We start from the raw sequence: 121,896 nt of genomic DNA, 5'->3' as shown, positions 1-121,896 counted from the left end.
CCAGACCCCAAAACCAGTGCGTCAACATTGAGATGAAGAGGACGGCAGCCCCGGTCAGGAGGATGAGGAGCGCTACTGTTTGCATCTTTGTTTGGTGTTGAATTCTATAAAAAGGTTAAAATGTAACATGATCCAGCATTCTGTGAGATCCTTTACCCCCCCAGTGAAGTCGGGTTAACATGAAGCTTCTTAAAGCTACTACGAGGAACTTTAAAAGTTACGCTTGATGGATCAGACCCGGTTTCACATCTGCACCCTGCTGATAATCAGCACTCTTTGTTTGTAAAATATCTTCTTTGGCCAAGTATGTCATGTACACTTTGTTTTATTAGATACACGATAACAAATCCATATATCCATATATAAAATAAAATACAGAACAGCTCACTTTTATCCTTACATCAGCATAAAATAAAATAAAAAATATGATTTAATAATCCATTCTTAAGTAGGCTATATGAGCTATGCACATGGATAAATAAACAACAGCCAATACTTTAACTATGCACATATTAAACAATGTGTACTTCAAGGCACACATTATCACAGAACAACTTCAATAACTTGTGTATGAGATAGTAAATAGTAAATATAGTTCATATATATACACAATGCTTATATTACAAATATACTTATTTTTACACGACATAGTAAGAAAACAAAGAGGAAATGTCCACCAAGTACATCGGTAAGCCTTACTTAGAGATTTACTTCATTTACCATTACACACATTACACAAATCCTTCCAGTACGCACACATGTGGCATGTTAACGCACTTTGGAGGTCAAAGTGCACAGCTGAGGCAGAGGTCATCAGTTAGTCGATTGCTTAAGGGCACATCAGCAGGGACTGTAGAAGAATGACTCTCACAGCTTCTCCTGCCTTTTTTCTGGAAGATTGTGACCATCATGAACTTTTCTCTTCGGGCCAAACTTTCTCGCTGGGTTGACAAACCGCCTCTAATTAACGGTGTATGGATTTCTTTTGTTAGCATTTAGGTCCTCCACAGAGTAGAGCGGGGTATCGGTGCTGTTAACCCAGCACCAAGGAGTATCGAAACTTCTCTCATCAAATCACACCAGCAATCCATCCTTTTTGAGCATCAGATCTTGGAAAAAAAGGCGATTTGTACGGTTTTGCTTGCAGCCAATCACTGCAAGCACTCCCTTCATTTAATGCGACGTGTGATTGGTCCAGTACCGCAGCAGCTACTACCCATACAGCAGGTTCTGAACACGGAGATGACAGAGTAGCTAACGGTGCTAAAGGCGCTAATATCAGTGCTGACAGAGCTGACTTAGGAGGTTGGGAACCGTATCGGTGGGCATTGAGCGTGACTCATGCTTGCCGCATCCGCGAGGATCACGAGCGTCGGTGCGGCCAGAGTGACTTCACATCATCAGACCCCCCCTTTGATTTCTAGCTACGTGAGAGGGCGGGGAAAATGGAGAACTCTTGAGAATGCGTGGTGTATAAAAGATCTAAACGTTTCCTCGTCACGATTCCACGTCAGCTCATGTCCGCAAGATCGTCCCAGCGGAAAAGTATAACCAAGGTTTTACGCTTCCGCTCCGATGCGGTCTGGGAATGCGGTTAACAGTAACCGCTGTATGAGCGCTGTGCAGGGCCGCGGCAATATGCTAGCCAGTGGGACACACACACACACACACACAGCATCCATTCATATGTTGGGTATCGAATAAGGTATTGGTATCGATGTCATTTTAACGGTATTGGTACAAGCGTCGTAATTTTCTAAACGACACCCAGCCCTGCCACAGAGTGATGCCTCTTTGCCAGCCGAGCCTCACAGATAGCCCACTGCAGAGCTTCTCCGGCTGGCAACTCAGTATACCCTTCCTCTGAGATATGGTGGATCTTCAGGTAACGCCCCGGCCCGTGCAGAGCCACTGTATGGAGGTGCGAGAAGAGCAGTTGCAAGTCCCTTGTCAGCGTGTAGTGAGACACCAGCCTCAGCTCAGTGGGGATGTCCGCCTCCTCTGAGTAATTAAAAATGGCCGCCATGTACTTGGACAGGTCCTGGCCCCCGGCTTTGGCTCGGCCCACCTCCTCTCCGATAAGCTGGACGGCTGCGTTGGAGCTGAAGGCGTCGGACCCGAAGCAGAGCCCTCCGTCTGCCTCCTCGTCTACGCCGCCGCCATCGTCACCACCTGGAGGCTTCGGCCTATGGTTGAGGCCCGGTGAGCAGATCACCAAGATGAAGTCGCTGTCCCGGATCTGCCGGCAGTGCCAGGCCATGCTGCCCTCCTCAGCAACGCTCAAAGACTCCCAAAGGTCCAGGCACACCTGGGGAGCAAAAAAAATTAAAGAACATGGTCACAACAAAATAATCTAATAACATTAACATCATATTAAAGTATCAAAGAATTGAACAATATAGTAATTAGCTTAGTAAGATCTGCTTCTGTAGCACAATGCATCATGAAACATCACGTCCGCTACCTGAGTGGCCATGTGCTGTTGTATGAAGGCCCCCAACTGCATGACGGCTTTGACGTGTGCGGGGCCATCGTAGCTGCTGTAGCAAATCAGAAGACGAGGAGGGGTCAGCCTCTTGCTGGGCAATGACATCACTTCCTCCTGAGTCACGCTCTCCCGATGCTGCTTGATAACATCTGAATGAATGACAAACAGAAATCTGGTTGCTCGGTGATGAAGAAGAGGAAAACACAGGAGGTAAAAAGAACGAGTTTACAATTAATAACAATTACTTATTCAGTTAGCTTTCACGAGATGCAAACAGTGATTTTACACGAAGCACTTGGTTTGTCTTGGCACCTGGTTTGATGTCAAGTTTCTTCATCCAGAACTTGGGCCTCCTCCTGATGAGAGCAGCCAATAAGACTACAAACATGGCTACCACGGCCAGGGATAGTGGAAGAATCAGAGCCAATGAGGGAGTGACAGAGAGTGGCAGGGAGCCTCCTGAGGATGGGGGAGTTGAGATTACATGACAATTCAGTGACAGAGACATTTTGGGTAATGTGCTTATCTGATGGGACCGATCATACTCGTGTTCAAAAATAATGTTTTATAGTTTTTGTTGCGAATGACGCTCTTTATATCTCCACAGGAAAAAGATTTATACATTGTGAGGATCAGCATCAACCAAAACAACCTCCCCTACCTTTTTGAATGCGCAAGACCCGTACGTTGAATGTTTTCCTCACTGCATCCACTTCGTTAGCTGCAATCTGTGACACGAGAAATGTTATTCCTGACCTCGGACACTGTAGTTTGACAAAATGATCTTAAACCTGCATTCATTGATTATTTTTGGCCACTTAGCTGGAACACAATATTGACTTTAGAAATAAGTCAGTATGTACCTTAAGTTGAGGTGGCAAACGTGTTAGCAAACAGTGAGAAATGGCGACCTCTTTACACAACATTACACTTGTCATTTCATCGATAGTTAATACAAACATATTGAATAGTGCAGCTTTAACTCAAGGTCCACTTCTGGCGTCTACAACCATATCTCATAAAAGGTGACATAATGTTAACTGGGCCATCTCCTATAAAAACATATATGTGACACAAGTATTTTAATATCACATGTTTAATACAAGGCCCCCTGAGGTTGTTATATAATATGCAAATAGTGTGAAGCATAGATGAAGCAATAATTCATTTTACCTCGCAGGAGTAATTGGTTCCTTCTTCGAGGTCATTCAGCTGATAGCTGTGGTGAGTTTGGTTTTTGCTGGAATTCTAAGGAAATAAAATTTATAGCAAATTATTAGGTTCAAGTGGTTATCAAATATTACTACAATACAAATAACAGACGCAAGGTATTCATGTAAAGTTGAAACCACTGACAGGTGTGATGTCTGTGTATTTCTTCATGCCGTTCGCGTAACACAGTGAGAAGTAGCCTCTGATGCCCAGGTTTGGGGGAGCCAGGTTAAAGGTCACAGTGATGGCAGTCCCTTCCTGCTGGACCTCGATGTTTTTGGGGTACCAGTCTACAATAACCAGACCGTGAAATAATGACAGATGTAAAGCTGATCATCACAAGATGGCATTGTTGTACCAGATTATTTGGGAACAATGAGAAACATGTTCTCTCACCCTTTTTGCACTGCTCAAGACCATTCTTCTCTGCACATGCTGCGGAACCACAATGTACACATTGTTATAGATTCAACATTGTTTTGGCAATAGTCTCAGAGCTAAAAGTTGCCTTACAGCGGGTGGAGAAGAACTTGCTGCGGTAGAACCTCTCCCACTCCTCAGGCACTGGCAGAGCCATGACGGTCACAGCATACTGGGACCCAAGGGAGAGGCCGGGGAAAGGGTCCGACTTGTACACCTGCAGAATGCAGCGGCAACCGTGACCTTGGTATTATTCAAACTTTTATCTGATAAGGAGAGTTATTGACATGTGCTTTATTCATGTTTTAGAACGGCTATCACATTAATGTGATAGGTCCCCTATCTTCAACTTTTAGGGCCACCCCCTGGTAGTCTATAAATCGACTAATCGGTACATTTATTCTAAGTCAATTAAGATTTCTTTAGTCGATTTTATGATGTTTAGTTGTTTTCAAGGTATTCAACATGAACTCAAGTGGACATTTGCGCCAAATTTGAAGAAATTCCCTCAAGGCGTTCCTGAGATATCATGAGCACGAGGCGGACGTTAGGCCACAGTAACCTTGACCTTTGACCTCCAAAATCGAATGAGATCATCCTTGAGTCTAAGTGGATGTTTGTGCGAAAATTGAATAAATGCCCTCCTGGGGATTTGCGTCCACAAGAATGGACGGTACGGATGGGCAAACGTACGTGTGGACAGAGACATAAAAACGTAAGGCAACAGAAACGAAGTGAGTGGATAGCGAACTGTTGCCTAGTAACGGGCAAATACACCGCAACAATATAACCACAAGAAACATCCAAGGCACTCTCTTTTAAGCACTTAAAATGTCTCTATTGTAATGGTATAGTCATGTGAAACAAAAGGTTTTGACTCCCTGACAAAGGCCTGCTGCTGACAAGCATCCGGGTTTGTTTTTAGATCTCACATGATCTTCCTGTCTACGTGTATCGTTATCCAAAGAGCACCTTGGACAAACTCCCATGAGTCCAGGAAGCGCTCCTACCAGGGCGGGCTTACTGTGATTGACAGGTCGCTGCTGCTAGCAGAGACGTATACGCCGTCTCTACGTCACTCCCCTGCATTCCAAATATGGTAACTTCCTTAAACCAAGATGGTGACGGTAAAATCGCCGAACTCAAGGCTTCAAAACACCGGTCCACAAACCAATGGGTGACGTCACAATGACTACGTCCACTTCTTATATACAGTCTACGGCTCCTACATAAAAAAATGTTGACATCGCAACAATGTGTTTCTTTCATTGTCAAAGCTGGGATAAACTAATAATGTGTAATAATACTTATACATACAATACATTGAATTTACATTATCATCACTATCACCTGTTAATATGGAGCGTCCATGTCTACCTTCGCCCTAGTTGGGATCTTATCCAATGGTGCATGACGTAGTACAGGACGTGGGACGTAAAGTCCTCCAGGACATTCTCGTGAAACAAAAAGCAATATAAATAAAATGCCCCCTTTTTGAAATTTACAGCTGCTGGGTGACCTTCAACAAAAAATGCACAGCTGTTTCCTCTCAGCACATTTTTCTACAGTTTTTAGAACAATGATGCCACTGCGATCTGCCCTAAAATATAGCATCATTCCACAATCGCCGGGTCATGATTTGTGAGGACTAAAATATTTTTTTTTCTTTTGAAAGGCAGTAAGAAAGATTAAGGATCCACTCTGAATAGAAATATATATATTTGAAAAGTACGGTTTTACAAACTTTGTTTGTCTACCTACCGTTTGAGCATGTGAAGCTGAGAGGGACAGGTTTCGGTGGAAGAGAAAGAGTTGGCAAGCAACACTGGTCCCTCCCAGGGCCTGGAGGGAAACCTGAAAGCCTCGCAGGAAGGCGATCCCTGCGCAAAAACATCCAATGGATAAAGTGAAATTGGCGTCACAGACGTCTGCGGCTATTGAACATCCAAGTTGCAGATATACTGATAATAATGTAAAATACGTGGGTGCGCTATGTGCTTCAAACAGTTCAGTTCATGGTCTATTAAGCTGTTGACTTGGCAGTCTGTTACACTGTCACCTGTCAAAGACCCAGTAATACACTGAATAATCAATGGAGCTGTCTCTCACCTGTTGAAGCGAGTCATACTTATGTTACCTTTCAGTAATAACTCACTGCGTTTCACCTGAAATAAATCTTGTTTATATCACCCTAATATGAGAAATTACTTCTGGTGAGGTAACTCGTCCCCGACATTATGAATGAGTTTTAAAACTGCCTAGAGACTTTAAAACCAACTGAACCACTTCATGACGTGCTTGTGTGCATGCAGAAACTGGCTTTGTCGATCCATAACAACATACCATAGTAGCTGGGCTTCCAGGAGACAACAATGGTGTCCGATTTGGGGTCTAGCTCATTTACTAACTCGACCTTCACATCATTCGGCGCTTGGACGTAGTGCTGACAGAGTTTACGGTCTTCTTTTCCAAGCAACTCAAAACACGGCCAGGGAATGCAACCTGAGGAAGAAAAACCAATGGATACATTCAATGTCAAACTGTTTGACATTCAATGTCTCAGTATATCAAAGCAAGAGTAGTCTGCAACCATGCTAGCTGCTCGGTGAGGCTGTACTTAGTTGCTACGCCCACAATCACAATGTTAACATGCTAATGCTTAAACAGGAAACATTTACCTTGTTCATTTACATTTACCTTGCAAGTTAGCAAGCTAACCTTAGCTATTTAGCACTGAACACAAAGTATGGGAATGTCAGTAGTTTTGCAGACTTTATTCTTAAAATACGTAAATGGAAAAGTGAATATTTTGACCTGATTGTGGCTAGCTAGCGTAGCGTTAAACCATTCATCCTTTGAAATGTGAAAGTCTGAACCAAATTTCCGGGTAATATTTTAGGTTGAACCAAAGTGGTGGACCGACCAACTAATGGATTGGTTAACGTTGTTGATCTTTGCATAATAATAAAATGACTTAAACATGCATTCCCTCTACTGGCCACCAGGGGGCGACTCCTCTGGTTGCAAAAAGAAGTCTGATTGTATAGTAAAGTCTACTTCTGTCTTTGATTTATTAAGCTCAGTAAACATTGTAAACATGAGTTTATGGTCTCAATCTCTAGTTTCAAGTCTTCTTCAATACAGCATGATGTTCATTTAGTAAATTATGGTCCATTTAGAGTCAAATAGACCATAAAGCAGGGTGTGGTTTAGGGCGGGGCTACCTTGTGATTGACAGGTTACTAATACTCCTCTGTCCGTTTAGGACTTGTCTGTGTCTTCCTTGTCCAACTTTAACCGTTTCATAGTGTGTTTTCAGTTCATGAAATTAAATTGTGACCTTTTTGGTCGCCTTGTCTGATTCAGCGCTCGGTTGTACTTAGACCTGCTCTCACGTGTCACTTCTGGTTGCAAAAAAACAGCGACAGCCAAAATGCCAAACTCAAAGCTGCGCTCCAAATCGCATACTTTTTCTTTTTACCTTTAGTACATACTACAGCTACTCTTACAAATTCACTTGGGACATACTACTTCGTCATGCACTTTGAACTTTGACCCTCTTGCTGCGCACAAGATTGTGGGTCAGAATAGCCAGAAAAGCATGCTGGCTTACCATCCTTGACATCCTGGTATTTTTCCTATACTGCATTTGACATACTATGTTTTGGGACACACTAAATATTTTTCTGGCATACTAAATAGTATTGTGGTATGGGTATTGGAACGCAGAACAAGGCTTCAAAATTGTAGTCAACAAGCCAATGGGTGGGGTCACGGTGACTGCGTCCACTTCTTATTTCAGCCTATGGCCGGCAGCAACACACAAATATCTCACCTATAATTACCAGCAATTCATTTTTTTCTGTCGCTAGATGTAATAAGTCATAGCCGCAATCCAGCTGGCATTTGTTTATTATGACCTCAGGGATAATAACAACTGGTTCTACCCTTTCTGTGTTTGCTATGGAGGTTAGCCTAGTGTTCCAATCCTGGTATGAACTTGTGCAAACAATGTGGCATCCGCTCATTATGGTGCAGTGAAGTGTCACTTCAGGTTATGGACAAAAAAAAGACTCTAGAGAACATCTCACCGCTGCCCAAATATGTTAGCGCAATAAAGGATTCAGTGCATTGAAGGCTTGACAAAGCTGTGAGTTCCAGTGCAGCCCGTCGGAATCAGACTTACTTCCAAACCCTTCGATGGAGTTAAAGCCCAGAGCCCTCTTGAGATCAGCTCTGGTTATTCTGCAGTATTCACAACCAGGTCCTCCCTGCAGAGGAGAAAACAATAATGAATTCAGACTTAGCACTTTCAACTGCATTTTTTACCAATGCATATTGTATGTTGTTTGCAAATCGTGTCAGTTTCACGCCAGGTGAACAGCCTGGATGAACGAAGGTCAACACTCTAATGGAAACACAGCACAGAAACAGATATGCACACAGTCGTACGCCCCAACAAAAACGGATACAATTATTTTGTTGAATTTGAACATCACCTTGGATTACATTAACATCAACACTATTCCAGGACTGAGAACATTCTTGTTCAGCTGACAAGAGTTCAAATTCACAGCAGAAAAAAAAAGAAATGAACAAAACCATATATTATGAAACATTGTTATAGTAGATGTTATATTAGATTGATAAATAGCACTACAGGTAAGTGAAAAAATAAGACCCTTTAAGACGTGATCGGATGCCAAAAACATTAGCTGTGTTGGGTCACAACAATCTCATAAACTGTGACGTCAGTAGATACACTACATGCACGCCCACTGCTGCATCGGTAGGAACCGTGAATCAAGGTCTCTCCCAACTGTGGCTGGCTTGCTATTAGCAGGCTCCAGATATCTGAGAGGGACAGACACACACTGATCTGAGCTTTTGGTTTGCATTCGTCAATAAGACCTCATGATTAATAGAGGTGAAGCCTCAGGAGACAATGACCTGCCGGGGAGCTAATGCTAGTTAGCGAGCCGAGTTTGTTGTTTGCCCACAATCACAATGCCAGAAAACATTTACACTTACCTAGTGTATTTAGCAAAATTAACGTTTGCTACTTAGCACCAAACAGATTATGGCTGAGGCTGATGGGAATGTCTTGTAGTTTTGCAAACCTTATTCTTAAAATGTAGTATTGGACAAACAAAACATTTTGACCTGAGCGTGTTAAGTTAAATTATACCATTCATCCTTTGGAACATGAATGTCTGAACCAAATTTTTTGGTAATACACGTGAGGCTTCTGGAGACGACGACCTGCCTGCGAGCTAAACACGGCTAGCTAGCAGCTGTTTTGACATCTCATCGCAGGGTAAACAGGTGTAATTATGGCCCTGTTCCATTGAGGTGGGCTGGTGTCGAGCATGTTGGCTTAGTGTAATAGCGATGACACACTAAATAGAATGGTACCATAGTTCATTTGGTAAATTACACCTATGTTTACCCTGCTATGACGGGTCAAAATAGCTGCTATGTAAAGGGCCTCTTGTGTGACCTGGGCTGTGTTCGAACATTACATGCTAACATGCTATTTATGCTAAGTATGACAGAAAATTGAGAATGTATTTCGTTCACACTGCATACTTTGTGGATTTTGTGTTTGCGAGAAATGCCCTGATATATACTACATTCGCAAGAATTTCTGAACGTGAGACGTGCGTTTACTGCACATCCGCAGCTGCCTCATGATGCATTGTGTCTAGTTGCCTCAAGACCGGCTGTCTTCTGAGATTTCGAGCTAGGCTAAAAGTTGTTAATATGTCACTACTTTATACCATTTTGATTTTGTTTTTAGGTGAGAACATAGCCGCTAGGATTTCCAATGTGTGGTCAATTTGTCCACAAATATTTAGATTATTTCACTTAATCGTGTGTTCTTTTTCTCCATAGGTTTTCTTCAGTCTCTGTGCTGTAAAATAAACTTGAACCCCAGAGGAATGTCCAATACAATGAGCCAAGTATAGACCAAGAAAAAAGGGTCTTTAGTTACAGGGAATAATAAACCACAGTAATGATAATGTTGACTGAATGTCTCAGAAACAGACTTTGTTGTTCTAATTCACAGTATCTGGTTTCTGTTTTGAAACAAATGACATAACCTGAACTAATTCATAGTGAAGGCATTAATTCATAAACCAAAATATGATTCAGTAATGTCAGAATGTGCAAGTCAAACTGTTTTAAGAAGGAAACCTTTCTTCTAACAGGGTAAATATTATTAAACCTACACTCATGCATATTGCTGAATTGCCCTGCAGGTTTAGACACCATAGCATATCATTACCATACCGTTGACCTTATGTAGACTGACAGGTAGAGACTTTTAAAGAGAGAAAGAGAGTGTGTGTGTGTGTGTGTGTGTGCATGGTGGTTCACACAATGGCAGTTAACCTGTCAGGTTGAGTACTAACCGTCAGCCTAGCCTAACTACGTGCTTGCACGTAAGCCAAGAGCATTAAAAAAGGTTCCTAGCGTGCAGGGAACAAATGTGAGGCCCTCAAAAGGCACGCTCACAATGTAGGAGCTTCTCTCAATTAACAGGACACACATGAACGAGGGTGTTTCAAGAGTTTGCGGTCTGCCAAAGTGAATCTCATCACATATGTGCGCCCTCTAAGGGGAAACATTTTTGACAAAAAAAAGGATTGCGAAAGGTTTTTTAAAATAAAACTCTTACACAGATGAATTAAATTTGATGTGCTTCCAACATCAGTTTTTAACGGGGCATACTACTTTTTTTCGTCTATTTTCTCCTCACAAACAGCTCTGTGCTGAAGGATCCAACCCATGATGGTTGCCTGGAGCAACCTATTCAAAACAATGTGTCCCAACATTTCACAGAGAGGAGACCCGTTCTGGCCATTCCACGTTTACAAGAAGAGGGGAGAGGGGCATCTCGTCTGATTTTTAGTAAAGGCGGAGGTTTCGTCCTTGTAGATATAAGAAAATGACAAACACAAAATTGTATCTGAGATGTTGGGAGATACAGTATCTATAACAATTAAAGTACAGAAAGCACCTTTCTTCAGTGAAGAGATCTTGTAGACGTGTGAGTAAGACGTAGATAACACACCCGTCCCGTTTTCTGCAGAAACGTGCTTGCAATTTAAGATTTTGTTCTTCCTAAGCTTTCTGAGGACATATGGCAAATAATACATTAAATATGATACAATCCTCTTTAGTTTCGTTTACAACATAAAGTAACACAATTTGAATTGGCCAAATTTAAACCTAAATATCAAAATAAATGATAAATTAACTGATTTTTTGGGCAATCTATATAGTTCAACTTATTTTCTGACACGTTAAAAATATCCAAAGAAGCTCTATTTGGCGCGGTAGTGCGGCGTCTCCCAAAGCTGCAACAACATGATAATCTTTCATGAGCTCCTGGCGAGGAGACTTATATAGCAGACTATCTGCTGAGGTCCTCAGGAGTGCTTCTTCGACTCTGTGGTGGCATCAGCCATTTTTTATGGAGTGGTCTGCTGGGGTAGCAGCATCTCGACAGCCGACAGGAAGAGACGAAACAAACTTGTCAAGAAGGCCAGCAGTGTGCTGGGGGTGTCCACTGGATACGGTGGAGGTGGTGGGAGACAGGAGGGCCATCATTCCCGATGAACAACACCTCCCACCCCACGCGGGACGCCCTGGCAGCTCTGTGCAGCTCTGTGCAGCTCTGTGCAGCTCTGTGCAGCTCTGTGCAGCTCTGTGCAGCTCTGTGCAGCTCCTTCAGCCCCCGGCTGCTGCTGTCAGGCTGCACAACCAGCTGTGCTCCCAGTAGACCACACAACACAAAAACATCTGTGCAATATAAAAAAATATCCTGTCTGTATATATATTTTTTGTTATATTTTAGTTATTGTGGAATTTTTACTCTTTTACTTATTTAATATTGTTTACTCTTTTATTACTTATTTATAATACTTGTTTTTGTTCTTACACTGTCCACTATGCCGCTGTAATCCTGTAAATGTCCCCGCTGCGAGACTAATAAAGTATTTTTTATTTTATACTGCTTAAAGCTTTTATGCATAATCTGACCATAGAACAAATGATCTACCAGTCAAGTAGAAGAGATGCCTCAGACATTATATAGATGCATATTATATTATATATAGAATTTATGTTTTGGTACATTTTGTTAAGGGTTACTTGTGGGACAGGATGTTGTTTAAAAGTTATCTGTCTGCATTTCCCCATTGTAATTTGCACAACCTAAAAAGCTTGCATAGGATCACAGTACCTGTCTTCTAGGTTCGTAGTTCTGAACCATTTTTCCTTTGGGACCCTTTAAATAAAGTTGTGTTGTCCTGTTCAACCAAAGAGTCATTTTTCCTCCTCAGATTTGATCGATTTTTAAAAGGTTCAGGGCATCAGGACATGAACATGTCCAGACATTCACAAGCAAAATCCATGATTAGAAAAAAAGTCAGAGAAAACGATGTAACATTATGAAAGATATTTCTTCTGCTCTCCCATTCTCGTCACCCGTGACCCTTCTGATTTCTCTCGTGGCCGCGTGGGGGCCCCTGACCCCCAGGTTGGGAACCACTTCTCGGGGTTATAACTGAGTCGACCAAAGAGTTTGTTATTTGAATAAATCAGGAAAAATGTTCCGATAAGTCAAATGAATAACGCGTTGAAGAACATCACGAAAAAGCAGATCTATGTTGTCACATAAATAGAGGTTTAATAACTATGATGCACTTATTTTTTCCCTTCTGGTTTCTGGATACAAAACCGCTGAGTTGGAGCGAAGACACAATCTGAGGCTCGTGTTGTTGGAATCATGACGTGTTCGATGAAAATGAACCATTTATGTAATATATGTATTGCGGGATGAAAGCCAGTTACAAACGAATCCAACGGCTGTGCAGATTCACAAACGTCTACTTCGCCAAGATAAGAATTTCAGTTATTAAACTTTAAAGCACAAACATAACGTCCATGTTTGCTGTCTGAGCAGGAGGACGGCTCCTCCTCTGTCGACGGCAGACCAAAGGAAATACGTCGACAGCCGGAGGAGAAGCAGCATGTTTTAAAAAAAAAGTTGTATACATCTTAGCTCGGCATTAGTTTGAGATAAATCTCCACCTGGACTGGGGCTGCAACAGAAGACTTAGTCTGCGCGTATGACAACGTCGCAATGCGAAACTTTACACTTAAGGGTAAATACACAGCAGATGGGATTATCCTGTTTACCTGCTGCACACAGTCCAGACTGCAGTCCTGGGGAGTGATGACGGCCGAGGTGACATCATCCTGAGCCTGGAGCTCTTGCACTCGTTGTCCTAGTGCAAAGAGCTGGTACAAAACAAGAGTCGCCTTCCACATGCTGCTACAGCCAGCGAGGCATGGTCCAACTGTGAGCACTGGAACCTCAAACCCACACACACCCCCACACACACACACTGAGTGGACTAAGAAGCCTCACAGCCGGTGTGAACGGTGGAATCTAAAGTCTGAGTGTTCTCGTCGTGCGGGAGAGTAAGTGACAGGAACCTGGGAGGAAGCAGAAAAGACGATGAGGGAGAGTGGTGTCTTCAGGCTATGGGTGGAGGCAAAGCCCTTTTTAACAGTCACGCTGCCAGACTCGTTGGTTTTGTGTTGCGAGAGCAGGAGGCACGGAGCGGGTTCGAATCTCAAAAGTCTCTCGGCCAAGAGGAACGCGTTCTCACTTGAGCTAAAAGTGTGAGGGAATGACAAACATCCATTTCAACGGGAGGAAAGAGAATCCTCAGCCAGGTTCATTTTATTAAGCAGAGATGCTGAGACATGTTCATGAGCTGTACACACGTGAGTGTGGGGTTTGTTTTCACAGGAAACATTTGCATCGGTAGTTCAAATACATTTTGGATGGAAAACTAGTATTTCAAATACCAAGTAAAAAAAAAAAAAAATTCAATCAATACTTAGATCAAATCCTGATAAAGCATTGATGATATACGTAGAGTAAAATAAGAAGGAAGTTAACAACAAAAAGTTTGCATCTGGGATTCCAGAGGCCGGAGAGGGCAGCTGGTTCACCGGATCTGAAAAACAAACAAACGCAATATGAGGACTGAAGCTAAATAAATCTAAATAGAACCGTGTAGATTATTGTGTGCACTAGGTTCAACACTGTAACGACGCATATCCTAGGAGTTTAATGATGTTTTTTAGGTTATTTAGATTTTTAAGAGTTCAAAGGTTAAAATCTTCAAAACGCAATTCCATATCACAGGATATATTTTTGGACCTTAAATGATAGCGCCACAGAGCAACGGCGCCTTCGATGATTAACCTGGAATACCTTTTGTGATGTTCCTCTGTCACCTACTCCTCACCCTCTTCAGGAAATCATCTGATTCAAACTGCCGTGTGATGCGACATTATTTCTTCATCAACAGGCGGTAGAAAAACCGTCATGTGTGTGTGTGTGTGTGTGTGCCATCTGGCTGGGCCAGTGGTATGCCATAGCGTGCGTATGCAAGAAGAAGTTGGCAGCTCCACCACACTGGGGAGGTTTCTGTCCTCACAGAACAATTGGAATGGACAGGGCTGTTCCCCCGATGAGACCTTAAAAGTATACATTTCCATTCCTCTTCTTTTTTCTGACAGGAGTTTGGGTTTTTTGAAGTTGGGTTATATGAGGTACTACTCCATAGTCAGTGTATTACTGCCTGCAGTAGTTTGGAGTTAGAGAATCAGACAAAGCAATGTACTACCTACACACCTATAACTAATCTATATCAGTTTAAATATATGCTAACTTTGCTTACCATTGCAGACAGACAGCCTTTGAAGACGGGTAACTGAAGCCGGTGTGGTTTACACAATATCACAAACAAACTAACCGCGCAAGGCAGCGGTAGACCAGCAGCTCTCGTGTCCCACAAGGCAAAGTTACTGTTGTGTTAATGGAGCATGGAAATGGAAAGAGAGCATAGTGATTCAGTTTAAGTGCACGCTTTAATACGAATATGCTCTCTATGCTCTCTTTAAGACTCCTTTGACATTTTCAGCTAGCAGCACACAGGAGTTGTTGGTCTACCAAGCGTTTGCTTTGTTTGTGTTGCCGTGTGAAGCACAGCGGCTTCAGTTCCCCATCTCAAACCGGTGATAATATTGTAAACATAACGTACACTTTCACTGACATAGATTCATTTAGGTGTCTAAAATACATCCACAGTAGTACCATTACTTTGTTTGTCTGTTTCTCCACCGACTGTAATACTGTGGATGAGTACCTCAAACAAACACACTTCCAATAGCTTGTGCAGCTAAGAGAGACCAACCTCAACTTGTTTTTTTTCTTTTAAATTTGTTTTGGATAGTTTAATAAAGTGAAGACAGGAGGGTTAGTCATGGTTAACATTGTGATTGGTAACAGTTTCTAAATCCTCGCCATTTAAGTTCAACGCAAAATTTTAAAAAAAAGTTTTTTCCTCCAACGAAAAGTGCTTTTTATTCGTTCTAGATGGAGAGATTACACCGAGCTCAGAATCGTCCACAGATGTTAAATGACAGAAAAGTGGAGAGGAACTGTTGAAGCCTGTTGGCTACAAAGCAAGTCCAGCTGCCTTTGACTCGCTACTCAATGTGCGCCACAGTGTTAATCAGTATACAGTATACCGTGAAAGTCATTTACTACAGAACATAGTAGTTCGAGCCTTATTACTCGAGGGAAAGATCCGATTGAAGATCAGATGTCACTGGAATGGTCCTTGAGGGGAAACTGGGTAAGGAATGTTGACATTTAAAAACAGACTCTCTCACCGTATATTTGTCCCATTTCTTCTCAGGATCGTAAGGCTCCCAGCGACTAGCGGGGAAGATGTGCTTGTTCTTCTCATACCAGCTCCTCAGCACCACTTTACCTGCATGAGACTTGAGGCAAAATAACAAGACTGGATTAGCTCACTAAAAGCTGTGCCTGCCCCCGCCCCACAAAAAAAAAATCCACTCCTCAAGTTGAGACGTATGAACTGACCTACTGACATAAGATGACAAAGAAAACATCAGTCATGTGGATGATAAAAGTAGTTGAGCTTCATAGTCATATCAGCAGAGAACTGTTCAGCAAGAACATTACATTTAACAAAAATATGGTGCAGCAGTCGGTCGTGAAATGTATAAAAAGAAAACAGCCAAATTCCTAAATAGATTTTCAGACATTCATCCAACAATAAATAAAGCAGAGATATCATAAGTCACTCACGCATTTAAGCCTTAAAAAAAACAGTGGCCTTGGTAATTCTTTGGGTTTCAGTATTGGCAGTGGTTACACTCGTCTTTTTAATGCTTCTTTTGTGATCAGATGCACCAGATCGGAACTCAGATGTGTCTGTGTCCACACTTGACACTTCAATGCGACCATTAATATATTTTGTGGTCAAAAGAGCGTCTGTTTCTTCACAATAAAAGTCCCCAGTTATTTTGGCTGCTTACTCGTCCCCCCTGCAGTATTAGTCGACTTGTTTTATTGAAGAATAGCCGCTAACAAAGCTCCGCTAATTTGGTGATATACGCATTTACCCTATACATTTTTGACAATAAACCCATTTTGCTTTTTCAAAATAAAAGGCTTTTATATAACATAACAGCTTTTATGATGGAGATATATGTTTGATGAATTGTCCAGATTGTGTCCACATGCTGTGCACCCCTCACTGAGATCAGGCCACGTGTCGAGGTGGCCTGGCTCGCATTGAGTTGGGATCTGATCGGATCCCAATGTGAGCGAGAGCTGAAATCGGAGCGTACGGACTCGACAGTTGACGGTGATCGGACGACATAGGTCGCATTGAAAAGACAAAGCGTAACAACGGCCTTTAACCGATACGTAGATGTTCTGTTGATCATCTTTAGTTTCTTTGGACATCAAGGTTGGCAGTGGTTGAGATCGACCAAAGAATTCGGTTCATTTCCTCTCACAATCTCTTGCTTTTGCTGTCAAATTAAATCGTCACCTCGTCTTTCTCAACGGTGGCGTCGTTCACCAGTCGAATGTCATCGTGGACGTCAAAGCTGAAGAGCGGACCTGTGGGAAGAAATACAGCTAAACTCCATGGTGTTCCAATTATAGCACGGAAACAAATACTGTTACATTACTGGTGTAATGTTTTTTGTTCTTTAAAAGTGCAATAAAAACTCAGTCTTGTAAGTGAATGGGGCTGAAAGCAGTTGTTCACTTACCAGATTTGCCTCTGGCTTTGGTTACAATGAAGTCGTAAAAACTGTGGTGCTGAAAGAGACGAACAGACAAAAGACAAATTATACTCTTTCTCTACACCAGAACATCCTCAAATATTTGGAATAAAAAACAACAACGTCCACACGGAGCATGTCTTGAGGTTTCAAGATGTTTCGGCTTTACTTTCTCACAATTCCATTTAGCTTCTAGGAGATGAACTGTGAAAGGGGGCCAGTCTCATTTTCTGCAATAATCCAACCGGCTTTCTGTGGAGGGAACCAGAGCGACGCTAAGTTCCTGGGTTGCCCTCGGAAAATATGTCATCTCTGCAGCACTTTATGTGGAAGCGGAATCTAAATATCTTGTCCCTAAAATCAATGAATAATCGAGAGAGTAATCGTGATCTGGATATTGATCAAAATAACTGAAAATCATTTTGGGTCTCCTGACAATCACACTTCACACTGAGAAGAACGCTTTGCATCATGAATAACTCAGGAGGAGCCTTGCTGGTAAGGAGGGCAATAAGTAAAAATGATGATGAATTATACATTATTTTTAATGAATTCCATATTTGTTTTTGAAGGTTTTGTGTTTGTTTTATGTTTGGCCAGTAGAGGCATGGGCTGGATGAGAAGGAAGTGGACATTGGGTAGAGAGGGAGTCTTTGTTCATACTGTTGCTCTCTGACATCATTTCAGTTCAACCTACTTCGAGAATAATGAAAACATTTAGAAAAATGTAAAAATTAAATAGATACCTATATATTGTTTTTATATTGACGTGTCTGGAATATAAAGTCTACTGCTGAAACCAGAGAGCGTGATTCTTGGAGTGTGAAGACCGTCGCACACTGAAGGTGTCACACAGTATAAGCTGCAGCACCAGAACACCAGACCAACCCAACCAAAACAAAGTCAAGCTCACATGTGGGATGATCAGATCCTCTTTGATGTACATCAGCTGCTCGACTCCTGCAGACCTGCACAAAGAAGAGATAAAGTCAAATGAATTCACAACAGAGCTTGATGTTATCATTGGGAGAAGGGCGACAGTGTGTGTGTGTGTGTGTGTGTGTGTGTGTGTGTGTGTGTGTGTGTGTGTGTGTGTGTGTGTGTGTGTGTGTGTGTGTGTGTGTAGCTGAGTGAGTTCTATCATGCGTGTCTATCTAGCTCCGTTATATGTGTTTGTTTGGTTTCAAATAAGAGTTTCAACTGAATTGCAACAAACGACCCCGGCGGGAATCGAACCGACGACTTCGCAGTTACGTGGCATGCGCTGTGACTGTTGACTGAGTGACCGTGTGTGTTTGGTTGCGCCTCCTTTTCGTCTTCTAACCTGAGCTCGCTGAAGTCCTTTCTGAGGACCTCCAGCGCCCTCTGCAGGAAGTTCTGGATGGTATTTCCCTTCTTCATCTGCGGGCGAAAAATACACACAAAAGACATCATGAAGACTCAAAGAGAGGAAAACACAATGTTAAGTGTACAGTTTGACCAAGGGAACGGTGGGGAAAGTGGGCTGCTATCTGCCCGTACTGTCCCCGTTATCAATTCTCTTCATCGGGTTTACTATACATCAACGTCTGCGGCCTTTTACGACCTGACAAACAGTGAACCGGTGCTGCGGCCCGACGTGCTTTACCTTGACTGTCTTACGATGTCCAGAGCCGTCCCAGTAGCTGAACGTGATCTCAATCTCCTCACCTGGAGACAAAGAAACGTTATTTTGGACTGGGCGCGTGCATGTTTGTGCGTGTAAACGACAGAAAAGGGAGGAATTCTTCACAGCTGACATGTTTGACACGCTGTGCACGGAATGTCTGCTTGTGATTAGAGTTACACTCAACTCACTCTTAATCTTCTCCTGCTTGAGCTCCCACTCCTGCCTGAGCTCCTCTCTCAGACGATTCTCCTCCTCCTGAACACAGAACGCAGACAAAAACCCACAGAGTGAAAATGTAACGTGTAACGTGTGAGGGCCATGTTGCATTCACGACACATTAGAGACAGGATACGTGACAAAAGAGCATGTCAACAGTTTAAGAATGTAAACTTTACCGCTGTATGAACTAGATGAAAAGACTCACTGAGGGGTGAAAATGCCACAAGTGCTACAAGGGTACGGCTTTAGGATGCTCCAGTCGACTATAAAGGCCGATCAGATCACACAACAATTGTGAATTGAAACCTTTACAACACTCGCTCGCCTGCTTTCCCGCCAGTAGGCTCGGCTGGCATTACGGTACTCCAGGGTGCTTAGATACCCCCGACGGTAGGATTTTCGATACAGTCATAAATAAACAACGCTGCACTTTCTATGACGCCGTATTGATGAACTGTAGCGCACCGCCAGAGGTCGGTCTCTGCGGTGTCACAGGCAGCTGAGCTCAGACAGATGGCAGCGTCTTCTTCATCAGCTTACACTTTATAGTCACATCCACCACCACCAGCCGCTCTGTTCAGCTCACTGATGCGTCGGTGCTGTCGGTATCGCGGCCTGTGTTACATTAGCATCAGTGACGTTACAGCTGTGAGCTTTACATACCTCAATGTATGATTCAAAGTTATTCACTGTGTGTTGTTGCGGTCCGTTACGCAGCATTCCGTTTGAACAGACGATGCTAACAGAATGATAAAAGTAGAGTCGGCCTGTATTTAACCCCAAAGGTCCTGATGGGAGCACCCGTAGAAAGGTTTTGTCAATCCAAGCTTTTTGTTGGAATGACAGCCTAGTAGGATGGTTTCCCTCTGAAAACAAATAAATAAATACATTTAAAATGAAGCAGAAGATGAATTCTCATTCGCCTCACCTCTCTGTCGCGATCGGGAAGGAAACTTGTGTCCACGTCTGGGTTTTTGCCGAGATACTTCTTCCTAGCAGGAGAGTCTGAGAGACAAAGTCAAACATCATGAGACAAACGTCCTGATAAACATGTTACATCTCCTGTGATATACGACCAGATGATATTTTTGTTATTTTACAATAAATAAGCAACAAAATGGCTTAACTATATATATATATATATATATATATATATATATAGTTATATATATATATATATATTGAGAAAGTAACTCATTCTGCAACATAGGCATGTTTTTTACAAGGAACAAATCATCAAATCCGTTATATTTGCTGATAATCTCGTTACATTCCGACAGCAATCAATAAATCAAACGCTCTACGGAAAAAAAGCAGGAAAATAATCTAGCGGCTGTCGCAGGACTTTAATAAGCCTGAAATGATTTAAAGGGAAAATCACACAAGACACAAATCAAATGAAGAAAGCTTGAGCGAGGTACAGCACACAGCCGGTCCTCTGCGCTGTGTTTCCTGATCACTACAATACGAACACTCACAGTCCAGCTCTTCGTCGTCTTCCTCCTCCTCCTCCTCCTCCTCCTCTTCGCCCTCGTCCTCCGGGTTGAACGATAAACTGGCTATCTTCCTCTTCTGTTCCTCCTTTCGCTTCTTCTCCTTCTGCTTCTCGAGCTTGCTGCACACAGAAAGACGAGAGTGATGAACAACCACAATAAGAAGGTGATGGCCAAACTGGGCTTTCATGCATCTGGTGGTAAACTGCCTCTGTCATCTTGAATACATGTCGGGTTGGACACCTTTTCAGTTTCGAGCCTCAAGACAACAATCCTTTAGAACAGTGTGTGTGTGGGGGGGGGGGGGCATAACCTGAGAACATTATGATGGAAGTAAATGACGGCCATTTCTGAGCTCACACGTGTCTCATACGTTGTTGCAGCATTTTCCGGTCACACAGCTTTAGTGTAACTTAATGTTGTTTTATCACCGGAGAATTAAGAAAAATGATTCCATTTTGTAGAATAGGCGGAAATAACACATTTATACTGTATTCTAAAAACTGCATGGGATTACCATAGAGTGGGCATGTCTGTAAAGGGGACACTCGCTGGAACCCGTAGAACCCATTTTCATTCACACATATTCGGGAGAGATGACGGGATCCCTGTGAGCAACCGGTCCAGTCTTTCCTTCAGCCAAAAGCCTAAATCCCGCTTCCTGACAAACCACACATGGCCACTTCCTTCACTGCAGCTCTAAAAGCTGCCACAGCCTCTGAGAGACAGGGAAGTCGGCCCGAGGACGCCGCCTTCCACGAGGAGTGGATTTGAGAAACCGCCCGTTACAACATTGACCACAACATCTGGCTCGTGAGGTTACGATTATGAAGTCTCATGCGACTTGGAAACGAAAGAAGATGCAAAGGAAATCATTCTCGGTCACATAACTGCGTATTAACACGAGAAGCAGGACGATCTGTAGAAAGGACTTGATAGTCTACGAAACCGACTGCGTCAGTTTTACACAGTAAGGAAGGCTGTACACAATGTTGACCTGTGATATTTTACGATATTAGGTGCCTTCCAGAACAATAATATCGACACTTTACATTTCCATGGTGGTCAGACGACACGGCGCACAAAATAGTTCTGATAGAGTCCACCCCGACCTTAATAACGTTCAGCTTTTAGAGCTTTTCCACCAGATGTCGGGAACACAGGCTGCTTAAAATTCAGCCACATGGGCATTCGTGAGGTCCAACCGTGACGTGACGTAAAGCCTTTGATTTGAATTAATAAGGCCCGGCTCACAGCGGGCGCCCCGGTTCATCCTGAAGTTGTCGGGCGCTGCTGAGGTCAGCGCTATGTGCAGGCCGGTCAAGTTTCTCCACACAAAACCACCCTGGGTTTGAAACCACTGCTCGACAATATGGTTGTATGCTGTAGCATTAAGTGTAAGCTTTGTTTGTCTCAACATGGACTGTATTTTCAATTGTTTTTGCCAATGAGGGACCAATGGGGACGACACATTTTGAAATTGGTCCAGTATTGAGCCAAAAGCGCCTAGACGACGGCAGTCGCTATATAAGTTGCAATGTAATGTCATTTACGTCCACTAAAAGTGCCGCTGACAGACTCAGGTGAGGTGACGTGTTGACGGAAGACAGGGGTGGGAACGCGAGTGCCGGCTGGAGCCGAGCTTGTTGTGTTGGGGGTACAGAAAGCGCAGCTCAGTGTTATCTAAAAGCAACCCCCCCCCCCGAGGAGGAACGCTGTAAAGACCGGGACCTGTTGCTCCCCGACATTCAGCTTTCACAACGAGACTTCTCCTTGAGCGGGACTTGGACTCACGAACAAACAGACCGGCTCATGCCATAGGGTTCTTTCCATTATGTTGTCAGACACTTAAAATAACAGTCTGAGTCTGTCAGCAAGCACTTTTAGTGAACATAACGTTCCACCGACTCTGCGCAATTGCCTAAACAATCGTCTCACAGGTGCCGGCTACAGCCTGCTCCCCAAAAACTTGACCAATTTCAAACAGTTGTTGTCCCCATTAGTCCCGTCGACACAAACACATTGGAAGAATAGGGTTGAAAAATAACAAAGTTACTCTTCCCTTAAAGGGGCCTTGCTTCAAGGACAGCCCTGTCCACATCTGTTTAAGATACAATGTGCTTTGGTGCTATTGTTTGGTCAGATATATTTTTGAACTGCTGGGAGCAGCAATCAATGGTTTGTCTCTTGCTACAATGCATCGAATTCATGTGCACCATTTGTGTTGAACCGGCGCAGAGCCTCGTGCTCTATGTCACCAACTAAAAGCTTCTGGGCTGACAGCGAGCCAACTCACAGCTGGAGCTCCTTGGACTGCTCCTTCTTGGCCAGCTGTTTCTCCCTCTCCTTCACCAGCGCCTCCTGCTTGGCCTTCATGTCATTCAGCGTCACCAGACCTGATGGAGGCACACAAACAGGTCAAACATCCTTTTTTGGGATCACGTTCTCGGGCGGTCAAGGCATGCGTGTGTGACAGAATGTAACACAAATAAAAATACATCTGTATGTGACTGTACATCTCAAAATGCAAAGGGTTCACGTGACCCCCAACAGCAACAGACTCTTACCAACTGTGCTGGACTTCAGCTCAGCCTCCACAGCATCGTAGTGAGCTGAGAACTTTTTGTCGATGTTGGACTTGACCATGTTGTCCTGTGAGGGGACAGACACAGCAGAGAGCAGGAGGTGGGTTACGGTTGTCCTGCCACTTCTTTAAAGCAGTACAAGTGACAGCAGGGTGCCTATGGGAGACTGTACGGTAATATTATATGAGCTTTACTCCACATTATCATCAACTGGACTCGAACGTTAACGTTACGTAGGAGTTTGAAAACACAGCCACGGCTCTCCTTCACTGATGCAGGTCGCTGGCCCCTTCAGGGGTCTCCATACTATACCTAGCTAATTGTTTTGACAAACAGTCATGGGGCTGATTTATGAGGTATTTTAATGAACAAGTTATAACTTAGGGTAAAAGGCTAAGTCGCAAACCTCTGCAATCTTCTGCTTTAGCTGTTCAAGCTGCTCTCTTTCTTTTTCTCGCTTTTTCATCAGCTGCATGGCTCTCCCAGCCTCGCTGGCAGCTCCTTTGTACTGCGCCATGTTGCTTTCTTTGCTCTCGACGCTCGCTTGTATGAAAGTTTAATCCACAATAAACAAAGAGAGACGTTAAATACTGAAATAAAACAGATTGTTTTTCTCCAGAACTGTGAAGGCAGGCGCAGAACTCCCCGGCACACCACAACAAGAAAAATGGCGGCGACAAAGTGCATGCTGGGTAGTTAAGGGGTAAATATATATGGTGCCTTCAGGTACCTCAAGAAACCTCGGAATTGTTCAGCTCCACAGCAACAACCAAACGTATTGATGTAACATTGAGAGAAGAATAAAGATATGTATAGGTGGATTGTATAGGTGGATCACCAATGAAATATGCAACAGAAATATAGAAACAGAAAAAAGACAGAAGAAAGCTTAGAGTCTTGCAACTAACTTTTATTTCCCTCATTGAAGTTTGATTTATTAAATGATAAATTTAAAAAAAAACATTGTCATACAAATGAATTTAAATGTTTTGCTTGATAAATGAAGACCAGAATTATACATTTCAGATGAATTTACTGCTGATTAGCTAAAAAACATTCTTAGCATTGATTTTACTTTATTCTCATCTGTGAAAATATCTGTAAAGTCCATTCACATAGTACACAATAATAACAACAACAACAGCAATAATCATAATCATTATCATAATAATACAAATTATTTGTAAGAATTGGCTTTATATAGAAAACATTTCAAATGGCATTCACATTATGCAGAACTATGCCAATTAAAAATCACAATAAAAGACACAATCATTTCTCTCACTCACTCACTCGATATCACTCGTCTTGTCTCACATTCATACAGTCTCTTTGTCTCTCACTTGATGCCAGTCCCTGTTGGACAGTGAAATGTCGATTTGACTGCAGCAGAGAGCGAGAGACGAACAGAAGGGAGAGATGAAAGCATTCACAGCACACATACACAGGGACCGTAGGCATGGAAGGAAGGTGTTGCTCAGCTGTAGGCAAGGCACCACAAGCCTAGAGCGAGAGAGGGGGAGAATTATTCAAAGGAATATGTCAGGACATACAGAGGAGATAAGATACGCAGATGTATTACTCATTATTTTGAAGGAGTGTAAATTATAGTGAGGCCCTAAGGTCAGGTAGGGAGCAGCATAAGTTCTTTCATTTGACTGTAGGTCACAAATCCCTGATAATGCCTCTGGTGCAAAACATGCAGATTATTAACCCATGACTCGATTTCTGCTGGTTGCTGCGCAAACCTCACGGCGACAACAAGACTCCATCTTCAACCAACGTTTGTAGAGATTCAACAAACGAGATATAATGTGTCAACTCGTGAGCTTTAGAGGTGCTGGTAGGTGGCTTTTGTTACCTTTGGACAAAGCCAGGGTAGCTGGTTTGAGTCTTTGTGCTAAGCTAAGCTAATCACCTGCTAGCTGTAGCTTCATATTACTATTACTATAATATCTGAGAGTGGTATCAATCTTCTCATACGATTCTCGGCAAGATAGTCAATTAGCATGATTTCCAAAATGCTCAACTGTTTTAACAGCAGGAACATTCAGACGCATTAAAGGAAATGCTGCATTAGATTGGTCAGGGAACCAGATGAATCTGCAAGCTTTGTTTTCTCTGGCAGATGCAGCATGGTCCTCTTCCACTTTACAAAAATTCCAGCGGCCTTAGACGTGCTGAGCCAATCACAATTGTTTATCTGATATTGTGGCGTGTTTAAAACAGACATGGCCGCTGGTTTCTTGCTACGTCTCCCATTGAACAGCCCTTGGGAAATAAACTGGGAGCTTCCAAACTAGTTCACATTGGCAATTTGGTCTCGTGATGTCAGGCTCACATTGACGTAAAATGACTTCCATTTATGTTGATTTCTTGTGGCTGGATGACTGTGAAAAACCTGAGTTGTGCTTCAGGAAAGGAATCGTATTTGTAGCAGATTTTATTTGCCAGGCCAGGGAGAGAAGGCAGAATGTTTTGTTTCAGACCGAGCGGTGTAACCTGTCATTTTGTAATTAAATGAAACGTAATGGAATGTGTGTCCACTGCAGCTGTATTTTTGATGTCTTACAAACCCACAAGGGTAATGTGCATGACACGAAAATAAAGATATCAATCATATAAAAAAAAAAAAAAAATCTAAATGGAAAACGTGTTGACTAAATCAAGATTATTTGGCTAAAATACTTCCATGGTGGAATGTAAGCCGTTAGTTTACCAACAAGCTAAACGTTACATTGCATTTGTAGTTGAGTTCAAATGAGCAGTTGATTATCATTCATGCTAATGTAATGTAAGGATTGCATTGTGTTGTATATAGCTTTACAATAACTTTTTGCAATCGTGTCGATGCTTAAAGCAGTTTAATGGCGGGATGTGAATCAACACTGTTTTCAAGCCAAAAAGCATTGGGAACCATTGAGCAACTAGCTCTATTCTGCATTGACTGTATTTGATGAATGAGTGAGCATTTGACCGTCTCAGAGACACTGATGTGCATGACATCAGGGGGCGTTTTTACTGCACCAGCGTACCAGACGTGTAGACAGGCGAGAACGGCCAGGAAAATACCACACAGGAGAGCGAAGGGCACGGCGAGCAGCAAGGAGAGGCAGCGGTACGTCCAGATACGAGTTGTCTCAAAGCCGGCGACACTGTAAAGCCACACTTGGTCTATGCTGCGAGGTGTGGCCGGCTCCGCCAGCACGTCACTGACCTCCACCTGCAGGCAAGGGACGAGAGAGCGTCGAGTCAAGTCAGTTTATTGGTGAAGTTCTTTTAGGCACAAGAGGTTTTAACGTTTTGCTCTACGTCAATATATATCCCTCTCGTTCATTTTGAAGATTTTTGTTGACGACCATGGTGGAGTTTGTTTATTGCCCTAAAGTTAGCTTTTTTACATTCACGCTTCAAAAATCATAAAAGTGGTCTTGATTTGTGAAGATTATCTTGCTGAACTGCAATCTATGCAACCGGGGATTAAGACCTCCGTACTCTTAAAATGATGGCCATTGACATCTACAAGAGAACTTAGAAGTGACCGAACATCATGTGTTTTGCTTGGTTTTAAGGGAAAATAAAGCAGCTTGTCATGAACTGAGCAACCATAAGGGATGGTATATTTTCTATAAAGAGACTCCAGTCAAAGCTGATATAATCAAAATAAAACAGGGCCTAAAATGGAACCCTGGGGTACACCCAACACGTTCTCGTACCTAAACGACAGAGTACGTCGTTTGCCGATGACTCCCAAAGCAAGATGTGACATTAACATTGTGAAACGTTGGCAATTTGAAACCTGGAGCTACTGGGTTACATCTAGGGGAAAGATCATGGTTTGGGTGTACGTTTGTTACGTACGTTTGTTACGTACGCATGTTTGCGACGTAGTTATCACGTTACGTGACGCAGTACATGACATGGTTACGTACTAATAGCTACATACGTACTAACGTAGTTACATACGTACACAACTTGAAATAATGTCCTATACCTTGTGGACGTTGTTATCGTTGAGACTACGCCACACGTGAAAGCAGCAGAGGGGGATGAGAAATTATTATTTGATATATTATTATACATCAAACCGACTGCTAACACTGCTCTGGAATACAATATGGAGAGAGGGTGGAAAAGGGGGAAATGAACCTTTAGGTGCTGGTTGATGCCATATGGGTCCCTGTTGACAGGAAGCGTTGGCGTGGGCGTGGGCGAGGGCGTGGCAGGAGCCGTGGGAGGGGTCGGAGGTTCAGGCGCTGGGGTTGGGGCTCTGGATGCAAACTCCGGGGGAGGAGGAGGCGTGTTTATCTGTTCTTCTTCGCTGTCATCATCGATCTTACACTCCACCAGGCAGTCGTCGCTCACCATCATCATCCTCGCCCGAGGGAAGAGAGAGGCACACGTTTGTTTTCACATGAAGACAGATGGAGGCACAGACATTTAGACACATGGGAAAAACCTGCAGTCGCCCTCTCCTGGTCTCGTCTGACATTGACATACACATATTCATACTGCAGACCAATGCACACACACACACACACACACATACACAAATACACTCCTGCAGCAGGCATGTAGCGTGTCACAGCGAGCCAAGCGCTGCCACCTGTTCTTTAGCCCCCCAAAAAAGAAGCCAAACCAAAATCTGTAAATAGCTGCTGGTCGTTTTAAAAGCTGAATTGTGTTATTTTTATCTTGAGACACGGTTCAAAGTATTTTACAGCTTGCATGAAGGACTTTTAATCAAATTGCATGTATCAGATTTGATAAAAAAAAATGCGCATGAACCGAAGGTGTAAAACTGTATTTGCAACTCATGCCCTCATCGCAGCAGACCTACAGCAGGGTCGGCAGCAGTAGAAACGATGAATCTTGTGTCTGACTTACCTTTCTCAAAGTGCTATCTTAATCCTGTATCAGTGACAGAGGCCCTCGCAGAGAGACAAGATAGGGGAGCCCTGCAGAGAGTGCTAATCTGAAATGTCAATGAGATCAGTTCAACCGCTTAATCACAAATGTCCCTCAGAGCTGAGCTGACTCATGAGAGCTCATACAGAGGCACAGACACACACACACACACACACACACCAGAAGTGCTAATGTGTTTCAGTGCTTCTTATTCCGTGTGTGTGTGTGTGGAAGGGGTTATTTTAGGAGGAGGAGCGGTTGGGCCCGGAAAGATCGCCTTACAGCACTCGGGTGCTGTCGTCACACAGAAATTTAAAACAATCAAACACACACACCAATACAGGAAACAAGTGTAAATTCAGACTTATCCAGCCTTTTTGTGTGTGTGTGTGCTAGCTAACGCTGCATGCTGCTCTAAAATACTGATTTATTCCATAACAGTCAAGATAAGAAATGACCTCTTGGTTAAAATCTATGTTTTTATTGATTAACAGATAGGTCACTTGGAAGTATATTTATTTCAATATTTGCTTTTTTTCTGAAAATAATCGATCTCCTTGCACTTACAGTGCAGCTTGGTCTCGGCAAGATCTTCACCAAAATCCATTCACTGAGATTAAACGCTCCCGAACCTTTCTACTCTCTCTACTCGTCACACCTCGGCCTTGTCCAATAGCATGTCTCTGACTCTCGAGCAGCTCAAATCAGAGTGTGTGTTCCCTTCTTTTTTAAGAAAGAAGAGTTTTAAGAAAGTGGGCAAAACTTTCCAGTATTTCATAATAAAGAAGCGAAGAGTTGAGGTAAGTCAGACAAAAACAAAATCTATATTTTCTTATTTTCAGATTTAACATCAGCGTGCTCCCGACATGCAGGTTGGGAATCACTGCCCTAAGCATTATCAGATCAAACCATGGACTGTATAAGAAGTAGTCACTGTGACGTTGTTCATTGGTTTGTAAGGTACTTATTGTAAGTCGCTTTGGATAAAAGCGTCTGCTAAATGACTGTAATGTAATGTAATGTAATGTTTGTGGACTGCCGTTTTGATGATTCGACTTCTGCGATTTGGCTGTCGGCATGTTGTTTATTTGCAACCAGAGGTGACACGAGAGGGAGGAGCTAAGTAGAACAGAACGCTGAGTAAGACCTTTTTAGGAGACCATAATGTTACAATTTACTTTCATGAGCTGAAAACACACTGTGAAAGGGGGAAAGTTCTAAAAGGAAACACGTACAACTCCCACACCGGGAACGACCTGTCAATCACAGTAAGCCCCGCCCTAAAGCATCCCCAGCTTTATGGTCTGTTTGACTCTAAATGGACCATCATTTACTAAATGAACATCATGCTGTATTGAAGAAGACTTGAAACTAGAGATTGAGACCATAAACTCATGTTTACAATGTTTACTGAGGGAATAAATCAAGAGAGAAGTAGGATCATTTTCTCATAGACTTCTATACAATCTGACTCCGGAGGAGTCGCCCCCTGTTGGCCAGTAGAGAGAATGCACGTTTAAGGAACTTACACATTGGCTTTACTTTGCCACCTGGTTCAATGGACAACTTTTGTTTAACATCGCAACTGTGCACCTGCAGCTCATTGGTGTTAATTGAGATCAGCTGTGTTCCAAATCACGTGTACTAATGAACTAGAGTTATGCAAAGAGAGTTGGGGAATCAGCCCCAGCTCTGTTGTTGCAGGCAACTGAACTGGATTGAGATCATGAACAAACTCTGAGTATTGAATCCAATTTAGCGTTACAATCATTACTGACTTGGTTTTAGTTTAACTTTACTCAAAGAAGTTCTAACTTCACCCAGATGTAGGAGCTCTTGGGGCTGGCTCACTGGGGGATTGGCTGTGCCAGTCCGGCACGGTGCTGTGCCCAGTAGGCTATTCATTGCCTATTTTGGTCCTCTGGACTACAGAAGCCCTGTGAGATAAAAACATATTCTGGTGATCTATTATCTAAGTCTGATCTAAAGAGTTGTCTCTCCTGTGTTTATGACTTAAGAACAGGTTTACCAGAATAATCATTCGAAGTTCCTGCATGTTTGAAAAAGATGGACGTTTTTTTATTGCTAGGTGTAAAAAAGTTTTGCCAAGATCATTTTTCTAAGTTACTTTTCTTTTCCATCTGCACAAGATGGAAAAGATGTTCTAAATAGGACTAAAAGCATACATGCCCAATGGCACATAGCGCTGATAAAAAATTAATTTCTAGTCAAATGAAAGACATGTCAATAGTGTTTCATAACTTGCTAGAAAAACACAAATATCACCAACACAAAAAAAAACCTCACCTGGTTTTATGGAAGAAAATTAGGTAACTTAAAAAAAAATATTCAAAACTTCATTTAACTTTTTTTTCTTCACCTGTTTCAGAGATGGAAAGAAAGGAAACAGGAAATAAGGTTAAGATTATCCAGGTAAAAGCTTTTTCTTCACCTGTTCTTAAGTCCTAAACTATTTAGCTTAGGCAGTGATGACTGAATATTGCATTATGTCACAATTACAGTTTAAAAAGCTTAACATATAGGAGACGTTTTTCCTTTATGGCTTTCTACCAGAAAAGCTTTATTTTCTTTCGAACCATGAGCTTTTCTTGAACCTAACCAAGCAGATATGTTCACTAACCCGGAGGAGATCTCTGGCAGAAAGGGCCGAAGCCAAACTTGGCCCCCTGCACATCCGCTCCCGGAATACAGTCGTTAAAGCTGTTTAAATACACGACAACCCTTGGTCATTCATCTCTTTATCATCTTTATTGAATTTAGTTTCTTTATTAACCACATATACAATTGGACACAGTAAATTTAGTGACATCATCAAACAGTGATCCAGGATAACAGGGTGTTTTAATCACAGAGGCAGAATCCATTTAAAAAAAAAAGAATTCTTCTTCTATGTTTCCAATACTGAAACACGACAGAGGGGAGATGCCATGAGAACATTTCAAATGCTTTCGGAGTCAAAGTAAATGTACACCTCACTGCAAACATCCTGAAACAATGAGACCTGTGGTCGGTGCTATAGATCTATCCAGAGCGGGGCCAACATGTGTGGACGAATGAGACAAGAGTTTCCAAAGTGGCGACAAAAATGTCGCCCGTTGCATTCACAGTTTAAACCAGAGGAAGTCACTGAATCCTCTCTGGTGTGGGGGCCGGTTTTGGCTCTTGAGGCTATAGGGCACGTTTCCAGTTGAAGAGCGAGTCAACCACAGCCCTGAGTGTAGAAAATCGTACTTGTTCCTTTCGAAGCCAAACCTGAGTTAGCCCGGCTCTAACTCTGCGAAAAGCCCTGAGTTTTGGCCTGCGTATCAGGCCATGTATCACATATGAAGGGGAATGTGTTTTCTGTCTTTGTGTGTGTGTGTGTGTGTGTGTGTGTGTGTGTGCTAACGCTGCATGCTGCTATAAAGTACTGACCGATCTATGGGGCGCCAAAATGTTCAATATTAAATAAATAAATCATTGTGATACAAATATTCACATGAATAAACTGTGTAAGATATATAAATAAAACAATCATCTGTGATATCATGATTAAGACATTATTCTTATTATCATTATAATGAAATGAGCTGTCATCATAAGTGATTCAAAATCAGATTTTTATAGATTGCATTGGCCCGAAAGGTGGGACGGCATCGACTGCACCGCCGCCGTGAAAAGTGACATGAAATAAAAAGTCATTATGAAACATGACTTTATGAAATAAAAGCAGACCCTTTTGATATAAACATGTCCTTTATAAATGATATCCAATTCAATGAAGTTTTTATAAAAAATAAATAAATGGTGAAATAGCATTTTAAAATAATGAGTTGACTTTTAAAAATGTCTTTAATTATTCCATAGAATTTTGGATAATTTTACATAGTTTATTCATATATGCTTATTCATTGCATATTGTCTTATTTATTATTGAACACTAGACTTTTTTTTAACATAATACGCAGAGCTCAAACCTACTGGATCTTTTCAAGTGGAATAAGAGTAAAAGACGTGAAGGCACTCAGGCCCCCGGATCAGGTTTCTGGTTCTTTTTTCAATGAAGCAAACATTATCAGGGGAAAGCTGATCTCAGAACCTGCCACTAGGGGGCAGCTTAAGTACTTTGTTGCTGCTCCAAGTATCATGGCAACCACTTTAAAAAGTCAGTCTGGTGATGTCACATCCCTGATTCTTCAAAAAGAAAAAATCACAAAAGGCTGGAGAACAAAAAAGCGACCTGAACGTAAAAGCAGCTGGAGAACAGACACACTGGACGCACAGTAACACGGCACCGAGACTAGTGGCACTATGAGATGGCAGCGACGCAAATATCGTACACGTGTCAATAAAAAAGAAATCAACATCTTCACCAAATGTATCATCATGTATCAGCATAATCAACATTAAACAATGAATCAGCAATTCCAACCTCTCCCCCTCTCTTAGTCCATCGGCCTGAAAAGGGCCCGTCCTCTGATGCCGAATCCAACTTTTTTGGCAGCGGGGGCAGCTTGAGGAAGAGCAGAGGAGGAGGAGGAGGAGGAGGAGGAGGAGGGAGCAGCGGCGGCGAGGGCGGGTGGCGGCATGGCAGGCTGGCGAGACAGGAGCTCCTTGAACACGGAGTTCATCTGACGGCTGATTATGTCCTGAGAGGGAGGGAGAGACGGGGTGAGGCAAACAGTTAGGGGGAGACACGTGGAGGACAACGAAAATGTAGCATGAAAGCATTAAAGTGCAATGACATGACGTCAGTGCTCAGAATACACAGACCTCACATTAGCACACGTTGCAGTGCTTTTTTTACTTCCAAACAGATCACTGCATTAATGCAAACCGTACAAACTGCTTTTTTCTTTTCTGTTTCTAGGAAATAAAAGAAAGAAATGCAAATGTCTTTCTTTCAATTACCGTCAATTACTGCCTGCATCACAGTGCTGCTGTGGCTCACTCCATTTTGAATGATTGAACTAAAACAAAAGCCTCAAAGTTATGATATCTTGTGGGTGATAAGGAACAGAAATTGTAAAAACGGATGCATAATTATAACGTCTTAATAACAATGTTTTTTGCGAATTAAAAGGACTTGTTATGGCCAGAGCCTCAAGACTTTTCCCTTCATTTATCACCCTGGTATTAAACATTGTTTGAGATGCCTTATGATCTTGTTTTACAGAAGCCCTGAGAGGCAAGTGAGATAAAACAAAGTCTGATCTAGATTTCTCTTCTGAAAAACAGTTTGTTGTTGTAACAGACTACAAGTAGGTATGTGAAAAGCATTCAGGCTTTCTTCCAGGTCTCCATGCGCTCTAAACACAAGATATGTATATGGTGGGTTCGAAAGTGATGGAACACAACTGGAAGAAAACATGAATGCTTTGAGTCCTATTTAAAAAGTATCCTGAAAAAATAACATTCACCTGGCACCTGTTTCACAGAAGAAGAAGCTGTTCTTACGTCAGAACAACAACCGGTGAGAAAAGACTTGAATCAGGACAGAATTGGATTTTATCTCCGAAACCTTTCATTTCGGTCAATGTAAAAAAATGAATAAAACGTCTCTCCTCTTAACGAAGACGTCCCCTGGTAGCAATTCATTGCACCATATCGCTAGTTTCCAAGCTGCTGGACCCTAAATACAGAGGTTTCGAGAGCAAAACTAGGGCCGACAGAATTTACAGTTTCTCAAGATTCGAGGGCCTCACAGGTGTGATGTGTCAGCCTGAAGAGAGTCCAGGATGAACCACCAACCTTGTCGGCTGCTGGTCTGTCCGCCTGAACAAACGGAGGTCTGTCTGTGGGTCTGAAGGCGCCCTGTCTCACAGTGTCCAAAGTGTGTCTTCGCTCCTGAGACCTAAAAGACAAAGAGGCGACGCGGGTTAGACAAAACCACAGAGTGACGATGGATTACTGAAAATCTGACCTGAGCCATGTTTCATGTTTTGGAGAGAGAAGCTTTTCTCCATCTTCTCACGCTACAAAGATAACTCGCATCACATCAGATCATGGCAACTAATCACATTTCAGTCAAAGATGTAATGCAGAATATCTTTTCCTGTACGTGTTCTTCTGTAGCAGCTGAATTGGCACTTGGCGAGACTAACGCTTTGTTTATCCTCGCGCTTGGCGCCATAGCACGAGCTCTGAGCATGCACAGAGGCGTTTATGCTCTCTGCGTCGCATTAGTCTCCGAAAAATGCCAGAGGGCAAACAAACAACATAAACTGTGAGGAACCAGAAGGACAACGAGTGTAACTCATAGAGATGCCCATAGACTGGAGGTGGAACCATGAATCAACCTCCACAATAGTGTTTCTGTGGTGTATGTTTGAACTATTTGTGACAGTCACGTGATCGTGTGCGCCAAGTTACAGTCATTCAAAAGGTGCACGACCGAGCGCCGCGGCCACTTTCACCGCACGCCGGCCATGATTTCCTCATTTCACTAGGTCAACTACAGACTGAGCTTACCGCTGCCGCCCATCTAGTGTTGATGCTGTGTACAGTACAGGACTGTTAGGGTGCCTATTATTAGCTGCTATGTATGATGTCTGATTACCATTAACGCTATATCATGAGTCGTTGTTCTGTCTCTCTTTTAGCTCTGTTTTGGAAATACCTGGCTCTTTTAGCTGCTTCAATGCTAAACGCTTTATTCACCAGCTGAAGCCCTAACTTTGTCTGTGTGGTGCTGCTGGGTAGGTAGCGTACAGCGGGTTCATCAGAGCCGTTTCACTCAAAAACCACACTGAAAAGGACGTGGTGAGGGTGAACCAAAGCAGTGGAGTTGTGGGTCGTTAAAAAAACTAAACCGTGAGCTGAAAGACACTAAACGGACACATAGAGCTGAGCTGAACCGCGGAGTCAGCTGATAATTGTCTGTGGGTTCGTCGATACGAGCGACCCCTTTAAATACACGTAGTCATACGATCCATTATTCGTTAAGAACATTGCTCATAGCTGCTTTCAAGTATGTTAATGGTAATGTTGTGTTATTCTTCTTTCATCCCTTATACCTCTCTCTATATATACTCCTATATGTAAGTGGCTATAAACCTCTTTGTATTTGAGTGATGAGTGAAGCACAGTGTTATACAGCACATGCATTGCCTCCAAAGTGCACGTCAGTCTTACACTGGCAGGTGTCGCGCGGCAGGAGAGGTTGGCGGCTTTTGACCGGGGCTCCCCTCGCTTCCTCTCTGTCTCCCAGGCAACGAAGCGCTGTCGCTGTTCACCCGCATCCTGTCGAGACGCGCACAGAAACGTTGCAAATACTTGTGTGCATCCATGTGAGTTTGCTCACGTGTGTGACCGTGTGCAATAATGAGAACGTGAGAATTTCTGTCTTTGTGTGTGTGTGTGTGTATTTGTTGCTGTCCGCATCTTTTGTGCCTGAATACATTCATATATTGCAATGTGCAATCAAGTGTGTATGTGTATACGTGTATGTGTGTGCATGTGTGTGTGTGTGTGTGTGTGTGTGTGTGTGTGTGCGTACCGGGTTGTGTTCTCCGTCTGTAGATCCTCTGCTGTCAGGTTTCCAGTGCTGCCTCCGCCTCCTCTGTCCTCTCTTTTCCCTCGCTCTGATCTGAGGGAGGAGAAGAAGAGAGACACATATTCAGAAGATAGTTCACTACGAGAAAAATGGGATATGGGTTGAGTGACAGAATAACCGTGGGTGGGAGCAGGAGTGATATTGAACGAGACCAGATTTTTTTATAGAAAATGTTGAAGATGAGACCGAAATCTATAGCGAGTGGACAAAATAATGCCAAATAAAATGCAATGTAACAAATCTTCAAAAACACTATCTTTGTTAATTGTTCCACCCCTTGTTTATGCAACCTGCTCTTTCTCTGTACAACTCATAGACTGCATATAATAAGTGGGCGTAGTCTTCCTGACCTCACCCACTGGTCTGTGGACTGCCAGTGAAGCCAGGGAAGCCGATGCAGAAGTGTCTTAAAAACCTGCATTCTCTCGACTGACCAGCAGGAGGCGACTCCTCTGGTTGTATAGAAGTCTATGAGAAAATGACTCTACTTCTCTCTTGATTTATTACCTCAGTAAACATTGTAAACATGAGTTTATGGTCTCAATCTCTAGTTTCAAGTCTTCTTCAATACAGCATGATGTTCATTTAGTAAATGATGGTCCATTTAGAGTCAAACAGACCATAAAGCAGAGTATGCTTTAGGGCGGGCATACTGTGATTGACAGGCCTCTGCCGCTACCAGAGACGTGTATGGCGTCTCTACGTCACTCCTCCGCATTCCAAATATGGTAGCTGCTGTTCATTAGTTGCAAAAAACAACATGGCGACGGCCGTAATCCAAGATGGCCGCGGCGAACTCGAGGCTTAAAAACAGCAGTCCATAAAGCAACGGGTGACGTCACGATGACTATGTTCACTTCTTATATACATTTTGTTGTTAGCCCGCTACAATGGTCGCAATGGCAACGGGAGACATGAAAATTGCCGGCGCACCTCTAACCATCAGACTGTGTTGATTTGAATGAATTTGTAACTTCCGCCGGTTAAAAACAACGCATCAGGTCTTTGCGAACAAAAACGATGTGACGTGTTTATCTGCATATAGAGCGAAGAAGCGAGATCCAACCCAAATGTATGGAAATTTCTAATTCAGACTCTGGTCTGAGAGGCAAACACAGTCTTCTTCCAAGACTCAAATGAGTCCCGCAGTGGTCGGTGAACAGTTGTGAAGTGGAAATGTCACTCACCCTTCCAGCACGCTGATGTACTTGTGAGGGATGAGACCCTTAGCCCCTCCCACTTCGCCTCTCCACCAATCACAGGAGGCCTTGCTGTGAAGGATGAGAAGCTCCCCTTGCTTGAAGGACAGCTCTGCTGGAGATCTCGCCGTGTAGTCAAACATAGCCACCGCCTCCCACTCTGCACACACACGCAGGGTTACAATCAGCTTAGGCCCAACTCATGGATTCTTACGAATCCTAATCTTAAATCTTCAAACATGTAAACAGTGGTTTGTTGTACATTTACGTGAAGTATAGGGAGTGATGCATAGCCTATGTTTGATGGAATCCGGCCTCTGGTAAGCGTGTGTGTGTGTGTGTGCGTGTGTGTACTGTATGTCCTCACCGTCCTCACCGGGCAGATGCTCGGTCTCTCCGTCTCCCTCCTCTGTGATTGGTTCACTGCGGACAAGCAGAAAAACGAAAGTCTGTGGTCACTGCACAGTTCCTGTTGTGTTCGACACACAGACCGACTTTCAGCCGCTCATGAAATGTCACATAATATTTCATAATGCTGTGAGATTTCTCAAAGGTAACTAACACCTTCAAATCACTGATGATGATCTGTCAAATGTCCAAACGTATATTATATATAAATGTTTTAGTGAATTACTCAAGAGCTGATTTTGGCATGTTAGAGGTTTCCATGGACACCATGGTTTGTTTTCAGTAGTGAGCAATCAGCTTAATAGTGTTAAGCTGTCTTTACACTAAGAAGTGCGAGCTTTGGCATGGTATGAAATTCTGTTTCAAGAGGATGAGCCATGAAAAGAGGGGCCAAGGGAGGGAAGCTGCTCTACGTACTTGGAACCATCTTTGTCTTAAACTCTGACGTGACCAACTGTTACCCAGTCATTCCTTTATGATAAGAAGACAGAGATGAGTGGAGGTGACATTCTGTTTGAACGTGAATAATGGAAGCTGGTTTAATCAAAGTTAGATTAATTCAACCATTCAACCAGATTTGACCAAAATGCATCAAGACCATTTTCGTACCGAGCCCTGAAAGTCAAAAACATAACAAAAAAAAATGAATCTAGAATATAAAGAAATAAAAAGCTTTAGAAGTTTTCTTTAACCTGCAATCTGTTAGGTCAAAACACTTTTAATATTTGTCTTGCTACTATCAGTTGCTAAATTGAAATAGCATTAGCTAGCTAACACTTTTAGCCTTAGCTTGCCAGCTAAAATAATAATACTTTTTTTTATTAATGTTGTAATTTATTTTATCAATCAGAATTCTGTTGGCCTCCATTTTAATTATTTAACAATAAACATTCATTATTGATTCAATTCTATTTTTGATTGTCAGATGATTTTACTAAATGTTGTCCCTTTGGCGTGAGGAGCTTTTAGCCGAATATTTGCAACAAATGATGTTGCATTGGCATTTCATCACAACAAATACCACATCAACGACTACTCATCTCTCACCAGTACTCCTGCTCCAGAGTCATGTGCTTCTCGTAGACGGGGCCCGGCAGCTCTGATTGGCTGGGGTAGATGATGTCATGCTGGAGGATCATGGTTTTGACAAGATCGTTGACCTGCGGCTGCCTGGCAACGGCGTCATCGGAGTCCAACCCCCTCAGCAGGCTCGGACCGAAGCAAACGGCCAGGTTGTAGGGCTGCATCATGTTCTCGTCGCTGTACTGAGTCACACTGGGGAAAAAATACGCACACAATAGATTATTTGATTTTATTATTTTATTTGTAAACTTTTATGACCATAGCAGGGAGTGCATGTGATAGAATATCCCACACTGGGTTATGTTGTCGCTTACTGATTGAGGAAAGCGAAAAGGTAGCGCATCACGATGAGGAGAGGCCGCGGGAAGGTGGAGATGATCGCCTTAATCTGGGTATCTTTCTCCATCACCCCCTCAATTTCTGATCATGATAAGAGAGGAGAGGAGCAGGATGAGTAAAGATTCAGCTATTACAACAAGTTGTGTTTGTTGCAGTCGCAGTCTCTCCATGCCCGCAGCTGTTAGAAACTGTGTCACATGCATAAACCCCTCAAAGTTCAGACTTAAAGCAAGTACTTAAACTACTAAGGTTGCAATGGCTAGGTTGATTTAGTATGCAGCTGAAGGGAAACACAAGCATTTATGGGGCGTAAACAACCAGCGGGCAGGTTCACAACCCTGATTAGCTGTGCTGATTCTGACTCCGATTTTCTGTTTTTGGAAAACAGAATTGGGCCTACAGGAATAACAGGGAGACAGTGAGAGAGAGAAACAGAGACAGTGCAAACATGACAGTGAGATGCACCGGTAGACAGAGGAGACGTTGCACGACCTTGCATCAACAGTCAGTATTTATTTATTTTTAATAAGTATTTGCAGGGGAGAATTGCCTCACCAAGTAACTTTGTGCTTGGAGCGTCAGTAAAGTGACAACCGCTGTGTGAGGCTACTACTGTAGCGACGTGTCCTCATACAACAGGTCGTATGATATCTTAAGAAAAGTTAATTTTGGATTTGTGCATCCAGCAACACGAGCAATGAGTGCAAGCCCCTGCAGAACCTGTTTAGTTAGGTTTCGAAAAACATGGTGGTTTGGGTTAAAATAAGTACGTCTCAGTGGTGTCCCCAGCTAAGAATTTAAATTGAATGGTAAATGGACTTGAATTTGTATAGCGCCTTTCTAGTCTTTCCGACCAGTCAAAGCTCAGGACCATTTATTCACCCATTCACACACACACACTTTCATGCACTGATGACAGAGGCTACCATGCAAGGTGCCACTTGCACATCAGGAGCAACTTGGGGTTAAGTGTCTTGCCCAAGGACACTGCGACATGGACTGGAGGAGACAAGGAACGAACCGCCGATTTCGCGGTTGTAAACAGAACGAGGACCGCTTTGATTGGCTCTGTGGGTACAAGAATGGGACCTTCCAACGGTGGGCAGTGAAGCAGAGAGACGAGGGGTGGGCTAGCTAGGTAACGCTAATTCCTGTCTCAACCATGTAGGCCTACCATACGTACTTTAGCGTAAAAACACACAAAAATTAACACAGACAACAAGAGTTTTATTCATATGCTATGACACTTAGTCAATAGGTATCGTGTGTCGGCTATCTGAGGACATTATTACATTATGACCATCAACTGATGTCAAATAGCGTACTAGCTTTGTTAAGCTAGCAAGCTAGCTAGCTTTGTTAAGATCGAGTTCACACAAATTACTCAGTTTGTCCCACATGTTTCATTAAAGCCACAAACAATGTCAACATTTTTTATTAAAAAAAGAGTTTAATCGTACTTAAGACAGCATAGCCACTGATTTGACTGACACTAACAGGACAATAACGTTGCTAGGCTGACAAAGAAAAAAACGAGTCAGTCGTTAATGGGTGTTCCTGTTCTACTGTAAACCAATGATCCACGAGGGGCTGGAATCAGACCCGTCTCAAGCTCAATCATAATTAGCAGGATTATTTATTTGCAAAAAGGTATGAGTGTACATGAGGAGGCGGATCAGCCAAATGGAGGTAGAATATGCAGCCTAAACAACCAAGTAACCAAAAGAAACACACATAGACATCAAGGTCGTATACGGGGGACTTACGGACACACTCCAGCAGCTGAGAGTAGCTGTCGTAAGGGAAGAGAGGAGGCTCAAGGCCCCTGAAGTAAAGCTTCAACACACCGGCCACAGAGTCCAGGTCACACTCACTGTCCGACAGAGGATCCTCTCCTACGGGGAGTTTAAAAGAATGTGTTAACCTAGCAACAGACACTTGTGTACACTTTATTTCGTACTTAAAAAAAGGATTGCAGAACAAAAAAAGACGAATAACACGGAAACGTGATAAAAATCATAATAAAAATAAAGTTGTTTCCATCAGAGGAAAAAGTGATGCAATTTCAGAAGCTCCCTTACCTCTCTCAAATGCATCTCTGATGTGGTTAACCTCCCTCTGTGACCCAGGAACTCTGAATATCCCCTCATGGTGGAGGCCTGAGACACACAACACATTGCATGTTTGCAGATACACGATGTTCCATACAGGCGATAACACACAGGATTGCGCACGGATACAGAAAACAAGCGCTTCCACCTTCTCATTCTGCGTGTCCAAAGCTCTCTCAGCATACATAACTCATTGCTTCACCATAAAGACGGACTCACCGTGAAGGTTGATGAAACGGATGCAGCTCTCAACCACCACAGGAATCTGCTGCCCAGAGCTCTGGAGACAGAAGATGAGTAGAGAAGGAGAGATGAGAGCGCGGATAGAGATGCCGATTAAAACGAAGGCAAGGTCCACGTAATAATCAACAGGCGTAACAGCAAGAAAGGAAGATACGATGCAAGGGAAACGGTGATTAAACAGCAGTTTCTAAAATCCCCAGAAAATAAGTTTGGGAAACACTGGCCGAGGTATTTACAGGCAAAAACATCATTTATCATGCACTGATCCATTTGGAGATTTTGGGCTATTTTGCTTCCATAAGTTGTCTTGTTTCAGACTAGTAGAAAGAAAACATCCAAAAAAACTCATTCAGGTAATTCAAAAATTACCATTAGATACTGCCTCATTTGCATATAATAATGTAAGTAATCAACTGGGGACATTTCCTGGTGATATCTGTTCATTACTTTATTTACCCTTTTTTAAGTCTTGCAAAATATGTAATTTTACAATAAAAGGCAGTTTTTTCAAAATTAGTTTTTTCTCAGACTGAACCAGAAATCTCCACTTCAGCAGCTCTTACATCCACCAAACGTTCCACTTTCATTCCTCTCTATATTCTGAAGGTTTCTACAGAGAAGTTTGTTCTAAAAACACCGCAATTGTTTTTTTTTAATGGATGTTGAAAGCATCTTCTGATTTCTTATTCTGATCGAAAGTAAAAAACCTGGCTTTATTCAAAGTTCAGATTTCCGTTCTGGGAATCTAGGCAAATTAGCAAATATTGAAAGGATAATGCCTAATTTGCATATTTCAACATTTCAGACAACAAAAGATAACAGCCGGAATATAAGTATTCAACTGGGAAAGTTCCATGATGGTATCTATTATTATAAATGTTTTATTCACCTGGGGTGTCTCCCCTTAATCCATAAAACTGAAAGTCTTTTTTATTTATCAGATGTGAGAGTGCTGTCATTCTTCTTATTTAACTCACGGCAAAAAAGCAAAGACGCGTGTTTCCCAAAATGACAAACTGTTCATTTTTAACTGCAGAACGTAGCCCCCCCTGAAGGTTGCTAAACCCAACGTTCCCAGAAAACAAATCCAGGGCCTCTAAGTGGTCACAGTTGGGGTTCGCTACCTGTGTCCGAGACATTCTCCTTCTTCTCCTGCAACCGAGCCAAGCGCGGCAAAGAGGAGACAGAGAGAGAGAGAGAGAGAGAGAGGGGGGAAAAAAAAAGCACGGATCAGAAAAAGGCAGAGTGGGAAATAAGGGGGAATAAAGATTTAGAAGCAGTGGGAAGAGGCGCACAATAAGCACAGGCGCTCTCAGAAGAGGAGCCGAGAGAGGAGGCAACAAAGAGGCCAGTGCATTTTAATCCCCTTCACAAGAGAGGAAGAGATAAAAGGGAGGAGGGGGGGTGTGGGGGGAGGAGTGGATTTAAAGGAGAGAAAAGCCAGCAATAAACTATAAGCATCACCATGCACATGAAGGCACACCGCGTGCATGTGCTGCAAGAAGCCCCCGCCAATTCCTCTGCTGCGGTGTGACGGGATTTACTAAATCATTCCCTTCTGAGGGTTGAACAGCAGTGCAGAGCAGCAAGCCAATCAAAAAAGAGGTAAAGACAAGGGATGTTTATTTATTTTTCTTATTTGCATGTGTGTGTGTGTGTGTGTGAGAGAGTGTGTGTTACCTGTATGTAGGAGAGCATGTCTGTGGTGAAGAGTGTGTGGCAGAATTGGGAAACAGGTCTGGACTTCCGAATGCGCACTGACCGAGCACATTGCATTCTGGGAAATATAATAATAATAAAATGCAAAATGCCATTTTACATCTTACACGCAGTGATTTGCTAACTGTTATTATCAGTTACACTACAATTCACACACCCCTCCCCCTCTTTCTCCAGAGATCAGCTTTTATTTTATATTTTTACATAATAGGAAGAATTGGCCAAAATAGCATTTGTGGTTCCAATTTGGTTAGTCTCTTCCTCTCTTCCATGTCCTCTCTGCTACCTCCTTGTCTCTACACCTCTCTCAGTCACACTGGCTTTATTCCAAGCTACGTGAAGACACTGTTTACCTGGAGGGGTCACTGTCGACAGACTCAGCTGGAAGAAAGAGAGAGAAAACAGGTGAGAGAGTGAGGTCTGGTTCAGGGTCCTGGTGCAAACAATGTGCAGGTAAATTGAAAGGGGAAGTCCACCAATATTAAACATCTGTCAACAAGTCTGTGTACAGGTCTTAAGATACGGCTCTGGTCGAGACCTGTCAATCACAGTAGGCCCGCCCTAAAGCATACTCTGCTCTATGGTCTAATTTACTCTACCTTAAACCATAAATTACTAAATGAACATCATGTTGTATTGAAGAAGACTTGAAACTAGAGATTGAGACCATAAACTCATGTTTACTGAGATAATAAATCAAGAGAGAAGTAGAGTCATTTTCTCATAGACTTCTATACAATCTGATCTCTTTTTGCAACCAGAAGAGTCGCCCCCTGTTGGCCAGTATAGAGAATGAAAGCTTTAAGACACTTCCGCATTTGTTTCACTCGGCAGAACCGGAGGTTGCCGCCTGAAATGAAAGAAGTCTGGGTCGTGGCTAAAGGCTACTAGCATAACAGACTCAAATCTCTGAACTGTTGGCCGCACCAGTTGCATTGTAGGTAATGTAGGCACCAGATTTAGAAAAGTTAAAAGAACGTATTCTCTAGTTGTTCTGGATCGATTTTGATATTTCTTTTTTTAAACCGACGAGTCAGACGATATTATAGTGCAATGTCACATCGGTGGAGTACACTGGCTTCATTTGTGAAAGCCGATCACAGATTCAAACAGCGGCGACATAAGAAGACATTTGCCCCACCCATCATCTATTGTATAGCAAGTACAGATAGAGTATAGAGTACCTTTCTGTATGGCATCTTGTAGAAGGTCGTGTTTGGCTTGAAGTTTGAAGGTCAGAGAACTGCTGATGAGGAAGTCTTTCACTTTCTAAGACAAAAAACAAAACAAAGTATTACAGTTTTCCCTCGACTGCTTCAACACAGTTTCTGAAACTACGTTCAAATTCAACACTTTTTCATACATTTCATTTGAAACATTTAACTCATGTGTCAAGTGTAAACAAATGAATCAATGAGCAGCTCACCACCAACAACATGATATTCCCCTCTATCATCTGGATTTGACAAACTCAAACAGTGTTCTGAGAATTCTAATTCTCATTCAAGGGTTGTGTCAAAGCAAATGAGAAATGAATCATTGTCAGGGTGGAATCCCATAGAAATGGTAATAATACTATAAAAGGACATTTTAAATGATCTCCCAACCCATGTCCACCTTTAGCCCACTGCAATGACTCACTGTAAAGTAGTAGGTCTCTGTCTCCTGCTGATTGGCTCGACGCTTGGCGAGGGCAAGTTTCGGGGCGGTGTTTCCTCCAGGCAGCTCGTGCAATAGGCTGCTGGGCACGTCGGGGGAGGGGTTACAGTCGCTTTCACACATATTTTCCAGCAGGGCTGCGAGTGTGGCTTTCAGCGTTTTACTGACCTGAGAAATGTCGATTGCTTGTCAGTTCATTTGTTTCCTAGATACAACTTTTTCGCGAGGGTTCATGGCTGACTGATGAAAAAAAAAAAACAGGCAGTGAGAATAATTCTGCTGACCTCCTCTGTTTCCAAGGTAACGGCAGCGAGTCGAGACTGAAGCTGCTGGAACCTGGTCTCCAGCTCGTATCTCACCTGGCTCTCCGCACTCACCTCGCACACCTGAAATAGAAAAATAAAACATAAAATATGACTTTCAAGTTCAAACCACTGGGATGTTGTCCCGAGAGAGAGATGGGAGGGGCAGAGGGTGGGATTCATTTCTGGTCAACTTCACAAACACCAATGAGTTAGATGGATAGTTTGGATTTTTTTGTGTGGGGTTGTAAAAAAAATCAATATTAGTTTAAGTGTACGCTACATTTAGACTATTTTCAACACCTTGCTGCCAGACAACCCTCTGAACTGAAGTCGAAAAACAGTAAGTTTACCTCGCAGAACGCGGGAGTTTCTGGTGTACCGCTGGGTCAATCGGTCAGTTTGTTTGTGTAGTTGAGTGACTTTGGTGTTTTAAACGATTAGCTCGGATTCACCAAAGTCACACAATAAGACAAACAAACTAACAAGGCGGGACAGCGGCAGACCAGCAACTTCTGTGGCCTGCGAGGTAAAAATCCCTGTTTTTGTCAATGAAGTCTGGCATAGATGATAAAACGGCTTCAGTTGATGTCGGAAAGTGCTGTCTGGTGGCAAGGTAAAGCCACGAATACATTCTAAATATAGCGTACAGATATATTTATATAGCTTTTTTCTTTTTAGGTGGTTTTAGTCTTCAGGTGGTTTTGCTGCTTCCCCTGTTTTCCCCTCCAGTCTGTGAGCGCTGCGCGGTAATTCTTTTTCTCCACCTGGTCTCCCTCGTGTGGATGATAGCTGAATCTGAACGGCAGACAGAAGGCGGCGTCGTGTTGCTGCAGTAACGCATCTCTGTCTCCACCCTGGTCCAGGGACGTCACGGCAGCCTCCAGCTGCTTAAGACCCGTCTCCTCCGTCTTCTGGATGCGCCCCCTGCTGGTCAGGTAGCACTTCATCACCCTCTCCACAGACAGATGGAAACCCAGGTCGCAGCACTGCCAGGAGCGGGGGAGGAGGTAGGAGAGGAAGACAAGGAAATGATGGAGAGGGGAGGGAAAAACAGAGAGGGAAAGGGGAGAAAGAATTGTTTTTAAATGTGGTAATTGTGGTGTGGGACCAAGAGAGAAACTGTTCTTTCTCCCCATAATAGATCTCTTTTCTTCAGATAATAACAGGAGAGAGTGGCACAAATGGGTAGCTCTAAGCCACCGAATGGCACACACAGACAATCGCACAACGCAAATCTCATGTTTCTCACGTCGATGAGCGTGCTGATGTCCTGCAGGTAGTACTTGTTCATGGCTGCGTTGGCCGCTGCAAGATTCAGCAGGTAGTCGTTACGAGCCTTGGTGCACTTCAGCTGGTTCTCCTGCACTCTGCCGTGCCTCTGTGCACGCACAAACACACACGAGGAAAGTGAGAGAAGATAAGAACACAGACGACCACGACATGCCCCATCTGACTCATAAAACACGCCTAAAAGAGATATGCATTTACAGAAGTAAGTTAAGTAAGACGTTTTTTTTACACACAGACAAAACAACAGGAACAGGAAAGGGTTTGTTCTGTGGGAGGAAAAAAAACAAAACAGTTCAAGGCTTCCTGTGACTCACACACACACACACTCACTTTCTCCATCAATCTCTCCATCTTCTTGACGGAGCTCCGCCTCTGCCCTCCCAATTGGCTGGGGCCGAGCTCGGCTGACTTGCCGGTGTGTCTCTCCTCCAACCGCTCGGCTTCCTTCAGCTTCCCCTCGGCTGTCAGACAGTCCATGTGGTACAGGTTGTACGTCTTCAGAGCCTTCAGTAGCACACATGATGGAGACATCCACATGAGCATTGCATTCATTTTTCATGATCGCACGCAAAGACGACAATATCGACGCAATATCGACGCTCACCGTCTGCATTTCAGTGGTGACCTTCAGCAGCTCATCCTGCATCTGGATGCCAACTTCTTTGCTCTGCAATGTAAAGAATATTCAAAAACCTTTGAGACTTGCCAATTGCTATTATATTAAAGCACAGTTCAAAGTGTGAGCAGTGGTGAGGTGATTATACTCAAATCATATTAAAATACTTTTACATTCAATGGTTAATACACTACTCAGCTACTGAAACGACATCCCCCTCTGACAAGCGTATGTCAGGTTGGGAATGACAAGTTGTAGAAAGCGATTGGTTGCACGGACACTAGTGGCTCATGACGAGTGTCCCTCAATTGTATGCTGGCTACCTAATTTGGCATTCAGTCAGTCATCAATGTTGGACGTTTTGGGATATACACATCTAAGCTTTCTTGCGGAGAGTAAGATGAGAACATCGATGCAACTCTTGTGTGCTATGCGCAAAATACTTAAACTGTATATAAGAAGTGGACGTAGTCATTGTGACGTCACCCATTGGTTTGTGGACTTCCGTTTTGAAGCCTTGAGTTCGCAGATTTTGATGTCGCCATCTTGGATTATGGCTTCTTTTTTTTTTGCAACCAATACACAGAAGTTCCCATATTTGGAATGCGGAGGAGTGATGTAGAAACCTGTCAATCACAGTAGCCCCACCCTAAAGCATAACCTGCTTTATGGTCTGTTTGACTCTAAATGGACCATCATTTACTAAATGGACATCATGTTGTATTGAAGAAGACTTGAAACTAGAGATTGAGACCATAAACTCATGTTTACAATGTTTACTGAGGTAATAAATCAAGAGAGAAGTAGAGTCATTTTCTCATAGACTTCTATACAATCAGACTTATTTTTGCTACTAGAGGAGTCGCCTCCTGCTGGTCAGTAGAGAGAATGCAAGTTTAAGACACTTCCGCATTGGCTTCACTTGACAGAACTGAAGGTTGGCGCCTGGCTGGATATAATATTAAGCTTAATCAAGTGACATATTATCAGCTTTTATTAACAGTACTCAAAACTTTCTTTCTTGAGTTTTACTTCGAGTGAAGGGCGAGATAGAGGCGTTAGCAGCATAACATACTTACATTTACTTAACTTTGTTCAAGGTGGAGCTTTAAATTGTAATATGATGCTGTAAATAGATAGTTTAGCGAATAATAGTGCATTATATTTTACTTGTTATATTTTGTGAGCCAAATCTGAATCTGCAACGTAACCAGTAGTAGTTGTACATTGTAGTACAACATTGTTTTCCTCTGAGGTAGAAGTACGCAGTCGTATAAAGTTAATAAGCATGTTGCATATTTTTAAGGGCTTTGGCTTTTTATTAAAGTTATTTTGGGGTAAAATGAGTTTGGATAGTAATATAATTCAGGCAGCAACACCACAGGCCAAGAATTCTGGCCTGTTTTAAACATCACTCAGCTGAACAACGATTTCTTTCATGTTTATTCTAATCAAGCCATCATCACTCGTGTTTGTACAATTGCATGGAAATACTTTGATGGTAGCAATAATAGAGAAGCTAAAGGGTCTTGCTGTGCTTGGCGTCGGGCCTCTTAGCTGCTCTGAAATATGACAGTTGTGGCTTAATTGATATTGTGCTCACTTTTCAACGATGAGAAGGCACAGAGTGCGTGTCTGACAACCAGTAATTTGAGTCAGATGAGTCTGTGTGCTGGATAAAATATTTTAGACTGCAGATGCCACTGCAGTACCGGGACGGATAAGAAGATCATTGTGTTCAGTTATGTGTCAACTTGTACAGCTTATTTGGTGAGTCTGTTAACTTCCCAAGGCCGGCAACTAACAACTGTGGTTATTTGAGTGTGCTATGTTACAAAATGAATGTGGCAGAAATCCATCTTAAACAATTTATGCACTGATATGCTTTGGCGTAGAGGATGTAGAGCTGATAGAGGGGAGTGATTTCAGCTGTTGATTAGTGTAACGTGATAACAGTGAAGTGAGTAGTAAAGTGCACAGTAAAGGACTTATTAAAGAAGAAGAATGGTTTCTAGCATGTAGGGCAGCCTATATGGCACTGCACCTTGTTTTCTCCACTGGAAGGGCAATTTGTATTTTCTTCTGTAAAGGCACCCTAAAGGTTACACAAATCATGTTTTCTCCACTGGAAGGGCAGAGGACACTTCATCATGTTTTCTCCACTGGAAGGGTACTCTAAGGGCACTTCACTATGTTTTCTCCACTGGAAGGGCACTTCACCATGTTTTCTCCACTAAAAGGGTACTCTAGAGGGCACTACACCATGTTTTCCCCACTGGAAGGGTACTCTAGAGGGCACTACACCATGTTTTCTCCACTGGAAGGGTACTCTAGAGGGCACTACATCATGTTTTCTCCACTAAAAGGGTACTCTAGAGTGCACTACATCATGTTTTCTCCACTGGAAGGGTACTCTAGAGTGCACTACATCATGTTTTCTCCACTAAAAGGGTACTCTAGAGGGCACTACATCATGTTTTCTCCACTGGAAGGGCATCCCAGAGGGCACTACATCATGTTTTATCTACCATACACTTTTGCTGTGTTTCTTTTGAACAAGACGAGCAGTTGACCTGAAAGGATAGGAGTAACAACCCTTCAAAATAGGTCTTGCATGTCTAGTGCGTCTGTTTCTGCGAGCATGTGACCCTCCACCAAAGATCCACTCACCCGTTTGTGCAGACGGTGTGTATCCTCCGTGCTGTGAGTCAACCGCTGTGTGAGCGTGTTACAGCAGGTGTCACCCAGCGCTGCATGTTCCCGGCTCTCCAGACGAGTCTGAGTCAGCAAAACAGACCAGACCTGACACACTGACTGACCCCACTGCTCCTTCCTGCAGAAAAACAGACAACCTTGCTGAATTACAGCTTAATGAAAAAACACTTTAAGAATCCCCTGAGAAATAGAAGAGACACATGCACACTCCCTCACATACTGTGGACACGCTTACTTCTTAGTCTTGTGGGTGAATCGCTCGGTGAGTTTGTCAAGGGCGCGCGCGTATTCAGCCTCGATGTCGCCTCGGCGCCGGAGAAACTCAGAGAGGTCTGAGAGCTGCTGCTGTTTCACCTCCACCTGGGAGTCTAAAATCTTGATCTGGTCTGTCAGCTGAGCCCGCAGGTCTGACACAGACAGGGACAGAGAGAGACACATGGAGAGAAAGAAGACAGTTATTCAAGTAAATACGTTTATAACCCTGGAGACATTCTGAAATGCAACGATAAAGCAAGGAATCGTTGTCTGTCTGTCTGTCTGTGTGTCCTTCGCGTATCACGAGAACTGTTCACCCGATTTACTTCACACTTGGCGGGTGTATAGATGGGGACCAAAGGGAGTGCCGTTGCGAATTTGGACTCAGGACACGTTCAATATTAATAAACATTGGATAAACAAGCGAACGTCCCTCTGTTCCGCAGTACGAGGCGGAGCTTCAGAGCTCTGCAGACTGGTGCTTGAGTCTAGCATGCCGTCTGCAGAGGGGCTGACTCACTTTTACCGCATTTCCTTTTACTGCTGGATGCTGGACGCTGGACAACGCTACATGGATGCTAACGTTACAATCGGACTCTTCTTCACTTTAAGTGAACATGAGCGTATAGCCAACTGGAACCAGACTGTATTACACCAGTGTGAGACTTGATACAAACTAATAACAATAATGACGCAACCGAGAGTAAAATACCTCCGCTAATTAAATCCATGCTCTACTTTATAACGGTGGCGGTTGTATTGCCATGAAACAGTTTCGGCCGCTGGTTTTTGGACATCACAATAGAAACAATACAGCAAAAATATAATCAATAGACATTTTTATATCATATCATATCGCCAAGCACTAATGGCGGTGCAACACGGCGGACTCCGTGGAAGAGAACCTGCTCCCTCTGTCGATGTGAAGGGCCCGTTCTAAGCTAACGGAAAGGATTCATAGCTTTAGGTCATTATAAACTAATGACAACATAGTTGTGAGTATTATATTGCATTTCTGCTGATAGATCCCCCTAAATTCTACACACTGGACCTTTAAGTAGGATTTTGAATGTGGCACTTTCTACTCAGGATCTGAGTGCTTCTATCACCAATCCTCATTGGCAGTTGGGATTTTATGACGCACACGGATATGCATGAATATGTATGGATGGACCCCGGGGTGTGTATTTTCCGTCTCGCTTGTTAATAAATATGAAAAAAAGATGCATGCATATCACACCTGCTCCTTCTTGCAGACGTAAGGCGCCTGCATAAAGTCGACAAATGAAACGCGTGCAGACACAATCAGTACATAACTCCCGCTGCTGTGTTTCTACACCTGTGGGGAACCCGACGGCGCCTGGGGACACTCATGGATCCACGAGGGAACAGATCATTCGCACAATAATGTATCTAATGAGGAGTTATTGTCAGAAGTATTAGAAGAAAATACGACCATGTCTTTTCTAATACCACATTTTCCAAGCAGGGAATGAGAGTTCACAAAACGCCGTCCGTGCCGTCATTTGCTACCGATTTACTGAGACGGCAACGTATAGATTTAGTACGCACAGCTTGTAACAACCCAAGTATACACGCATGCGAGCTCGTGTGTATAACACGAGGCGATGCATTGTACACACAAGCTTAAACGCATCCAACCCGCTGCACTTTGGTTTGAAAAGGCCAATACAAACATCGCTCTATCTCAAATAACCCCGCCTTCGCTTTGCTCCCTCTCTCTCTCTCACTCTCTCTCTCTCTCCTTCTTTTCTTACCTGTTCTCGGCCTCTCTCATTCTTTTCTTTCCTCGCTCACCCAGCTCCCCGGCCCACCCAGCTCTCCTCACGCTCCCTCTCTCTTTCCTATTTACTCGCCTTCTCCCGTCTCTGTGTGAGCACACGGCCCGGGGCTGACTGGATGTGAGGAGACAGCATCACTAATACTGGCTATAAATACACCCTTGTAGTACAGTACAGAGAGCCGCCCAGCCACGGCATGCACCCTACAAAAACAAACACACACACACACACACACACACACACACACACACACACACACACACACACACACACACACACACACACACACACAGGACACTGCTGTTGTCATGTGAAAAATCCTGTAACGCGAACATCTGTCACGCTCACGTTTTTTACTGTGATTGAGGTACGCTGCGCTCTCCTGTTGGCTTCTAGAGACTCTGCGTGGATCGTCATCTAGCTCCGAATGAGGGGGGGGGGGGTTATATGGTTTGTGACGATGTGCTTTTGTGTCCATACGTGCAAACATGGGGCACAAATGCGTTCAGTGAGAGTCCGGGGCTCAGCGAGCGTGTGGAGCAGCTGCAAACACTCGTGCGTGCTATTTTTCATGCATTCATGCATGTAGGTGACTGCAATAAAGGGCACGGAGGAAAACACAGAGACACACACACACACACACACACACACTCTCACCTTTCATCTGCGACTCGTACTCGGCCAGGCTGCCCTTCTCCCTCCTCAGCTTCACATGTGAGGTCATCATCTTCGACCCCCGGATGGTCCCCTGTCACTGATGAGACCTTCCTCCCCCGATGTCCCGGTTCCCCTTGTAGTCTCCCCTCCCGCCTGCTCCGGCTCTGTCCGTCTGCGACCTTTTTCACCCCTGACCCCCCCTCGGACCTTCGCTGCTCTACGGCTGCGTGCGGCGCATCGGCGTTGGTGTCGCCTGGCTGCGCTCCGCAGGGATGTCGGTCGGGTCGATGCGCTCGTGGAATCCCTTAGGTTTCTGGCGGGGATGCTGATCCATAGGTGAACTGGCCTGAGCAGCAGACAGAGGGTTAGGAGACGAGGGGGTGAGGAAGGATGAGAAGAATACAGCAGAGGGTTAAAAAAAGAGTTTTGTTGAGACCAGGGTGGGAAAATGAGAGAGCCAGGGGGGGGCGAATGAGGCCAGGACGACGAGACAGAAAGGGACAGTGACACCAGAGAAGAGAGGTTTAATAGGAGGGACAGCACCGAATGGACAGTAAGAGGGCAACGTGATGTGGATGTGAGGGAAGGAAGGGTGGGGGATGGGAAGATGAGAGGTGATGAGTAACAGCAGTAGCGAAGGATATTCAACGCTTCGAGGGGTCGGGGGTTTGCGACGTCCATTACGGTAATCTTCAAATACACAAGCAAACGTCTCCAATTATGCTTTTTTACACAAACTGTAGCAAAGAGTCACAGTAGGATGTCGTAGAGCCTCTTGGGTGACCCACGTACAACTGGCCTGTGATCAACGTTGGGTCCTGACTTTCTTGATGTAATAACTGTTTTTCACAGGTGCTTTGTGTCTTCTCACAGTTCGGATCACATAACGGATCAGCACAAAAGAAAAAAGGGAGCAAATATAACTTCTAGAGATCCTGATTTTTGCCGCCGATACTAATTGATGATCATTGATGATCCATATTAACAGATACAGATTTCCACTGACAAAGAATAAAAGTCATTATATTTTGAAATTTGTTTACAAGCTACAGCCTTCTCCGACCAAGTGTTCCACACAGACACAAAAACAACGCTGGGAAACTGGATTAAAAAAAACTACAGCCTGGCCCGGGTCTTGCCTAATCGGGTTCGGGAAGGAAAAATAAAGTTTTTACTTTAATGATCTCCTCAACAGTTACTCAACAGAGAAACATGCAAGATTATCCGACAATGTAAACATCCTATAAATCTCCGCCATGTTTCATGGCGGATGGGTCTGAATACTACAATACCCATGAGCCTCAGCCTCTGTTGCTATGGACAACAAGACAGTAAATGGCGAGATTCAGAGCTGTTGCGAATCTAAAACACTTTGTCGATGGAGTTGTGAACTTAACATTGCCAAATTGTCATCCACAGAACCGTTTTTAAATGTACTCCCATTTTACACGTCTGTTTTCTGTTTTACGTCCTTTGAACATCTTGGTTTTACAGTAAACTCTAAAGATCCAGTGATCATCAGGCCGAACAGTGTTTTTCTGCAAGGTTATGGTGAGTTACTATCCCATTTTACATCAAAGTATTACAAAATTCTTATTTTAGGTGATTTTAACATACATGTCTGCTGCCCTTCACAGACGTTTGTCACTGATTTTATGCATACGCTGGAATCTTTTCAGCTCACTCAGGCTATACGCCCACACACTCACAGGGTCGCACCCTCGACCGGGTTATTTACTATGAGACGAAGGATATCTGATCACAAAGCAGTTTAATTCAATGTGGTTTTATTCCATCCTCTACCAGTTATTCATACTTCACCTGGTTTTGAACTCTATGTCTTTGAGCATGTTTTCTAAGCATTTTACCAGGGCTTTTTTAACTGCCTTTAATCCTCATTTTAACTTAAGAGGAGCTGGTGTTTTTGAGCAAACCTGTCAGCCTGTCCTGGACTCTTGTTGCCCCCCCTGAAAGACAAAAGGTTAAATATAAAACCCCAGCCCGAGCTAAATGAAACCACCCATGATTTAAAGAGACTGTAGGAGAAAAGAACGAAAATGGAAAAAAACAGATCTACATGTATTTTATAGAGAGTTGGAAAGATGCAATGAAGCAAGAACTTCCTTCTTCTCCAACTTAATTTTAGCAAATCACTGGAATCCGAGAATCCTATTTAAGATAATCAACTCAGTGGTCACCCCCCCCTCTGTCATTTTACTGATGCCTCACAAGAGATGTGTGAGCAGTTTTTTCACAAATAGAGTCAAGGACATTAGACAACCGCATTTTTTTTAATATCTACACAGTCTAGACTTTTTATCAAGGTAGTAGGTATTTTGTAACATATTTGTTCATCTTTGGCACTGACTGTGTTCAGACAGAGCACATGACGAACCATGAGGCAGCGTAATTGCATATAAAATCAACAAAAATATAGAATTGGATAAGAATACACCAGGAAGTGACTGTGAAGACACATCCATGCAAATTAAAAAATGTTCCAAACGTGCGTGTATCCCTGGTCTGTATGAAAGTACAGAGGCAAGAGGACAGAGGCAAGAGGACAAAGGAGAGAACGGCGGGAAACAACACGTTTGGGTTCAGTCCCACAGACACGGCCGAGGCCTCTGCTAGCTAGCTTACAGTTAGCATCTGAAGAGCTGGTATGTAACGTTGTCTGGGGAGACAATGAATGGGACTTTTATTACCCGAACCGGGGGCGCCCAACACTGCTCTGTGCACTTCACGAGTCTATTTGACCTTTAATGTAAAACTTCAATTCAAAAGACATTGGTGTTTAACCAAGCAGGGAGTGTGCAATTACAGTAGGCATTCAGATGCATTATGGGAAGTGTAGGCTGAAGAACTTGTGGGACACAAATAGGGACCTATGAGGATATCTTGGCCTCTGCTGTGTCAATTTCAACTGTTCAACGAAAGGCTTCCAACAATATGGAAGTTCATTATAAATCATCGGAGTAGCCCTTTAAAAGGCAGAGTATGCCATCTTTTAAATGACTTAAACAGTTTGGATGCTGTTAAGTGAGAAGGTTAGCTTTGTGAGACAATAAAACAATCTACTTCTGAACCTTGTGTGCAGTGGACAGTGAAAGTCCAGCCAGCCTACATTTATAAAGATTTAGCAAATCATTCCTACACATTACTAAATGCTTACATCGCATTAGACACAGGCATTTGCATGGTTGTTTATTAGTCAGCGTAAACTGTACTGAAAAGGGGACTTCACTCACACACTCACACACACACACACACACACACACACACACACACACACACACACACACACACACACACACACACACACACACACACACACACCTTCATGTCCCACATCCTGTGTCAGTTTCTCAACGGGTTTCAGCCCTCTGCAATGAGTGCCAAAGTGTGTCGCTTTCACTGGAAACTTTGTTCCTCAATCAGCCTGTGGGGTTAAAAGCCACAACGGCAGCTGAAGCGAAACACACTCACTCCAACACCAGCCAGATTTAATGTGGCTTAATGTGGCCTAACGGGGGTCTCCTGTTTAAGCCTCGGCGTGGCGGGAAAATGTAATATTGTGGATGGAGGTTTGAAAGCATGAGGGCATTGTTTTAACAGCTCTATACCGTCAGAACGCTGTTGCATGTATCGGGTTTTATCGTAAGGAAAGTCTTTCACTCAGAACTACTCAAGTGCTGCCAGCCTGTCATTTCCTCTTCCAAAGAGCTGTGCGGTGGATGTGGTGCAAACACACCGTTCAGTGACGGTTTCAGAACTACGAGCAAATAGAGAAGTGCAGCGGAGATGTTTCTGAAAATGAGACTGCGAGACCTCGGAGGCCTTCATCAGCGTGCGACCTTAATCTGTGCAGAACAAAGCGAATGTAAATGATCTGAGGAGCGGAGAGGAGGGGGTTGTGAGAGCTTTAGTGAAAGATCGGGGGAAAGGCTGATTGAGGGGGAGGGGGGGGGGGGGGGGGGGGCAAAAAGGGCAACGGGGGCAGAGAGATGGAGGTTATCTGGGAACAGTGTTTCATACTGAAAGTCAAGGGCATTGACTGAAAGAGGAGGTCGTGTGGCGCACAAATTGAATACAAAGTAGATTGACGACAAGTGCGATGGATCCGTATTGCTGCTTAGGGGATTTTCTGCTAATTTCCTCTGAAGGAAAAAAACCGGAGCACGAAGCCGCAGCAGCACAAGTGGGATATTGTGTTTGATGTTATGACCGATATTGTATGGGGATTTCCAAACACACTGTGCTACGCTGAGCCGGTCACCATACAAGACGTTATCTCGCATCATGTGCTTTGCAGAAATGCTTTTGCAGCAATGCTCCCCCCCCCCCCCCCCAAATTCTTACAGATGCATTGTTTCTCAACAGCTGGGAATAAAACTGTCCCTGATCCCTGCAAACCACGGGTCAAAGCGCAACCGTTGCTAACACATGGGTGTCAACGGGACCCTCGGCCAGATGATCTCACTTCCTGGAAAGTTGTACTTTTGGGGAAACAATGAGCCTTGACAGCACGCACACGGGCTCATCCTTATCGGCGCGGTGCCGATCGCAGATTAAGCGCTGAAATGTTAAAAAAGGGGTGCGTGAGAGTGTTGAGCATGATCTTATGCTGCCCCGTGCTGTGAGACGTACTACAGCAATACGTCCACTGCTCTGAACACAAAGTCAGGTAGAGTCAGGTGTGACACTCCGTCTAACCGATGGACTGATTGGAGAGGCTCTTACAGACAAAAACACCACTGGGAGAAGATGCGTGTTGCCATTTATGCTGCAGGAGGAAGAACACAATGAAGTAGGATAGGATGAATGTCATCGGAGGACTACTGAAAACAAAATGGCTTTAAACAATCACGCAGACAAGAAAATGAATGAATGAAAAAACGAGAAGGGCACAGACCTCTGCCAGGGCCGTCTCCATAAGTGGAAAAGAATGTGTGTATATGCCTTGGCTGCACAAGTAGAAATATAAAAAGGAGTAGAACGGACATTGAACTGTCTCCAATAGAACGAAAGAAGATGGCGATTGTTGTTAGTTGTTATGGTGACAACACGCGTCAGTGGGGCCATAAAGGGTTGTCGCAGCTCACCGGGTGGCTGGCTAGTTAGCTCGGTAGCTTGACCTTCTCCCGAGCGATTGGGGAGCGAGGTGAAGGGGCCGTGCCACTGGCTACCAGCCTGCTGTTCGGCTTGTTTTCTGTAACGAGAGCTGCATTAAAGCGTGGCGCAATTAACAAGCCAGCTAGCTGACTAGCGGACAGCTGGCTAGTTTACGATACTTAAATGACATGACTGGTTACAGAAAAATGAGCTGAACAAAGCTGCCACTCATCCGGTGATAGCAGTGATAGCTTTTCTATGCTGTGACAAGAGTGGGAAGCATTAAGTTGTTCAACTTTAAAAATGGCTATCACTCCGACCATCCTGCAACGTTGATTTTAATGGGAATGTCCCTTCTACTTCCTACTCTATATCTTTGGCTACACCCTTCCACCAAGTTTCATGAACATCAGGCCAGTAGTGTTTCAATATTCCTGCTGGCAAAAAGACAAACCGACGAACCAAACTGAAAACATAAGCTTCATTGTGATGCACACTGTATGTGCACTGTTATCCTGTACTCCTGGGGGAGTTTACTGTGGGTGTAGCACCGACATGAAGTGTAATGGAATTAGCTCTAATAACTAGCGGCAGACCAGACCTGTGCTGTCAAAAGTCACAGCTTACAGCAGCTTGTGATCTACAGAACTCATTATGACGTGTAGAGCAACAGCATCTGTCATGTCTTTTCTTTTTTAATTATGTTATCTGGATGGATATACAGATATACAGTGTCTGGCAATACTGTTGTAGGTCCCTCCAGTGAAAGATATAGCTCATTTACAGGTTCTTACTTGTATTTGGGGTTTCTACAAGAACATGTTGTCGTGCTTTATTGTTCAAAAAACACATTTTTCTCATCCTGTCGGTCTGACTATACCTGTATTCACTCTTTGTCTGAAACGCTCTGTTTTAGCGCAGATCCCATCACAAAAGAAGCGCAGTATGCTCCGATTGGCGATTAGAAAAATGAGACCGGTTGTTTTCTCGTTGGTGATGTTGGTAACGGGTTTTCCTTAATTTTGTTAAATTTTTTTCTACTTCAAACGTGATGTTTTTCCTAAACATAACTAAAAGGTTTTGCTGCTTGAACCTAAGTTTACGTATTTATTTGAAGCCCAACCACGATGTTTTTCCTTAACCTAACCAAATGGTGTTTGTTTGAATCCACAACGTTAACACGCGTGTTTACTGTGACCGTGTGCCGGGATACCCAGCGCGTTAGAAAGCGACCCTGACACAGCTTCAGTATGTGACGAGTTGGAACAAGAACGTGTTGAATACACACAACCGATCAGATTCTAACGACACTGCAAAACACAGATTCTGATCCATTTTGAAACCTCAGGAAGCTGGGAACTGAATCGTCAGCTCCTTCGTCGGCTGCCAGACTGCAAAGCAAATCTGACAAAGCGGCTCACACAGCCAACCTCCTGAAACAGGTAGAGGGCTCTCGTGAGATTTGAGGCCGATGCAAAATCAGCCATGCAAAGTGGCTAAATCCAAACTCGTCACACCACTGACAAACGTTTGCTTCCCGCCAAAGTCTCTCTGCACTCTTCTACATCCTTCTCAGCTGCCGCCATTGCAAAACAGGAAACCATATTGTTGCATGCTGCCACAGGTATTTTTACCCACGGACCATCTGCAGAGAATTACTCTGTACCTGCAAATCTCACAGAAAGTCTTCAGCAGCGGCTTAGTCCCGGTTTTCTTCAGTGCCAAAACACACACACACACACACTGCTTTCAAGGTGTCAACGTAATGCATCACATTGAAGAAAAGTGTGACATTTCTAAAGGAAAAGGGTGGGATTTAATAGTATTTGGCATAGTGGTTGATAAGGTGCCTTTCAGATTCTTGCATGCTATTTAATTGCAATGGCACTGAGGGCAGTTTGTATCAGACAGACTGCAAAAGAAATGGATGTAGAGGATCATTTACGGGTAATGTTTGCAGAATGCATACCTGTGCGTCCTGGCGGAGAGCATGAATGAGGGGAGGAAAAAAAGAGACACATTTTTGAAAAAAAAGAAGTGAAGTCTCGGACAGTCGGGCGCTGTGAGGGTCCGAGGGGCCGCCAGGTTGGCCACATCCAGGTCCACATGCCCTGCTGAAACCTCCACTTCTCCCCGGGACAGCGCTCAGTGGAGGTCAATTCAGATGCTGTTCTACTGCCAGCTCTGATCCCAGCTCCTCCTGTACTACAGGACGTATGAGGGAATCCTGTTATACTTTAACTCATTCTATTTTGTGCTACTCCATACTTTTACTCCACTACACACATCTCATGTCTTTAGTTGCCAGTTACTTGATAGATACTGATTCAAGAAATGACATTAAAGTGATTTCACACACGTTAATGCATCAATGGCTATAAAGCAATAATATACATCACTCTAACATGGACCATTCGACATGATGAGTACTTTCACTTAAGAGTATATTTTGATAATACGCATGTTCTTATTTTGGCCAAAATGTTTGTGGTGTTTCTACACACAGTGTTATTTCTGTTTTTACTGAAGTAAAAGAAGTTACAGGATGAAAAGAAATGTCATATCTCTGCTCATGTTGTTTCAAATGTCATGTTTAAAGGAACACGTCAAGAACAAAATGACCTTTTGTACATTATGTTATCTTGAATTATGAAGAAAACTTGTTTCTCTTGCGGACGAGTAGCACGCCTCCGGCTGTTTGATGAGGAGAAGTGTTTTTGAATTGTAAGGTTTCTGTGAAGATGCAGGTGTTTGAGAAGTAAGGGAGACACCGGATAAACCATGTCTTGGATTCAGATCAGAATCTGCATCACTTCATGCACCTCAATGCACGTGCAGGGTCAAACAAAGAAAAGAAAAAAAGACACACTTTTGTTCCTCGCTGGTACAAAGAGGATTCTGCCTCTTTTGTTGGCTATTTCTCAATTTTGAGGAGTTTATGTAAAACAACAACTGGTTTCCCTTGGTTGCTTTGATGCAGCGGGGGCTGTGTGGGGTCAGGGGGGGGTCTGCATCGTGGACCCTGAGACGGGACGTTCCGTAAAGAGTACAGTATAACCTGTGAGCTGCATTTTCTATGATTGAAATCCAGTACGCTCACAATCTAAAGCACAAGTATAGGTTTCAAATAACCAAAGTCACAGAGAGCTTTCACAATGACCAGGGTGCTGTGTCACATGACCATCGCAGTGTGTTGCTAAAACCAACGGCACAAAGGAGACTCTGCTCTTCATTATGTTATATAATAAGGGAACGTGAATTAGCTGTCAGTGGTGTTCAGGGGGGGTTGAGTTATACGCTAGTAAACCACCCCATATGGTCAAGGCGCTGTGGAGGCGCTCCACACAATGGCCACGCAAAACACCACAGCATGTAAACACACACAGACACACACATACAAAGCATCAACACTAGAAATGGTGCACACATATTACATAATTGATAACAGTCTGCATCCATTTGTCCACTTAGAACCCCCCCCCCCCCCCCCCCCCCCCCACACACACACACACACACACACACAGCCTCCACACACACACACGCACAAGTGAACACAACGCGCCTTTAAAAAACTATATATGAACACACAGACTAGCATGCTCTAGCATGCGCACACTTTTACACACGCGCACATATACACACTGTAGGCTACACGAACACACAGGTTGTTATTGGATTCACGAGCAGCGTGGCAGCCGTACGTACCTCACTTTGTGCTCCTCTGCTGTCTTTTTCTATCTGTTCCTCCTCCTCTCCTCTCATCCCTCGCGCTCTCTCTCTCTCTCTCTCTCTGTCTGTCACACACACATACAGACACGCGCACAGAGAGAGCAGTGTGTTTGAATCTGACAGATTTCTCTCAGCTCAGTACCCTCCTCCCTCTCTCGCTCTCTCTCTCATTTCTCAGGCAAACACACACAAACACTCAAAAACAGCCCTCCCTCCCGTCTTTCTTCCCTCTCCTGCCAAATAGCCTCCCCTCTCTCTCTCTCTCTCTCTCTCTCTCTCTCTCCTCCCCTAACCCTCCCTCTCCGCCTCGTGGAGCAGCAGTGCGAGAGCCGCGGCCCAAGCCACGCCCCCCTGCTCTCCCCTCTCCTCGGGCGGCTATAAATACCGCTGCTGCTATGAATACACCGCCTTTTCTCCCTCAGCATCCCTCGCTCCTGCTCTCCCTCCATCCCTCCCTCACTCTAGCCTTCCATCCCTCTCTCTCTCTCAATGTTTTTCTGATGACCTTGTATTCTTCGCCCCCTTTACAACGCCATCACATGACAGCATCCTGCGAGGTGCAACCGTTGCGAGGTGCAACCACGCGCATGCAAAACAGACCCGCATCTAAACACAACTATAGAATTTTTTTTTCCGTTAATAACCGGTCTCCTATCTGCTTCCTGTCTGTTGAGCCGGATGTGGTGCATCTTTTATTTTTTTTTACCTTTTGACAGCTGTGAAGAAAAACACACTCTGATCGAGAGACAGGCGTTCAGTCACTCCTTCACCAATGAATCCGACCTGCATCACTCATTCTATCAACACCTGCTGCTGCTGAGGTGAATGACGGATGTACCTGTCCCTGTTAAGTCTATAACAAAGCTATGATATAATAATAAGCTGAATATTAGGCATATTCTGCATCCCATTTATCAGACACGGAGGGCTGATTTGTCACACTGAATGTGAGTGCAATGGATCAAATACAAACCCTGTGTTTTGCATGTATTATACGCAACATGTCCGGTTGATTCACCTGCAACAACAACAACAAAAAACAGTGTATAGATTGTACATTGTACGCCAATAGTAGTTATGATGAACATTAGGCAGCGTCGTGTCTCTGCTCTTTGCTCACTGCCAGGCTATATTGCCCGGGAATGAGGTTAGGAACATCTGGTGCAGGCGTGTATACGCGCACCAAGGGTGCACTTAAAACGGAATCAAATCTTCGCCCACAGGCCATATTGTATGTCACGGACGTAATTAATCCTCGGATTGCACGGGGCGCCGCCGCCAATATAGCTTCATAAATGGAACCGAACAGCACAGAGACGGACCTCAAGCTGATTTAAAAGGAGCGCTGCCCTCTTTTGATCTTGGTTCTAGAGGACTACCACGAGGTGCACGTGCATTACCGTATAAGGTAGCACAGTAACGCAATGTCTAATGGTTCTGCTCGCTTTTCATTGTTGCCTGCTATTTTGCATTTGAAAGATTTCGATGTGCATCGAAATCCCTCCTGGAATCATCAAAATGTAATTAAAGTGTTGATTAGGTTGTTACGGTTCCTTCCACCTCATATCAATTCATTTTTTTTTTTTTTTTTTTTAAATCAGCAACAGGAATAAAAATGATGGGAAAAGTGTTTTATTTGCATTAATGGTGATTCAAAGTTCCTCCAAACAGTTTGATGCGTGAGGCGGTTACGAGTCACTAAGCGTGTGTGGATTGCGATGTGCCAAACTGCGATCTGCGTGCTTGAGTGGATGTGCTGGTGGTGCACGTGCAGGTGGCGTTTCAAAGCAACTTGCTCTTCACCTCCGCCGACGCGAGGGCGGCCCGCAGCTCCTCTGTGGCGTGCGCCTGTATCTTCAGCGAGCACGCGCCAGCCTCCCGCAGCTCCTCCGGGGCGACCAGGTGGAGGTGCAGCAGGGTGTCGGTCAGCTGGAAGCGAGCGTTGCCGACGAACGAGTGCGAAAGGAACGGCGCGAGGCCTCCCCCGCCTTCCATGGCGTAGAGAGGGACACGGACCATCCCTAGAACCTGCAGAGAGAGAGAGAGAGAGAGACAACAGGTGATGAGGAGCATGAGATCAGATTAATGGCTGCAATCAGTCATTCTAGAAGGAAAAGGACACGCTACCTCCTGTCCGTGATCTGTTGCCGTGGTCACGGCGGCTCTCTCCACCTCCCTAATCTGCTCCTCCTCCATCTTCTTTGCGTAGAAGTGAGTGATGAGACGGGGGGAGGAGGAGGAGGAAGCAGGGGCGTAGCACGAGTCCACGTGATCTTCCTCCAGTATAGAAAGAGCCACGCCCAGCTCCTCTGACAATTCCCTGGTGAGCCCCGCCTCCAGGGACTCCTCCGAAGGGTTGACGAACCTGCGGCGTGGGAGTGCGGGGTCAAAGGTCGGGATCAGAGATGAAAGTCGACAAACGATGTCAGCTGCATTGCCCCTCAGAGACTCCTCGGGCTGATTAAAAAGCTCATTCAATTTTAAAAACCCAAAACGAGTTGGCTGAGGTGGTGCTGAGCCTCGAGTCACGAGAACGACGCCGCATCTCAACAGCGTCGCCAAGTTATTCTTTTGGGGGGAATTTCCCTCATGGGCTCGTGTGTGAATGGGAGCCAGGGATCGACATTCAGGGAAATCTGTACCGGAAGACACTTTTGTGTGGAGCGAGCGAACGAATCACGACTCTGCCGCCGACATATTTGAATCCGCGACTTGTTTATTGTTTATTTGTGCCAATGCTTTCGTGGGTGACTTTGACTCGTCTCGCAAACTTGTAGAATACAGCTTCCAGCACTCCTTGTTCTTGGAAATAATAAGAGACGTCTTCCGCGTACACATACTTTCGGCTTCGGAAGGTTCCTAACTGAGTGAAATAACCCAGAAGTATCTGAGTGGCAGCCAGGCGGCAACCTCCGGTTCTGCCGAGTGAAGTCAATGCGGAAGTGTCTTAAAACTTGCATTCTCTCTACTGACCGGTTGCAAAAAGTAGTCAGATTGTATAGAAGTCTATGAGAAAATTACACTACTTCTCACTTGATTTGTTACCTCAGTAAAATTGTAAACTTGAGTTTACAACTGAGTTTACAACTCAAGTAAAATTGTAAACTTGAGTTTACAATTTTACTCTAGTTTCTTAGAGTCTTAAAAAGTAGGATGTGAACCAGAGCCTTCATTTATCAAGCTCCTCTTCTGGGGAACCAGCTTCCCGTTTCAGTCCGGGGGGCAGACGCACTCACCACATTTAAGAGTAGGCTTAAGGCTTTCCTTTTTGATAGTGCTTATAGTTAGGGCTGGCTCAGGTTTATAGTTAGGGCCGGCTCAGGTTTATAGTTAGGGCTGGCTCAGGTTTAGAGTTAGGGCTGGCTCAGGTTTATAGTTAGGGCTGGCTCAGGTTTATAGTTAGGGCCGGCTCAGGTTTATAGTTAGGGCCGGCTCAGGTTTATAGTTAGGGCCGGCTCAGGTTTATAGTTAGGGCCGGCTCAGTTTTATAGTTAGGGCCGGCTCAGGTTTATAGTTAGGGCCGGCTCAGGTTTATAGTTAGGGCCGGCTCAGGTCTATAGTTAGGGCTGGCTCAGGTCTATAGTTAGGGCCGGCTCAGGTTTATAGTTAGGGCCGGCTCAGGTTCATAGTTAGGGCCGGCTCAGGTTTAGAGTTAGGGCCGGCTCAGGTTTAGAGTTAGGGCCGGCTCAGGTTTATAGTTAGGGCCGGCTCAGGTTTATAGTTAGGGCCGGCTCAGGTTTATAGTTAGGGCCGGCTCAGGTTTATAGTTAGGGCCGGCTCAGGTCTATAGTTAGGGCTGGCTCAGGTCTATAGTTAGGGCTGGCTCAGGTCTATAGTTAGGGCCGGCTCAGGTTTATAGTTAGGGCCGGCTCAGGTTTATAGTTAGGGCTTGCTCAGGTTCATAGTTAGGGCTGGCTCAGGTTTAGAGTTAGGGCCGGCTCAGGTTTAGAGTTAGGGCTGGCTCAGGTTTAGAGTTAGGGCTGGCTCAGGTTTAGAGTTAGGGCTGGCTCAGGTTTATAGTTAGGGCTGGCTCAGGTTTAGAGTTAGGGCTGGCTCAGGTTTAGAGTTAGGGCTGTGTGACTATCATAAACGTTTGTTTTCCACAGAGATTATTTTCTGCAATAATCCAAAAGCCAATGGAAAAATCCCATTGGCTTTTTGTCGAAGGGGAACCAGTGTGATGCTAACTTCCGGTGTTGGCCTGCAAAAATACCTCGTCCCTGTATCGCTCTATTAGCACTAAACACAGTGCAGCTGAGGCTGTTACTTAAGTATTTTAAAATGTTACATTAATCCAGAAGGGAAACCACCAATGTCTGAACCAAATTTCAACATGATCCATCCATTACATCTTAAGCACTTTGCTGTGTATTTGGGATGTTTTACTGGAGGTGACGTTCCAAATGCGCAGTTTGATTAACACGCATTGGAGCACGTATTGTATCCTTTCCTGTAAGTATAAAACGGTTAAGTGTAAAGATTTTCTTCTATACTAACTGCAAACACAGTATATTTATACAATTAGTACATGCAATATACTGAATACAATACGTAGTGCATGTAAACTGGGATAGTGCTGCTCCTGGCTATTCATTTGCATATGTCGTCATGTTTTTTTTCCCAGACTTTTCTTCTCGCCTCGTTACATAATTTCACAGTGTTGGCAAATTTCTGGCAGAGACTCCGTAAATCACAGACACAAAAGGCACAAGTGATTCATATTGAGCTGCGTACTAATAAAGCAGTATGTGTCTGGCAGTTACAGTTCTTTTTAGTGTATTTTTTTTATAGCAAGATAAAGGTATCTTACAGAAGAACCTGTCAAGCGTGTTTTCTCATACGTTCAGTTCATCCTTGTTGTTTGAGTGCTCCAGTGAAAATGGGTGAGTGTTTGTTCTGCACTGCGCAGGTTTACATCTTTTGATGGGGCTCACTCTCTGAAGAAAGGGAGAGACTGCGCTAAATGTACCTGTGCTCATAAAAGGATTTTTTTCCTTTTTTTTTTAAAAGACTCACCCTCCAGGGAAACCAAGCAGACCGTCAAAGCGCATCTGCATCTGTGGGAAGTGACAAAAGCTGTTATACACACACACACACACGCACACAAACAGTGACTCTTTCTCACCAGTATGATGTGTCGGATGGGGATGCTCCCAAACAGCAGAGTTTTCGTGTCACAGTAGAGCATCACGTGGCAGGCGTGCCTGCAGCCTGGACACGCCAACGCCTCGGCCCTCGACAGCTTTCCGCTCGCCATCTACGAGCACGCGGACAAACAACAGTACAAATGTTCACAGTCACACAGTTCAGTGCTGGCTGATCCCTCTGCCACCGTGTCATGTGCTGCCAATGTGACATCCCTCCAGATACACTTGATCTCTTTGTTTATTCCCCCCCCCCACACCCCCTCATATGCTGAGTTGACAGACCTGACTGAAGCCTAGCTTGAAGGGCCTGTGCAGCTTGTATGCATTAAAGCTTATGGAAGGTTATGCTGAACCAGGAAGTTTACAGGAAGAGCTGTGTGACTTGTATTAATTAATAAAGCTAAAGCTCCCTCTGCTGGTGTGGAGTGGGCTGACAACAAGGGAATCCCTGCCCCAGGCTGAACTCTTTTCATTGCCATTTGCAATATATTAGCCTATTGCATACGTTTTTTTTTTTACAATAATTCATGTATTTACTGCATACATTGTATTCCCATATATATCCTCTTTATGTGGACTTGATGGTGAAACTACACTTGTTTTTGATCTTCATTATTTTTTTTTTATTGTTTTAAAAAGTATGTTATTGTAATGTTTCTGTATGGTACGATATATATAAATACAAGCAGTCAGCAAGACGGCATTAACAGCGTGTATACGATCCCCGGGATCAAAGCCTGTTGCAGTGAATCAAGTCGTTGTTCGTCTGGGTCATAATTACAATACAGAAACATTACAGTTATGCATCTCTTTATCAACTTATGAGCCATGCACATTATCTGACACATAAATGCCCAAGGAACCTTTAAAGTAAATGTAAGCTTCCTTGTCTCTTCTCAGGTGAACGTGAGTCTAAATAAATGCAGTCTCATTCTTCAGTCAGCATTTGGAGCCCCGCACTTTCAGTTTCAGGGGGTGGACCGGACGTCAACCTTTTCTTGTGACGTTCTGAGCACTGATTGGTTGAACAAAGTCTGACTAGCCAATAGCAGGCAACCTTCCTGAATAATAAGCACCGCAGGTTAGCGTATGTATAGCATCTAGCAGATTTGGACTGTCATGCGGTACAGGCGGCTATGTTGTAGCATAACAGAGTACAGTGCACTTTAAAAGGTGATATTATCTGGTTAACACAAACCTGCACGTTGTGCTTGTGAGACCCGTCGAGCGGAAGGCGACACACGGACTGGAGGAAGCTGCTAAGCGTGAAGGTAAATAATGTTAACTACCGTCCACAAACGTACAGCCGACGGTATTCAAACATATGCCATATGTTCAACTTATTACGTTAACTTCCTGATTAGTGCAGCTGTAGTTCCGAGCGTTCTCTTTATAGTAACACGGACCTAAAACAGGAGTTACACAGGAAGCGACTTCATGCACCTGTTTATGTTAGTGTGTTAATTAACCAACATTTTCTAAATTGTAATTCTGTCGAATGTCCTATTTATTTTTAATGTACACATATGTTTATAGCTTTTTTTGTCTATGTGTAATGTCAAAGCAATTTGGTAAACTCTTGTACTGAATTAGTGCTACTGGCTGCTACACAGCAACAACTAACTATAATGGTAACTTATTATTTATGTGACGGCCCACCACTGATATATATATATATATATATATATATATATATATATATATATATATACACACACACACATGGTCATATTGTTATGCCTAAGTTATTATTATTGTTGTTGTTATTATTATTTTAGTTACAGTAGTTGTAGTATTGCCCATATAGTTTTAAACAGGTATATTACAAACAAATACAGGTTAATTTACTGACATATGCTGTAATCTAAAACAAAAAGGTATCCTCGCAAGCAAAACTCAGAATACAGATTTGGACCCTGTTACGTTTCCAGAATTGATTGGCAAGTGTCGAAATTCGACCGACTCGTGCCAAGCAGCCCTTCTAATGATGTCCTTTTATGTGCTGCGATGTCATATTTCAGCAATCAGAATGGCCCAGGGGATACCAGACGAGATCATGATGGATGGTGCGCTGATAAAGGACTTGGCAGAGGCGGCAAAAGATGAAGCACTTCTGCAGGGCGTCCTCATGAGGATCCAAGAGTCCTCCAACTCGTCGGAAGTAAACTGAGACATTTCTTTAGCTGATCTGCACAGATTATTATGATATACTTCACATAACGCATTATAGAATACTAGCATTGCCCAGCATTGGCATCTGCCACTTTAGAGATCTTGTTAACTTTGTTTGTTAGTTTAAGAGCTTGGGTCTAGGGTGCATTTGCAAACACTTTTCATGTAATGTGAGTAAATAAGAAGAAGTTCAGTGACACATACATATGCATGCTTTTTAATTGGTTCGTCCCTCATCTTGGACAGAACACTTACAAAACCCAGATTGCCTTTTAACCCCTACTGAATGTGAATCAGAGAACAGCTGACCTGTGTCAGGGTTGGAAAATCATTTACAACCGCCTTAGATATCATTTGTTAACACTTAACTACTAGATTAGGCGATAGAACCACTGTGAAGAAGCTGCATTCCTCTGGTAGCGATAATCACCCCGTAACTCGTAAACCCTCCAGTTTCTCTGCCCGATTTTCTGTCCGCTAAACGTAAAGGCTGCAGGAACACGAGGTATATCACACAGAGAGCGCAACGAGTGTCAACGATACGCACAAAGGGATTACCTATAAAAGCAGCAATCTAGCAAACAGGGATTATTTGGGTATCAGATACGTTTTTTTGTTGGAGGGGGGAAAAAAACGTGTACAACCACAACAGTTCTAAGACCAGCACTCCGTCTATGCAGACTGCATGGATTAATGAATCGATATCCAGCAAAATGCTTTAGTCACACTGTCCATTTAGCAGCAAAATAATTTCTAGCACTGTGAATACACAACTGGTAGTTGAGCAGTTATGTGTGAGGTCATCGCTCAATAAAAGAAGTGTCTTCGCTTTGTCAGTCCTTGCATTTCTAAAAAGTCTATTTCTAGTGCGAATAGATATGAACATGTATTTGTGTGGTGTGACAAAGGGAGCCTCGGGCGCTAAGAGAGGGCGGGATTCCGTACCAGCGGGCTGTTAAGCCTTTGCTGTTACAACCGGCGCGTTCAATGGGAAGTCATGTCAGGAATTTATGCGGCTTCAGGGAACGGGATTTGTGGCAGATCTTTATCGCGCCGCTGTCTGCGGTCACAGGGCTCTTTAGCCCGAGTGCTTGTTTTCATTCCTCACATGCCAATGCCGCTTCCATTGCTTGTGTTCAGTGATGAGTGGTCTTTGGAAGTCCGCGTTCTTTTCTCACAACTTTGTTTTGCTTTTCAGCTGGTGACGTACGCTCCGTTCACGCTCTTCCCCTCACCCGTGCCCAAGGCCGTGTTTCTCCAGGCTCTGGCGGTGCAAACGCACTACAACACGCTGGTGGACAAGATCAGCCAGGATCCAGACTTTCTGCAAGAGGCTCTGGCCAGGTAGCAATACGAGCCAACAATAATGGTGGCGTGTGTGTGCGTGTGTGCGTGTGCGTGTGTGCGCGTGTGCGTGTGTGTGTGTGTGTGTGCGCGCAGTTCAATACTTCTACTAAAGACCACCACAAGTGTTTTTTTCAGGGTTTTAACAGGGTGACATTCTTTGTTTTTAGCACCATTGACGTGGACGATTTCACCGCAAGGTTGTTCAGGATCCACCAACAAATCCTAAAAGAAGGAAAGGCTCAGGTATGCCGGCCATTTTGAAAACTTCAAAAAACTTCTACTGAAGATGATCTGTCGTTTTGGGGTCGGAGGCCTTATCTTCTAGCCACAAAAAGAAAAAAAAGAGTAATTTGTTTGCATATTATAAAACAGGGGTATTCAATTTAAGTTCAACGAGGTCCACTTCAAGAGAATTTCCTCGTGCAAAGATCCGGAACATCACAATAATGTCTAACTTGCGCTACGATTTAGTCCCATATACTGTATATTGAATTTCAGGTGTGAAGTGATGTCAACCAAAAAAGCCATGATATTATATCGTCTAATAAGAGAAATTAGCGTGCTGTTGTTATTGAAGCCACTTGTTTCAGCTCTATTCCTCTCTGTTAACATCATTGTTGGTCAGTGAATTCATGTGTTAGGATTCCGATCATATTGGGCTCTTAGGTTTATTTTCTGTTCCTTCATTTCGGATGTGAGTGGGTACGTTTGCTCAAAAGAGTTGTGCTTTGTCTCGTAGTGGCGCTTCACGTTACCGCTTTTAATAATCATCACAGTCTCTGAACATATGAGACACACTGGTTTTGAACTGCCCGTGGGAAGAATGAACCTGTAACAGTCTGTCCAGTCTTGGTTAAAGACTCTGGTCTCTCTGACCACTTTTCTCTTTTTGGAGAATGCCGTGTGAGATAACTCTGACTCGCGTAATTCTCCTACTCTTCATCTTGGAGGAGAAAAAAAGAGCGTCGCTGTCATGTCATCATATATAACGTTTGGCTAACTAACTAACTTTTTAGATAGCAAACAATGTAATGTTTTGTTAAGGAATACAGAGCAGCAGAAGGTAAATGGTGTTCCCCCTGTTTTATACCCCCCTTACAAGGTCCCGACAGCACGCAGATATATTTATTTGTATTATTTAATCATTATTACACTCCATACAATCTCGCTAAAAACAAAATGAAACTCCCCAAGCTGTCCGCCCGCGTAGCAGCGGCTAAGTGGCAGTCCTCGATGATACTGCAATAACTGCCCACCAGAAATATAAAGCAGTTTGCCGCAGAAGAAGGCAAGATTAGCCTTCATCAATGCCTTTTAGGAATTCTTTGCCTTCTTTCCAGTCTATTGTGTTGGGTCTCAATCGGTCCGACTACATGCTGGACCAGGGGGAGGACGGGTCGTCGTCTCTGAAGCAGATAGAAATCAACACCATTGCTGCCAGTTTCGGAGGTCTCTCATCACGCACGCCAGATGTTCACCGGTAAGATCATTAACCTATAGATTGTGCTTTTATTTGTAGCTGTGATTTACTTTACCATAAGTATTTTTTCATCTTCCCCGACAGACACGTCCTTAAGGTGGCTGGTAAACTAGAGGAGAGCCAGCGGATCCTAGACAACAACCCTGCCTCTGGTCTGGCCGGCGCTGTTGCCAAAGCCTGGGAGCTCTATGGATCAGAGAGGTAGGAATTTAGTACATCCAACATCCACTCGACTATACAAAACTACCTGTCCTTGCCATATGGATGTCCTGACTTTACTCACTCACTGTTCCATCTACTTATCCTAAGGTCAAGTGCTGGATGAATGAATTCATCTCACAAAGAATCTCAAGTAAACAGCTTTCTGGTGAAATATAAAAGCTCTGCTACTTAAATACCGTTTGCATCACACCAATACCTTAAACTAATAGGAGATCAAGTCTGTCCTAAAGATCTGTGCTCATGTTGGTAGACCAGTACACTGCATTGTGTATTTGAAAGCACAGGCATATAGGTACAAGAGTTGTTCTGATACCAGTATCAGAAATGCCTCCTATACGTCCTACAGCTAGTTAACGTTAGCCGTTAGCAGCCGGTGGGCAGCGCAGCCCTGCTTGGCTAAATAACGGAGCTAACTGCTAACATTAACGGAGGTGGCATTGAGTTGCATGATGGTGCGTTCAAGCTCCAAACCGTACAAATGAGTATTGGGCAAAGGTAAATTATCATTATATGGTTAAATGTAATCTTGTAAACTGCTGAGACACTTGGAATAAATTCTGTTGTTTGAAGGAATAGTTTTCACAGCAATGTAAATTAGATATTACAGAGGTAATTGTGACCTGTTGAACTTATTTTAGTTTTTAATGCACTGGTATTGGATCGATTTTCAGTATCGTAAAATAAATATGTTCAGGTTCTTCTTATTACCTAATAATATAGGGACCATAGGCCGCTATTGGTAGAAAGCAGTCGATCAAAAACAATTGGCGGTGAGATTCGTGGACTATTCAGCGTAACCAAATGTCCAGAATAATGTGTACCGGTAGCAGTGAGAGCAATCGTTTGTCATTACAGAGCAGCCGTCATGTTCTTGGTGGAGGAGAGCCAAAGGAACATCTTTGATCAACGATACATAGAGAGCGAACTGTGGAAGAGGTATGTGTAAATGCTGCAAACCTGACGGACTGGAATATGTGGATTCACTTTTAGTGTCCGTTATCTTGTAATGCCTCTGTTTGCATTTTTAATCATCCTGGATTGAAGTGCACATTCATGTCGTTGGCACATATTTGGTGTGAAAAGCGGTGCTTTTTATGTAACCGACACACTATTGTCCATGTGTTTCAGGAACATTCCCACCATAAGAAAGCGTTTCGATGACGTTAGTAAAACAGGGTCCCTTGATCAGGACAAGAAGCTATTTGTGTAAGTCTGTTTCTGTCAGTTCAGTCTAAATTAATACATGGTATACAATGGAATATTCATACACTATTTGATTAGATAGAATTATGAAAATGAAATGATACATCATCATACTCCTCTCGTTTCAGTGACGGCCACGAGGTGGCAGTGGTGTACTTCAGGAATGGCTACATGCCTCAGAACTACATTTCTGAACAGGTCCTCCCTTTTAAATCTTTAATTCAAGTTCTAGTAGTTTTACTTAATGACTTTGTGAAGTGCATTCAAGATGGAAAACTATGATTAATGCAAGGACATCGAAGAGAAAAAAACTGGCTGCTTGCAGGTTTGCCTAAGAGACGGACACAACTTTATTTCCACAATTTAGACAATTTATGTCCAGTGTGGCAGAATAGTCAATTCTCTCATTAGGCTATATAGGATTTAAGGGGACAGCGTGTAGGATTTAGGGGGGATATATTGGCAGAAATTGAATATAATGTACAATGTTTTCATGAGTGTATAATCACCTTATTTCGCCGTCGCCATCTTGAATTATGGCCATCGCCATGTTGTTTTTCACAACAAATGAACAGATTCCAATGCACTGGGTGTGTCAGAATTCTCGCCAGTAAGGAGAGTAAAACACTTTGTGTTTTTTGAATTGTAGACTTGGGACGCTCGTCTCCTGATGGAGCGCTCTCTGGCCGTGAAATGTCCAGATATCAGCACTCACCTAGCTGGAACCAAGAAGGTCCAGCAGGTGCTCGCCAGACCCGGAGTCCTGGAGCGGTTCTTCTCCGACCAGCCCCGAGTAGTGGAGCAGATCAGAGCGACGTTCGCTGGCCTCTACACTCTAGACATGGTGAGAAAATAACACGTTCACACATTCATGTTCATGTTCAAGGAGCAGGGAAGTTGTTTGTTTTGTTTTACTTCATGAGGTAGAATGACTTTGTTCTTTGTCGCCGTCGTCTTTAGGGACCAGAAGGTGACAAAACGGTAGCAATGGCTTTGGCAGCACCGGACCGGTTCGTCCTGAAGCCCCAGCGAGAAGGAGGAGGTACAACGCAATAAACAGGAGAAAAACCTCTTCACCAATGATTCCCCCCATGCAGCAAAATCCCCCAAAAAATCCACATTGGCCGCCATTTCTTGAACCAGGAGAGTTTGAAATGACACAGCTGTATTTGCAGCATGCGAACAGTTTCTTACCCGTCCTCGTCTTTCCAGGGAACAACATCTATGGATCGGAGATCTGCCGGGTCCTGCAGGGAGCGAAGGGGACCACGGAGAGGACGGCCTACATTCTGATGGACAAAATCCACCCCGTCCCAGTACAGAACTACCTGCTGAGACGAGACGCGCCTCTCAAAATCAGTAACTGCCTCAGTGAGCTGGGAGTGTTTGGAACATATGTCAGGTGTGTGTGATCACTATTTCATTGGCACAGAATGCTCTTTGTGTAATGGGAAAGATGGGATCTCTAACTTAACGTTTTTTGTATTCATGCAGCAATTTGCATTGTTTTTGTCATTAGCACTTTAACACAGAGCACTAATATCACACGGCCAAAAAGAGACGGCATTGATTTTCTTTTTGCACCGCAAGTAAAGGTACCAACCAATCACGTAGAACGTACACTGTGGTGTACAGCAGAGAGGCTCTGTAGCTATAAAATTAAGGCCAGCGCGTCATGCACGAAGCAAGCGGCGTCTGCGGAGGCTTTCACTACGGCGCCAAATGCAAATATAAACAAAACTTTAACCTCGACAAAGGCAGGGCAGATCTGATCCACTCCTTGAACTGTAAAAAAAGAGGAATTAGTCTCTGTCGGGTCACTCATAGGGTTCTCCGCTGCCCCCTAGTGGCCAAAAACAATCAGACGTTGCTGTTTTACCACAACGTCTGTTTACATTTAAGACCTAAAAAACCAAGAGAGTGGACACTTTCAACCCTGCCGAGTTAACGCCAAACTCTTTCTGATCGGCCACCTCTGTTTGTTTCCTCACAGACGGGGTAAAGACATGGTGATGAACGAGTGCGCGGGCCATCTGCTGAGGACCAAGAGTTCCGAGCACTCGGACGGAGGCGTGGCAGCGGGAGTGGCCGTGCTCGACAACCCTCTCCTCGTCTGAGAACTCGCTCCTTGTTTTTGGTGACTTTTCTTTCCTGGACCAGTCTCTGTTGTACTGTAGCAGCCTATTTCTGCACTTTGACTGTTTGAGCTTTTTGTAGAGCAGGTTTGCCCTGGATTCATGAAGTATGCACAGCTCATGACAAATAAAAACACTATGATGGCAAAAAGTAGAAGGGTGAATGGGAGATAACTGGTGTCTTGACTGCTTGAAGTTTGGAAAAGAAGAAAAAAAACAACACTTTTTGCTGTTCCCCATCAACCGATTGCCCTTATTCTAACTGTTTTTATTACTTGAACTATGCCGAGTGCTGCTTGATTTTACGATTGAGAGAAGCAACTAATAAAAGATATGCACCACACACAGATTCTGTGACATTTTTCTACGTAGCCCAATTGTTCTCAGGAGCTTTCTCTACTCTAAATGAGTTTCCGCTCCACATTTATGAACGCGGTAGACCCAGTGATACATTGCACCATGGGAAACATGTTGTGAACAGTGGTGAAGCCAGTCCATTTAATTCAAAAACTCTGCTCTCTTGAAATATGAAGGGACAATATATTCACATGCGCAGAATGTAATAGGAATGCCACTACTATTACGACTTATAATTCTAATGATAAGACAAATGTATTCACTTTTATAGCACCTATCGTATAGAAATACAGCTGAAAGCGCTTTAAGTCGAGGGGAAACAACACCAACTACAAACATACATTTTGAGTTTTTTGGCTATTTTTCTTTCAGACTAGTGGAAAGGAAACATCCAAATACACATTTATATTTTATTGTGCTACTTTGTCTTTTTGCGTCGTAGATTTCTTCTAAATTCACCAAAGGTTACTGTTAGATAATGCCTCATTTGCATATTTAAACATAACGTTTCAGAAAACATGGTTTACAAATAATAATTGTCTTATTGTAAGTAATTCACTGGGGAAGTTTGATGGTGGTATCTAGTATTTTCTTTTTACCTTTTTCACCTGTAGTGTCTTCAAATGTCATTTTACAATAAATATCTTTACAATGAGTTGTTTTCTCAGACTTTGAACCAGCAATCTCCACTCCAGTAGCTCTTACATGCACCAAACTTTACAGTTTCATTCATATATATATTCTGAAGGTTTTTACAGAGGGGTTTGTTCATATTAGGGATTAAAGCATTCATATTTTTTTTGTGATCATTTCTTTCTTCTTTCATTTCTTTTAGTTTTATGCCCAGAACATAACTAGTTTTTCCCGGATCTTTTTGTGTTTCCCTCCTCTTTGACTGCTCACCCCGGATACAAGTGGGCATTTCCAGCTTGAATCATAGTTGTGTTTTGCTGTGCTGTTCATTTCTTTTACTCTTTGCTCCCCGGGGCCCATCGTGATGGTGACAAAAAGCTTTTCTCCAGCTGCTGAGCTCAAAAGAGTCGGCTTTTCCAACATGATTATTTGGCCCCCACATGAGACCCCCAAATTGCCCGAGGTCGGAGGTGAAACGCACAGATTAGTCTTAATTGTTCACATATCCATCATCACTGACATATATCGGTATGACTCAAAACAGAAAGAGTGTGTACCGGCAGGTTTCAGCCATCTCCTGCTACTTACTCCTATTGATTTATTATTTCTTGAAGTGTGATTTACTGTGCCAGTCATAATCAGTTTTATTGTTATATAACATTATATTGGGCTATGCATCTTCTATATATGATTCATTTATTGGCATTATGCAACACAGGGTTGTGCAATAAAATAGCCCATTTGCTACACAAGTAAAACAAATATGACAAAGAAAAACAAATAGTAGTGCTTTCCTGTGCATTTATATTTAAAATGAGCATCAGGAGGAACGCAAACAGCAGCAATATTGCCGACATCGTCACGTTAAAAAGTCAACATCAGGGAGTAGGTAGTAAAAGTGGTACAGTAGTAGTAGTAGTAGTAGTTACTCCGGTAATATTCCAACTGAAAAAACATGCAGGTTAAAGTGGTGTGTTTGTATATTTGTTGGAATGCTTTTAAGCATTCCAACTATTGTTATCCTGTTTATCCAATATAACTATTGTTATAGAAGGCAAATGCAGGTTGCTGGCAGAGGCTTTAGGTGGAGGTTCTAGTCGCAGCTTTCTACCAGAATGTGCAGTTGGAGGCGGCTGCAGATTCCGGAAAGCTGCAACATGAACTTTAGGTGGAGGCGGTAGGCAGAGATGTAGGATACAGTTGACTGCCAGCAACCTACAGGTGGAGGCAGCAAATGTAGGTTACTGACAGAGGCTGAAGGTGGAGGTTTGACATCAGCTGGCGCCCAGAATCTGCAGGCAGAAGCTGCACCTTCAGGTTGCTGGCAGAGACTGTAGGTGGAGGTTTGACCTCAGCTGTCGACCAAAATCTGCAGGCAGAGGCTGGCACGTGCAGGTTGCTGAAAGAGGCTGAAGGTGGAGGTTTGACTTCAGCTGTCGACCAGAATCTGCAGGCGGAGGCGGCAAGTGCAGGTTGCTGAAAGAGGCTGAAGGTGGAGGTTTAGGTTCCAACTGTCTACCAGAATCTGCAGGTGGAGAAAGCAAATGCAGGTTGCTGGCAGAGGCTGAAGGTGGAGGTTTGACGTCAGATGTCGACCAGGATCTGCAGACGGAGGCGGCACGTGCAGGTTGCTGAAAGAGGCTGAAGGTGGAGGTTTAGGTTACAACTGTCTGCCAGAATCTGCAGGTGGAGGGGGCAACTGCAGGTTGCTAGCAGAGGCTGGAGGTGGAGGTTTAGGTTACAACTGTATGCCAGAATGTGCAGTTGGAGGCAGCTGCAGATTCCGGAAGAGTGCAACATGAACTTTAGGTGGAGGCGGTAGTCAGAGATTTAGGATACAGTTGACTGCCAGCAACCTGCAGGTGGAGGCGGCAAATGTAGGTTGCTGGCAGAGGCTTTAGGTGGATGTTTGACCTAAGCTGTCAGTCGGAATCTGCAGGCGGAGGCAGAACATTCAGGTTGCTGGCAGAGGCTGTAGGTGGAGGTCTAGGTTACAACTCTGCCAGAATGTGCAGTTGGAGGAGGCTGCAGATTCCAGAAGGCTGCAACATGAACTTTAGGTGGAGGCCGAAGGCAGAGATTTAGGATACAGTTGACTGCCAGCAACCTGCAGGTGGAGGCGGCAAATGTAGGTTGCTGGCAGAGGCTTTAGGTGGATGTTTGACCTAAGCTGTCAGTCGGAATCTGCAGGCGGAGGCAGAACATTCAGGTTGCTGGCAGAGGCTGTAGGTGGAGGTTTGACTTCAGCTGTCGACCAGGATCTGCAGAAGGAGGCGGCACGTGCAGGTTGCTGAAAGAGGCTGTCGGTGGAGGTTTGACTTCAGCTGTCGACCAGGATCTGCAGACGGAGGCGGCACGTGCAGGTTGCTGAAAGAGGCTGAAGGTGGAGGATTAGGTTACAACTGTCTGCCAGAATCTGCAGGTGAAGGGGGCAACTGCAGGTTGCTAGCAGAGGCTGGAGGTGGAGGTTTAGGTTACAACTGTATGCCAGAATGTGCAGTTGGAGGCAGCTGCAGATTCCGGAAGAGTGCAACATGAACTTTAGGTGGAGGCGGTAGGCAGAGATTTAGGATACAGTTGACTGCCAGCAACCTGCAGGTGGAGGCGGCAAATGTAGGTTGCTGGCAGAGGCTTTAGATGGAGATTTAGGTTACAACTGTCTGCCAGAATGTGCAGGTGGAGGGGTCTGTAGATTCTGGCAGAAAAAGCTGAAACCTGATCCTTAGGTGGAGGCGGAGGCTTTGGTTGCTGGAGGAGGCTAGAGATGGAAGTTGAGGTTACAACTGTCTGACAGAATCTGCAGGTGGAGAAGGCAAATGCAGGTTGCTGGCAGAGGCTTTAGGTGGAGGTTCTAGTTGCAGCTTTCTACCAGAATGTGCGGTTTGAAGCGGTTGCAGATTCCGGAAGGCTGCAACATGAACTTTAGGTGGAGGCGGTAGGCAGAGATTTAGGATACAGTTGACTGCCAGCAACCTGCAGGTGGAGGCAGCAAATGTAGGTTGCTGGCAGAGGCTTTAGGTGGATGTTTGACCGAAGCTGTCAGTCGGACTCTGCAGGCGGAGGCAGCACATGCAGGTTGCTGGCAGAGGCTGTAGGTGGAGGTCTAGGTTACAACTCTGCCAGAATGTGCAGTTGGAGGAGGCTGCAGATTCCAGAAGGCTGCAACATGAACTTTAGGTGGAGGCCGAAGGCAGAGATTTAGGATACAGTTGACTGCCAGCAACCTGCAGGTGGAGGCGGCAAATGTAGGTTGCTGGCAGAGGCATTAGATGGAGATTCAGGTTAAAACTGTCTGCCAGAATGTGCAGGTGGAGGAGGCTGTAGATTCTGGCAGAAAAAGCTGCAACCTGATCCTCAGGTGGAGGCTAGAGATGGAAGTTAAGGTTACAACTGTCTGCCAGAATCTGCAGGTGGAGGGGGCAACTGCAGGTTGCTAGCAAAGGCTGGAGGGGGAGGTTTAGGTTACAACTGTATGCCAGAATGTGCAGTTGGAGGCTGCAGATTCCGGAAGGCTGCAACATGAACTTTAGGTGGAGGCGGTAGGCAGAGATTTAGGATACAGTTGACTGCCAGCAACCTGCAGGTGGAGGCGGCAAATGTAGGTTGCTGGCAGAGGCTTTAGATGGAGATTTAGGTTACAACTGTCTGCCAGAATGTGCAGGTGGAGGAGGCTGTAGATTCTGGCAGAAAAAGCTGCAACCTGATCGTTAGGTGGAGGCGGAGGCTTTGGTTGCTGGAGGAGGCTAGAGATGGAAGTTAAGGTTACAACTGTCTGCAAGAATCTGCAGGTGGAGAAGGCAAATGCAGGTTGCTGGCAGAGGCGTTAGGTGGAGGTTCTAGTTGCAGCTTTCTACCAGAATGTGCAGTTAGAGGCGGCTGCAGATTTCGGAAGGCTGCAAAATGAACTTTAGGTGGAGGCGGTAGGCAGAGATTTAGGATACAGTTGACTGCCAGCAACCTACAGGTGGAGGCATCAAATGTAGGTTGCTGGCAGAGGCTGAAGGTGGAGATTTGACGTCAGCTGGGGGCCAGAATCTGCAGGCAGAAGCTGCACCTTCAGGTTGCTGGCAGAGGCTGTAGGTGGAGGTTTGACCTCAGCTGTCGAACAGAATCTGCAGGCGGAGGCGGCACGTGCATGTTGCTGAAAGAGGCTGGAGGTGGAGGTTTAGGTTACAACTGTATGCCAGAATGTGCAGTTGGAGGCAGCTGCAGATTCCGGAAGAGTGCAACATGAACTTTAGGTGGAGGCGGTAGGCAGAGATTTAGGATACAGTTGACTGCCAGCAACCTGCAGGTGGAGGCGGCAAATGTAGGTTGCTGGCAGAGGCTTTAGATGGAGATTTAGGTTACAACTGTCTGCCAGAATGTGCAGGTGGAGGAGGCTGTAGATTCTGGCAGAAAAACTGCAACCTGATCCTTAGGTCGAGGCGGAGGCTTTGGTTGCTGGAGGAGGCTAGAGATGGAAGTTAAGGTTACAACTGTCTGCCAGAATCTGCAGATGGAGAAGGCAAATGCAGGTTGCTGGCAGAGGCTTTAGGTGGAGGTTCTAGTTGCAGCTTTCTACCAGAATGTGCAGTTGGAGGCGGCTGCAGATTCCGGAAAGCTGCAACATGAACTTTAGGTGGAGGCGGTAGGCAGAGATTTAGGATACAGTTGACTGCCAGCAACCTACAGGTGGAGGCATCAAATGTAGGTTGCTGGCAGAGGCTGAAGGTGGAGGTTTGACGTCAGCTGGCGGCCAGAATCTGCAGGCAGAAGCTGCACCTTCAGGGTGCTGGTAGAGGCTGTAGGTGGAGGTTTGACCTCTTCTGTCGACCAGAATCTGCAGGCGGAGGCTGGCACGTGCAGTTTGCTGAAAGAGGCTGAAGGTGGATGTTTGACCTAAGCTGTCAGTCGGAATCTGCAGGCGGAGGCAGCACATGCAGGTTGCTGCCAGAGGCTGTAGGTGGAGGTCTAGGTTACAACTCTACCAGAATGTGCAGTGTGAGGAGGCTGCAGATTCCGGAAAGCTGCAACATGAACTTTAGGTGGAGGCCGAATGCAGAGATTTAGGATACAGTTGACTGCCAGCAACCTGCAGGTGGAGGCGGCAAATGTAGGTTGCTGGCAGAGGCTTTAGGTGGAGATTTAGGTTACAACTGTCTGTCAGAATGTGCAGGTGGAGGAGGCTGAAGATTCTGGCAGAAGAATGTAACCTGATCCTTAGGTGGAGGCGGAGGCCTTGGTTGCTGGAGGAGGCTAGAGTTGGAGGTTAAGGTTACAGCTGTCTGCCAGAATTTGCAGGTGGAGGCGGCAAATGCAGGTCGCTGGCAGAGGCTCATCATTTTGTTTTAGCACTCTGGTTCTTTCGAAGTGTCCACAAAATAATGCGGAGGATGAGCACCTACCCCGTATGAGACGTCCACATGCACCCGTCCGTCTTTGTCTACCGTCTCTGTTGACGTGGGACGGTCCAGTCTCTCCCAGAGCTTCTGCTTGATGATACGTCCCAGTTTTATGCTGTTTTTTTTCAGACGGCCGTTCTTGAACCTGTGAGGAGAGTCATAATGAGGTTAAAAAGTTGATACATGGAATAAATTGAGTGAAAAACTAAAGTGATTAGAAAATGTGATAATCACACCTCAGCATATCGTCCACAACTTGGTGGTAGAGTTGTTGGTACTCTTGCTCAGAGTGGTTGTGGATCAGAGGGCCTTCGTGGTGCAGTGGAGTCGAGGAGGGCCGGAGACCGTGGGCCACGCTGGAGGCAACCGGCAGGTCTGCAGGCAGGATGGTGGCCCGAGGCTTTGGGAGAAAACACAAAGAGACAGGAGAGTCTGCAGGACGGGCCACGGAGCTCCTTCTTCTCTTCTGGGGAGGGTCTCCAGTAGCAGCAGAGCGCAGGCGCTTGCGAGTCAAAGTCTGCACCTGGTGAGCAACACATTAGAGGATGTCAAACTAAAACCTGTCTAATACTCTCTGGAGTATTTACATTGTGACTTATTTAATAATAATAACAATAATACATTTTATTTATTGAACGCTTTTCATGATTGTCAAAGACACTTTACATTAAAATCATCATAAAAAAGAAAGCTATACACTAACATTTTAAAACACATAATATTGGTCACACATTATTGAATATGAGGATCTAAATGTGTTACCTGGTCATCCCTGCAGCATGGACACTGTCTGCGAGTGGAGACTCTCCTTCCTCTCTGGTTGTCCTGGAGGTGGACGGGAACATCACACTGCAACGACACACACTCATGTTATAATGAGGCTTCACTAGTACAGTGAAACAAACATCTGGCAATAGATAAAGTGAATAATAACATTTATTGTCACAAACATAATGAGTCTATCAGTCCATTCAACCCTTGAAAGAGTTCATGGAGGCCAGATTAAGTTAGCAGGAGGCCCCAGGGCTACAATGAGCTACTCCCCCTATTGACCCCTGATCCTCACACTCTTACACAGTGTGGATTTCTGTGCTTTATTTCAGCTGGTTTCAGATTTGCTAGTAGCCTGATTAACATGATTACAGGAATATTTAGCATGTTCTCATAAAACTGAAAGAGTGAAGGAGTTAAAACCTCTTCAAGACAGAACCTCGAGGTCTGATAACAAAGCAGGACCCTCCTTATATATATCTAGTATTTCCATACTGTAGGAAAGTATGATTATAATATATTAAAAATATAAAAGGTCAAGTACTTTATAGTTGAGAGCCTACTTTTAATAGGCTATATTTAAACATCCAATATAAATGTGTTCGGTTGGAGCTGGTTGATATGAATTTGTGATAAGAATTATTTGATAAAAGACATATAATAATACGATAAAACGTTATAGTAAGTCAGGCAGTGATTTGAATGTATTTACAGTTTTTTTCAATTGCTAACAAGCAGTGTTCAATACTGAAACCACGTGTTCAAAACTCTTCACACATTCTGCATTACCAAGATTCATTTTGGCCAAACGGTTAATCTAACCTCCAAAACTCACTCAGACCAACAAAACACTTCATACACGTCTCAAAATAAGCTCGTTCCACCAATCACTGGCAACAAATTCTCATTCAGAAAACATGCATGTCACTCAGAACACACTGACCTAAAAAACACCAGCAACAGGGAGCATTACATCCATTATGAACTTTTATTTAGTTAGAATGAATTTTCACATAAACAGTATTTCAATATAGAATAACAGATTTTTAATTTATTGAATGTACTAAAGCATACGTATGTAACAAGAATGAATCAGAAATATATATATATTTTTAATATAGTACTTCATTTGTGAAAATACTGTAAATAGGTGACAAAACAAAAAAAAAATCCTGAAATTCCAGGGCAAAAAAAAGAAAAAGTCAACAACACGTGTAGTCTAATCACTCGTTGTAAAGTTCTGTGATGGTTCTAGTCCTCCCTCTCGCTTGGATTAGGCCACATGTTCTCATCAACATCACATCTGATGTCTTCTCTGGCAATGCATCTTGGAAAGTATCTTTAGGAATGTCTAACCCAACCCTGGCAGTCTTCAAGAGAAATGTCTCCACACTCCGCATTCATTACCTCCAGTAAAGTCATCTGGTCATGTGGATGGTGGTCATAAACCTTCCACCTCCATGCAGAGAAAACTCCTCCTATTGTACTGTACTGTAATATGTATCATCTCACCTGTTGTTTTGCCGGAACATTTGTATTATTGACGCAACTGTTGAGCGGGGCAGATTAGGTTGCACCCTTAGACCGGCCTCTCTCAAAGTGAGACCGTGGTTTACAACATGGTCAATAATTGTGGCCCTTATTTCATCCGATATCACCGCTCTTGGTCTTCCTCTCCTTTGTCCTCCACGCACTCTCCCTCGTACCACTCCTCTTTCCCCACCAACCTGTCTTCTGTGATCCATATTTCCAAACAAAATCAGTTCCAAGCTACCGGTAATTAGACTAAAACAAGACACCTGGGCTGGCGTTGAGCTGAAATTGCAATTAGCTTGGAATGATTATTATTTCATTTTCATTCATTTTCTATATTTCAAAATAATTACTGCAGAAATGTTTGAAATTTGCCATCATTCTGATTTGAATGTGCTTTTATCAGTTTTGAAAGCAGTGTGTTAGCATATGAAAAATGTCCTGCAAATACATAGTTTTTTGCAGTTTGTGGAGTATGAATGACAAAAGTGTTTGTGAATTTTGAAAAATGTGGTGATTGAATGCATTTTGTCTGAAAGCAATGAAAAATGATTCACAGTTTGGTCCGTAGACACTTGTGTGTCGCTGAACGTGTGAAGAGTTTTGAACATGTGGTTTCAGTATTGAACACTGCTTGTTAGCAATTGAAAAAAACTGTATAATGACTAGATGAACTGAGTCAGTACAGTACTGTAGTCTACCTGATCCATTAGCCAGTGTGTATCATTACAGTAAAAAAACTTTAGCTAGCTTAAAACGTATCTTTTAAGCTAGCTAAACGTTATCTTAGCTAATGTTTTAAACGTCTCGACACTAAAACACATAAAAACCACTCAAAGTGCTTAAATCTCACGTTTTCCATAGTGGAAGTCAGTTGTGTTTCTTCCTTCAGTCTTCCTAGAGTCTGTAGTTGTTCTCGGGATGTACCAAATCGTCTGTAGAAGTGAAACTTTGCAACAAATCGTCGAGAAAGTTGAGAAAACACTGTTTCTTGACCATCTGAGGCGTTGTTTATGTTTAAATGATCATCGTATATGAATGATGCACTGAGATGTAACCTAGCAACGATGGAATCTTTCACGTCCATTTTGTTTTCAGTCACGTCTATATATAATTAATTGTTTAATATTTACATATTATGTATGCATATTTAAATACTATATTCGTTTTTATGACAGTATTTTATTATTGTTATCCTATTTCTTTATTCTTCCTTATATTATATTTCTTTCGTACGTTTTTTCAAAGGCTTCTGCTCCTTCATATTTTAAGCTACAGAAACCGTTCAAATATCAAAATGTTCAGCTCGTTAAGGACACGTGTGCTATGTCTCTTCATATTTCTAATCTTTAAACATTTTGAATTATTAAGCTTTTTGCAATTTTTTGTTTGAATTGGATATTTATTTTCAGCAATGTTTTTGCAATTCATTTCAGCTTTCAGCATTCCAACGCATTTTCAGCAGGAAATGCATTTTCTAGTTACCCATATTGTTAATACTTTAAGCCTATAGTATCGCTCTATAACATATTCACTACTCTTCCCGGCGAAGTAGTCGTCTGGTGGAAACAACACCAGTTTATTTGAGTGTGTGTGTGTGTGTGTGTCAGCAGTATTTGCACAGACTGTTATACTCAGCAGTGTGAGGAGGCACAGAGCCATAGTTCCCCGTACTCGACACGAACGCATCACACATCACTGACGCTAACAGATTTTCAACCTCCGGAAGATGTTTCTGTGACTTAAACATAAAATCCTTCACCGTAGTAAAGTCCTCAATCAAAATTCTACTTCAGTAAAAATATTATCAGAAAATTGTACTTAATTGTAATGACTTTATACAGTACGCTGTGGTTTCCAATGAAGAAGAAAACAAGTTCTGCAACACAAATGTATTTATTGCTTTTCTCTTAAATAGTTTGACCCCTATTTAAACGACACCTTCTGAGAAGTCTTAAGCGGAACTCACTCTTTATAGGAACTGCTAATGACTCACAGACATCTGAAACATGATTTAAGGGCCCCAAGTAGACACGGCTTTATTGTGAGGGGTCACAAGCCACGAAGGCTGGGAATCACTGGTTTAATCTTGACGATGCATTATGTTTTATGACACGATCACACATTTTCTATGTAAAATCTTAATCCGAAAACTAACTAGCAGCCAGATAATAAATAATATAATGAATAAAGATATCAGATTGGAGGAGTAAAGCATACAATATTTGAACAGCTCTTCAATGTGGTGGAATAGAAGTATAAAGTAGAATAACATGGAAGTAATGTACATTACAGATGTACATGTAAATTACATCCAACTTCTTTTTGCTTATCAAAATGAAGCAGCTTGCAGTACCACAATCCAAACACTGGGTGGCGGTAAAACCAAAGGAATGTACCACATACGGTTCAAAACACACCAGCTGATCTGCAGAGTTCATACAAGGTAGCCAAGGCAACACTTTTCAGTGAGTGTGTGTGTGTCGGCGGTACAGGCACAGACTTTGAGATACATCAGTGCAAGAAGGAGGGACAGAGCCACAGTTCCACATACACCTCACTAACAACCATATGTTCTACTTAAACCTTATTGCTCTGAAGACTTTGCACGTATAATGTGACACGCTGACTGACAGCGATAAAAGAAACGCTCGTGTCCTTTACGGGCTGGACTATGAGGTTTAGTTTAGGAAACGATTAAGGTTTCAGAAGAATGGAAGTGACATTGCAGACATGTGTTGACTTCTGGTTCCACACAGGACATGAACAGCAGTCACCTGAGTGAAAGTCCTGTGATTGTTGGACCTAACCATCCACCTCCACCTTCCTAAGAGGACTACGGCTGCGGTGGCACTTGTCCTCTGTTGTGATCGGATGAGCCAGGTCAGAGAGTGATGAGATATATATTTTGTGGTTAGAGGAGCGGCTGTTAAACGGTGGAGAAAAACATTTTATTTCCTGTAAATTTGACCAATAAAAGTCCTCCGTTACTTTTGCTGCTCACTCTTTCTCCCTGCAGTATGAGTCCACTTGTTTTATTGAAGAATAGCCTCTAAAAAGCACAGCTAATTCTGTGATAAACACATTTTTCCTCTGGTATTTATGCTGCATGTTACTAAAACTTAATCCACACCCTTTAGCCAATCAGAATCATCCATTGCAATCATGAAATGTACACCTATCCTCTCTTACATAACGTCCAATACTGTACAATTCAGACTCAAACACTACCATTCATTTGAAATAAAGTATTCCTCTTATTTCTGTTCACCTCCTGCTTTTGTTCCTTTTTGGCGATTAGAAATCTTTGGTGCTGACTTGCAAGAGTGACACATTCCAGTAAGTGTCCCAGGGGTCATCGAGCAGAGACAGGGGTCATTGTCAGCAACGACCGTCAGCACCAGAGAATCTCCCACAGGAACTGCCAGAGCAGCTAAAGAAAAATACCTCTGTGTTTTGTTCCCTGAAGCTGTCGTCCCGCCGAGAGGGTGAATGTGAGGTTACGGATATGAAGTTTGGCAATTAGCCTAGTTTACATTTTTTTAAATACGGATCGCCTCAATCCTTTTCCGAGGGGAAGTCACATGATTATCATGCGGTGTTCAAACCAATAATCACTCGAGTGTCTCTCATCACAGTTTACTTTAAAGGCGAAATTCTAAATCAAGAATCCCAATAATATAATATCCATAGCCGAGGAAAGCAGCTTGTTTTTGAGTCAGTAGCATTCTATAACAAAAGGATATGATTATCCCACAGAAACCATTAATAAAGCATTCAAAAAAGATATATTAAATGAATCATTTCTTATATCCGTTGGTATGTTTGTCATACACAGATATGCAATGAGGATTGCTGCGTAATATACTGTATATGTTGCTATAATGCAATGTCAATGATATTAGATTATGTGACGAGACAATGTGTGTGTGTGTGTGTGTGTGTGTGTGTGCTTCATAACTAGCTTTCACGAGGGTCCGTCATAATAGCGTGCACTGGGGCCCATCGTAACTACCTGACGACACTGATATGATTGGATGAGTTTGCATATGCAAATCTTCAGCTAGTGGGACAGTGGTGGTGAAACATAACTGAACTTCCTCCCTAATTTACATCTCATTACATTTGTATGGTCAGTACAGGGCAGTTCAGCAGAAATTCTCTGGAACCAGCAGATCCCTCATATGTTTTCTCTTGAAATCCCGGCTCCCACTGCTCACAATCCAGCTCCAGGCCAAACATTCGCAGTGTAATAAGCCAGTTACGCAAGCAATGGCGCACTTAGCCAGTGACCTCTCTCTCTCTCTCTCTCTCTCTCTCTCTCTTGTGAGTGTGAGTAGAGAGTGTGTGTGGATTAGAGTGTGCGTTGCACAAGGCAGAGGAAACGGGAAGAGAGTCAGGAAGTGGGTCATGGCAGGATGGAAATGGGTCAGAGTCACCCTGCACTCCCTCGGCTCTGGCTCCGCAGAGACGAGGGTTGGGGGGGGCAGTGACGACAGAGAGATTTGGATATTTGTGTGTGTTGGCGTAGTTAATCAAGAGCAGCTTCCTGCACAATGCATGGGGTATGTTTATTAATCCTCTGGATTTAAAAGGACATGCAGGATTTGTTCTTTTTTTCCCCACCACATACGTTACGTCCCAAAAACAAGAACAGCTGGAAGTAAAAGCACCACTGTCAGTGGCTGAAACATGTTCCCCGTGGCTCTCATTGTGCCTCTGCTTTTTACATCCTCTATTGAGATCACAACACCCAATTTCCTATTGTGGTAACAGTGTTTGTTTTAATTCCCTGGATGCTCGAAATCAGTTTATCTTTATTAGCTTCCGTCCAGGAACATGCAGAATTACTGGCATCCCTCTCAAAGCTGTGCTAAATATAAGCCTCTCTCTCTCCCGTGAGTCAAACAAACACTCGTGGAAGTGATCTTACCCTACTATTGGAAAGCGATAAAGGAAATCCTGCGCAAAAATAACCTTGTTTTCATCCATGCTACAGGTGTGGCTGCAGGGATGCCGTCGTGTCAGTCAGTTGACCTGCTCAGTCCACCCACTGGATGGCCTACCATTACATTTTGCGCAGACATTCATGATCTCCAGAGGATGAATCCTATACCAACTGTGGCGATCGTCTGACTTTTCTTTACTTTTTTAGTTTTTTTGTGAAATACCTCGACAACTGTTGAATGGATTGCCATGAAATTTGGTACAGACGTTCATGAATTTGAAGAACTTTGAAGAACGCCTGAGTCCACCATCAGGTCCAAATTCTCAATGTCCAAAATACTTCCAAGTGCCCTTTACTTAGCTCTCCTCTACATCTTAAAACGGACATTCTCATCAGCCTCAGCTGCACTTTGTGTTTAGTGCTAAATAGTCAAATGTGAGCATGCTAACACGCTAAACTAAGACGGCAAACATAGTCCAGAATAACATGCTAACCATTAGTATGTCAGCATTACCGTTGGGCTGCTAGCATGATTGTCGTCTTGAATTGTAAGGATCGTCATTCACACTCAAACCTTGACCTCCAAGGTCACATTCACAGTGGCTGCGAAGCGAAAGATGACGACCTCATGATTCATGTTTTAGGGAAGGTTAGCACGTTACAAAACGCTGGTTATTGGTTCATTATCTGGTTTTCACCTTTGACCCTGATGCGTGGAAACCAGTTGCAAATAATTACGCAAGAGTTTGATTCACTTGAAAACAAGTACTTTTCCTTGGTAATCTGCTTGCGCTCTGCCAGATTAGACAACTGTGTGCCAGCAGACTCTACTGAGTGCTGATTATACTGCTCAGCTCAATCTCCCATCAGGATAAAGGTCTGAGTATATGACTTTTATATCTGACTATTTATCCCCCACATGCGCTGTGTGTGTGTGTGTCTGCGCTCGCTGTTACCGGCGTCTGACAGTACAGTGTGCACACATTCATATTAGTAGAATTAATACGGCTTTGAAGTTAATCATCACCCCCTGCTCTGTCAATGCCGTGTGAGGATAACATCCTGTCTGCTGTTGTGAATAGAGCCGGTAACGGTCAAGACAGTGACAGACAATTTCAACACATAAGAACTCCCATGTACATTCCAACTACAACACACACACACACACACACACACACAAAGCTTTGTCCACCTGACTCGGCTCAGAGGAAGCAGAACATAGACACAAACAGCCAGCAGGAAGAGTCAAGGTCAGTTCCTGTTTTTGTACCTTTTCGAAGTTCTTCATTACTATAAACTGCAGACCACATAATCCCCAGTTTCCTCCGCTATTAATGACTTGATTAACAAACAGCCCAATGGAAAGTTCAGGGAGTCCAGTCAGGGGAGCTTTATGTAATGGATGGTCAGCGGCTACTGACAGGCTCTCCCTACGCAGCAGTTACCATCAGCCTGGCTGGAGCCGGAAAAGCCTGCACTCACCAACAGTGCGAAAGCGGGAAATTCACTGCATTCTTTTATTCACTGCTGGAAAATGAGCCGATAAAGACGGGACCAAAAGGCGTTTAAAGCAGCTTGATCTCCGGGAGTGCTCATTAAATAGTGAGCGCGTACAATCCGTGTGTACAAAATGTGTTGAAGAGATACGACAGTGTGCAAAGTGCAACAACGCTTTGAGAGTTGTGTTGAAGGTGTGTGAACCCATGCCATACACTATTTGTTACATTTCTATTTATTGTATTCCAGCCTGGTCTCACTCCCACGGGGGCAGTGGCCCTCTGCGTGTTGATATCACCGGCCAAGGCCCCCCATCATCCACGTTATTGTTAGACGCTCAGGGCAACCGACGCAGTATGAAGAGCGACAAAGTCCGCTAATAGCGGAAGGGAGGGACGGCGGACGGGTCGAACAAACATGGGACATTTGCCTGTTTGAAACCCAAAGTTGAGTTACTTGTACTGACGATGTCACGTGACGCGACCATAGACTGTATATAAGCAGTGGACGTCGTCATCGTGACCGCACCCATTAGTTGGTTGAACTAATGCCGTTACCATCTTGGAACACAGCCGTCACCATGTTGTTGTTAATTAATGCTTTGTTTTTTCCAGGTGACGGTCCTGGAGACCTACGTTGAGGTAGATTTAAAAAATGAACCCGATATGATGGGAAAGGCTGAAAAAAATCTGCTATTGAAAGAAAAGAAAATATACCACTTCCTGCTGTTGAGGTCACATGATTCACATTCTTGTTGACTTTGACTCTCTAAAAAGCACATTATTTTTAGCATGCTAACTAGCTCACAATAGAAAAATGTTTGCTATTTGAAGTTTAGATACTGACACCATTTACATATGTTACTATTCAGTCAGTTTAGCTGCAGTCCTGCTAATGCTCAAAGTCTTTTTTCTGCTGTTTCTTGTTTCTTTGTTACATTATTTTTTGTACATTGTGTTTCACAACCACACCAAAACCCACTTCAAATGTATTGTTTTTGTCTTTGTGTCTTTCCTCCACCACTTGGCCAAACCTAACAGCAACTATGACACTTAATGATTAAAAAAAAGTCCTTTTATCACTTTCCATCACTGCGACACCGTCAAGGAATGCAGCGTATCATCCCTGCTCGCTCACTAAGGGGTCAAAGCCCCTAAAGCCGGCCCCGGCAAGAGCGCGAGCGTTACCACATCCGTGTTTTTTATTGACTTATCAGGAATGAGGAAGTGTGTGAAGCAACGTCTTTACTGGAAGGCAGTGGGTGTGGGAGGAGCTAATGGGGAATGCATATGGGCGGGGAGGTTATGACAAATATTTGTTGAGACAGACAGGAAGGGATGAGAAGAAAGGCAAAGTGCAAAGGTGGAAACCTTTAATTACATTTTGAGGCTGGGTAATCACATTTCTCAATTTACTCTTTGTGCCCACCCAGCCTCTGAATTATCATTGATGCTCTGTTACTACTTGCAACCTCTTGGCAAACCTGACAGTTCTGAAAGCAAATGTTCTTCCAGAGTCTGATTATTGTACCTTGGGGCAATGATACACTGTGTTCTCTTTCACAATGGTATGAAAAAGTTGGCAAACTGCGTAGAACCATAATGCAGAGCGTGGTTTACAGGTCAGTGACATGCACGTGATGACACCGCCTCGCTGGTCCGTGCACCGAGGCGGTGTGCACGTGTGTGTTTACTGTAACATGGGAGGAAGCCTGCGTTGCATTGCAGTGTGTGTGTGTGTGACTGTTATCTTTAGGGCCCATATCTGGCATTGCTGTGTCTGTTTTCTCACTCGCTGACAGAGAGGGAGAGCAGGCTGACCTTTTCCCTTAAAGGACGTGGCAGCAGCCGGCACCATGTGTAAGCCGGTGAGTCGGCCAATAGGAATGCGTCGCCCCCCCTCTCATCGTTGTGCAGGTTCTCACAGAGAGTTTCCTTTTCTAACTGTTGCTGCTAACCCATATTTGTCTGCTTTAGTCTCATCTGGTAAAATCTTCCTTATAAATGGCCATGAAGGCTTTTATTTTTATTTTTTTGCTTGATTCTTATGAAAAATCCTCCTTTTTAGAAGATTAGCAATCAGCCAATACCAAGAGGCACCTTTGGCAAACACACCCTGTGTACCTTTTTGAATTAACACTACTGCTTCCTCTATGTTCATCAGGCACTTAACATAATCACTGTCGCAGGTGAAAGTCGTTAGCTCTGGCGAGATTCTCCCGCCCGGACGAGAAATTTGAACCTGATCGACCTGATCGAGCTGGTCTAAAGCCTGCTTTGTTTGGCCACTCAGCCACTTCCACTCCCTTAACATCTGGTCCAGCCTCATTCTGCCAGCTGGGAACCAAACACCAACCAAGACTTTTACTCCTGTCGAGGAAAACAGTTTTGATGATGCTGCTGAAACTCAATGGAGCTCCAATGAGGAGTTCCGGTCCTGATTATCTAGGCCAGGGGTGGCCAACCAGTCAGAGACCAAGAGCCACATTTTTTACTGTGTTTCCGCAAAGAGCCACATCATACACATGGGCACACATGAACATCACCCTATCCCTTCCTCACACACACACATACCTTTGCTCAGCCAGATTTATTGTAAATGTCACACACCAACATGATAATGACAGAAATTGACTCCTACAGTACTAAGACCACAGGCCAGTCATTTTCAACAATGAACATTGTGTGCACTGTCTCACACAGACAAACTCTCAGTTCAACCAAGTCCACAAACAAAAATATAATAATTTACAATAGTGTTTTTCTTTTACTATGCATGTTACTTAGTGGGACTTCTGGCATTCCTTGCCTTGAACAATCCTCTTCAAATCTGGCTTGTATTCCGTTGTTGCCACTCGAAGCAATTCTTTCACATGGGTGTCAGTCAGAACAGATCGATGCTTTGATTTCACGTGTTTCAGGGTAGAAAACACAGACTCGCAGACGTATGTTGACCCAAACATTGACAGTATCTTAAGCGCAGCCCGTTTGACATTGGGGTATTTTTTCATTGGCACACTTTTCCAGAACTCAATGGTCCCGTCCCTTAAAGCAGGTTTGAGTTGGTCCTCCTCACAAAGATCGATCATCTCCAACTCAGCCGCATCCTCATCTGTGACTAGCGGGGCTTTCAAACAGTCCGTCTCGGCGTTAAATGGGTCGACGAGGAACGTAATCTGTGGCCGCACATGCGCGTTTGACGAAAATACCGTATTTAATTCAAGCGAAGCGAACACGCACATTAAAAAAACACAAATACAAACATATACGCATGAAACCGGGCAAAGAGCCGCATGCGGCTCGGGAGCCGCGGGTTGGCCACCCCTGATCTAGGCAAACAGTTCAGCCAATGTGCAAGTGATACTACACATACTGCTAAGTTGTACTGCTTTATTTATTGCTTTTAAGAAATGTTTGACGTTTAGGGATAGTTCGACAAAAAGATCAATACCACTCTCATGTGACTTCCTGGTTCCCTGCTGCTTGTTTTTTTGTAACTGATGAGACAATTCAGATATGACATTACAACAATGTATTCATTTAGAAGTGCTGGTTGGTGTATTTTTGGTCTTCGGACAGGCCAGTCTGGACTTTTCCCTCTGCTCCCAGTCTTTGTGCCAAGCTAAGCTAATGGCTAAGCTAACAGCACAGACAGGAGAGTGCTATATATTCTCGCTCCATCCGGACACCTCTTCCTAACTGGACGCAATGCGAACGAGAGGACATCAGATTGTTTCAGTTTTTGCAAAGTTTGTGCACACCTGCTCCACCTCCAACCTTTGGTGGTCTACGCTGACAGCAAATCAATATCTATCATCAATATTGTATATCAAGACAACTTTTCGGGCTCCATTTGCTGGAGTTCGCTTGCTTGCTGTATGTTAGGAAGAGGTTTTGGAACCTGGGGTGTTGTATAATGTACAAAATGTAAAGCCCTTTGAGGCAAATTTGCATTTCCCAAAGTATCACATTTCTTTCTGGTGACAGTGTGCAGCCAGTTGACATTTATAGGGACAAGAAAGAGGAAGACAGGCCGCAGGTCATGACATAAGCTCGAACACACACCGTCATGAATGTAGAGCGGAGCCTTTTTCTTGGTGGTTTTGTCCTAAATCCATTCTTCCTCCCGAGCTTCCTCAACCTCCCCTTCCCATGACCTTTCAGATTCAAGGCTCTGCTGCCTCCCCCTCCCACAGCCTATCAGCTGCTCAGGGAATTAGCCAAAGAGAAAGTCAGGGTCACCCCTGGCTCAGACTCCCACTACCCTGGAAACCCAACAGGCATCCTGGAGACAAACACAGAGCCACTGAGCTACCACAGTCAGTTCCTTCACTCCCACAGTTCCCAGTCAGTCCTGGGAAAAAAAATACCCGCTGAAAACGTTTTGAACTGAGGCAAATAAAGGAGAACAGGCTGTTCGGTGAGAAGCTTCAACTGGCCTCAGCTCAGGATTTCTTCCTCAGCTTGAATGCCCTCTGTGCTGGTGGATAGAGGAGAGAAGTTTAGCTCATCTCTTGATGTTTAAATACTCTTTTGTCCTTCTGCCCTTGATCCAAATAAATGTCACACCTAACCTGTTTGGTTAGCTCGAGATCAGGTCCGTTTGCTCGGTCAGTACGGTTCGTTTTGGTTAGTGTGAAAGCTGTCAATCCAACCCTGGGTTGGACCAAACAACCAAAACTGAGCCCGCCCAAATAGGTGGGTATTGGTCCGACCAAACATGCAGATGTGATTTTAGCAGGGTTTAAAAGCTAAACTACTGATATGGCAGTTACTCGTCAGCCCGTATAACTTCATTCCACCCAGGTCGACTCCTCTTCCCACCGACGCCCTGAAGGTCCCAGTGTAGGTCGATACCGGTCGACGATCTCCTGTTTTTTTAATTTTTAAACTCTGATAAGCAGCAAACTAATGAAGGCATTTAAGTGCTACATTGTCTTGGTGCAAGTTTGCCAGAGGAGAGACCAGAGTCTTTCCTTTTTCTACTGTAATAGTTTTTTGTTGTAGCGATGTCCTCAGCCGTGTTTCTGTTACATTCTCAAGCAATTCTCAAGCAGATTTTTAAAGCGTCACAAAAGTAGAAGTGCAAATTAGGCGCGTTTCCATCAACTGGTTGGAGAGAATAAACTTGACAACCATGTAGTTTGGTCAGAAGTTGGCACTGTGGGCTACATGGCTGTAATCCTCCAGTAAACAGAGTAGAAGAAGTGGAGGTTGTAAAGCAGACACAAAAACAAGTCCCATCACCATCTACGAGAAAACATGGAGAGGTCTTCAGGAATTTGTTTATCATTTCAGCAAGTTCGAATAGTTCTTTCATGTCAGTGTTGTTTAATGAGCACATTTCATGCTGTCAGGAGACAAAGACAAGCGTTCGCATGTTATGGGAATATCGGGGAAGACTTCAAGCAGAAGCATCTGATTAGTCATGTGAGTTAATGTTTGCTGCGTCAGAACATATTCGGCAAAGGCGTTTCCATAATCCCTTTCGCGCAGTAACAAAGCAAAATCCACCTCAAGGCCGAATGGAATGAAAAACATGTGAATGGCAACGGGCTGTTGTGTAACATTTAAGTAGTGAGCACGATGTTATCGTAACCGAAGAAACGTGAGTTGTAATGAATCAGACATTTAAGTCAAGTGATGTGATTGTTGCAGTGTTTAAATTCAAACCAACTGTTTGTCATCTGGAATATTATAAGAAGTTAAAAAAATGATGGACTGTTAACGGACGATTAGGGTGTGCAAAGAACGGTTGCAACAGTAGCACTTGCACAATATGATGGTACCTGTGCGCTTTACGGAGCCTACCTGGGGCTAAACCTCTTCATACCTTCAGCCCAGATCTCCTCGCTCCCTCCCTGTCCAGGCTTGTTATTCGTGGAGGTGTAACACGGCCCGGGACGGCCGCAAGAACCGTGGGAGCGCAGCTGCAGAGGCAGTGCTGAGGTGGGGCCGAGAGCTGTCCGCCTTCTCTCTCTCCTCCTCTCTTATTATGAAGTCTGAGTCATTCATAAAAATGTGAAAACAAAGTCAACAGCGCAACCGCCGTCATGTGGCTACAAGTTGAGAGCGAAGTGTGACTCCGAGCGGATTAAGGTGAACGGGAGGAATTTACGGGGAGGCAGAGCAGAACATTCCTACCTAATGATGCAGTGTACAACACCGCCATGGGAACGTCAGTTAATGAACAAAATGCCGCGTTTGTCGTGTTTGATTTCATTCATTTCACACTGCTGTTTTTCTTTTTGCACTGAATCTGCAGATATACCATCATCGGCACTCTGAGAATACTTTATTGCTCTGTGCACTAGTTAGGGTGACGTCTGCAAAAGCTAACATTGTATATGAAGACCTTAGGGCTAATGCAATATTAATTACAAAAACATAATAGTAAAGTATGACAGGGTAGACATGTCCTTCTGCATCTCCGATAAATAACATTGACACCTGTCCGACTTTTAGTTTTTTACTGGTTTCTTTATGTGTGCGTTTGATTCTACACTGCTTGAAAAACGTGATGGGTGGGGCTAATTGACACTGCATTGTAATGCTATGTATTATTGTGTCATTCTCTTTGTATTGTGACTGCTGTAAGCCTCTTTATTAAAGATACGCACCCTGTGAAAAAGACCTACAGTGGTTGAGACAAACTGATGGGATTGTTTGCATTTCTTTGAAAAAAACAAGAACCCTTCAATTATTTTTGAAATTTTGTTCTTAAAAATATGTTTACATCGCCATTAGTGCGATATACACCCATATATATGTATAGACACACATTCAGTGCAACGTGGTGTATTCAGTTATGAAGAGAAATGTTCCAGAAAACTGTATTAAAGGCTGGTTTTCCAAAATAGCCAAAATAATTTAGAGCCTAGTAATATCTTCACATCTCCATTCAAACGACACATGCAATCAATCCGTCTCGTGCTCTGATCTAGAAAAAAATGGCTATTAGTATGGTTTTATGATTTATCGCTATTAGTATGGTTTTATGATTTATCGCTATTAGTATGGTTTTATCGCTATTAGTATGGTTTTATCGCTATTAGTATGGTTTTATGTGCCGTGTGCAGGCAGGTAAGTGAACACGGAGATGTCTGAGCTATAGCGACGAGAGGCTAACGGTGCTAACAGCGCAGTACAGTGGTAACAGCGGGCAACAGTGCCACGGTGGTTTGGGGGGACGGCGATACAGCAGCATGAACGCTGTGCAGTGCGGAACACACACAGCTTCCTCTCACATCATGGGTACTAATTGAAGTACTCTATCGTACCCGTATCACTTTAACCAAACTGGTATTGGTGGCATCGTCATTTTTTAAACAATACTGAATAAACAATCTTTAAAAGTTACAATTTGCTAATGTGGAGTCCATCCTACTGTAAAACTGCCATTTCTGAATCTGGCATGAATTACGTACATGTTTCAGAATATCTCTGGAAAGAGGCGAATATATTATTAGTGTACAAAATACCAAAATACAAACCATCTCTTCCATTATGAAAACAGATTGTACACATAATAACAAATAAAGGGGTATATTGAGGTTCTTGGTGTCTGTTTCCCTTGTGATGATGGGCAGCTGGTGGCCATAGTTGTACTCACCTTTAACCACTACATCACTGTGTGACTCATTCCACTGTGAAGTGATGGAAACTGTGAGCTGATCTCTGAACGTTTTTTCTTTCAACCTGGCAACAGACAAATACTCCTCGGAGGCTAAATGTGATTGAGCATAGCAGCCACACACACACACACACAAGAGAGAGAGTCTGGATCAACTTTTTGATGAGTGAAAGAGCAGGGTGAGAGCGAAGCAGGGACAATCCCGTTAGGAGACAGTTCAGCTTGACCTTTTTGCTGGAGCATCGCACCCTCAGTTCTGCTGGAGGAAGTGACACAGACGCTGTCTGGCCACCAGCCCTTACTCACTTTGTGTGTGTGCATGCGTGTGTGTGTGTGTGTGCGTGCACAAGGTTGTTGTGACCTCAAGACAGAGAAGGAAATTCTCCAAGATGAGGACATCTTGTAAAGCTCTGCCGAGGATTTAAGTTTGAGTGTGACGTTAAAAGGGGCAGTGCATCAACAAGAATCCAATGAAAGAATCATATCGAGTTGAATTATGGGAAGTGTTTGATTCAGGCTTTTCTGGAGCTTGAAAAGTTGTGGGATCTCTCCTTGCTGATTCAGTTATAACTGTTCTGTCTCTCCGGTCCCTCAACAGCAACATTAAAATGCTGGAATACCCCTTTAAATGCAGCAGCAGTGTAGGAAGTATTTAGATCCTTTACAAATAAATGTTCTGTGCTCCGCACTTTTACTTTGCTAAAAGTTACCCGAAAAACCTACTTAAAGTATCAAAAAGAAAGAGATTCTTATTTATTAACGGCTGAGTAGCACTTTTAGCTGGTCCAACTTCTTTACATATTGTTTGGTAGGTAAAAGAGAAACTGAGATATTCTTTTTACATTGATTTGTAAAGATGGGCACAAAACCTGTTTCAGGATATTAGGCTCGTTTGACATAAGCCAGTCCTGCGCAGAATCGATCACCGGCGATCGGCGCACAGTGCGTGCCGGTTTGATTTGATCCCGACTTGCTCTGACGTCATTGCAACACGTGGTCAACGATAACTTCACGAGATCGAGGCAGCCGTAGTTTTTAGTGCCAGGCGCCACAGCTGCTCTCCACAGAATGCAAGACCCCGAGGCATGATGGGAAACGCCTGGCTGTCGCCCGATCAAAGAACTAATTACCACGTTTTGTAGAAAATCTAATTTGTCTGTGTAATTGTAATATTTAATGCTCGATTGTTGGCTATTGGTTGAATCTAAAAACATATCTTGTGTGATTGTTATTATTAAGCTCATTTATATAACACATATCAGAGCAGAAAAGTGTTTCACGGACATAAAAAGAACAAAGAATATCATACAATGCAGATACACGCACATTCCCACATAAATATATATTTACAAACACATGAATAAATCCGAACGAGGTCTGCAAACTACAAGTAGCCTACAGATCAGATCTAACAGGAAGTCACACTTTATTCTTTGAAGGTGCCTGAAAACTGCTCGACTTGACCACATTCTTTTTTCACTGCCCCCTGCTGCTGCCGCCTGCTCTCGTCCACTTTCCAGAGGAGCTGAATCAGTCACCTGCAGACATTTACAGTTACCAGCACACGTGTTGCCAATCAGAGCCCTCAGGCCAATAGAGACCCAAGTAATGCCTGAGAACATGTCCACGTGTAATACTATACTAAAATACTATATCCACAAATACATTGTTTTGAATTCAATATTTAAGGACTAATAAAGCAAAGCAAATTGATTCTTTAAAACAATGAAAAAACACGGCAAAAGGGAGAAAATAGACAAACATTGGTAAACATGGCAGGCAACAACCTCAACAGTAGAGAGGAAGAAGTCTGCAGTCATGAGGACTTACAGAAAGGGTTCATAAAGGGCTCAAAATGTCTGCGAGAGAGACACTAAAATCATATAGATATAATTGAATTGAATTAAGTCTGTAGTGAACACAAACTGCAGAGATTAGAATGTTTTGTTATGTCAGTAAATACTCCTCTAATGAATTCTTTAAGTCTTTTTACGTGTCTTAAAAAGGGCAGTTGCTTACATGTGGCTAAATGACACTTCAAAACATCATCAATGAGACTAGTCCATCTTTACACTTTTGATGCATATATGAGATTATCTTGCTGAACGAAAATGTTTACTCATCAGAAACAGAGTTTATATTCTGCTATAATCCCAAATCCCCAGCGGCTGATCGTCGAGGGAATCAGTGTAAATGCTAACTTACCGTGAGACGGCTTAGAAACACACGTCATCCCTGAGGCACTGATGTCACACAGACTATGTATCGCATTTTAAGACCATATCATATGTTTTGAGTGTAATATATGTATCTGTGCAGTGACCAGACCCATTTGAGATGCAACAAAACGGAAGTACAAAGTCGCACAAATGGAGACACTCAAGTAAAGTACAAGTAGCTCATAAAATCGCACATCAGTACACTACATGAGCTAATGCATTTTCTCTTTTTTCCCACCTCAGGGAGTAGACTTAAATTGGAGTTGGGGGTCGCAGCAATGACTGCAGGTAAAACAAAGACCCTCGTATAGTGGAATAAATCTGGCTGTGCTTTAAACCAGACCTCGCTTTCCTGTGACTGAGGTAGTAACCTTCTTGTGCAATAGATCAAACCTTTGGTTTGATCTATTGCACATTCCTCACTGCACTGCCAATTTCACAACTGATGCACCAGTGTGTTTTGTATGTGTCAACATCATCATTTACAGACCGAACCATTGCACACACAATTTTCCCACTCATCTGCGAGTGTTTGGAAACCCCGCAAGTGAGCGCGTGAGAATGTGTGTGTCTGTGAATGTTGTGTATTTATCAGGCATACGGAGACAGACAGTGACAGAGAGATAGAGATAGAGATGGGGGGGGGGGGGGGGGGGGGGGGGGGTCCTTACAACATTACAACATTACCAAACAGCTCCGGCTCGGTGAGTAGCAGTTGGAACAGGGAGGAGGGTGGATTGCGCAACAGCTGGGCTTTCTTCTTCTTTCTCATGAGAAGGTGCGGCAGGCACTTACGGGAACGAGACGGAGACGAGCCAATCAGCTCTCACCGGTTGGGCAGCATCTCAGGTCAATAACGCCCGCCAAGGGAGAGTGAAGAGAGCATGTGATTACAAAAAAACAAATGACACTCATTGACTCATTATCAGGAGAGACCCAAATGAGTTGTCAGTGTCTTTTCTTCTGAACATAAGACAGCTTTTGTGTCCTCTGCGATGACTCAGTGTTGAACTAAGACAGTCAAATGAACTTTGGGGGGGGTAGGGGTGACTCACCGACAGTCAATTACCAAGCTCTGTATTTGACTCTGAAGACAGTTTGCATAAGTTCCTCCACATGTGCAGAGGGAAAAGAAACAAAGGTAGTATGAACAATAGGACCACACAGATGGTGTGACTGTTGGTGTCTAGATACAACTGCCTCAGATGTCTACTTGTATTTCAGATTCAAAGGAGGGGTTTGACATTTTGGGGAAACAGGCTTGTTCACGTTCTAACCGAGAGTTAGACGAGAAGATGGATACCTAACTCGTTGTGCGTCCAGGTAAACATGAGAGGTATAGGCAGCAACCGGCTAGCTTAGCTTAGCATAAGCACTAGAAACAGGGGTAAACAGAAAGCTAGCCTGGCTAGCTTCACGACAGGTCTTTTTTTAAATCACCTTTAGGTTGACAGGCCACAAGCAGAGACTGCGAGGAGTCATTGCGTCTGATCAAGAAATAGTGTGGCGCATCACCTCCCTGTAAAAACTGCAACTTGTTATTACAATTTGGTTTCAAGCACAGCTTAACAAAAGAACAAATAAGATGATAGTGAGCTTTTCGGGTGCTATTAGGCAGATTTTGCTGCCTTTGCACGGCGCCATGCTAGCTGTTTCCCCCCCGTCTCCAGTCTTCATGCTAAGCTAACTAGCTGTTGGCTGTAGCCTTATTTTTCAACAAATACAATTTCTAATCCCAAAATGTGAAAGCCCTCTGTAAAACATTTGTTTGGCTACAACAAGTTGTGAAAACAATACTGACCGTAATATTAACCTTTTAAATTAATGGCAAACTTGTTAACAGTTACATATTTTATACATCCAGCAGTTACACAACTTGCTCTTTCTCTATTGACCATTTTTAAATCCTCAATAGAGAACAACGCCAGAGGCCAGTTAATAAACAAACAATATTTTCAAACATTTAAAGGCCCATAAAAGCTCTATTGGTCTATTTTGATGCTTTTTTATGCACCTGTCACCTTATTTACATTAAATGTAGAAAATAAATCCTACTGTAAATCAATTTATTTTCATTGTGAATTCGAAAAATGGTCTGCGGGCTACCCAGACAGGACTACTTGTGGAACATCAAATTGGCAGTCAGATTCGTTCATGTATTGTGTAGTTAACGTTTTCTATGTGGGTAGGTGATAGCTGGTTTGTTGTAAAAAAAAATTATTATGATTAACAGTCATTGCAGGTAAGAATAAAAAAACAGATTCTATCTCTAAGTCCTTTGTTGGCTAAAATACCTGGGAAATTTAAAACAGCAGAAAGTCTTGGCTGGATTTTAGGGACGTTCAGCGGCCGACGTGCAGAGTCTGATGTGACATGCGGTTCTCAGAATGAGAGGGGAAATGAGTGGCGGTGTCATTCACGGAAACTACCTGTGGTCTCCGATACGCTGTGATCTTTTCAGGGAAATTGCATGTTTACCGAGTACCTGCAGAAGAAAGCCGGCATCAGATCAGAGAGATTAGTGATGACTAACATTTCACTTTGAATTCATTTTCAGGGCTGGTTTCCTTTCCTCTGGTCTATTATTGTCTGACACAAAAATACATAGAGCGAGTTGTATGGAGCCTTTGATTTGGTATATTTTTGACTCGAACCGCCCCTTTACTTCAGCCCCCGAAGGGTTCAAATCAAATCACAGCTGGTATGTACACATAGTGTTCACCTGACAGCCACTAACAGGGGCTGATAGGAGCGGCAGCGTTCCGACCTCCATTATAATTTGCTGTTGTTTTTCGCTGTAGGTGAGCTGTCTCGAGGAAGATCGACGGGAGTCCCACAGGAGCGTCTCAACTGATTAAAGCCACCACTCTTCTGTGTCCAAGAGAGCAGATCCGCGATAGGCTGCTTGCTGGTCACTGGAGTAGTTTGGTTCATGGGAGAAGCATGTGATGGTGCTCTTGTTCCTGCAGGTGTGTCATTTGGAGACATGTTCAGATCACTCATGAGGTAAATGCTGTTATTCAGCCATGTGAGAACCAATATAAGACAAATACAAGAGTGCATGTTCAGTTTGACTGGACAATGTTCTATCAATGATAAAGTCGGTGCTGTTTTCTTAACTCTCAGTCGGTTCTGGGAATGATCTGGCACCAAAAAGCCCGCTCTTGCTCCATCTTCCTTCTAGCAGCATGCTTTTCTGTATCTTTTCATCGGCTCTCTGTATCCACTGCTACTCTATACAAAAAGGTGTCAAACAGGAAACCACCTGACTTAGTAAGTTCTATTTACGTGTTGCAATGCTTTTGTTTGCACATGTTTTTCTTGTACTCTGAAACATTTGGTAGCAGCTTGCTCTGAAGTGTGTTGCATCACCAATAGTTACCATTGTTGACATGACCACGCTGAGGTCAAAACGTACCCACCGTGTTACCCGAAGCAATACAAAGGAGTCAGGTGTCATAGTTTAAAAAAATATTTATTGAAATTGTATAAAAATAGTTTCCAACGTAATTTGAATGGATGAAAATAAAATTAAAGAAAGAACAATCCAAGCTGCAATCGTGAAACCAGAGGAGTTTTCTCATTCTCACTTCTCTCACACACACACACACACAACATTCAGAACACACTCGCTCCAACAGCAGACAACAGTAACGAAACCAGTTACCATCAGTAGACGCTCAATGCTTCCACACATTATGATGGAAGTGCTTTCGGGGACTATTTACACGACAAACAAACACGCACTCATTTGCTCTTTAAAAATAAAAATATTTTAAATAATCGGTTGGGCCCTTCAGTGACTGAGGAATGAGATGCGCACCAGCAGCAGAAAAACTCTCATAAATAAATAAATATATTCTGCGCTCATCGATGTGTTGAAAAGCCACCGCGATAATAAATATCTTGATTCACAATTCTTGTCCCCACCGAACTTTAAGACCTGTGTGAGGCACTGTTTAAACATTCAAAAAAATAATGTTTGAAGTGAAGTGATGAGCAGAGGATGTTTTGCATTGTGGTGTGCATTCAGGGTGGGAGTTGCCTCACAGCCTCGTGTTTGTGTACAGTACAACACGAGAGGGTTGCACACGCTGTAGTAAAAGAGTGAGGTAAGTCCAGTGTTTCCTGTTTTTTTATGACCTGTTTGCACAGGGTTACTGCCGGAGCTATCGAGGTCATCTGGTTGCTAATGACATTGGAGTAGTAGAAGTAGTGGTAGCAGTGGTTGTAAATGACATAGGCTTTACTGATCTAGGCCCATGAGAGGAAAAAACAAACAATATAAAGCCTTGTACAGTGAGGAGCTAAAGGTTCTCTTGACATAAAGAGCCGTTCTGCTCTCACAAATTCAAGTATTTTCAGGGTCACCGCAACAACCTCACAGAAGGCACTTGAAAGGTCGCGAGTGCACTCCGTCCGCTTGCCGTTCGGGCACCGCGGCGAGCACGCGCACTGTATTTGCTCAACGCAAGCGTCCGTGCATTGCGGAACACGCCTTCCTACAGGCTGATGATCACCCGACGAGTAGTCTGGGTGGTGAGGGCGGAGAGAGGGCCTGGGACCGCCAGGGTGAAAACGAGTGATGTCATGACCCCGGTTTTCGTCTGGGTTACACCTCGAGGGTGCCGGGTACCGTTGGCCTCTCCCATCTCCTCCTTTCTGCTTCAAGTCCGTTACATTAGTGTTTTTTTGTAACGGTCTCTTCTCGCATCATGGGAAGTCCAGGTTCGGAGGCGAACTGTCCGGGCCTCCATCACCGAGCCACGGCCAGGGGGGCGGACGCGAAGGCGGCGGTCTCGTGGCCGATGCTGTGCAGCCTGATCTCCGCGGGCGTCATCTCCGTCTGCAACAGGGACGGGACCGCGGAGGAGGATGTGCTCTGCAGCCACGAGTGGTTGACGATGTCCTCGAAGGACGGGCGGTCGGCCGGCCGCAGAGACAGACACCACTTGATCAGCTGCTGGCATTCTGGAGGAGGAAGAGGAGAACTGATAAGTCCAGAGCACAAAAAAAAAAACAGGTGGGAAATAACACGCGCCTGTCGCCAGAGAGCTAGAACATGCGAATTTACCTGTGGAGACTCTCCTCCGGAAGAGGACCTGCCCTCTTGTGATCTCCTCGTCGTGTTCGAACGGAATGTCCCCGCACACCATGTCATACAGCAGGACGCCCAGGGACCAAACCGTGGCAGAGCGGCCGTGATAGCGGTGATATTTGATCCACTCTGGTGGGCTGTATACTCGTGTGCCTGTCAGGTGAGAAGAAAAAAAGCAACATATTTTAGCAATGCACATCTTAACTGAAAATCCCTTAATGTATTATAGAGTCAAAATTGAAAATGAAAGCATTGCAGGAAAGGTTTAAATGATTAACAAAGAGTGCAGAACTATCAGCTGAGCTGCTCCTGGGGCTTATTATCTGGGCTCAGGTGCCAGGGAGCGTGACTAGCTGTGTGCGTGTGTATGGGAGGGGGGAGAGACATGTGACTTTGTTTACAAACTTTGAGTTGTAAAAAACGCAGCTTCCCTCCTACAGGGGGCGCCAAAGCAAAGGCTGCTGAGCCAATGTTAATAGTCTCTAGTGGAGGAGGGGGGTGTCACAGATGACACAACCTAGGAATTCCTGCCTGAGTGCGTAGGTGCAATTCATAAGACTACATGTAGCTACATGGCTACTAAAATAAACTACGACGTTCTAAAATAAATGATCACCCTAAAATACCACGAGAACTCGTCTTTTGAGCGGCGGTGACTCACCGTCAAAGTCCGTGTAAATGGTGTCCTTCAGCAGGGCTCCGGACCCGAAGTCGATGAGCTTCATCTCGCCGGTGCGCAGGTCGATGAGGATGTTCTCGTCCTTGATGTCGCGGTGCACCACGCCGCAGCTGTGGCAGTGCCGCACGGCCTCCAGCACCTGGAGGAAGAAGCTCCGCGCCAGCTCCTCCGGCAGGGCGCCTCTCTCCGTGATGAAGTCGAACAGGTCCTTGACGTTCTCGGGCCGCTCCATCACGATGATGAAGCTGTCCGGTCGCTCGAACCAGTCCAGCATCTTGATGACGCCGCGGAAGCCCGTGCAGACTTTCTTCATCAGCACGATCTCCATCGGGACCCGAGAGCCATTAGGCTGAAGAGATCAACGAGAAATATTAGCATTTACTACCTACATACGCTAAATTAATGGCCAAAATAGTTTCAACATATCTTTCTGAAACAATATAATTCTCTATTACACAGTATCATGTTAATTTGGTCGATATTAACGTGACTTAAAAACGTTTCTTACCAGCTCTCCCCAGTCGGAGACTCTGTCCTTGGCCACATGTTTGACAGCCACCTAGCGGGGCAAAGAAGACACCGCGTCAGACGACATGTACAACAAGCCCGCATTTAATACATTAAACATGAATACATTATTACAAAAACACAATAAGGCGTACTAACCGGAGCTCCGTCGGTTGTCCTCGTGCCAGTGTAGACTGTGCCGAAGCCGCCGCTTCCCAGCACCGCGCCGACCTGGTAGAGCTTCTCGAAAGGCTCCCTCTCCTTCACTGCACACACAAACACAAACACAGCCGGTGAATACCCGGGAAGAAACTAAGCCATAACACCCCCCCTCTCTCTCCGCGAGCTACACAGAGTGAAGCAGCGGTGAGATATCAGAACAAAATAATACAGATGATAGGTCGTTAATGAATGTTTAAAAACGAACTGCCGAAAACGAGTAGCGTTAGAATATGTGGACGGAGCCACGATAAGCGGGACTGCCAGCCATTACTGCAGCCCCGGTGCTCCATGACAACACGGTGGAGAGAGGAGAAAAAGAAGGGCGTCTAACCTTGCTGAACTTGGAGCTGCATTTTCGCCGGCATGTCTACGGCGGAGATGTGGGCCAGAGAATTGAGCTTGGACAGCAGCATTCCTTTAATGCTATCCACCGCGGGCCAACGACGCGTGTGTTATTCTTCCGTTTAACAGTGGTATTATTCCGATAGTACGACTCTCCCGTCTCCCGCGTAGAGCTTAAGATCCACGTTGCAGAAACAAAATATGCGGTAAGGATCCTCTCATCTGGATAAAAGCAAATGCCGCTCCAGGGAAATATAGCCCAAAAGGTCGTCCCGGCGTACGGATATGAGTTATCGGTAAAAAAAAAAGAAAACCTTACGCGAAACCACAGCTGGTCTCCGTAATGTTTTGTAAACAGTTAAACACAGAGCAAATCTCTCCGTCAGAAACCGGCTCTTGGAAACAGCGAGAAGGGGGGGAGGACGACTATAAGGCAGTAGTAAGGGGGCGTCACCACACGCCCCGTTTACCCGCCCTCTTCCGCTCCCCTGCACCAATCGGACTGCACAATACGCACGTCAATCACAGAATGAAAATAGAGCCAGCCCCATAACCGGCTGGGCCAGACACAGACGTGGCGGGAATAAAAAACGCGCTAAAAAAAAAAAAAGAGGGGGTGAAACTAAAGTAGTTATTATGATTTAAAGTTGGAGGGAAAATGCAAATTTAAAGCCAAGTGGGTCTCCCCCTGTCTCCTTCCACTGACTCAGAAAAGATGAACAGACTATTATTAATAGGCTTTACACAAAAAAAGAACACAAACAAAACAGGAGTGCATTAAGGATGGATGCATATTCTTTTCTACTCTACCAGATACAGTTTCTCCATATTTTATATTAAAGTCTATGTTTTCTTGTAATTGCTCACTCTTCTCTTTTCCCACTTGTTGTGTCTTTATTTGAGTTTAGAAACAGATGGCTGCTTTTGGTTGCACTTAAAGCATCCACGTGGCTTAATAAAGACATTTTTTGCACAGAGATGCAACCTGAGTGCAGTTCATCAATTGCGTTGCCGCTATTCTAACCCCCTGTCATTTACCTTATTATTTCCACATTAAACACAGAGGTTTACTGGCCGAAGTGAAGTCCGGCATGATGAGTCTTTATTTGAGTTGCCCGACAAAGCCTCTCCACTGGCTGCGCATCAAAGCGCGCCGGAGAGAATGGGCGCATTCCTCTCATTCTTTCAAATTGGGTGGCCGCGTTTGCAGGCGCTCACAGGATGTGGGAAACTAGAGATAAAAAGACATCCATTTACTCCCCCTCCCCCCTCTCTCTCTCTCTCTCTCTCTCTCTCTCTCTCTCTCTGCTCCTCTCTCCGCCCTCCTTTTCCCGCGCATGTTATTGTCTGAATGGCATCCAGTCCCCCCCCCCCCCCCCCCCATTAATTAAGTTTAGTTTTCCTTTGAGATTTCATGGTAAACCATCATAATGCTGATATATTGAGTCACAGAGTCGTAATGGGACGATGTCTCTCTCATCACACTAGAAGAAAGGGAGATTCATAAGGAAAAATATGTTTGTTAATAATAGTTTATTTTTGATGGACCTCTGGGAACTCCACTTTTTTTAAATAATAAAGATTAATTCTGTCCATCGTTTCTTTTTTTAACAATCCTTTTGCGTGCATGTACAAGCAGCAGCAACTGTGTAGCATGGGCCTACGTAAAGACATTTTGCAAAAACAAATAACAAAAAGCTTAAAATAAACCTGCACCATCTCGGTCATGAAGTAGCCTACGTAGTTAACAAATACAAAAGTTTGTGGACTATTATCTAACCTGTTCTCAGGTCATGCTGGCTGACTGGAATGCAAACGATAGCATGGGAGTGTTCGTAATTTGCTCCAGGGCAAATTCCTGTAATGTCTCTTCAAATGTTTGAAGAGAATATATGCAAATCCGGCACTGAACCACGTAACTCCCCAGTGTCAACCAATCATCACGTTTGAAACGCGTTAGTTATAGCCAGAGATGGGCAAAAATACATCAAAATGTATTTTGATACAAAATACAAAATACCCCCAAATAAATGATTACAACAAAATACAAAATACAAAATACTGGTGCCAGAAAATGTAACAAAATACATGTATTTTGTATTTAAAATATAGGAAATACTTTTTTCTGGATTTTCTGTTTTCTCACAATGTGGTATAGCAGAGCATTCAGGTTTATATAATGTACACAAAGCTCTGGTGAACCCCACAAACAGGAAGAACAGTCACAGAATGTCAGTGTAACTTAGCAAAGCTATTGAAAGACAACAACTTGATTATGTATATATATATTTTTATTAATGGGACTTAACAGCCCATAAACTTTGGCTTTGTATCAACAAGAACATATTTATCACATATGACATACAAGCTCCCAATCTCCCTCTTCCTATAGCTAGCTACTCGACTGATAAGTTAACTTGCTAAACACTGGCTATGCGCTAGCCTAGACAGCATGCTAGCGTCATTAGCATGTTAGCATCGATCGCTAGCTTGATATTATAACCATCACCATGTATATACAATAGGCTATGTAGCCAGACCCAGACATAAATTATACATCAAGCTAGTTGACATCTGTCACACTCAGATACAATATTTAACTTGACAGACAATCCGTTGAACTTGAAGATCTGAAGACTGAACTCGTGAACTGTTTTTTGATTCGTGGAGAAAGTATTTTGAGTATTTTAAATACAAAATTACTCCACTCTGAAGTATTTTGTTACAAATTACGTTCGACTTTTAATCGGCCCTATCAAATACAAATTACAAAATACTCAAAAGTATTTGAAATACGTATTTCAAATACAAGTAATAGAAATACTGCCCATCTCTGGTTATAGCGATGGAATGGCTTGTACACCGAAACCAAAGCACAACTTGTTTTACTGTAGTTCAATAATTAGTGCGTGCTTGTGTGTAAAAGCTCAGCGGACTATAGTCTATTTTTAGTGGTCTCTTGTTTTCTTTTCATCTTACTGAATTTACAACTTAATATGTGAGACATCTAGGATGTCGTCAGGCTGCAGTAGTAACACTATAGTAGTTTAAGTGTGTAGTGTCCTGAAGAGGTGCAGAGAGCAGTGAGTTCATGCTCAGTCGGGAGGCCCAGGAGAGGTGTGTGTGAAAACGGAGCGGTCCAAAGCAACGAGTGTGGCTCATGAAATGCCACCAGTGAGCGCATCTCTGTGGGGCTGCAGATAGCTCGGCCTGCATGATCAGCAGGGCTCAAATGACAGCCATCTAACCCCTTCTGTTAGAGAGACAGATTAGTAGTTGCACCGCTTGCTTTGGGGCCAGCTGCTCAGTCGTATCTCTGGAAGTCTCAGTTTCCAAAAGGGCAACATTACTGTATAGAAGGACGTCGCAGATTTCTATGTCAGTGATCACCAAAAAAGATTCATGGTGCAGCCCCATATCTGATGAGCTTCAGTCACTCAAGTTTTTACCACGTTTTCTTTGACACATCAGTCCGGCACTGCACACTGAAACTTCAGAAAGCCGCATGGGAAAATAGCACCTGGGCAAAAGGTTTTGCTTACGTAATACTCCTATGAATTGCTTCCTCTTTCTAGATAAATAGAAACTCTTCCCGCAGAAAGCTTTCACAACACCAAATGATGTTTCTCCATGTTGAATGTTTCACTACAATCCAGAGGTGGGACAGAGTCGCTCTGCAAGTCGCAGGTAAGTCTCAAGTCTTTGCACTGAAGTCCAGAGTCAAGTGCCAAGTCAAGACTGGCAAGTCCAGAGTCATGAGTCATGAGTCCTAAGTCACGACTGGCAAGTCCAGAGTCATGTCCCAAGTCATGACTGACAAGTCTTGAGACATGAGTCAAGTGCCAGGTCAAGACTGACAAGTCCCGAGTCAGGTCCCAAGTCAAGATGGGCAAGTCCTGAGTCGAGTGCCAAGTCAAGGCTGACAAGTTCCGATTCATGTCCCTGGTCAAGACTGATAAGACCTGTGTCAATACTACACTACTAACATGTAATATTTCTTTTTGTGCTCATTTTAATGAACACAAATTTGACGGTTGAATAAATTGTGACTTTGAAAGACATTATCCACTGTAAGCAGCCTGTGTTGCTCAATTTCCATTTTGTGCAACATTGTGCTTTTATTGGTGTTGCAAAGGGAAGCTTCCCATAAACTCTGTTATCTACCTGACCCTTCGGTGCACTCTTGACCTGGCACTCCACCTCCACCCTTCATCATAAACTTATAACACTTCCTATGCAACACATTAACCACCTTAAGCACACAGTGTCTTCTTAGGAGATGATTCACTTCCCCCCACGTGGCCTCACGGACTCTGCCTCGGACTTAGGCCACGTCCACATTACTCCGTTCCCATTTGAAAACGCATATGTTTTGCTACGTTTACACTGAGCGTCCACACGACGCCGGAGTTTTAGAGCACCGTAAACGGATAAGTTTGAAAACGCTCCTGTGAGGAATTTAAGTTTTAGAGCATTCCTAGTGCTGGATATCATATGTTATAGTGTGTTTATTTGTAGGAGTTTAAACCAAGGATTGTGGTCATTTCGTGCATTGAATGTCTGTATGAGGGGGTTTGAGGAATGTGCTGGGAGCGGGGGATGGACGAAGGTGGCTGTGAGCAGAGGTGTCTGATCCTGAAGAACAATGGGTCAGCGGCCCAGGGGGGGGGGGGCTCATTGGATGTCAGCCAATCATTGAGCTGATCGATGGATGTAGTGTGAGACTCTTCAGACACTTTTCCAAGGAGGAAAGGGTTTGAGACTCTGGGGGGTTTTCAGAGCTTCTTGGGGCCATCCAGCAAACACACCAGTTTGCTGGGTGGCCTGAATTGGCTCTCATATTTCATGGAATTCTATGTTTGTTTTGTTATTGATAGTTTGATTCGGTTTGTAACTGTTTTTATGTTTGTATGGATAATAAATCCATTAAGATTTTGACTTAAACCTGCTGTTTTGTTTCAGAGGCGATTGAGGAGCACATGGCTAGGGGGTTGGGCGAGTTCTCTCCGTGAACAGGAGCTTTTGTGTCCTAACACTCCCGAGGTCGGATAAGTTTGAAAACTCCGGGGTTGCGTTTTCGTGTGGACAGTTGGAAACGGATATGTTTATAAATGATGACGCCCACACCCGTGTTCGCTACTTGATTGGTTCTTAGCAGTCATGACGTCTCCTTCCCCGATTCAACACACGTGACCCTTACCCGGAAGCTCACAAACAACAACATTGAATACCGATCGATTACCAGGTTAATTTAACATGAACAACTGATTACAGGCGATGCTGACCTTGTTGTCTTTCCTAGCAGCTGTTGTGCTGTTAAAGTCTGCATTATTACGGAGGAAGCAGCTGTTATTTGAGGGACCAGCGAGCGGCGTGTCCAGCGGCGTTATCAGACCTACGGAGCGGCCGTCTGAAGTCACGGTTAACAGTAAATGCTATTCAGTAGGACGGATAGTTCAGCCACCAGCAGAGCTACGAGTGAGAACAGACAACAACACCAAGGAAACGAGTGAGAGACGTGTGTTGACCACATTTATGGACCCATAATCGAGCAAACTGTTATGTGTAAGTGTTGATTAAAGTAAATTTGATATGTGAGAGAAAGAGAGAGAGAGAGAGAGAGAGAGAGAGAGAGAGAGAGAGAGAGAGAGAGACCTGCAGCGCTGTAACTAAGTCTGACAAATAAAACTTAAAAAACTTTCCACGAACTGTCTGTTTGAGTTCATAGAGGAAGATTTTAGAGATCTTAAGTATCAAACACGACCTTTCATTATTAAAGACTGCTCGTATTTTTTTTAACTAAGCAACTGATCTACTTCCTGTTTACTTCGACACCCACGCGCATGCCCGGTGTACTTGAAGAGTCACGTGATATTCGTTTTCAGGCGTGTTAGTGTGGACGGAGATCATTTTCGAAAACGGTGCTGAAACGCTGTGTGGACGGAGATCGTTTACGTTTGAAAACGGAGTAGTATGGCTGTAGCCTTACACTGTCTCTCTCCTTCGCTCTTTTCTGTCTTTCTGGATGTGGTAAAAGGCTCAGCCACACATGTCCACACTTGTTCGTCCATCAGTCAGGATGGCCAGCCAATCACCTCTCCAGCTGTCCTCGGATCCCACCTGCTGCCGCTCTCTAAGTGGCAGGAAAAGTAATCATGGAGGTGGAAGAGAGACGAGTGTGGGCTTGCACACAGTCCCCCAGTGGATGGAAGATGGCCTCTGTGGTCACACCCATGGAGATGTGCATGTCATGTACAGACATAGATATTCACACAGCATCCTGGTACCATAAGATGACCATCTGTATATAAATGAGACTTGCAATTATCGTAAATAACTGCTTTAGCTTGACTTGAAAGCACACAGGCCTTTTGTTAGAGATGCGGTTAATAGACTTTCTCTGTAATTTCCCCCGTTGGGATTTTGACACTTTACAGATGGCGCTAACATTCATGGCATTAAATTGAACACATACAATGAATAAAGCTCAGTTCTGCCTGTGTGCAAACATTCCCAATGTAAGGATGATTGCTGTATTTATATTATAATTGCTTGACGCTTTGTGAGCTTGCAATGTGGAAAACTTGAATAGCCTTTCAACTGTAATGGTAATGCAGATAAAACTATGTTCCCTTCATAGATAGGTTTGAATGACACATAAACATTTTTTTGCATCATGTCCAAGCAGTAATTAGACTTCACATATGCATCGGGATTGTTGTGCATATGTAACAGCATATGCATGGAGTTTTAATGGGAATGTAGTTAAGAAAATAGGCCACATTCCTCAAGCTTTTTACGCCTGTGAAAAGGCCATTTCACATAATAAACGTGACCATTAAGCCATCGTCTTCTAGAAGGGCAAAATCACTCAGAGCGCCCTAAAAGTCATCGGTGCGCTGCTCGCTGTGTGATGAGCTAAGCGGTCTGCAGGAAGCAGAGTGAAGCCAGGGGTCTCGCGGTGCTGCGTGTGCCTTGACAGTGATTGACAAAGATTACCCCCCCCATCATTAGGACCGACTGGCCACACACAAATAAACACAAACTTTGAAACATGAAACTGTCATGCCTCCGAATTAGCCGCAGAGGTTTTGAAACCCTCCCGAAATAAGGAAAGCATTAGTATGTGTGAAAGTGTGTGTGCGTGGGGGAGGGGACTCTGGGCCCTAAATTATTTTTAGAGGTGTCTTAAAGGAAGAAGGAATGGCTGCGTGGTGGGTAACCTCCAGTGTGGTCCGACCTCTCGTCAGGTAGCTGCTCGCCCCCCCTCATTCCTGTCCTCGGGTCCTGAGGGGTCTTGACTGGCGGGGCCATGGGAAAAGGCTCCAGTGGACATCAAAGGCAGGCCTATGTGGGAAAGCCCCACAGAGGGCCCGTAGAGTGCCCTAAAGGTCACCATGGGTCAACCTTCATGTCAGCAAAGGCCTGGCTCGGGGGTCAGGGGTTACTGGCATACCTGTCCATCGCCACAAAGACGGTTCTTCCAGGAAATTATCCCCACTTGTCTCAATTAGGGGTTCGGCTTTACTGAAGGGCCCATGCAAGGTTTGTTTTATGGCGATAGTTGATATGGAGGAGGGTGTAATCTCTGTGTAGAGAGGGCGGGATGCCTTTAATGTTACCGGTGGTTACAATAATAGGACTGTTGTTAGCTTTAGACCTGTCCTTATGGGGGTTGAGACCACAGGAAATATCACTTCCTAGTTTATCCTGTTGATAATAACACTGTTGACAGGAGTGATTATTATGATATCCTAGAAGTTAGTGAACCCAGTGATGCTGACTAGAGATAATAACGCTGACCATGAGCAAGGTTTGGAATGTCGTTGGATGTATTTGTTGTTGCCGTGCAATAGAGCGCTCACGAAAGCCCTCCCACAAAAAGCAGGTATCCAATCAGAACTTAGAATATAGGACAACAGCGACTGTGTCTGGATCTATACAGGAAGTATGGGTAAGTATACGTTTTCCCATAAGCAACCCAACCAAATGTGTTATGTTAGATAGCGTTACGTGTGTCAACGTGAACCATACTTTTTGAAAACACGAACAATAAAAGATCTTGATGTTTTTTTTTCTTCTTAAGATACTGAACTATAATACAAGGGCTAACTAGCTAACCCTGCAATACAAGAACAATGTTGCTACTTTAGTCGACTAGAGGATGTGTAGCTTTTAGCCTCTTAGCTTTTTTAGCATGTATGTGGCACAAGGACATGGTCATTCTTCCCAAGATGCATAGAATCTTTTCTAATAATAAGCCTTGCATGAGTGAATCAGACAGACCTTTTATTAAACCATGAACTATGGAGAGAAGGGAGGCTCGGGAGAACCAGAACCAGGGCTGCGTGGGGCAGAATGTCAGACTCCTGCTAAAATGAGAGGTTTTCTAAAGAGACTCTGGTGCTGGGAAAAACACAACCACGTTTGTCCACAAGGACCACCAAATCAACACAAAATGAAAGTCCGTTTATAGCTTTAAGTCAAAAAGACAGAGTGGATGTTGAAGTGACAAATGGTAACACGTGTGCTGCCCAGAAAGGAATTAAATCTACGGATGCAATGCGGAATAAAAAGAGAAGCTTGGTTGTGTTCTGCCACTGGACTGGCAGAAGAGTTAAATAGGTTTCACATAAGATCTGACACACACAGTTTTAGTCACGAGCTCCCTGAGATCCAAGACTGGGAGGAGGGCTGTGAGATACAGATGATTCAGATGATAAATCCAAGGAAAGGAAAAAATGTTGTTTTGAGGCACCTGGAAGGGAACAAATGGGCCTTTTGTCCTCATTGGCTGCTGTCAAGTTTCTTTTTCACTATTATATTTATATATAATATTGTTTGATGGTAAATGTAGTTCACTGTCATCCTCAGGGCTGCGTGTGCCAAAGGGTGATCTGTCACTCCTGCTAACCAAAACAGGATGCACCACCTTGGCTCTGCACCAAAACACCATGGTGTTGCAATGGCTATAGGGTCAAAGAGAGAAGTGGGTGGATTGTGGGTGGGGTGACTGGATGCCATGTGCCTTTGGAATGTGGATAAGAGAGATGTTGGAGGAATGTGCTGAACCAGGAAGTGTCCCCCTTCCCACGGAGGTTAAGAGGAGAGAGGGGTGGGGGTGGGGGTTTGTTTAGTGTGTGTGGGGGGTGGCAGCACTCATTCATCCACGTGGGAAACAGACAGTAGTGACACATTAAACCGCGTTGTCACACAAACAGCCCGGTGACACTGTTGCCAGTCACTGCTCAGGAATGTTGGCGGTGGGATTACTTCAAACTTCCCACAGGAACAGAATCGTTTTTTTTTTTTCTTTTTTCTTTTGCCTTTTCCCTTTCTTTACGTTTGGCAATCAGCTGGTCTGTTTTCCTTCTGATCGGGGTGGCGGCAGCGTGGGGCCATTTATTCACGTGAGAAAATGGTTACACTGATGTCCCCTATAAATAGCCCTGTTCCAAATCAATACGCCTCCTCGGTTGAGTTGTGGAACATTTACAAAAAAATCCCCATGACTAGCTGAGCAACAGTTCCCTTTCTATTTAAAGTTTTTCAGCTGCTCTATTTACTTTCTGCCTCTCTCGATTCAGCCCCCCCCCCCCCTCCACAGTTGATTTGCATTGTGGCCCAGAGAGCGGGGTAGGCGGTTATTGTTGTTGTCGTGATGGCGGAGGGGTTTTCCTACCAGCTTCTTCTTCTCCTCCAGCCGATTCAAAACACCTCTGTGTTGCTGCCGGTGATGTCATGGCTCAGAAACTACTCAAAGCTGCTTCCCTGGGAAACCCCATATCAGGAAGTCCAGACAGTTTTTGTTTTTTTCCCCCTCCTTGATTGTTATAGCAGAGCAGCTTGGAAGAGACTGTGGGGTTTCTGTTCGGTTCCCATACACTGAAGCTGAACCTGCTGAACTCAAACAGTCAGGGCTTCGTCTACTCATCTGCCCTCCTTTCTCATTCCTTCGTTTTACAGTCAACTGAACTTTTTTTTGCTGAACAATTGCATTGAGCAAATACTTTAATAAGGCAACCTTATAGTAACTTATATATATAAACCCGTCCACAACACGATTAGATTAGTTCTCTAGATCTCTAAAACTGCTCTCATCTAACACAGCAGAACAAAACAAATAGAACTTCAACTTGTTCTCTTTTTTGCGACTACAATTTTGACCAAATAAGTCCACAGCAGATTTGTTTAAATTATCGACGAAAAAACACAGGACGTGGACCTTGAGTTGGAATGAATGTGTAAATACATCTTCTTTTAATGATCTTTCTTAGAGATTAGCAGGTTACAGGACTGCGTCTGACCTGTCTGACCTAAAGTGATTTGCTTCCATGAGTGAACCGATACTCAACACCAACAAATGCCTCAAAACGCCCAAGCTTATCAGTGCTCATGATTATTCCTGTTAGGAATGTTAAATATTCAGTGTCCCTCTTCACTTTCACCGGAACCCGTTTTTTTAAATTGCATTGTATTTTAAAATGTAGATCATGAATCTATTGTGTGGAGTCCCATTCACATTAAAGAGGCTAAGTCCGTGTACCTATGGTTTCCCTTTAGAGGTCCCTGATGAGGGAATTAACATGTGAATGGACGGCAACACCCACCATGGCCTTCTTTTCTCTGCTGGCTGTGTGTGTGTGTGTGTGTGTGTGTGTGCAGAAGTGGAAAGCATTGGGAGTCGCCCTGGAGGGCCGGCCGGGAATGCAGAGCAAACATTCCTTTCCTCCTCACCTCCATGTCCCATTCCTTTCCTACCCCTTCTTCTCTCCTTCCTCTCTATCAGTCCACTGATTACACCCCAGTCTCCATGCCATCACCAGATAACACATGCCCTCCATTCTGCTGTGATAAAAATGACTGAAAATACCACCCACTTCCATCTTGTAAATAAACATATCTGGCTAATTAGTGCCGGGCTCGAAGGACATGTCGTTCTGTCTTCATTTTTTTTCTCTCTCTTTGCAGCAAATGTTCAAAGATCACGACATCCGATATTCTGTATACAAACTGAGGAAGTGAAGCATTTGGCTTCCGACGCTCTTAAAAGAAGGCTTTTGTCTCTTTTCTCAGAAGTAACAGCATTCGTGGATGAAACTGAGCTGGAATGCAGATGAGCTTTTACTGTAGTTCTGCATCTAATTTCTTTCTTTCCTCCTGTCTCTCATTTGCGGTGCACGACCACTGACCGGCCTCCATGGCTGCGGTGACCTCGCGGGTCACTGTGGAAGTTAATGATAGAGGAAGCACATGGTGAGGCACAAATTGCCGGTGAAATTCAGTGAGTGTGCAGCAGCTGGCTGGTGGGGATGAATGATAGTAGCGGCTGCACACTTCACACTTTTATTTTTATTGTTGAGCCAAATTAAAAGCAATAAGGGATGTGGCAACATTGTGTATTTTTAATCCTAACCTGCATAACTTCCCCACTATTTGATAGTTTACATATTGGAAAGTCAGGATTAAGGAAAGAAAATGCCAGAAAGAGCAATTGGAAGCCATTTAAAAACACATTTTTGCATGATTGGGAGCTATATCTTATCTTAATATGTAATTTATCATGTAATTACAGTTATGGGAGAACTATTAAGACCTTGTCGCAATATACAACAGTGTGCTAATAGCATGCAAACTACATTAAATACTTTTGGGTAGTTTAAGCTGAAACTGTGACAAAATCGGGGGACAAACGGGTATACTTTGGCAAATGAAGTGATTTATTCACCAAAAAGTAATGGGAGGAATCTGTAAAGTCAGCAGTGTGGGGAGGGGATGTGTGAAAATGTGCCGCAAACAAGGAAGATAAATCAAAAGGCAGGACACAGTGATATGGGGTGAGAGGAGGGCCCAACTCCAACTCCAATCCGACCCCCACACCCGCACCCTCTCCCTATCCACTTCCACTTCGTTTACTCGTTCTTGTGGGGAGTCTTTCATATAAACTGCCATCGCAAAACAATTTTTCGGGCAGTGGACATCGATGCCGTTTTGTGTTCTGTGCTGTGGTTCTGTGCAACCACACATACAGACATTTACTCGTCAGCTGCTCAAACCAAGAAAGACATTTAATGTTGTCATGCAGACATTAACCACTAAAATGTTACACTGTATTTAGGATCAAATATACCCTGGTCTAGTCTAAACGGCAGGTCATACACATCAGAGTAAAAAAACTAGAAGATGTATAACAAAAAAAAGACGCTAATACGCAACCGTGGTTACCAAACCTCCTTTCTTGTTTCGGCCGGAGAGAGTGGAGGTCGTCCCAAGGCTTGGCGCCATATTTGTACACCTTGAAGAAGGGCGAGTCATTCAGCTCTACAACTATACAAACGAAGCTCACTCCGTTCACGGAGCGGATGGATGTAGGGGCCGGACTGGAATTGGGCCGAGGTCTGCAAAGAAAGGAGTCCTCTTGCTCAGGATTTTTTATGTTTTTGGAAAAAAAGCAGGGCCCTGGTGTGTCCAATGCCGCTGATCACATACGATTAGGTGTGCAGCTTTCTGGAGATGCAAAGCACAGACACAGCAGAGGAACCAACCAGCGACCAAACTAGCCTGCACAGCTGTCATATGAATGCAGTGCATAGAAAATAACGTGTTGTGGAGTATAAGTTACTCAAGTACCTTCAAATTGTACTAAAGTACGGCACTTGAGTAAATAACTTATTTTCTGTTCCACCTCTGAGATCCATTGTCATGCATAAAAGTATTCTGTATTTCACGAGGAAGTCCTTTCGTTGTACGTCAAACCAGCTGTTTACTTTGCTCCTCTGACCTCACGGGGCCTTTAGAATTTGGACGAGGTCAAACAAAAAGCTATACGCGTCCATGGCGCGGGGCCCTCTACAGCCGGGCTCCCTAACAACAACACACGCGGATGTGTAACTTTCCTTTCCGTGCTCCTCGCACGCCATCAACGCCACTCACTATCCCTCTGTAAACACCGACCGTCGATGCAAAAGGGGAACGCGGGAGAGGCGCGGCCCGGAGTCCCGGCCCTCCTGTTTACACTGACGTCAGTGCCGACTGTTAGGGGCTCTGGCGGATCAACAGCGGCCACATGGGAGAGTCCTGTTTGCTTACCTGGGACAGCGACTGCGTCACTCTGCTGCATCTTTAGCAAACAGGAGGGAAACACAAAAGGCCGATAGGGAAAAAACTTTATGTGCAGAGAAGGACGAGAAAGGAAAAGGGAGAAAAATACAATGGAAGGCACAGCAGCGGTGCAGAAATCATACTAAACAAATACAGGCCATCAGAGCGGAGCGGTCCAGTCAGTCCAAGCAGAGCTTGTAACCCGAGACGCGGACAGACGTCAAGCGCTGACACGAGAGATTTCCATTTTGAAGCTTGGTTTATTCATTCCCTTTTGGTTCCCGCTTCTCGCCTGTGTGCTCTATATCTATATCTCATATTCTCCTGTCTAATGCAGGCCCATTTTAGACATGCACACATATTGATGTTTTTTTCGCCCCCCCCCACACCACTTTAGCCTTTGCCCGTCCCCTGCAGCCCTGAACCGGCAGCAGCTCTGTCAGTGTAAAAATGACAAATGTGACGTTTATGATTTGGCCGGGAGGCGTGGGCGCAGCGGAATGATGGAGTGGAAGCTCCTGGTTCTCATCTACGCTCGCTGACAGCTGCACGTCAACCGATAAGACCTTTGACTTTTACTAGCTGCTGAGCATGTGAACTGACACGTCATTAGCCGCGCCCCAAAAACCCTCCGCTTCTCAATGCAATTGCTCGGATTCCATACATTTCACCGTGAAGCTGCTAGTCATGCATTGTCATGTCATGCTTAGAAAGAAAGAAAAGAAAAACTGCAGGCAGTTGTAATGGAACGGGCTGCGGCATCAGTCTGCCAATGATAATCTCCCACAGCGGTTCGACCTGCTTTCACAACGTCACGCGTCGGAGCGGATCACCTGTCCGGTTATGTAACTACGCTGTCAGGTGAAGTGGAAGATCTGTGTGCGGCAGCTTCCTGCACCAGCACTCTGCAGATGTCAGAGAGAATTCCAGCCGCAGGCTGAGCCACGACCGCATGGAACAATCACATGGTTAAATCATTTCATGTGGTGCGCTTGGATCAATAGAGAAACTGATAAGATGTGGAATCATGAGTCTCTTCGTCAGAAACATTTGGTAGGAGGCGTTTAAGGGAGACACTACAGACATAACCACTTTTTATCATGCACTGATCTATTTAGAGATTTTGGTCTATTTAGCTTCCATCACGTGTTCTTTCAGCTTCCTGGAAAGTAAACATCCATACGCACATTTAGGTGTTTAATTTGAATACTTTGTCTATTTGCGTTTGTAGATTCCTACTAAAGTTATCATTAGATAATGCCTCATTTGCATATTTAAACATAACATTTCAGAAAACTTGTAACACAAAAAATTATCATCATAGTGTGAGTAATCAACTGGGGAAGTTTCTTTAGTTATTTTATTTTTAAACCTGTAGTGTCTTGCAAAATGTATGTCATTTTACAATAAAAGGCCGTTTTCTCAAACTGAGTTTTCTCTCACACTCTGTACCAGAAATCTCCACTTCAGTAGCTCTTACATTCACCAAACGTTTCACTTTCATTCCTATCTACACTCTCGGGAAATGTATGCAAATTAGCACATACGAGAATGCCTCATTCGCATATTTAAACATGCATTTTCAGAAGACCTTTGGATTCCCCCCTTATATTCCCACATATGCAAAGATTTTCTACATTGAAAGTTACACTGACTGGTGACAACATGAATTCTGCTGTTCATTTCCTAACCTTGATGAAGACTCTCTCCTGAAACTAGTTGTTCGTCATAACATCTTCATACACAGCTTACATTGTGTAGGACAGTGTGTCTATGTGGGAATATATTGTATAATGTATAATGTTCCTTGTTATTGTGCAAAGTGTTCCGGACAGGCATTCAGGAGAGAGTGGATGAATGTGCTCTTTGGTAATGTTTGCTGCACGGAGTTGATTTGTCCTTGCGCGCAGGTCTTGACGGGGGGCATTAAGACATAATGAGGTAACAAAGTCAATATCGCTGTAAAGAAAAGAAGTTGTTTTCACAGTAAAAAACCTGGTAGCTGTGGTTCCCACAATTTCACCATAATAAATACCTTAGAACCTTTGTTACAGTAAAAGGATATTAGTACTGCTAGGGTTGGAATTTAATTCTAAAAATGTTACATTATAAATCAGTTTTCTACCATATAATGAACATGAAAATACCCTGTAGATAAAGATATATTAATCTAATTTGATATGCATTTAACTCGGTTTAGCACTTGACAAATTATGATAAAAATGGTGATAATGCTACCTACAATAATCGTAGTATGATGATGATGTTGCATCTGTTGAACAGTTTTTGAATCTATC

The 121,896-nt window shown here is 43.8% G+C and overlaps 7 protein-coding genes across 8 annotated transcripts; 1 reads left to right on the top strand and 6 right to left on the bottom strand.

The window, feature by feature from the left end:
* Positions 1-317: 317 nt before the first annotated feature.
* On the bottom strand, positions 318-13,604 carry LOC306711364 (interleukin-17 receptor D). The gene is made up of 12 exons (XM_079180262.1): positions 13,331-13,604; positions 8,307-8,391; positions 6,464-6,622; positions 5,882-6,000; positions 4,214-4,337; positions 4,097-4,135; positions 3,845-3,990; positions 3,662-3,736; positions 3,150-3,216; positions 2,801-2,947; positions 2,465-2,637; positions 318-2,308 (listed from the first exon to the last, which is right to left on the bottom strand). Exons 1-12 carry the CDS (start codon positions 13,460-13,462, stop codon positions 1,757-1,759), a joined length of 1,818 nt encoding a protein of 605 aa, XP_079036388.1. The 5' UTR covers positions 13,463-13,604; the 3' UTR covers positions 318-1,756.
* A 250-nt stretch (positions 13,605-13,854) lies between these two features.
* On the bottom strand, positions 13,855-23,911 carry fam50a (family with sequence similarity 50 member A). Its single transcript, XM_079180237.1, has 13 exons — positions 23,669-23,911; positions 23,245-23,329; positions 22,974-23,073; positions 20,663-20,799; positions 20,113-20,189; positions 19,154-19,220; positions 18,945-19,006; positions 18,642-18,718; positions 18,231-18,285; positions 17,306-17,354; positions 17,080-17,150; positions 15,887-15,997; positions 13,855-14,160 (listed from the first exon to the last, which is right to left on the bottom strand). The coding sequence occupies exons 1-13, from the start codon at positions 23,777-23,779 to the stop codon at positions 14,152-14,154; spliced, it is 1,011 nt and encodes a 336-aa protein (XP_079036363.1). The 5' UTR covers positions 23,780-23,911; the 3' UTR covers positions 13,855-14,151.
* A 388-nt stretch (positions 23,912-24,299) lies between these two features.
* On the bottom strand, positions 24,300-28,267 carry cav4b (caveolin 4b). Its single transcript, XM_079167668.1, has 4 exons — positions 28,150-28,267; positions 27,412-27,637; positions 26,298-26,485; positions 24,300-24,765 (listed from the first exon to the last, which is right to left on the bottom strand). The coding sequence occupies exons 2-4, from the start codon at positions 27,634-27,636 to the stop codon at positions 24,582-24,584; spliced, it is 597 nt and encodes a 198-aa protein (XP_079023794.1). The 5' UTR covers position 27,637; positions 28,150-28,267; the 3' UTR covers positions 24,300-24,581.
* Positions 28,268-32,474: 4,207 nt separating this feature from the next.
* arhgap4b (Rho GTPase activating protein 4b) lies at positions 32,475-52,252 on the bottom strand. Its single transcript, XM_079170135.1, has 23 exons — positions 52,127-52,252; positions 49,648-49,819; positions 49,368-49,530; positions 46,686-46,748; positions 46,412-46,585; positions 46,041-46,169; positions 45,556-45,777; positions 44,771-44,872; positions 44,469-44,654; positions 44,012-44,096; positions 43,181-43,208; positions 42,789-42,885; positions 41,085-41,145; positions 40,836-40,913; positions 40,521-40,649; positions 38,730-38,835; positions 38,380-38,607; positions 37,292-37,347; positions 36,913-37,084; positions 35,669-35,758; positions 35,305-35,412; positions 33,922-34,024; positions 32,475-32,819 (listed from the first exon to the last, which is right to left on the bottom strand). Exons 1-23 carry the CDS (start codon positions 52,194-52,196, stop codon positions 32,616-32,618), a joined length of 2,826 nt encoding a protein of 941 aa, XP_079026261.1. The 5' UTR covers positions 52,197-52,252; the 3' UTR covers positions 32,475-32,615.
* Positions 52,253-62,595: 10,343 nt separating this feature from the next.
* On the bottom strand, positions 62,596-67,464 carry LOC306704643 (U8 snoRNA-decapping enzyme). Of its 2 annotated transcripts, none has more exons than XM_079171081.1 (5): positions 67,316-67,464; positions 66,096-66,227; positions 65,987-66,027; positions 63,098-63,335; positions 62,596-62,998 (listed from the first exon to the last, which is right to left on the bottom strand). In XM_079171081.1, exons 2-5 carry the CDS (start codon positions 66,225-66,227, stop codon positions 62,753-62,755), a joined length of 657 nt encoding a protein of 218 aa, XP_079027207.1. In that variant the 5' UTR covers positions 67,316-67,464; the 3' UTR covers positions 62,596-62,752. The 2 variants fall into 2 exon arrangements, with proteins under 2 accessions (XP_079027207.1, XP_079027208.1); XM_079171082.1 differs by lacking the exon at positions 67,316-67,464 and adding an exon at positions 66,400-66,482.
* On the top strand, positions 67,231-75,643 carry gss (glutathione synthetase). The gene is made up of 13 exons (XM_079171067.1): positions 67,231-67,388; positions 68,139-68,278; positions 69,488-69,633; positions 69,804-69,879; positions 70,977-71,116; positions 71,201-71,317; positions 72,194-72,274; positions 72,467-72,544; positions 72,670-72,739; positions 73,191-73,385; positions 73,502-73,583; positions 73,754-73,943; positions 74,535-75,643. Exons 2-13 carry the CDS (start codon positions 68,147-68,149, stop codon positions 74,656-74,658), a joined length of 1,431 nt encoding a protein of 476 aa, XP_079027193.1. The 5' UTR covers positions 67,231-67,388; positions 68,139-68,146; the 3' UTR covers positions 74,659-75,643.
* A 27,463-nt stretch (positions 75,644-103,106) lies between these two features.
* Positions 103,107-106,883, bottom strand: pim1 (Pim-1 proto-oncogene, serine/threonine kinase). Its single transcript, XM_079173888.1, has 6 exons — positions 106,488-106,883; positions 106,094-106,200; positions 105,936-105,986; positions 105,410-105,776; positions 104,725-104,901; positions 103,107-104,621 (listed from the first exon to the last, which is right to left on the bottom strand). The coding sequence occupies exons 1-6, from the start codon at positions 106,567-106,569 to the stop codon at positions 104,407-104,409; spliced, it is 999 nt and encodes a 332-aa protein (XP_079030014.1). The 5' UTR covers positions 106,570-106,883; the 3' UTR covers positions 103,107-104,406.
* Positions 106,884-121,896: the final 15,013 nt, after the last annotated feature.

Source organism: Pholis gunnellus, assembly GCF_910591455.1.
Source record: "Pholis gunnellus genome assembly, chromosome: 2".
Lineage (NCBI taxonomy): Eukaryota > Metazoa > Chordata > Actinopteri > Perciformes > Pholidae > Pholis > Pholis gunnellus.
This window is presented reverse-complemented; position numbering and strand designations above follow the sequence as displayed.

What these genes read in the sequence shown, in the direction of transcription:
- fam50a (XM_079180237.1), bottom strand. Translation starts at nt 23,779, where the DNA reads ATGGCGCAGTACAAAGGAGCTGCCAGCGAGGCTGGGAGAGCCATGCAG. An exon ending in TAAAGCAGAAGATTGCAGAG is followed by an intron (nt 23,330 to 23,668) that starts GTTTGCGACTTA and finishes GTCCCCTCACAG; the next exon opens with GACAACATGGTCAAGTCCAA. An exon ending in CAAGCAGGAGAAGATTAAGA is followed by an intron (nt 19,007 to 19,153) that starts GTGAGTTGAGTG and finishes CTTTGTCTCCAG; the next exon opens with GTGAGGAGATTGAGATCACG.
- LOC306704643 (XM_079171081.1), bottom strand. Translation starts at nt 66,227, where the DNA reads ATGGCGAGCGGAAAGCTGTCGAGGGCCGAGGCGTTGGCGTGTCCAGGC. An exon ending in CCATCCGACACATCATACTG is followed by an intron (nt 66,028 to 66,095) that starts GTGAGAAAGAGT and finishes CACTTCCCACAG; the next exon opens with ATGCAGATGCGCTTTGACGG. An exon ending in CTGCTTGGTTTCCCTGGAGG is followed by an intron (nt 63,336 to 65,986) that starts GTGAGTCTTTTA and finishes CCCACGCCGCAG; the next exon opens with GTTCGTCAACCCTTCGGAGG.
- LOC306711364 (XM_079180262.1), bottom strand. Translation starts at nt 13,462, where the DNA reads ATGTGGAAGGCGACTCTTGTTTTGTACCAGCTCTTTGCACTAGGACAA. An exon ending in AATACACAGACATCACACCT is followed by an intron (nt 3,737 to 3,844) that starts GTCAGTGGTTTC and finishes TTATTTCCTTAG; the next exon opens with AATTCCAGCAAAAACCAAAC. An exon ending in GAAACTTGACATCAAACCAG is followed by an intron (nt 2,638 to 2,800) that starts GTGCCAAGACAA and finishes TCATTCATTCAG; the next exon opens with ATGTTATCAAGCAGCATCGG.
- cav4b (XM_079167668.1), bottom strand. Translation starts at nt 27,636, where the DNA reads ATGATGATGGTGAGCGACGACTGCCTGGTGGAGTGTAAGATCGATGAT. An exon ending in GCATCAACCAGCACCTAAAG is followed by an intron (nt 26,486 to 27,411) that starts GTTCATTTCCCC and finishes CCTTGCCTGCAG; the next exon opens with GTGGAGGTCAGTGACGTGCT. An exon ending in CTCGCCTGTCTACACGTCTG is followed by an intron (nt 24,766 to 26,297) that starts GTACGCTGGTGC and finishes CTCTCGCTCTAG; the next exon opens with GCTTGTGGTGCCTTGCCTAC.
- pim1 (XM_079173888.1), bottom strand. Translation starts at nt 106,569, where the DNA reads ATGCTGCTGTCCAAGCTCAATTCTCTGGCCCACATCTCCGCCGTAGAC. An exon ending in GCAGCTCCAAGTTCAGCAAG is followed by an intron (nt 106,201 to 106,487) that starts GTTAGACGCCCT and finishes TTGTGTGTGCAG; the next exon opens with TGAAGGAGAGGGAGCCTTTC. An exon ending in TCTCCGACTGGGGAGAGCTG is followed by an intron (nt 105,777 to 105,935) that starts GTAAGAAACGTT and finishes TGATCTCTTCAG; the next exon opens with CCTAATGGCTCTCGGGTCCC.
- arhgap4b (XM_079170135.1), bottom strand. Translation starts at nt 52,196, where the DNA reads ATGATGACCTCACATGTGAAGCTGAGGAGGGAGAAGGGCAGCCTGGCC. An exon ending in TTACCTTGGAAACAGAGGAG is followed by an intron (nt 44,655 to 44,770) that starts GTCAGCAGAATT and finishes GACATTTCTCAG; the next exon opens with GTCAGTAAAACGCTGAAAGC. An exon ending in CAGAGATGCATTTGAGAGAG is followed by an intron (nt 40,650 to 40,835) that starts GTAAGGGAGCTT and finishes AACTCCCCGTAG; the next exon opens with GAGAGGATCCTCTGTCGGAC.
- gss (XM_079171067.1), top strand. Translation starts at nt 68,147, where the DNA reads ATGGCCCAGGGGATACCAGACGAGATCATGATGGATGGTGCGCTGATA. An exon ending in CTGCAAGAGGCTCTGGCCAG is followed by an intron (nt 69,634 to 69,803) that starts GTAGCAATACGA and finishes CTTTGTTTTTAG; the next exon opens with CACCATTGACGTGGACGATT. An exon ending in GCCTCTACACTCTAGACATG is followed by an intron (nt 73,386 to 73,501) that starts GTGAGAAAATAA and finishes CGTCGTCTTTAG; the next exon opens with GGACCAGAAGGTGACAAAAC.